The sequence below is a fragment of the Schistocerca cancellata genome, unplaced genomic scaffold (assembly GCF_023864275.1).
Source record: "Schistocerca cancellata isolate TAMUIC-IGC-003103 unplaced genomic scaffold, iqSchCanc2.1 HiC_scaffold_426, whole genome shotgun sequence".
In the NCBI taxonomy this organism is placed as follows: domain Eukaryota; kingdom Metazoa; phylum Arthropoda; class Insecta; order Orthoptera; family Acrididae; genus Schistocerca; species Schistocerca cancellata.
This window is the reverse complement of record NW_026046443.1, coordinates 823,137-945,032: the sequence shown is the minus strand read 5'-3', so window position 1 is coordinate 945,032 and position 121,896 is coordinate 823,137. Positions and strand designations below refer to the sequence as shown.

Below are 121,896 nucleotides of genomic sequence, written 5' to 3'. Positions count from 1 at the left end.
CTGAAGTACTTGACCAATGATCTCTCCAAGGTAACGTAGAAACTGGACGCGGTGTTGGTCCAGACGAATATTCTGTGAAACTGTTGTGCTCAATAAAGGAAAATATTAACAATAGTTGCTCACAGATACTTTCAATAGCAAATATTTATTCCAGTCAATCAGAAGTAAAATTCCCTATACGTGCTTTGTAAAGCAAAATTGTGACTTCAGCAAGTGGCAGCACTGTGTGTTTGAATTGTTTGTTTTGAAATGTGTAAAACGAAGTAAGAGGGAGTGAAAGTGAAGTAGTTCGTCTGAAAGTGAAAGTATTTATGTAACCGTAGCGTGTAATGAACTTATGGTCATGGGGACACGGAGTTCCAAAAAAATACGGAACTGATACGATTTTTGAAGCAAATTCGTGTATTATCGATCTAGTCGGCAAAGAGTCTTTCGAAATTGTCAGCTGTCATGAGTAGTCCATAAAGTTAATTCTGTGTATGAAGTGTTTTGAAAGATTTGACATACACAGAAAATAAATGGATAATAATCAGGTAACACCTGATGACAGTAAACAGGGTAAGTTATTTGCTGTGCTATATGCCGTCGTGTAATTTATTTGAATGAAAGTGACGCCTAAAAATTTAAAAATAGCAACTAGTAGAGGATTTAAGTCTTAAAATTTCACTGTAATCGTACTTACACGTAAGAGAAACACTTTTTATGCATTGACATTGGACGAAAGTAAATTTGCAAGAAATTACATGACCAAATAAAAAAATTTTCATTTGAGATAATTTTTTAATCGTTCCTTGCCTGTAGCAAAAAATGAGTAACTAATGTTATTTACAGGTCATGAGATACTGCAAGCGCTGTATGACTTCCGCGCAACATTTGCTAAGACATTAAGTTTTCGCGAAGGAGACTTATTTGTTTTACACCACGGCCACACAAAGCAACGAAACTGGTGGCAGGTTGTCAATGAGAAAGGACAAGTTGGTTATGTCCCATCTAATTACGTTGCCACCATTCAGGTGAGAAAGTAAGCGACATACAGTGTTGCCTCTTTCGTATATTAAGCGTAACTGTTATTTCAGTAGACATCTGCTATGTGCTGGAAGTAAAATATCACTTCTCATTTAACTAGTTGTGCATATCTGTCTTCAAAGAAACTGACTTCATTCTAAAGCGTTAACAACTTGTTAACTTGCCTACTTAAAATAATTAAATAATTTACTACAAGCCAAATAGAGGTTATAGAATTGCTTTAGGAATTGTTTGTCAATGTATGCGTTCAATACTAAGACATGTTGTACATTTATATTACAGAGGCAGAAATATGGTTTATGCTGAAGGATGATTGATGCCATATTAATTTATATACATCATTGTTTCATTTTCACATACTGCATAGGAAATACAACAGCTTGTACATTTGTGTATGTGCTCTGAATCTTCTAGTTATATTATGATACTTAGGGCTACACGATCCTGTGTCATCTGTTCTTTGATATACAGCAGAATTCTTTCCTGTAGCTCCTGCTCCTTGTGCTGCGGTGTGCAAAGTGATAACATATGAAGGAGATCTCGATTTATGGAAAGTTTTGATTGACATTAGTGTGCTTAGTGTAAGTGAAATTTTCTATTGATGGTGGGGTCAGAGTGTTTCAGTCAGTAGGTATTTAAACAGAATTTCCCATAACAAATGAAATATTGGCTACTCTCTTTGCTATATCTCAAATGACACAAGTCATGAAATCTCATATAATAGCGGCATAAGAGCACTGACTCATTGGGAAGTGCTTACTCGTACATAATCATGCACAGATGCTTTACAAAACTGAGGTGTAATGGTAAATCAGCATTGATAACGCCTCAAAAATATTGTGGAAGGCTAATTAAATCATTAGAGATTTAACTCATTCATTCATGAATGCTTTGCACTTTATAAATCACATTAGGAAGGAGACTTCAGGGTTATGGAAAGAGACAAGTTATACATTAACAGTACAGAAGCAAAGATTTATTCCACTTACCATATCCCCAAAAAAATTGCCACCAAACTTTCCACTAACCTCCGAACCTAAAGAAAACGGAAAAAATGTTGTCAACATATCCTCCCAAACCTCAATCCTACAGAAGTTTCATTTCTATCCAGAGGCCACACGTGCAATCCTACATCGAAGTTGTCATGATAGACTCATCAAAAACCTTCTCTCCTTCTCCTGATCCCTACAGTATGAACATTTCTTCGCTACCAGTTCCTCTAACCACAACCAACTTAATCCCAACACAGAACATTGCCTGTCCAAGTTCATATCCCAATCAATAAGTAACCCTCCCACCTAACCAGCCTCTGGCCACCTGCATGAATTTCTCTCTCTTCAACTTGGCCTCACCATCCTTCCCCAGGTCCCTCCCCAAGAACAGAAACTTCTCAATAGAAGAAAGAATAGCCTGTTCATAACTTCAAGACAGACCCTGATTTAATCATCCTCCCTGCAGACAAAGGCTCCACCACTGTCATCATGAATCACAGTGATTACCTGGCTGAAGGCCTCCACCAGTTGTCTGACTGTCGTAGTGATCCCATCCCAGAAGTCCAGAAAAACTGCCAATCCCTACTCAAAACATTGGGCCCACCCCAGAATCTCTCCCTGAATCCATTTCCCCCACCCCCTTCCCCACACTTATCTCCTACACACGTCTCAACATCTGTACATCTGTAAACCCAACAATCCTGGACACTCCATTGTAGCTGATTACTTTGTTCCTGCTCTTGTCGATGAACACCCCCAATCGTTTCCTGTAGACAAGCTTCTCTCATCAAAGATGCAAGCCACTTCATTCATCAACTCTCTACCATTACCACCTCAGTCCCTACTTGTCACTGTTGATACCATCTCCGTAAATGCCAACATCCCTCATGCCCATGGCTGTGCTGGTATTGAACACTACCTCTCCCAATGTTCTCCTGCAAAACCACTTTCTTTCTCCATATACACCTTACCAATTATATCCTCACTCCCAAATACTGCCTTGAGAGGAATGTATACAAACCAGTCTTCGGCACCCCCCAGGGGGTCCACAACTCTTTTGTGGATACGTGCGTAGCGAGCACGGGACCCCGAGCTAATGTGACCTTCCTTCCTTTCCGGGCTGCATACCTTCCCTTTCCGCATCCTTCCCCATCCCTATCTTCGCCCCTCCTCCCCTCACCTCTGGCTCTTTCCTTCCCTTTCTCCCCATCTGGGAGTATGGTTTGTGCCTACGTCCGGAGACGGACGCTCGTAAATGTACTGCATTCTTCGCCTTCCTTGCTTTTATGTCTTCTTCCTTCCTTTGTCCTTCCTTTGTCCTTCTCTTTTCCTTACCTCTTCTCTTTCCCTTTTCTCCGCTGCGGCGTTTGAGACCTCTCTTCTTTCCTTTCCCTTTCTCTTTCTTCCTCCCTGTGCGTGTCTGAAGGCCGACCCACGGCTTTTGTGCGTAGCCGGTGACGGGGTAACGCGTAATTCCCCGCCCCGGGTAGACAGGTAGGACACGTACGTACCCCCTGGTAACGGCCAGGCCCAGGGAGGGGTGATTACCCGAGCTGATAACTTCCGAAAGTGCCGATTGGTCCCTCCGTCCGTTTGTCGGGAGGTGTGACCTGAGGTGTGAACAGTCACCTAAGGCGGGAGTGCCCTCAGGAGGAGCGCACCATCGGAGACGCCGGTAATCATGGGGGATTCTTCCGCAATGGTTTCCTCACCTTCCACTATGTCTGCTCACAAACGTAAGTATACTGAGTCTCAACCACAGACGATTCTTCCATCGTTGCCACAGTTCCTTGTTGTTTCTCGGTCTGATGAAGGTCACGACTTCTCCACGGTCAACCCTTTCATTATTCAGAAAGGTGTCGACGCAATTGCAGGTCCTGTAAAGTCTTGTTCCAGATTACGGAATGGCACCCTGTTGTTAGAAACACACAGTGCCCTCCAGGCACAAAAATTGCTGCGTACTTCTCTGCTCCACACCTTCCTTGTCCGGGTGGAACCGCACCGTACCTTAAATTCCTCGCGTGGAGTCGTTTATACACGCTCCCTCGATGGATTGTCTGACGAAGAAATTCAGCACTATCTGTCTGACCAGGGCGTAACGGCAGTTCATAGAGTAATGAAACGGGTTGACACGAACATCATTCCAACCCGCACTGTCTTCTTGACATTTGACAAAGTTCAACTCCCATCGAAAATCAAAGCAGGCTATGAGATAATTTCCGTTTGCCCTTACGTTCCAAACCCTACGCGTTGCTATCAATGTCAGCGGTTCAATCACACCAGCCAGTCCTGTTCCAATCCGGCCAAATGTGTTACGTGTGGCAAGGATGCCCATGAGGGTGCTTGTCCACCTCCATCCCCTCGCTGCATCAACTGTATGGGTGACCACCCTGCTTCCTCTCGAGATTGCCCCGTTTTTAAGGACGAAAAGCTCATCCAGGAAATCAGAGTGAAGGAAAAGGTGTCGACCTTTGCTGCTCGAAAATTATTCGCCAGTCGACAGCCCACCGTGCCCCAGACAGGAAAATACAGCACTGTCCTTGCTTCTCCTCGGCCAACAAAGGAGGCGGCCACGCAGACTTGCGACCTCACCTTTAGTACAACGGTCGTCAGATCGGCCAGCGCAAAGATCGCCCGTTCAACCTCACCACTTTCGCCTGCCCACTCTATGGCTCACCCTTCGTCGGGTTCTGCTAAATCTCGAGCCCAAAAGTCAGACGCCAAGTCTTCAAAAAAAGAGCATACTCGTGAAGAGTTTTTACGTACCTCAACTTCACAACCATCGGTTCCTCCTTCATCTAAACATCATACTTCCAAGAAGGCTACAAAGAAACCCAGTTCCTCTCCTTCTCCGCCAAGGCGTGTCCCATCTACAGCACCACCTGGCGGAAATCGCCCTCGGCCGTCTTCTGTGTCGCCGAGGTGCACTGCTGGTGGCCGGTCAACCGGCCGATCGCTGGTGGCAGGGGCTGCTCCTGACCAACCTATGGATCAGGATCTTCTGCCTTCGGCTGAATGCCATTCCATGCTGTCGGTCGCAAGCTCTGAGCAGTCGTTGAGTTGACAGCACCCTTGGTCACATTCCTCCATTTTCTGTTCACCCTATGTCCATTATCCACTGGAATATCCGCGGCATTCGAGCCAATCGGGATGAATTGTCGGTCCTCTTACGATCCTACTCGTCGGTCTCTGGGCTCACTGTCGCGCATGATACCTTAGTGGACCCCGTCGCAATTTCTAACTCGTTGGGTCAGCACTTCGCTGAGATTTCGAGCTCTTCAAATTACCCGCCAGCGTTTCTCCCGAAGAAACGTGCAGTGGAAGTGCGACATCTTGCTTTCTCCTCTCAAAATCACGAAAGCTACAATACTGTTTTCTCCATGCGGGAACTCCAACATGCCCTCTCTTCTTCTCGCTCCTGCGCCCCAGGACCGGATGGTCTCCATGTCCAAATGTTGCTGCATTTATCAACCCATAGTCTGCGTTACCTCCTTCGCCTTTATAATCGAATTTGGACCGACAGTACTTTTCCCAGACGATGGCGGGAAGCTGTTGTCGTTCCCGTTCCGAAACCTGGAAAGGACAAACATCTCCCCTCTAGCTATCGCCCCATTTCTCTCACGAGTAGTGTCTGTAAGGTTTTGGAGCGTATGGTGAATTACCGTTTAGCTTGGTGGCTGGAATCCCGCAGTCTTTTAACACCAGCCCAATGCGGATTTCGGAAGCATCGTTCTGCAGTTGACCATCTTGTTGCTCTCTCCACTTATATCATGAACAATTTTCTCCAGAAACGCCAAACGGTAGCAATATTTTTCGATCTGGAGAGAGCATACGATACCTGTTGGAGGACAGGCATCCTCCGCACACTGTTCTCTTGGGGCTTTCGAGGCCGGCTGCCCCTTTTTCTTCGCGAATTTATGGCAGAGCGCACTTTTAGGGTGTGGGTGAACACTACTCTCTCCCGTACTTTCTCCCAAGAAAACGGGGTACCCCAGGGATCCGTGCTGAGTGTTGTACTGTTTGCCATCGCCATAAATCCAATTATGGATTGTCTCCTTCCTGATGTCTCGGGCTCCCTCTTTGTGGACGATTTTGCGATCTACTACAGCTCTCAACGGACCAGCCTTCTTGAACGACGTCTTCAAGGATGTCTCGATCGCCTCCACTCGTGGAGCATCGAAACCAGCTTCCGTTTTTCACCCAGTAAGACCGTTTGTGTCAATTTTTGGCGACGTAAGGAGTTTCTTCCGCCCTCCTTACATCTAGGTCCTGTCAACCTTTTGTTTTCAGACATCGCTAAATTCTTGGGTCTTATGTTTGATAGAAAACTGTGCTGGTCCTCCCACGTTTCCTATCTTTCGGCTCGCTGTCTGCGATCGCTTAACACCCTCCGTGTCCTGAATGGTACCTCCTGGGGAGCGGACCGAGTGGTCCTTCTCCGCCTCTATCGCGCCTTAGTGCGCTCGAAATTGGATTATGGAAGCATAGTCTACTCCTCTGCTCGGCCGTCTATTCTTCGGCGTCTCGACTATATCCACCACCGTGGATTATGTTTAGTGTCTGGAGCTTTTTACACTAGCTCTGTGGAAAGCCTTTATGCTGAGACTGCTGAACCTCCGCTGTCCAATTGGCGAGCAGTCCTCCTGAGTCGTTATGCTAGCCATCTGTCTTCCATGCCTGCTAATCCAGCCCATGACCTTTTTTTCGACGCCTCCTTTGATGTAGGGTATGCAGGCCGCTCCTCCTCCCTACTACCCCCGGGAGTCCGCTTCCGTCAACTGCTCCATTCTCTTTCCTTCCGCTTTCCTAAAACCTTCTTGACAACTTGGGGTACAGCACCGCCTTGGCTCCGTCCCCGGATCTGCCTGCTCCGTGACCTTTGTCAATTTCCCAAGGATGGTACCCCTACACTTGTTTATCGTCGGGCATTTGCTGCTCTATGTGCACAAATGACGGACGCCACATTTATTTACACCGACGGCTCGAAAACATCGTTAGGTGTAGGGAGTGCCTATATTGTTGGCGACACCCCAAATTGCTTTCGGCTTCCCGACCAGTGTTCGGTTTATACTGCGGAGCTTTACGCTGTTCTCCAGGCTGTCCACTACATCCGCCGCCATCAGCGGATACAGTACGTTATCTGCTCAGATTCTCTCAGCTCTCTCCTCAGTCTCCAAGCTCTTTACCCTGTGCACCCTCTGGTCCACCGGATTCAGGACTGTCTGCGCTTGCTCCACCTGGGGGGCGTCTCGGTGGTGTTCCTCTGGCTCCCGGGACACGCTGGTATCTGTGGGAATGAGGCAGCCGATATAGCGGCCAAGGCTGCAGTCTCTCTTCCTCGGCCAGCTATTCAGTCGCTTCCCTTCACCGATCTACGGAGCGGTTTATGTCGCAAAGTTGCTCATTTATGGCATGCGCATTGGTCAACACTTTCCCGTAATAAATTGCGGGAAGTGAAAGCCCTTCCTTGCGCTTGGACCTCTTCCTCCCGAACGCGTCGTCGGGAGGAGGTAATTTTAGCTAGACTCCGGATAGGACACTGTCTTTTTAGCCATCCACATCTTTTAAGCGGCGATCCTCCCCCACTCTGTCCCCACTGCTTTCAGCTGTGGACGGTAAGATACCTTTTAATTGAATGCCCCTATTTTAATCCGTTACGCTCCCGTCTACATCTATCGCCTGATCTATCGTTGATTTTAGCAGATGACACGCGCTCAGCCGACCGCGTTCTCCAGTTTATTAGTGACAGTGAAATGACGTCAGTCATTTGAAGCTTTTTTTGGGGACAACGACCCCCTTTCTGTAGTGGATTTTTAAGCATTCCTTCTATTTTTAGTTTTTCCAATTTTATGACTTTGTTCCCATTGCTGCTGGTTTTCAATTTCGGTTTTTTACTGTCTTAAGTCACGGGCTGGGTGCTAATGACCATAGAAGTTTTGTGCCCTAAAACCAAAAAAACAAAAAAAACAACAGTCTTCGGCATAGCCATGGTCACGCACATAGCACCCTCCTATGATGCCAACCTGCCAGTGGGCCACCTATAGAAAACCTTCCTAGCCTCCCAAACACCTTGTCTGGTTCACATTCATTCATACTCTGGATACTTCATACTCATACTCTTCACCTTCATACTCTGGATCCCTGGCAAGACACCTTAATCCTCATTTCTCCACAGCCTCAGCCATCTTTTGCCCCAGCGACTTCGCCTGATCCTTCTCAGCCCAGTATGCCACCTTCCTGGATGCTGATCTCCGACTCTATGATGGCTCCATCCATACCACTGGCCATATCACCACCCTCAAGAACCAGCTGCTGAGTAGCAAACCCCCCCCCCCCCCTCCCCCATCATCCAATATATCATCCCGTACTGCTGGAGCAACTGAACTATTCCCATTGCCAGTGCTTTGATTCTTATCTATCATCATTCCCATAAATGAGAGATATCTTACCTAAAACCCTTCCCACCCCTTGTAAAGTGGTATTCTGCTGCCCACCCAAGCTATAAAAGATACTGGTCCATACTTGTGCCACTCCCAAGCCCTTATCACAGGGATCATATCCCACGAGAAGACCCAGGTGCAAGACCTGCCTGATTTACACACCCAGCACACCCTGTCCCATTAGAGACAGGGCCAATCTTTGAAAGCAGCCACATTGTATACCAGCCCTACTTCAATTTCTGTGCAGCATTTTATGTAAGCATGATCACCAACAATCTTTCCAGCAGAATGAATGGCCACTGTCAAATTGGGGCACAGAAAAGACTTGATTACCCATGACATAGCATGCACCTGGGCACGACATGCTAGAGTTCAATGGCAGCTTCACAGACTCCCCTCCCTCTTTCCTGTCACCACCCTCCCATTCCATGCCTTCATGTGGCCATCATTGTGCCCCGCATGAACTCCAACCTGGTGCCTCTGTCTCTCATTCCTTTCCTGTACACCTGGTGCCCACCATCTTTCTCCCACTGTCCCATATAACAGCTGCTTTGCCCTGAAACGCCATGCTGAACCCGCAGGATAGGACAGGTAGTTGGAATTGTCGAAAGATGCCCAAATGAGTGGCTGTCAGGTACACTCACACACATATAACTTTATTTATTTGACCAAACATTACAGTACAAATTCATGAACTTAGTCATTGGCTGAATACACCACACTATATTATGCCTTAAGGGCACAACCACAAAAAAAGCTAAAAGCCATTAACTCAAAATTCAGACAGCAGAAAGAATATTTAGAAGGCAGAAAGCCTCACGTTAAGTAAGTTCTATAATTTGGCTGAAGGCCCAAAAATCTAACACTTCAAAAGTGGCAACTGTAATTTAAAGACGGCTGAAGGCATGATTTAAGACTCAATGCAAAAAAAAAGAGGAGGAGGAGGAGGAGGAGGAGGAGGCAGAAGGCCTTATCTTTAATTAGGCTGAAGGCCCCAAACAATCTTACACTTGACAAGCAAGGAATTTTAATTTTAAAACGGCTGAAGGCCCAGGACTTAAAACACAACTAAAAACAGTTCAGCTTTAATTCAAAACCATCGGCTATGAACCATACAAATACACACAACAGAAAATAAGAAAAGGCAGTGCAGCTAATGGTGCTCAGAAGTTTCGGGGATCGGCCACTACTTGAAATACTAACGTTCACTTAGGTGAGACAGGCAGTCACCCCAACCATTCTCGATCTGATTCCTCGCACACAGCACAGCCAAAAACTATAAGCACCAGACTAAAGATAGTGCAAGGTGTTAATATCGATACACACCGCTGCTGCCTCTTATAGAGAGAGCGAACAACAGCATAATCACATAAACCGTGGGAAAACAAACACAGAATAGGAGCCAAGGTTTAAATCAACGCATACATGATTTCATAAATCAAAATGGTTTATGGTGAAGATGTTATGAACAGAAAGAGTATGTTTAAGTGGCGTAGGGAGTTTAGTGGAGACAGAATAAATGTATATGATGAACAGAGGAGTGGAGGACTTTCCGTTTTGTCTAATGAGTTGGTGCAAAAAATCAAGGAAACTGTTTGTAAAGACCACTGGTTGACATTGGATGAAATTTCTGCGATGTTTCCACAGCTCTCCAGAATTCGCTTAGACAAGACACTCAAAGAAATGCTGGACTACCAGAAACTGTGTGTGCAAGCTGGGTCTCAAAACAACTGACAGAGCAGTGCAAGAAAAATTGGGCCAGTAGTGCCTGTGATTTTCTTGATTGACTTGAATTGGAGGGTGAGGATTTTCTGAGCTCTATTGTGACTGGAAATCAAATGTGGATGGTTCTTTACATGCGTGAGACTAAAAGCCAGTCATCACAATGGCGTCACATCAATTATTCATCTGTCAAAGAATTCAAAACCACAATTTCGTGCAACTAAATCATGGCCTCAGTGTTTTGGGACCAAAGGTATCCTTTTGATCAAATTTCTGCCTCAGGCTGATACCATCAACGCACAAAAATATTGTGAGACACTAGAAAACTCATATGAAACAATCAAAACAGGAGGAGGAGAATGCTGATGAGAGGATTGTACTTGTTGCATGATAATGCCCATGCTCACACAGCCTTAGTCAACAAGATGCTCTAGGACACATTTGGTGGAGATATTTTGAAACATCCCCCTGTATTCCTCTGACTTAGCAACTTCAGATTATTATCTGTTCATCTCTCTGAGGGCACACAAGTGGACTTAAAATTTTGACCGACTAGTAGGTGCTGAAAGAGGTTTTGAAGTGGGAGGAGGATCTGGTGCAGATTTCTTTGAGAAAGAAATAAAGAAGCTTGTGCCATGGCTCACCACATGCACTGAACGGGATGACGATTATATGGGAAAGTTGGCAACAAGCATATCAACAATACCCTATAATTATTTTCAAATAAACTAAAAAAAATATAAAAATCCAGTACTCCTACTTTCTGAACATGCTTTTTTTATTTTTTTAATTTTTTTATATATATATATATTTTTTTTTCATCCTCTGCCTTTCCATTTAATGGTCTTCTTGGTGCTGGTTACATTTGGATATGATTTGTGATTTTTGCGTACTTTTTTCTTCCCATCCAGCCGTGTACAACTTTTCAGTCTTGACTATATAATCTCCATTGTTGGTTCTGACATGCTATTTTTTTTTTCCAAATTTTACAGAAGTTTGTATCATACAAGAAAGGTTGCCCATTGTGGCATATATATTTGTGCCTTTCTCTTTTTGCATCCTGGGGAGGGGTGGTGTGGGGAGCATAAAGTACCTGCACAGTGGTAGCCTCCTGGCTCTGCATTGATTGGATCGCACTGTTGATACCTGAGCTGAAAACCCCCCACATATGTCAAGGAGTAATTTTCTATCGTGGCTGGGGCATAGGAACTCAGGCAATGATTTACTGGCCAGTAACTGTGGCTGTGGCTGTTTCTCACCAATGGTGAGAATCCATTTTTGTGGTGGGTGATACTGTGGCAGAAGACTCACTCATGAAGCAAACTAAACTTTCTTCCGCTCTTGGACACATGGCCCCAGCAGTCCACTCAGAAAGTAAGACTTAATGCCACAGAGAGATGTGGCCCCAAAATGTTTCTTTCCCTGTTTATGCCATGAGAGGAATATAGGGCTCAGAGATACGAGGGGAAATATGCCCCCCCCCCTCCCCTCCAACGTACTTAGTTGTTTAAGGAAAAATGTGGATTCCTTTTTGTTTGCAAACAGTCTCTGTATGGTGCAGGGCATCATCTTCCACCACAGTCTGCTTCCAAAGACTATGATGAGTTACATTCCGGGATGTGTATTTCATCCATTGTGTCCAGGGGGACCAAAGGACAGCAAGGTTAGAGTCTTCATTTTGGCCTTAGAAGGTAACTCGTTGCGTAAAAAGGTCAAGCTGATGGTGTAACGATGTGATGTGACGCTGCATGTTCCCCCTCCCATGCGGTGTTACAAATGCCCAAGATTTGGGCATATGTCTTCATGTTGCAACAGTAGCCCCATCTGTAGTGATTGTGGATGTCTGTTGTTCATGATCGCTCCTTGTGCCCCTGCCCCCATCAGTGCCAACTGTGGGGACCATTGTTCATCGTGTTGACTGGACTGCACCACCCTCCAAAGAGAAAAGAAAATCTGAGGATGCAAGACTCTTGACTGACTCTCGTATCAAGAAGCCAAGAAGAAACACCATCGTCTGCATCCTAGACGATGTTACCATTGCCCTCTGTGTCTTCTATGTTGGGCCCTCGAGACCACTAGACTACACCGCCTCCCCGGCGGTTGGCGATCCCCCCCCCCCCCCCCCCCCCCCCCCCCCCCCGCCAATGCTCTTGAAGTTTAGTGTTCCCACACACATCAGTTGTGCAGATGGGTCTTATTCAGCCATTGATCTTTCTATTTGCAGCCCATGTCATCTCCACTTCATCCATTGAAGAGTCCGTGATGATGTTTGTGACAGTAATCAGAGACCATTTGTCTTGATCCTCCCATCCTCCTGGGGCATCCACCCAGATGGGCTCGCAACAAAGCTGATTAAGGTGCCATCACCTTTTCCATCATCCTTAGTGTCACGCCACAAGGAGGTATGGATGTGGCTGTCCAGACCTCGGTGGACTCCCAAAATCACTGTGGCCATTATAGAGCTTAGATGTGCCTTCCGATGCCATAAGTGACATCCATTGAATAAGCACTTAATTACCTTTAAATGGCTTCATGCTTGGGTCTGCCACCTCATGAAATGACAGAAATGAAAATGCTGAGACAGTATGTTGCTGCCATTGGACACTGTACCCCTCCCTCACAGCTTTGGACAAAGATTGAGTGCCTCGGTGTATACCAGTCCCCCACAGGTGTACTCAGTATCTCTCTGAATGCTGTTGGCTACACGGACGCACTGTCATCAAATATTTTGCTTCGTATTATTGCTCGAGACTCTGTAGCTGAGAATTATCAGCCTGCATTTCATCCTTAAAAAAAGCAGATGGAGCAAAGTCACCTGGAGCTTTGTTCAGTGAGTGGGAATTCCTCAGTGCACTAACTCCTTGCCCCAACATAGATCCAGGGCCAGATCACATCCTCAGCCAATGCTCAGATATCTATTAGTGAATTTCCAGTGTCATGTCCTTGCAATTTTCCACCATATCTGGAGCAAGGGTGAGTTCCCATCTCAGTGATGAGACTCAGAGATGGTACTGAAATGAACAGCTATCACCCAGTTAGTCTCACTAATGCAAACTACTGGAACATATGGTGAGCCAGCAGGTACCTTTGAGTCTTGAGGTTTTTTGGCTCTGTCCCAAAGTGATTTTTGCCCAGGTTGTTCTACAGCTGGTCAACTTTTGCCTGGTGTTGTCATATTATTGCTGTCTGTTTTGACTTGCAAAAGGCTTATGACACCGCATGAAGTCAAAACATTCTCATTAACCTACATGAGTGGGTTCTCTAGGGCCCATTCTTGATTTTTTTTTTTAATTTATTTTTTTCCCCATGGTTTGTACGCCATCCTTTGATCTGTCTTGCTCTATCTTTGGACCAAAAGACACTATTGATCCCATGGTTTTTTGCTGCCTGTTCCGGGCTGTCCTTGATTTATTTCTGGGTTTGGAAGTGGTATATGCTGATGGCTCTGTGGTTGATGGATGAACTGGTTTTGCCTGCACACATGCAGAGTGCAGTGAATTATGCTCCCTGATGCAGTGAATTTGCTGCATAATTGGTGGCCATTGCTCCAGCCCTCGGCCACATTTGTTCAAGTGAAACATTATTAATTGGCAGTGATTTCCTTAGTAGTCTTCAGGCTATTGACCAGTGCTAATCTCTACATCCATTGCTAATGACTATACAGGATCTCCTGTATGACCTCCATCAGTCTGAAAAGTTTGTCATCTTTGTTTGGACCCCAGATCACATTGAGATCCCAGGGAATGAACATGTTGGCTATGTGGGCTGTCAGGATGCCAACTTTGGAGATGATGGTGCCAGAACCAGATCTTTGATTGTTGGAGGCTTGGAAAACAGGATAGTTTCCATGAAAGTGTGTAATGGTTTCCATGAATAAACTGCAAACCTGTAAGGGGACGAAGACCATGTGGCAGTCTTCCCTTCATACTTCTCAGAGGGACTCTGCTGTTCTTTAGTGGCTGTGCATTGGCCACCCTTAGGTGACTCATGGCCACATACTACAACGTGAGAATTCACCCCACTGGTGGTGAGGTGGTTCAGTCCACACTGAATCTGCCCTAATTTGGCCACCTTACAGTGAAACCCCAAACTTGCTGACCCACTACCTTTACTCACAGATGACACCAAAGTGACTGATCTGGTTTTACATTTTACTTACAAAAATGGTTTCTATTTGTCTCAGTGATGTAGGGCACATTAACTTTGTCAGTCGCTTGAGGGATTGGAGGGGCACTCAGTCACTTGCCAATGAGCCAAGGAGCCAATGGCTGCCCATGTTTGGTCCAGCCTGGCTCCTGCCCTTCCCAAAATTCTTCTTATTCTTTTACATATGTTCGTTTACTGTTTCATTGTTGCTCTCTTTCCTGAGATGTTACCAGCTTATTCATGTTGCTAGTTACCTTGAGATAATGGAGGATGTGGAAGCACTGGTCATTTGCTTCTGCCGTCGAATATATGTAGCGCTACGCAGACATGCTTTGTATTGATGGATCACATTTGGATGGTTGAATTTGTATTTTGTTTTTTCAAATACAATAGTTTTTATTCTCAGATATGATGTGTTACACTACTTTCAGAGCAGAGACATGGGTGCCACCTGGCTGTTGCTGGGTCTGGCAGAATCTTAACCCTGCTCTCCTCTGCCAGCTGTCTTTCTCATCCCTCTTTTACTTTGTTTTAATTATTTTTGAATACAGTTAGCTCTTGTTTTTCATAATCCTATTGTATGATTTAGTAGTAGCACTCTAATGAAGGCAAGATATTAAGCATTCCTCATCCTTGTTACTAGCTGATGAGAAAAGATCGATTGATAGTGGGTGCTGTTCCCACCTTTAAAACTTTGGGTGTAATGGATCTGGGTTGGGACTGCTGTGGAAGTTAGGCACTCCATTGTACACTGAGCCCCAGAGGACACTTTGACTGCCTCCACTCACTCAAAGAGCTGATTATTTCTGTCACCATTTGTTGGTCCAACTGATGTTCATTAAGTTTTTAGCATTCTCTCTTCTACTATCATATAGGGCAGTCAAATGTGACACAGATGGAAAAAAAGAAAGTATTTCAAGAGTAATTGCCACAAAAATTCATACAATTTTTCCACTGTATGACAAAATGGCCATTGCTTTCATGGAAAAACATTTGCGTTGGTCTGCAGAACCATGATTATATCCAGGTGTGCACATCTTCATGCAAAGCAAATAAATGGCCATAAATGCCTTTCTTCAGGGCTCCAAAAATTGGAAATCACTTGGAGAGAGATTGGGGCCATATGGAGGATGTGTAAGGGCTTCCCAGTGAAATTTCTGCAGCATCATCGACACAACCTTGCCAACTTTTGGAGGGTTGTTGTGATGATGATGATGTTTGGTTTGTGGGGCGCTCAACAGCGCGGTTATCAGCGCCCGTACAATTTCCCAACCTTTGCTCAGTCCAGTTTCGCCACTTTCCTGGATGATGATGAAATGATGAGGACAACGCAAACACCCAGTCATCTCGAGGCAGGTGAAAATCCCTGACCCCGCCGGGAATCGAACCCGGGACCCCGTGCTCGGGAAGCGAGAACGCTACCGCGAGACCACAAGCGGCGGACTGGAGGGTTGTTGTTTTTACTACTCTGGAAAAGTTTTGCTGGGAAGCCCTTACACATTCTCCATACAGTCCCAGTCTCTTTCCATCCAATTTACATATTTCTGGAGCTCTGAAGAAACACATTTATGGCTGTCAATTTGCTTTGAATAAAGAGATGTGTGCCTGGGTATGATCGTGGTTCCATGGGCAGCCACAAACATTTTTCCATGAAGACATTGACCATCTTATGTCACAGTGGTATTGATGTATTAATAGTTATGGTGACTACCTTGCCGTTTTTTTAATGCCCCATATACCCATAATTGTCGTAGTTCTTAATTGCGTTGTCAGGGAGTAAGATATAGGTGAAGTTCCTCTCATGACAGACAATCTGTGAGGGAGATCTGGTTTGCTCTCTGACGTACATACTGGCCCAAAATGTATCCTTTTACCTCCCTTAAATTATTTCTCAGCTCTGGCATCAATTTTATTGCCATGCCTCTGTAGTACAACTTCTACATACCTCCATACTTTGATCAAATTCTGTCTGGCATTACTAAATCCAGATGACCTGTCTCTTGACCAAGGGATTATATACTCACTGTTTAGTCCATTAACCATCAGCCGATCAACAGCAATACCCAGTTGTTAGCATGTTTCTGAAGATTTAAAATAGACACTACTGTGAAAAATGTTCCTACTTTTGCTATTATATGTCGTAGTTACTATTTCATCTACTATTGCTGGTCCAGTATTTACTTGATTTGATGCTCATCAAAGGATGGTAGTTAACTACATATTGTGAGAATTAAGGAATATTTAAATTAGGATTATTACTTGTGTGATACTTATAAGAGAATTCAATCCTTGAAGAGCAACAATAAGGCTATTTATGGAAGGCAAGCGACTAATTGCAAACTATAATGGAATCTGGTAAGCAGTAGGTGCATAAACAGAGGAGAATGCACAGGGTTCTCTGCAGGGAAAGGTGGTAAACAAAATCCACCTCTATGTACTGTAAGTACACAGTGCAGGCAACACAAACCTGGGTCCCCCCTGCGGGTCCGGGGATTAGAATAGGCCCGAGGTATTCCTGCCTGTCGTAAGAGGCGACTAAAAGGAGTCCATCCCCCTCACGGGGGTAGTTAGCGCCTGCATCCGGAGACGGACGGTTCCACGACCTATAATTGTGGTCTTTTTGGTTTTTCACTTCTCATTTCTTCCTTCCTTTTGTTGGTTCCTTTCTTTGCTCTTCTCCACCTCACTGTCTTCTTTACTCTTTCCCTTGACTTCTCCTTGCCTTCTCATTGCCTTCTTCTCCTTGCCTTCTCATTGCCTTCTTCTCCTTGCTTTCTCATTGCCTTCTTCTACTTGCCTTCTCATTGCCTTCTTCTCCTTGCCTTCTCATTGCCTTCTTCTCCTTGCCTTCTCATTGCCTTCTTCTCCTTGCCTTCTCTGGTCTCTGCCTCGGCGTTTGAGACAGTCTGTCCTCTTTCTCCCTCTCTCTCTTCTTTTTCCTCTTCTTCCTTCCTCTCTGTGCGTGCCTGAAGGCTGACCCACGCGTTCGCACGCGTAGCCGGTGACGGGGTAACGCATAATTCCCCGCCCTGGGTAGACATGTAAGGCACGCGCGTACCCCCTGGTAAAGGCCAGGTGATTGCCTGAGCTGATACCTTTTGACCATGCCGATTGGTCCCTCCGTCTGTTTCTCGGGAGGTGTGACCTAAGGTGTAAACATTCACCTAAGGCGGGAGTGCCCTCTGAGAGGGTCCCCACAAGGAAGGAGCGCGCCATCGGAGACGCTGGCAATCATGGGGGATTCCTCCGCAATGGATTCTACTCCATCTCTCTCGACTTCTGCCCAAAAACGGAAACGTGACCAGCCACCAGTGACAAAAGTACTACCGCCTGCCCCACAGTTCCTCGTCGTTTCTCGATTTGAGGACGGAAAGGATTTTTCCTCTGTCAACCCTTTCGTTATCCAGAAGGGTGTAGATGCCATAGCCGGATCTGTCAAATCTTGTACCAGGTTGCGTAACGGTACCTTATTACTAGAAACTGAGAGTGCCTTTCAGGCACAAAAACTGCTTCGGGCCACACTCCTGTACACGTTCCCTGTCCGGGTGGAGGCCCACCGAACTTTGAATTCGTCTCGTGGTGTAGTCTATACTAGCTCCCTTGACGGATTGACTGACGAGGAGATTCAATCTTTCCTAGCTGAGCAGGGCGTGACGGCTGTCCATAGGGTCATGAAAAAGGTCAAAAATGACCTTGTACCGACCCGGACACTTTTCTTGACCTTCGATAGTGTTAAGCTGCCATCGCGCATCAAGGCGGGCTACGAGGTTATTTCTGTTCGCCCCTATGTCCCGACACCTACGCGCTGCTACCAGTGTCAGCGGTTCAATCGCACTCGACAGTCTTGTTCCATGCGGCTAAATGTGTCACTTGTGGCAGGGATGCCCATGAGGGTGACTGTCCACCTCCGTATCCTCGTTGTGTGAACTGTCAGGGTGACCATGCCGCATCCTCCCGCGACTGTCCTGCCTATAAGGAAGAACGCTGTATCCAAGAAATTCGGGTCAAAGAGAAAGTGTCCACCTCGGCTGCTCGCAAGCTATTGGCTAGTAGGAAGCCCGCGCTGCTCCCAGCGGGGAAATACAGTACTGTCCTCGCCTCTCCTCGGACTACCAGGGAGGTAGCAACCCAGACATGCGATCTGACCTTCAGCACCACGGTCGTCCGTTCGGCCAGTGCTAAGATCGCGCGGTCGACGTCTCCTCTTCCTCCCATCACCCCACAGACACCAGCCCCTTCATCAGCTTCTGCTAAGACGAAGACCCCGAAGTCAGATGCACGGGCCTTCAAGAAGGAACCATCCCATGCAGACTTCCTACGTACCTCGACCTCCCAGCCTTCGACCGGTACTTCCACCAAACGTCCTTCCAAAATGGCTCATAGGAAGCACAGTTCTCCTTCTCCGCCACGGTGCATTTCTTCTCCTGCGCCACCCAGCGGTTGCCGCCCCAGGCCGTCATCCGTTTCGCCTGGCCGCACCGCTGGTAGCCGTACATCTGGCCGTTCACCGGCGGAGGAAGTTCCCCCTCCCGGCCATCCTCCCGAGATGGTCGATGAACCTATAGACCCAATGGACGATGACTGTCCGCCTACTGATAGCGGCGGCAGTGCTCGCTCGAAGCCAGGCCCTCAGCGGCCTTCGAGGTGACCCCTTCTTTCATCTTCCTTTTCTTACGATGGCACTTATTCACTGGAATATTCGCAGCATTCGCTCCAACCGAGAGGACTTGAAGTTGCTGCTCCGCTTGCACCGTCCGCTCGTCGTAGCCCTCCAGGAAACGAAGCTACGCCCCTGCGATCAAATTGCCTTGGCACACTACACCTCTGTGCGTTTTGACCTACCCCCTGTGGTAGGTGTCCCAGCTCATGGAGGGGTTATGTTGCTGATCCGGGATGATATTTACTACGATCCCATCACGTTGCACACTGGCCTGCAGGCAGTTGCCATCCGCATTACACGCCCCTGCGATCAAATTGCCTTGGCACACTACACCTCTGTGCGTTTTGACCTACCCCCTGTGGTAGGTGTCCCAGCTCATGGAGGGGTTATGTTGCTGATCCGGGATGATATTTACTACGATCCCATCACGTTGCACACTGGCCTGCAGGCAGTTGCCATCCGCATTACTCTCCCCACTTTTACGTTTTCCTTTTGTACCGTTTACACTCCATCGTCATCTGCCGTTACCAGGGCAGACATGATGCAACTTATTGCTCAGCTACCTGCACCATTTTTGTTAACTGGAGACTTCAATGCCCACCATCCCCTTTGGGGCTCTCCAGCATCCTGCCCGAAGGGCTCCTTGTTAGCAGACCTTTTCAACCAGCTCAATCTTGTCTGCCTCAATACTGGCGCCCCTACTTTTCTTTCGGACACATCTCACACCTATTCCCATTTAGACCTCTCTATATGTACTCCCCAACTTGCACACCGGTTTGAGTGGTATGCACTTTCTGATACATATTCGAGCGACCACTTCCCGTGTGTTATCCATCTCCTGCAGCATACCCCCTCTCCATGCTCCTCTAGTTGGACCATCTCCAAGGCAGACTGGGGGCTCTTCTCTTCCAGGGCGACCTTTCAGGATCAAACCTTCACAAGCTGTGATCGTCAGGTCGCACACCTCACGGAAGTCATTCTCGCTGCTGCTGAATATTCCATCCCTCACCCTACTTCTTCTCCATGTCGCGTACCGGTCCCCTGGTGGACCGCAGCATGTAGAGACGCTTTACGTGCTCGTCGACATGCTTTACGCACATTTAAACGCCACCCTACAGTGGCGAATTGTATCAATTATAAACGATTACGTGCTCAGTGTCGTCGTATTATCAAAGAAAGCAAGAAAGCCAGCTGGGCTGCTTTCACAAGCACCTTCAACAGTTTTACTCCTTCTTCTGTTGTCTGGGGTAGCCTGCGCCGGCTATCTGGCACTAAGGTCCACTCACCAGTTTCTGGCTTGAAGGTCGCAAATAACGTCCTTGTGGCCCCTGAGGCTGTCTCCAATGCCTTCGGCCGCTTTTTCGCAGAGGTTTCGAGCTCCGCTCATTACCACCCTGCCTTCCTCCCCCGCAAACAGGCAGAGGAGGCTAGGCCACCTAACTTCCGCTCCTCGAATTGTGAAAGTTATAATGCCCCATTCACCATGCGGGAACTCGAAAATGCACTTGGCCGATCACGGTCCTCCGCTCCAGGGCCTGATTCTATTCATATTCAAATGCTGAAGAACCTTTCTCCTGTGGGTAAAGGTTTTCTTCTTCGTACATACAATCGCATCTGGATTGAGGGACATGTTCCCGCATGCTGGCGCGAGTCTATTGTTGTCCCGATTCCTAAGCCGGGGAAGGACAAGCACTTGCCTTCCAGTTATCGACCTATCTTGCTTACCAGCTGTGTCTGTAAAGTGATGGAGCGAATGGTTAACTCTCGATTGGTTTGGCTGCTCGAGTCTCGACACCTACTTACCAATGTACAATGTGGATTTCGTAGGCGCCGCTCTGCTGTTGACCATCTGGTTACCTTGTCGACCTTCATTATGAATAACTTCTTGCGGAAGCGCCCGACCGCGGCTGTGTTCTTTGATTTGGAGAAGGCTTACGACACCTGTTGGAGGGCGGGCATTCTCCGCACCATGCATACATGGGGCCTTTGCGGTCGCCACCCTCTTTTTATTCGTTCCTTTTTAATGGATCGACAGTTCAGGGTATGTGTGTGTTCTGTCCTGTCCGACACCTTTCGCCAGGAGAATGGGGTGCCACAGGGCTCAGTTTTGAGCGTCGCTCTCTTCGCCATCGCGATCAATCCAATAATGGATTGCCTCCCAGCTGATGTATCAGGCTCCCTTTTTGTGGACGATTTTACCATCTATTGCAGCACGCAGTGTACACGTGTCCTGGAGCGCTGTCTTCAGCGTTCTCTTGACCGTCTTTACTCCTGGAGTGTCGCCAATGGCTTCCGTTTTTCTGCCGAGAAGATGGTCTGTATTAACTTCTGGCGCTACAAAGAGTTTCTCCCACCGTCCTTACGACTCGGTCCCGTTGCTCTCCCAATCGTGGAGACAACCAAATTTTTAGGCCTTACATTTGACAGGAAACTTAGCTGGTCCCCACATGTGTCATATTTGGCCGCCCGTTGTACCCGTTCTTTAAATGTCCTCCGTGTTCTCAGTGGTATGTCGTGGGGAGCGGATCGAACCGTCCTACTTCGTCTATATCGGTCGATCGTCCGCTCCAAGCTGGATTATGGGAGCTTCGTATACTCCTCTGCACGGCCATCCATCTTACGCCGCCTCAACTCCATACAACATCGGGGTTTACGACTTGCGATCGGAGCATTTTATACTAGTCCCGTAGAGAGTCTTCATGCTGACGCTGGCGAATTGTCACTCACCTACCGGCGCGATATACTGCTTTGTCGGTATGCCTGTCGGCTACTGTCAATGCCCAACCATCCGTCTTATCGTTCCTTTTTTTACGACTCTCTCGACCATCAATACGGGTTGTATGTCTCTGCCCTGCTACCCCCTGGAGTTCGCTTTCGTCGCCTCCTTCAACACCTTAATTTTTCACTCCCTGCAACCTTTCGAGTGGGCGAGAGCCACACGCCACCTTGGCTCCAGGCTCAGGTCCACGTTCACCTTGACCTCAGCTCGCTCCCAAAAGAGGTTACCCCCGGTTCGGTCTACCACTCCCGTTTTTTGGAACTTCGTTCGAAGTTCATCAACATGACTTTCATTTATACAGATGGCTCTAACACCAATGACGGGGTCGGGTGTTCTTTTATTGTCGGGGCACAAAGTTTCAAATACCGGCTCCATGGCCATTGTTCGGTCTTCATAGCTGAGCTCTTTGCCCTCTACCAGGCTGTTCTTTACATCTGCCGCCACCGACATTCTGCTTATGTCATCTGCTCCGACTCCCTGAGCGCCATCCAGAGCCTCAGTGATCCGTACCCGGTTCACCCTTTCGTACACCGGATCCAACGCTCTCTTCAGCAGCTGGTGGACGTCGGTTCTCCGGTTAGCTTTATGTGGGTTCCTGGCCATGTCGGTATCCCTGGGAACGAAGCTGCAGATGCCGCGGCCAAGGCTGCGGTCCTCCAGCCTCGGACAGCTTCTTGTTGTGTCCCTTCGTCCGATTTTAGCAGGGTCATTTGTCGGCGCATTTTATCGCTGTGGCATGCTGATTGGGCTGCACTTACAGACAACAAGCTTCGGGCCTTAAAACCTCTTCCCGTGGCTTGGACGTCCTCCTCACGCCCTTTTTGGCGGGAGGAGGTAGTTTTGGCCCGGTTAAGAATTGGACACTGCCGGTTCAGCCATCGCCATCTGCTGACGGCTGCGCTGGCGCCGTTCTGCCCATGTGGGCACTTGCTGACGGTTCGACACATTTTAATGTCCTGTCCAGATTTTAACACACTGCGCCTAGATCTTAACCTGCCAAGTACTTTCGATGCCATTTTAGCGGATGACCCACGAGCAGCTGCTCGTGTTCTTCGTTTTATCAATTTGACAAACCTCTCTAAGGACATTTGATGATGCTGTTTTTTAATCCTATGCCTGTCAGTCTGTCTTTTATCGTGTTTTCCCTTTTAGTTGTTGTTTTAAACTTGTGCCTCGCGGTGCATTCTTAGAGTAGTCAGGGCGCTAATGACCATTGACGTTGTGCGCCCTGAGATCACTGTTTTTAAAGATTTTTTTGAAAAAGTCGTATTCATAATACCGCAACAAGACAGACAGTGACAGCGCAGCTCAGTAACAAAGCAGACAATTGTCAATACTGGCATAAAAGTATGCTGCACAGTTGGCAAAGAGCATCTGCAGATCAATGCCAGCTCGAAGTGTCCCAATTGCTACTGACTGCCATCAGTCAGAAGTAGGGAGTCCATTTGTAAAATTATAATTCCCACATAGTGTTGTTGTTGCTGCTGCAGTTGCTGCTGCTGCTTTCTCAATTAAAAGGCTGGTTTGATGTAGTCTGTCCTGTGTAAGCATCTTCATCTCTGCATACTTACTGCAAACTACATCCATTTGAAGCTGCTTATTTTATTTAGGTCTTGATCTCTCTCTCTCTCTCACTGCAGTTTTTACTCCCCGCATCACATTTCCTTCCATTACTGAACTGATGATTGCTTGATGCTTTAGGACATGTCCTGTCAACCAGTCCCTCCTTGTAGTCAAGTTGTGCCATAAATTTCTTTGTTCCATGATTCTATTCAGTGTCCTCTCATTAGTTTTTTGATCTACTCATCTAATTTTCAGCATTCTTCTCTTGCACTACATTTCAAAAGCTTCTGTTGTCATTTTGTGCGAACTGCTTGTGCTCCACATTTCACTTGCATACAAGGCTACATTCCATACAAGTGCATTCAGAAAAGACTTCCAAATACTTGACTTTATATACGATGTTAACAAATTTCCCTTTCTCAGAAACACATTTATTGCTATTGTCAGTCTGCTTTTTGTTTCCTCCCTACTTCAGCCCTTGTCAGCTATTTTGCTGCCGAAATAGCAACACTCGTATACTGTTTTCATATCTCATTCCCTAATATAATTCTACGAGCATTTATTCCATTACCCACATTTCATTTTTGTTGATGTTACCTTGTAACATCATTTCAAGTCACTGTGTATTCTGTTCAACTGATCTTCCAAGTTAAGTCCCATAGTGCTCAGAGCCATTTGATCTTCCAAGTATCTGGTAGTCTCTGACAGAAATACAATGTCATCACCAAATCTCATAGTTTTTATTTCTGGTCCTTTAATTTTAATTTCTTTTCTGAATTTCACTTTTTTTCCTTAACTGCTTTCTCAAAGTACAGACTGAATAACATTGAGGAGAAGCTACAATACTGTTCCACTCCTTTCTCAACCACTGCTTTCCTTTCATGTCCTTCAATGCTTGTAAAAGCAGTCTGGCTTCTGTATAAGCCCTAAATTACATTTCACTTCCTTTGAACTGTGAGGAGGGAGGGGGGGGGGGGGGGCAATTGGAAGGAGTGCACCATTGGAGACACTGGCAGTCATGGGGAATTTTCTCGCAGTGAGCCAATCATCTTCAGTCAACATCTACTAAACTACTAAACATAAATGGAATGAGGCTAACAATTCAAAGACCTTCCCAGCTGCACCACTGTTCCTCATGGTTTCAAATGCAGAAGACAGTCCTTTTCTATGGTAAATCCATTTATTGTTCAGGAAGGTGTTGATGCAATAGTTGGCCCTGTGAAACCCTGCTCTTGTTTATGCAATGACACTTTGCTTTTGGAGACTGTTTCTGATTCTCAATCACAACAACTGTTTGCAGCTTCGCACCTCCATGGCTATCCTGTTAGTGTCAGGAGACACATTCTTAGTGCCCACATTCACTCTTGTTCTCAAGTTTGATGGAATCATGCTTTCATCAAAGGTCAAAATAGGGTATGAAGTTATCACAGTCTGACCGTACATTCTGAACCCAATGTGCTGCTACTAGTGTCTGTGTTACAACCACACTCGAATGTCCTGTCGACACCCAGCCACTTGTGTAACCTGTGATAGGGTGCTCATGAGGGCGATTGTCTGCCTCTTTCTCCCCATTGTATCAATCACAATGGTGACTATGCAACTTCCTCCCGAGATTGTCCTGTGTGGGCCATCCAGGAGATAAGGGTGAAGGAAAAAGTGCCTTTCCCTGTCACTCATACATTGTCGGCTAGTTGGAAACCCTGCGTTTTACCATCTGGTACTTGCAGTACTGTTCGTTCTACATCTCGCTCCACGAAGAATGTGGCCACACAGACATGCGACATCAGATTCAGAACTGTGGCTGTAAAATCTCCCAGTGTCACAGTAGCATCCCCATCTCCTCCTCCTCCAGCTGTGCAACAGGCTGCCAAACTTTCACTCACAGGACAAAGTCACATGTTACACAACTGACAGAAATAATACTCTGGTGAAGACTTTTTATGTCCCTCCTAACAAACATCTGAATTGTCATCTGCCACCCTCAAAGGCTCCAGGAAATCAAACGAAGGCAAATGATTTTCTCCTCTGCCGACTTGTAAATCCTTTTCAACAGGTTGTCATGTGATACCCTTACCTGGCTGACCTCCAGGTCACCAGCATGCACAGTCAACTGTTTTTTCTGCCTTGGACTCCACAGACTGACAGAGGGAGTGCCAGATCTCGTGGAGCAGGATCCTGCACCCTGTAGCAGTGAGTCTTTGAATGCTGGCACTCTATAGCTGCTGAGGTGATGCCCCTTCATTTTTTCCTTTCTTCCCTTTTCTCATCATGACTTGCCTCCAAAGGACTGTTTGCAGCCTTAGATCCAATGAAGAGGGATCATGGCTGCTCTTCGAATTGCAGTGTCCACTTGTTCTCTGCCTCCAGGTAACAAAACTGCATCCTCATGACTGCTTTGATCTCTTGCATTTCTTTCCTGACTACTTTGACCTTCCTCGAGGATGGCATTTCACCTCGTGAGGAGTTACTCTGCTCATCCAGAATGATGATTGTAGTCAAACCATCTCCCTGACCACCCTGCTGCAAGCTGTTGCATTCCACATTTTTGTTCCTCACTTCACCTTTTCACTTTGTTCCATTTACATCCCTCTGTCCTTCAGTGTTAACAGGGCTGACTTTCTCCCAGCTTGTTGGGCAACTACTTCATCCCTTTTTGCTGCTTGGTGACGTTAATGCGCACCACCTCTTTTGTGATTCTCCCAGGACCTGTCCAACAGGCAACCTGTTGGCTGACCTTCTCAGTCAACTTAGCCTCATTTGTCTTAACACGGGAGCACCCATGTTTCTTTCAGACTCCATGCACACTTATTCTCATTTGCATCTGTCCTTCTACAGTGGTGAACTGCATTCATTATAAAAAGTTGTGTGCTCAGTGTCGTTGCATTCTTCAGGATAGCAAAAAAAAAAAAAAAAGGTAGGTGGATTTCATTTACTAGTTCTTTTAACCACTTTCCAATTCCTCTGACATCATGTGGGGCCAACCTCTGACGGCTCTCTGGGACCAAGGTCCATTCCCCAATTTCCAGGCTGACCATAGCAGATGATGACGTAGTGGACCCTATTTCTATCTGCAACACCTTGGGTTACTATTTTGTGAAGATTTCAAGCTCCACCAACTACGGTAACTTGCATCCTTCTGAATCTGCTTAGCGTATTCATCTCTTGGTCTGCCTCTACGATTTTCACCCTCAACACTTCCCTCCAGTACTAAATTACTAAATTAATATCTACTAATTACTAAATTAATAACTATATTTGTATCAATTGCAAAATTTTTGTATTGGCTCATTGATTATGAGAATAAAGGGATTAATAACCATGCCATTGAGTCCCTCTGAAACATCACTCCTTATCACTGAAGAGAAGGAGAATTGAGATAGAAAAATTGACTAGATGGGTAGTGTTATAGAAGAAGCCAAGAAGGGATGCTGTAAAGCAAATGAAACATTTTAACATTCTTAATATCAGCTCAGTCAGAACAAGGAAAATTACTGTTATTCAGCAATCAAATGATTTTTGTAGCCTTTGAGTGCGAAATTGATGCCAGATGGTGGTATATACACTACCTGCAACAATAAATCTAATACCTCTGCATTTGATAGATTATTATTAGTCATCTTTAAATTTGAACTTTTGGGTTAAGCTTTATCAAGACTTTTATAAATAACAATTGAAACTATGAAACTATCTCCCTACTCTGATCAGTCACAATTTATTTATTTCCACTTTTTCAGAAGTATCTGTTGTTGGGTGGATTTATGACAATTAATAAGATGTATAACTTTTGTGTAATGTGTGACACTATCTCCATTGGTGACAGGCAACCGTTGTTTGCATCGCATACATAATCACCTTAGCGACACAAATTGTACGTGATCACTGGAAACAGTGTCACAGACTACCCAATAGCTGTACATCCAACACATACATGCTGTATTAATTGACATAAATCCACCTGATGACTGAGGTTTCAAATTCTAAAATGTGTATTGCACAGAAAATAAATTGTGACTGGTTACAGTATATACAGTATAGTTTCAATTGTTATTAGTTCCTATGCTTGCTGCTACTGGATGATCACATTTGCTTTGTTTCTGCATTTTTTAATAATTTACTCTGTGTGTGTGTGTGTGTGTGTGTGTGTGTGTGTGTGTGTGTGTGTGTGTGTGTGTGTGTGGAGGGAGAGAGAGAGAGAGAGAGAGAGAGAGAGAGAGAGAGAGAGATAATGCTTATATTTTCAATCCTTGCATAGGCTTTGAACTGTTTTTAACTTTTAATATTATATACCATGGAATAATATTTTCTGCACAAAATTTGTTTTATTTTGAATGCCAAACAGATCTGATAAATTTTAGATGCAGGCTCTTTGATTTGATTGCTGCTCTACTGAGAATGTCTCAAGAGATCATTATGTGAAGTACAGGTGTAACCATAGTTATCATGACTAGGTGATGTTATTTTAGTATAACACGTTAGCTGATAATTAAATGGGAAGTTGTTGGGCAACTTCAGTACTTAATGATTTGTGTGAGAATGAAATATTGTGATGACTGCTTAGTGAATCTTAATTGTTGTTAGCAGCTGTGTGGCTCACGTTCTTCATGATACTTAAATGCAAATGATTAGAAATGATTCAGTTTATAAAGTAGGCACTTAAAGGAGGTGTAGCTAATGCCACACACAGAGACACTTAACTGATTCACAGACTGTCGCTAGATGTCATATTCTGAAAGGCTGAAATTTTTAAGAACTACAGAAAATGTGGAACATGTGAGCGGGTGGCTCACAGGGGTGGAATGAAGGAAACAACTCGGCGAATAGCAGAGGAATGGAGTTGTTGGAAGTACACACAAAGGAGAAAGAAAGCTTTACTACCTTTCAGAATAAATCTTTTGACAAACTAGAGTAAAACACACACACACACACACACACACACACACACACACACACAATGACTCAATACCTCTGCTATTCAGTGAATGGTCTCCTTTACTTCTAAATATTTACGTTCTGCCAGAACTTTCCACTGAATAGTTGGTACACTGTACAAGAAAACAATTGATTGTTAGTGAACCTGAGGCAGACTTGTTGTGTTCGAGGGCAAATTATTTCCAATTTTCTATAGGAAAAATGTAGGGGTTAATTGTCTGTCCGTAGAGTTTGTTCTTTGATTTTTGATTACTGCCTATAAGTCTGCCAACCTGAGATCAAAACAGTCGGAAATGGCACAAAGTTTTTTGAAGAGGTCATTACGGAAGGTGAAATGGTAATATAGAGGGAAACATACCACGTGGGGAAAAATATATATAAAAAACAAAGATGCTGTAACTTATGAAAGAAGGAAACGCTGGTATGTTGATAGACACAATAAAAAACACACAAAACACATACACAAATATCAAGCTTTCGCGACCCAAGGTTGTTTTATCAGGAAAGAGGGAAGGAGAGGATAAGAAGATAGGATGTGGGTTCAAAGGAGAGGATAAGAAGATAGGATGTGGGTTCAAAGGGAGAGGGTAAGGAGTCATTCCAATCCCGGGAGCGGAAAGACTTACCTTAGGGGGAAAAAAGGACAGGTGTGTGTAGACACACACACACACACACACACACACACACACACACACACACACACACATCCATCTGCACATATATGGTATTAGTGCGGATGGATATGTGTGTGTGCGTGAGTCTATACCTGTCCTTTTTCCCCCCTAAGGTAGTCTTTCCGCTCCCAGGATTGGAATGACTCCTTACCCTCTCCCTTTGAACCCACACCCTTTCTTCTTTCCCTCTCCTTCCCTCTTTTCTAATGAAGCAACTTTGAGTTGCGAAAGCTTGAAACTTGTGTGTGTGTTTGTGTGTTTTTTATTGTGTCTATCAACATACCATCACTTTCTCGTTTGGTAAGTTACAGCATCTTTGTGTGTGTGTGTATATATATATATATATATATATATATATATATATATATAGTTATAATAGAAGGAAACATTCCACGAAGGAAAAATATACCTTAAAAACAAAGATGATGTGACTTACCAAATGAAAGTGCTGGCAGGTCGACAGACACACAAACGAACACAAACATACACACAAAATTCTAGCTTTCGCAACCAACGGTTGCCTCATCAGGAAAGAGGGAAGGAGAGGGAAAGACAAAAGGATATGGATTTTAAGGGAGAGGGTAAGGAGTCATTCCAGTCCCGGGAGCGGAAAGACTTACCTTAGGGGGAGAAAAGGACAGGTATACACTCGCACACACACACACATATCCATCCGCATATACACAGGCACAAGCAGACATTTGTAAAGGCAAAGAGTTTGGGCAGAGATGTCAGTCGAGGCAGAAGTACAGAGGCAAAGATGTTGTTGAAAGACAGGTGAGGTATGAGGTATGTCATTTTTTCCCCCCAAGGCAAGTCCCCCCGCTCCCGGGACCGGAATAACTCCCCACCCTCTCCCCCAAAACCCACATCCTTTCGTCCCTCCCTCCCCCCCCCCCCCCCCCCACCTCCCACCCGACGAGGCAACCGTTGGTTGCGAAAGCCAGAACCCCGTGTGTAAGTTTGCGTTCGCCTGTGCGTCTATCGACCCGCCAGCGCCCCCGTTTGGCAAGTCTCATCATCTTTCTTATATATATATATATATATATATATATATATATATATATATATATATATATAATAGCTTGTGTCTTGTATGTGTGGATGGATATGTGTGTGTGTGCGAGTGTATACCTGTCCTTTTTTCCCCTTAAGGTAAGTCTTTCCGCTCCCGGGATTGGAATGACTCCTTACCCTCTCCTTCTCCTTCCCTCTTTCCTGACGAGGCAACCGTTGGTTGCGAAAGCTAGATTTTGTGTGTATGTTTGTGTTTGTTTGTGTGTCTATCGACCTGCCAGCGCTTTTGTTTGGTAAGTCTCATCATCTTTCTCTTATATATATATATATATATATATATATATATATATATATATATATATAAAGAAAGATGATGAGACTTACCAAACAAAAGCGCTGGCAGGTCGATAGACACACAAACATACACACAAAATCTAGCTTTCGCAACCAATGGTTGCCTCGTCAGGAAAGAGGGAAGGAGAGGGAAAGACAAAAGGATTTGGGTTTTAAGGGAGAGGGTAAGGAGTCATTCCAATCCCGGGAGCGGAAAGACTTACCTTAGGGGGAAAAAAGGACAGGTATACACTCGCACACACACACATATCCATCCTCATATACACAGACACAAGCAGACATTTGTAAAGGCAAAGAGTTTGGCCTATATTCAATATATATATATATATATATATATATATATATATAAACAAAGATGATGTGACTTACCAAATGAAAGTGCTGGCAGGTCGACATACACACAAAATTCAAGCTTTCGCAACCAACGGTTGCCTCGTCAGGAAAGAGGGAAGGAGAGGGAAAGACAAAAGGATTTGGGTTTTACGGGAGAGGGTAAGGAGTCATTCCAATCTCGGGAGCGGAAAGACTTACCTTAGGGGGAAAAAAGGACAGGTATACACTCGCGCGCGCACATACACACATATCCATCCGCATATACACAGACACAAGCAGACATTTTTCATATATATATATATAATTTCCCACATGGAATGTTTCCCTTTTTTTTGCAAAAAGACATGCAGCTATATTCTTGTAAGCAGATATTTACTAATTAAAATCCAAACCTACAGCAGCTGTTGTAGGAGAAGCCTAAATAGTATAGGAAAATAGGAAAAGGCACCATTGCAGAATTAAAACATAAAATTTTATGAGCTTTTTGTCTTTTATAATTTTTATTGCCTTTGAAGTTCATTTAAAAATGATTATTTATAAACATTCGTTAAATATTTAAGGGACTAATACACACTGATCAGCCAGAACATTATGACCACCTACCTCATAGCTGGTATGTATGCCTTTGGCGAGGATAACAATAGCAACACATTGTGGCATGGAAGCAATGAGGCCTTGGTCAGTCACTGGAGGGAATTGGCACCACTTCTGCACCCACAAATCAAATAATTCCCATAAATTCTGGGGAGGGGACAAGGAGCTCCGACGCCACGTTCAGCTGTGTTCCTCAAACCTCTCCATCCCTGTCCTGGTCTTGTGACATGATGCATAATCTTGTTGAAAAATGTCACTGTCATCAGGAAACATTATCATCATGAAGGGGTGTATGTGGTCTGCAAGAAGTGTATGATACTCCTTGGCCATCATGGTGCCTTGCATGATCTCTATTCGACCCATGGATACCTATGTAAATGTTCCCCAGAGCATAATGGAGCAGTCACCTGCTTGTCTCAGTCCTGCAGTACAGCTGTAAAGAAATGGTTCCCCTGGACAAAGACAGATTTGTGCCTTCCCATCGGCATGATGAAGAAGGTATTGGGATTTGTCAGACCATTCAGTGCCCTGCCACTGCGCCAATGTCCAATATTGATGGCCACATTCCCAGTTCAGTCGTAGTTGCCAATGTTGTGGTGTTAACTTTGGCACAAGCATGGGTCATTGGTTATGGAGGCCCATCATTAGGAGTGCTTGATGCACTGTCTGTTCAGACAAACTTGTACTCAGCCCAGTATTAAAATCTTATATTCGTTCCGCCACAGTTTGCCGTCTGTCCTGCCCAGCCTGCAACATCAGACATATTTAGTGAGAGGTGGCCACCCAACCCCACAATGTCTGGACATGGTTTCACCTTGTTTTCATCACATTTTAAAGGCACTCACAACAGCATTCCTCAAACACACCAGTCATGCAGTTTCCGAAATGCTCGTGCCAAGCCTCTGGGCTATCACAATCTACCCTTGGTCAAACTCGGATTGATCACCCTCTTTCCCTATTCTACACACATACAGCATGCTCACTGATATTATACGCACTGTATGTGTGTCTGATTAGCAGCCCTCACCAATTGATGGTGCTATTGCCTGGATGGGTTTATATCGTCAGTAGGTTGGTAGTCATAATGTTCTCATTGACCAATGTGTTTATTTCAAATAACATTTTAATAATGGATAAATCATTTACATAGAAATGTTATTTCGATATGAACAACTCTCTTCACCCACCATGTATTCCCTACCAAGTAAGGTGGCTCAGCAGTTAAAGCATTGGAGTAGTATTTGGGAGCAAGAGGATCGAAACCATCATCCACATTTAGATTTTCCCTAAATAAATTCTGGCAAATGCTAAGGTTTTTCTTTCAGAAAGACTTCACCTGTATAACAGCCCTGTTCTAACAGAAAGTTAAACACTTAACACACTAGCTGTTATTTATTCCCTGAAGCATTAATTTACACCATGTTCAAGAAATTTTTAAAAATTAAAAAAGATCTTTTATTTTGTATGCGTCACACAGGTGGGGCTAGAGCGATGGCATCAGTTTGTGGAGAACTGCTTGGCTGTGCTGAAACAGGAGCAGGCTCAGAGTGGTGGGTCACTGCCTCATGATCGGCAAGAGCTGTTGAAGCTGCTGACTGGCTCAGACAGTGCCTTACAACATAATGGGTCAACCGATGGTCGCATTGCTGTAAGTGACAGTTTACAGATTCAGGAGGTACTTAATTCCTCTTAAATGGTGCTTCACTGCCACTCTTCATAGCCGTTAATCCGCATAATATATAGTTTCAAACATTGTTTCATGTTGAGCACAAATTACTAACTTAACATGATGGATACTATGTTCTGTTCATATTGTGCTTGTATGTCATAAGTTACAACAGTTTTTCATATTCTTCTTCAAGAAACTGTTTTGAGCCATTTCCTCTACTGTTTTTGCATTTTAGTTCACACCATAATATAAAAATACAAGACAGAATGGCTGGCCAATACTTCCTGACTGCAGGATTTGGAGCCTTGGGGTGGGTATAATTTTATGGTAATGCCATATGGTCTGATAAGAATGTTATGGAGATTAAGAGGGCAATAGAAGGTGATGGTTGGTGGAGTGATGAGGAGATCTGAGGAAAAGGATCTAATTTCAGGGCTTGACTGGAGGAAATAATATGTTTCACCGAGCAAAGTATGAGACATTCATGGCCTTCTTGATACTGGGTGACAAGGAGAATGCTTTAGAGTTTTTTGGAAGTGATTACTTTTTCAGAGGGTGATAGGATGAAACTATGTGGAAGATTTGTTTGTGTTAAAGAGCTATGGGGCAATTATGGGAGGAGAAAGCCTGGGACAAGTTGTTGGTGTAGATGTTAGAAATGTGATGGTTGAGCAGATATGTTTCCCATTAACACCTAAGCCATAGGGAAGGGAGTTTTTGAAGTGGATGGGTCACAGCTTTCAAACTGAATGTTTGTTTTATATCTAAAAAGAAAGATGATGAGACTTACCAAACAAAAGCGCTGGCAGGTCGATAGACACACAAACAAACACAAACATACACACAAAATTCAAGCTTTCGCAACCAATGGTTGCCTCATCAGGAAAGAGGGAAGGAGAGGGAAAGACGAAGGGATTTGGGTTTTAAGGGAGAGGGTAAGGAGTCATTCCAATCCCGGGAGCAGAAAGACTTACCTTAGAGGGGAAAAAAGGACAGGTAAACACTCGCGCGCGCACATACACACACACACACACACACACACACACACACACACACACACACACACACACATCCATCCGCATATACACAGACACAAGCAGATATTTGTAAAGGCAAAGACTGACATCTCTGCCCAAACTCTTTGCCTTTACAAATGTCTGCTTGTGTCTGTGTATATGCGGATGGATGTGTGTGTGTGTGTGTGTGTGTGTGTGTGTGTGTGTGTGTGTGCGCGAGTGTTTACCTGTCCTTTTTTCCCCCTAAGGTAAGTCTTTCTGCTTCTGGGATTGGAATGACTCCTTACCCTCTCCCTTAAAACCCACATCCCTTCGTCTTTCCCTCTCCTTTGCTCTTTCCTGATGAGGCAACCGTGGGTTGCGAAAGCTTGAATTTTGTGTGTATGTTTGTGTTTGTTTGTGTGTCTATCGACCTGCCAGTGCTTTTGTTTGGTAAGTCTCATCATCTTTCTTTTTGGATATATTTTTCCCACGTGGAATGTTTCCCTCTATTATATTGAATGTTTGTTTTAATAGATTGAGATTTGGATGTGTGGATAAGGTGGAGATCAGTATCTAGGAAAGTGGCTTTGGATCTGGAAAGAGGCAGGTCAACTTGAATTGAGCAAAGGAGTTAAGCTGTTGCATGAAATGAGTCCAGACAACAAAAATGTCATCAATAAATTTGTAACAGGCCAGAGGGACCCAGCTTGTGGGGGTTGATGAATGCCTCTTCCATGTGACCCATGAAAAGTAGGCATTAAATGGGTGCATTGTGGTTCTCAAAGCAGTTTCTCCGATTTGAGTGTGCCCCTAAGGTGAAGAATGTAAGCATAAAGAAGATGTAGGCTATTTGTGACAATAAATAAGATTATGAAGGTGTGGAGGTAGTGTTCTAGATCTGAGAGGCTGTGCATGTATCTGAAATTCCTGTAACACTTAAAAAAGAGTGAGAAGAGTTACAGCTGGGAGAGTAGTTGGGATGGATTGCAGACATTCCAGGAAGTGGTTCGTGTCTTTTTATGTAGCATGGAAGGCTCTGCGTAGTGGGTTGAAAGAGCTAGTTTTCCTGGGCTGAGATGGATTCAGTGGAGGTTTTGGAGTCAGCTACTATGGGGTGCCCTGTATGGCTGTTATGGTCTATTTTGAGAAGTGGTTACTTGGTGGGGATGTGTGAATCTGGAGGGGTAAAGAGCTCTGTGGAAGCAGATGTGAGGGTGTATTGTGCTGAGCATTTTCTGCCCATCAGTCTGGATGGAAAGGACATGATCAGTTGGAATTGTTGTGTATATTGAGGAGTCCAAGAACTGACATATCTCCTCTGCCGCTTAGTCCTTACAGTAAAATGCCACGGCTTTGTTTGCAGGGATGTTGATGATAGAGCAGTCTACCTTCAGATCACTGATGGCTCGGGACTCTGCTTGAGTAACTTTTGGGGTTTCAGTGACTGTTTTTGGGCAGGATTGACAGGCAATGCTGAAAGTGTGGAATTCTGTAATGCCTGAAAAGAATTGATCTGGTATTGTTCTATACAGGGTTTGACGTTAACTTTCTTCATTATGAATTGGGATTTAGTGATGAAGTAGTATTTCTCATTGCATTTACAACTGAATGAAAGAAAATCTTCGGTGAGGATAGTGTGACTCAGTTTAGGTGGGGGACCTGGAGGCTAGACCTTTGGAAAGAATAGATTATGGCTATGATTGATATCAAGTGAGAGATTTGCTGAGACTGGGAGATTAAGTAAAGAGGTCAGACGTGGCTTATTGCTTAGACTCGTGGCATATGAGTGCCTGCTACATCACATGGACCATTTGCACCATCTTGCCCAATACTGAACTCACGAGATGGGAACTTGCCCTACAATATTTCTTAACTTTTCACCAGGATCTTCGACTTGACCTTTGTTAATGTACAATCCCCCTTCCTTTGATTATTTTTGTATATTCTTTTATGGATATTTTTCTTGTTTTGGTCCATTCTGCCTTCTCCGAAAATATGAAAAGCATAGAGCTTGCAATAGAAGAGATTTTTTCACAGTATTGAAGAAATGCTTGTAGCTCTTAAACTATGCGTTTTAGAGCCCAAGTTCACTATAATTTTTTTGCTTTGAATGGTCATTCTTGTCATAGTCCTAAATACTGACCTTTCATTCTGGGACATCCTATAGACCAGCCATTCTGACCCATAATTTTATAGTTTTCAGAAGTGAATTTTTATGTGTATTAAATTAAAGACTATTACATGTTGCTGATTGGAAACACAAGAAAAGCTTTGAAGTGCTCCAGGCAATTTTTTTTTAAAGAAAACTCTGGTGTGTGGTTATGCAGGAGACCTCTGCATCCGTACTCAGTTAGCACCCAAATCTGGAATGAAGTGTTGAGATTTAATTAGACAGTTTTTTTAACCAGTGGTTGTTCTCACCATTCCTATTCTCTAGTATCCTTTTTTTGGATTATTTGAATAGCCTATGGAAACTTTCTGTTTTCTGTTTCTAAAATAAGAACTAAACCAGTCATGTGCTGAACCACACATTCGATAAACACTTGTTGTTATCATTGTTGTTGTGGTCTTCAGTCCAGAGACTGGTTTGATTCAGCCCTCCTTGCTACTCTATCCTGCATGAGCTTCTTAATCTCCAAATAACTACTGCAACCTACATCTTTCTGAATCTGCTTCGTGTATTCATCTCTTGGTCTCCCTCTACGATTTTTACCCTCCATGCTGCCCTCCAGTACTAAATTGGTGACCCCTTGATGCCTCAGAATATGTCCTACCAACCAATCCCTCCTTCAATCAGTTGTGACACAAATTCCTCTTCTCCCCAATTCTGTTCAGTACCTCCTCATTAGTTATGCGATCTACCCATCTAATCTTCAGCATTCTTCTGTAATACTGCACTTAGAAAGCTTCTATTCTCTTCTTGTCTAAACTAGTTATTGTCCATGTTTCACTTCCGTACACGGCTACACTCCATACAAGTACTTTCAGAAAAGGCTTTCTGACACTTAAATGTGTGCTCAATGTTAACAAACTTCTCTTCTTCAGAAACGATTTTCTTGCCATTACCAGTTTACATTTTATATCCTCTCTACTTCAACCATCATCAGTTATTTTGCTCCACAAATAGCAATACTCGTCTACTACTTTGTGTTTCAAAAATGGTTCAAATGGCTCTGAACACTATGGGACTTAAACATCTGAAGTCATCAGTCCCCTAGAACTTAGAACTACTTAAACTTAACTAACCTAAGGACATCACACACATCCATGCCCGAGGCAGGATTCGAACTTGCGATCGTAGCGGTCGCATGGTTCCAGACTGAAGCGCCTAGAACCGCTCGCGGCTTTGTGTCTCATTTCCTAATCTAATTCCCTCAGCATCACCTGATTTAATGCAACTACATTTAATTATCCTCATTTTACTTTTGTTGATGTTCATCTTGTATCCTCCTCTCGAGACACTGTCCATTCCTTTCAACTGCTCTTCCAGGTCCTTTGCTGTCTCTGACAGAATTACAATGTCATCAGCAAACCTCAAAGTTTTTATTTCTTCTCCATGGATTTTAATTCCTATTCCGAATTTTTCTTTTGTTTCCTTTACTGCTTGCTTGAATAACATCGGGAATAAGCTACAACCCTGTCTCACTCCCTTCCCAACCACTGCTTCCCTTTCATGCCCCTCGACTCTTATAACTGCCATCTGGTTTCTGTACAAATTGTAATCTTCTATGGCTTGTTTCCCTGTCTCTCTCTTTTAAAAATATTAAATACTGATTTTATCTTATTATAAGATCTGTCAAATTCAGACAGGATGTGCACAGTCCAGGATTTTTTAGTTGTTATTAAAATGTTACAGTAACATTTATAATATGAAAGTATGAGGGTCATCCACAGAGTAAGGTCCATTTCTGTTTCTATCTGCAGCAGTGCTATGATCGCAGCTCCGAGCATGCGCGGCAGATACTCTGATTCAAGGAGAAGACATGTACACCATTTTCAGATCACTGCTGCCGATGTGTGCTTTGTAGTGCTCCTTTATAATGTCAGCCGTAATTGAAAATGCCACCACGTGTGAAATCGGATCTGTGATATGTTTTCTAAATACAAAGAAAGTTAAACAAAAGGAAATTCATCGGCAAATCTGCGAGGTTCACAGACAAAATGCGATGAGTGATTCAATGGTTAGAAGATGGGCCAGACTGTTCAATGAAGGATGTGATCAAGTGCACGATGAAGAACAAAGTGAACGCCTGTCTGTGGTTACTGATGAACTGGTTTACACAATTGAAGAGAAAATTAAGCACAACCATAAGTTTACACTTAGTGCCCTTGCTATGGAAGTTCCGCAAGTCTCACAATCACTAATTCATGAAATTGTTACTGAAAACCTAAAATTTTGAAAACTTTGCTCAAGTTGAGTACCCAAAAATCTTACTGAACACAAAAAAACAACGGATGGGCAGTGCACTTCACTTTTTGACATGCTACAGTGAAGAAGGCGAGGATTTTATTTCTGGGATAGTCATGGGGGTGAAACTTGGGTATTGTACGACACTCTGAAACAAAACGGCAATCAATGGAATGGAATGGAGGCACACTTCATCCCTAACAAAGGTTAAGCCTAAGCAAATCTTGACACCGCGAAAAAGTCATGTGCACTATTTCTTGGGACAGAAAAGGCATTTTGCTGATTGATTTCTTACCACAAGGCCAAACAATCAATGCGCATGGTTGCTGCGAGGCCATTAAGAAATTGCGTCGCATAATACAGAACAAGCACCGAGGATTACTGTCAAAAGGTGTTGTCTTTTTTTTTTTTTTTCCTCATGATAATGCCCGACCTCACATGGCAAATGTGACCAATCAACTCTCATGGGAATTTCACTGGGACGCATTTGATCATCCTCCATACAGCCCGGATCCTGCTCCTGTTGGCTTTCATCACTTCTTACACCTAAAATCTGTCCTTGGTGGTCAACACTTCAATGATGACAACGAGCTGAAAGAACATTTTACCACGTGGTTGAATACACAGGCAGCAACCTTCTACGAAGAAGGCATACAAAAACTTACGCCATGCTATGACAAGTGTCTACAAAATTTCAGAAGCTATGTAGAAAAGGAGCTTAACAGTTGTATATTTTTGTACAATACTTAGGAACCACAGTGTATCTAGTCTCTTGACTGCGCACAACACATGGCTACAAGACCACGCTGATTGTTGGTGCAGCATCTTATGTCTCACATTACTCCCGTCAGTATAATTAATCCTATACTTTCCAATTGATCTCTTTCCCTAAGTCAATCTCCTGTATTTTTATGTGCTATTTCCTGCAACTTTCCAGTGCCACACAATCTTATATCTCATCCCACGAACCCCACCCCACCCCCCACTCTTTCTCCATTCTATCCCAGTTCACACCCAATAATTCCACTTCATCCAGTCACATCTGTGGTCCCCCTTCTTCACACTTAACCATTCTCAGACCTGCTAGCCACAGTAATGTGTGTATTCTTCGCTTTGATCTTATGACGTCCCACCAATTTTAGTGAGTTTTTTCGCCTTTTATTATCCTCAACTCCCTCAGATTTCATCTTGTTTCCCCCTTTTGCTTCCTTTTCGTGAATTTTCACATGTATTTGGATGTAGTCACTGCATCTGCAGTGACGAGCAATCCCTCTTGAAGTATACCGATGGTCTCACTGAAGCCTTCACAAACCATAATTGTCCTCCCAACCTTGTACAAAAACAAGTCTCATGTGCCGTTTCTTTCCAGTTTCCACTACCTCCCAAAGTCACACAGTCTGGCTGCACAGGAGCATTCCCCTCGTAACTCAGTGCCACCCAAGACTGGAGCAACTGAATTACATTCTCTGCCAGGGTTTAGACAACCTCTCGTCATGCCCTGAAATGAGAAATGTCCTGCCCACTATTCTTCCCACCCCTCCCACAATGGTATTTCGCCGTCCACCGAACCAACACAATACACTCATCCATTCTTACACAAGCCCTGCTCCGAACCCCTTCCCTCATGGCCCATACCCTGTAACAGATAAAGATGCAAGACCTGTCCCATACATCATCCCACCACCGCCTACTCCATTCAGGTCACGAACATCACCTATACCATCAAAGGCAGGGCTACCTGTGAAATAAGTCATGTGATCTACAAGCTAAGGTGCAGCCACTGTGCTGCAGTCTATGTGGGCATGACAAGCAACAAGCTGTCTGTTTGCATGAATGGCCACCGACAAGCTTTGGCCAAGAAACAAGTTGACACCCTGTTGCTGAACACTCTCTCAAACATGACATTGTTCATTTCAGTGACTGCTTCACAGCCTGTGCCTCTTACAGCAGCTACTGGAACAGTACCAATATGAGATTTTGCATCCATCTCAAGGAGCCCTTTCATCTGTTGTCCCCCCTTGGTAGCTAAGTGGTCAGCACAACGGAATGTCATACCTAATGGCCCAGGTTTGATTCGCGGCTGGGTCGGAGATTTCTCTCCGCTCAGGAAGTGGGTGTTATGTTGTCCTTACCATCATCATTTCACCCCATCAACCCGCAAGTCGCTGAAGTGGCATCACCTCGAAAGACTTGCACCAGGCGAACGGTCTACCCGATGGGAGGCCCTAGGCACACGGCATTTCCATTTCCATATCTCTGTTCTCTAATTTTACTGCTAAGTTAACCCGAAGCCTGCCATGACTTCACAGAACCTCCACAAAATCCACATTTCTGTGCTCAGTAACTGTTCTTATTTTGTAGAGATCACCCCTAATGCCGTGTTTTGTGTTTCTAGGTGGGATATATCCAGCTGTCCCAACCATCTTCACAAAACTTGTGACCTAATCATTCCTGTAGGTGCTGATACACACCCATCGCATGATGCTACTTCGCAGCTAACCTTTTCTTTTCTTTTCTTGTTCTGTAAGTTTACTGACATTATTCCGTTGAACTCTGCATTCCTTTACAGCAATATGAGGCCCTTTATAATTATGGTAGCAAGTGAAATGCATTGCTTAACTGAATTTGCTAACAAAATTTTCTCATGTCTGCCCTTTGCTTGCAACCTCTTTCAAGCAACTCTTATCTTCTACTCTTCAAAGTGTTCACAAATTGTATGTTTTCTGACTCTGTCTGAAGGGCACAAATCTTTGCCTGCTCTTCCTTGATTTTCCGATATTTCTGCCATAATCTGCAGTTCCATGGAAGAGCCTCATTGAGCACCCCATTCTCTTTGTCACTACACTCACCCCAGTGCAACCATAACTTCCAATTTTCACATAAAATTCCCTGTTAAACTAAACTGCAGCAACATACGCACTTGTCACACATGGCTAACGATTTTATTAAGCTCCAACAAATGATACAATGGAAGAAAAATAGCAGACATAATGAAATATAAATTTGTTAGTCTTTTTGTATGATTGTCAAATGTAAAATTAGGGCCTCCAATCACGACTAGAAGCACAAAAATAAAAATGCACTTTAGAGACTGTTTTACCTTACACAATCAACCCTAACATGTTTGTTAATATAACCGTTTACACTCCATCGTCATCTGCCGTTACCAGGGCAGACATGATGCAACTTATTGCTCAGCTACCTGCACCATTTTTGTTAACTGGAGACTTCAATGCCCACCATCCCCTTTGGGGCTCTCCAGCATCCTGCCCGAGGGGCTCCTTGTTAGCAGACCTTTTCAACCAGCTCAATCTTGTCTGCCTCAATACTGGCGCCCCTACTTTTCTTTCGGACACATCTCACACCTATTCCCATTTAGACCTCTCTATATGTACTCCCCAACTTGCACACCGGTTTGAGTGGTATGCACTTTCTGATACATATTCGAGCGACCACTTCCCATGTGTTATCCATCTCCTGCAGCATACCCCCTCTCCATGCTCCTCTAGTTGGACCATCTCCAAGGCAGACTGGGGGCTCTTCTCTTCCAGGGCGACCTTTCAGGATCAAACCTTCACAAGCTGTGATCGTCAGGTCGCACACCTCACGGAAGTCATTCTCGCTGCTGCTGAATATTCCATCCCTCACCCTACTTCTTCTCCATGTCGCGTACCGGTCCCCTGGTGGACCGCAGCATGTAGAGACGCTTTACGTGCTCGTCGACATGCTTTACGCACATTTAAACGCCACCCTACAGTGGCGAATTGTATCAATTATAAACGATTACGTGCTCAGTGTCGTCGTATTATCAAAGAAAGCAAGAAAGCCAGCTGGGCTGCTTTCACAAGCACCTTCAACAGTTTTACTCCTTCTTCTGTTGTCTGGGGTAGCCTGCGCCGGCTATCTGGCACTAAGGTCCACTCACCAGTTTCTGGCTTGAAGGTCGCAAATAACGTCCTTGTGGCCCCTGAGGCTGTCTCCAATGCCTTCGGCCGCTTTTTCGCAGAGGTTTCGAGCTCCGCTCATTACCACCCTGCCTTCCTCCCCCGCAAACAGGCAGAGGAGGCTAGGCCACCTAACTTCCGCTCCTCGAATTGTGAAAGTTATAATGCCCCATTCACCATGCGGGAACTCGAAAATGCACTTGGCCGATCACGGTCCTCCGCTCCAGGGCCTGATTCTATTCATATTCAAATGCTGAAGAACCTTTCTCCTGTGGGTAAAGGTTTTCTTCTTCGTACATACAATCGCATCTGGATTGAGGGACATGTTCCCGCATGCTGGCGCGAGTCTATTGTTGTCCCGATTCCTAAGCCGGGGAAGGACAAGCACTTGCCTTCCAGTTATCGACCTATCTTGCTTACCAGCTGTGTCTGTAAAGTGATGGAGCGAATGGTTAACTCTCGATTGGTTTGGCTGCTCGAGTCTCGACACCTACTTACCAATGTACAATGTGGATTTCGTAGGCGCCGCTCTGCTGTTGACCATCTGGTTACCTTGTCGACCTTCATTATGAATAACTTCTTGCGGAAGCGCCCGACCGCGGCTGTGTTCTTTGATTTGGAGAAGGCTTACGACACCTGTTGGAGGGCGGGCATTCTCCGCACCATGCATACATGGGGCCTTCGCGGTCGCCACCCTCTTTTTATTCGTTCCTTTTTAATGGATCGACAGTTCAGGGTACGTGTGGGTTCTGTCCTGTCCGACACCTTTCGCCAGGAGAATGGGGTGCCACAGGGCTCAGTTTTGAGCGTCGCTCTCTTCGCCAACGCGATCAATCCAATAATGGATTGCCTCCCAGCTGATGTATCAGGCTCCCTTTTTGTGGACGATTTTACCATCTATTGCAGCGCGCAGTGTACACGTGTCCTGGAGCGCTGTCTTCAGCGTTCTCTTGACCGTCTTTACTCCTGGAGTGTCGCCAATGGCTTCGTTTTTCTGCCGAGAAGACGGTCTGTATTAACTTCTGGCACTACAAAGAGTTTCTCCCACCGTCCTTACGACTCGGTTCCGTTGCTCTCCCAATCGTGGAGACAACCAAATTTTTAGGCCTTACATTTGACAGGAAACTTAGCTGGTCTCCACATGTGTCATATTTGGCCGCCCGTTGTACCCGTTCTTTAAATGTCCTCCATGTTCTCAGTGGTATGTCGTGGGGAGCGGATCGAACCATCCTACTTCGTCTATATCGGTCGATCGTCCGCTCCAAGCTGGATTATGGGAGCTTCGTATACTCCTCTGCACGGCCATCCATCTTACGCCGCCTCAACTCCATACAACATCGGGGTTTACGACTTGCGATCGGAGCATTTTATACTAGTCCCGTAGAGAGTCTTCATGCTGACGCTGGCGAATTGCCACTCACCTACCGGCGCAATATACTGCTTTGTAGGTATGCCTGTCGGCTACTGTCAATGCCCGACCATCCATCTTATCGTTCCTTTTTTGACGACTCTCTCGACAGTCAATACGGGTTGTATGTCTCTGACCTGCTACCCCCTGGAGTTCGCTTTCGTCGCCTCCTTCAACACCTTAATTTTTCACTCCCTGCAACCTTTCGAGTGGGCGAGAGCCACACGCCACCTTGGCTCCAGGCTCAGGTCCGCGTTCACCTTGACCTCAGCTCGCTCCCAAAAGAGGTTACCCCCGGTTCGGTCTACCACTCCCGTTTTTTGGAACTTCGTTCGAAGTTCAACAACATGACTTTCATTTATACAGATGGCTCTAAGACCAATGACGGGGTCGGGTGTTCCTTTATTGTCGGGGCACAAAGTTTCAAATACCGGCTCCATGGCCATTGTTCGGTCTTCACAGCTGAGCTCTTTGCCCTCTACCAGGCTGTTCTTTACATCTGCCGCCACCGACATTCTGCTTATGTCATCTGCTCCGATTCCCTGAGCGCCATCCAGAGCCTCAGTGATCCGTACCCGGTTCGCCCTTTCGTACATCGGATCCAACGCTCTCTTCAGCAGTTGGTGGACGTCGGTTCTCCGGTTAGCTTTATGTGGGTTCCTGGCCATGTCGGTGTCCCTGGGAACGAAGCTGCAGATGCCGCGGCCAAGGCTGCGGTCCTCCAGCCTCGGACAGCTTCTTGTTGTGTCTCTTCGTCCGATTTTAGCAGGGTCATTTGTCGGCGCATTTTATCGCTGTGGCATGCCGATTGGGCTGCACTTACAGACAACAAGCTTCGGGCCTTAAAACCTCTTCCCGTGGCTTGGACGTCCTCCTCACGCCCTTCTCGGCGGGAGGAGGTAGTTTTGGCCCGGTTAAGAATTGGACACTGCCGGTTCAGCCATCGCCATCTGCTGACGGCTGCGCCGGCGCCGTTCTGCCCATGTGGGCATTTGCTGACGGTTCGACACATTTTAATGTCCTGTCCAGATTTTAACACACTGCGCCTAGATCTTAACCTGCCAAGTACTTTCAATGCCATTTTAGCGGATGACCCATGAGCAGCTGCTCGTGTTCTTCGTTTTATCAATTTGACAAACCTCTCTAAGGACATTTGATGATGCTGTTTTTTAATCCTATGCCTGTCAGTCTGTCTTTTAGCGTGTTTTCCCTTTTAGTTGTTGTTGTCAACTTGTGCCTCGCGGTGCATACTTAGAGTAGTCAGGGCGCTAAAGACCATTGACGTTGTGCGCCCTAAAACCACAAAAAAAAAAAAAAAAAAAAAAAAAAAAAAAAAAAAAAAAAAAAAAAAAAACAGTACTTTCCTAAAATTGATGTGTCTGAAGCAGATCTCCGGGCTCTTGTGGACAGCAAGTCTTGGCGAGTTCTGGTTTTGAATACTCCTTTTAGTATCTGTCAGTATTTGCACCTTCCTTTTCATGTGGCTAGCACCCCTGCTATTTTACAATGACTTTAGAACAATTGACTATGCCTTTTCGGTTTACATTAATTATCTGGATGATAGCGTTGTTTTGGGCTCCTCCACAGCTGATCACCTGAAAAATTTGCACTCTTTGTTTTCTGTCCAACAGCCCTCAGGCTTAAGGTGTAACCTCATGAAATATTTCTTTTTTTTCCAACCTTCTATCATTTATTTGGGATTAGAGGTCTCGTGGGATGGTGTTTGCCCTCTACTAGACCACATCTCTGCTGTTAAATTTGTGTCTTGCTCCTCATCCACAAAGGAGCTTCAGATCTTCCCAGGGAAGATAGCCTCCTACCATAAATTCCTGCTGGGGGCAGCCACATTGGGCCACTCATTACACACCTTGTTACACAACAATGTACTTTTTAGCTGGAGCCCAGATTGTGAATTTATTTTTCAAATGTTGAAATCCAAACTACTCTTGGCCCCTTGTTTAGCTACACTCTCTGCACCAACACATTGTCTTTGTGACTGACACCTATGTTTCTCTTGCATGGTTGCAGGTATTACCTTATTTCTGACAATAAACCATTTGTTTCATTGTTTAACCCTCATACTTTCTTGCCTTACAAGGCAGCACACCACCTACAGCACTGGGTGGTGTTCTTGTCTCACGAAAATTACAAAATCCATTTTTGACTTATGTCTAAACATGCCAATGCAGACACATTGTCCCACCTTCCTATGGGTCCTGATCACAACTTCTATCATGAAGAATTTCTTTGCTTCCATCTCGATATTGAAATGCAGGCTGTGGTCGAGTGTTTCCCAGTTACGAGCTTGTGCATAGCAGCTGCTGTTGACACCAGACTGGTTCTCCACCAGGTGGTTCGGTTTGTTCAACAGGGCTGGCCAGAGAAACTGCAGGGTTGGGCTTGAGACTCCTTACAGTATCGTCTCTCTGTTTTTGTTGGTGTTTCACTGTCGCCTACGGAAGACCTCTCTCCCAGGGTCAGCATTCCCACAACATAATGGTACGAGGTTCTACGTCTTCTCCATCAGGACCATTGGGGAGTTTCATGCACTAAACTTTCAGCTAGGAGGCATGTTTTTTGGCAAGGAGTTGATGGCAAAATTGTCTGTTTTGTTGTTGTTGTTTATGAGCAATGTGCCAGACAATGGGCAGCTACTAGGGCATAGGGCATCTGTCCCACTGGTCGACTCACTGCCAGTTGTGGAAATTCCTATTAGCTCTTGGTTGTGGATACATTTTCGTGGTTCTTATGCTTTAGGGGTGTTTGTTCTTATTGAGGGGTTGCTGTCTACTTTAGTTTCTAACAATGGGCCCCAGTTTGTTTCTCTCGCTTTTCAATTGCTTCGTTTCCATCATAGCATTCATCTTGTTATGGCTGCACCATTCCATTCTCAATGAAATGGCAAAGCAGAATGATCAGAGTGTACATTTAAGTCCCAAACGAAGTAGTTTATTGTGTATTCTTTGCCGAATGATGCCCTTCTCTGTTTGCTGAGCACCTGTTGCTTCACGCCTATGGGGGAGCAGAGCGCAGCTGAGTTGCTTCATGGCCGGCAGCCACTCGTGCTCCTTCACCTGCTGTGGCCTGTACCGCACCTTTTGCGGTCAGGTTAATTTGGCTGCTTCGTGTCAGGATCATCGGTGTGGGTGCAAGAGTTGGGTCAACGGCCCAAGTGATTATCGGCCACTGTTGCCTGCCACTGGGGACACCATCTCTATGACGTCCATATGGCTGATGGTTGGTGGCACATGGCTTTGATCAGCTGCACCCCTGCTTGCACTGGAAGCTACAGATTCATGGGTTGCGGCCCTGTCACCACTGCCTGTCCCACTGCCCTCTGCCTTGAGCCCATTGTCCCTACTGTGGAGGTGCCCCCATCCCATTGGCTCCATCTCTTTGTGTGGTGCCTTGAGGTTCCAGCTTCCTGGCTCAGGGTGCCAGTCCATCTCCGCCCTCAGGTCCGTTGGCGCCGCCTGCTGCTCCAGTCAGACCGCCTCTGCCGACCCTCCCACCATCACCACCTCAGCCCTCATCACTAGTGGTCCAGCTCCATCTTCTCCACACTGGGACCTGCCTGCTGATGATGACCTCAAGGTGGCGATGGCACCCTCCCCTCCAGTGCTGTCATCGACCACCGAGCAGGTCCACTGCCCTTGTGCGTGCTCGTGCCCCTCTGTATTCCGACCCTATGCTCTGGTGCCTACCTGGCACATTGTCCTGGCCCCTCTGTCGGCACCAGTTACTGCCACTACAGATCCGATGGATGTGTCTCTTGTTAGGGTACTGGCACCTCCTCCTGTCACCTGGGCTGTCACTATGCACGAGAGAAAGTGCGCTGTTTCCTCTTATTAGTGCATATGAATGTGAGTGTGCCGAGTGTGCTATCACTGCATGCGTGCATGTATGTGAATCATCTGCCAGCTGTATCAGTGCGGCCCAGCTGCTGGACGCCACCTGTCAGAGGCATGCTCACAGCACGGTTTCCACTGCACTGCCTGTATATGTGCAGAGCAGTGTGACTAACCCACTCCATGTTCATTCAGTTGCACTGCTAACATCAGAAGTTCCATGTCTTGTGACGTGTGGATTCACAAGAGGCTTTTCTGTTATTGTTCAGAGGCTTATGAATTAAGCCATATTTATGTTACTGGGATCCGTTTCCTTTATTACTTGGTTACTACAAATTCATTCACAAGGCTGCTGTGGATCTAGCCTTGGTGGTAAAGCAGCACAGGGAGCCACCTGATGGGTGGCACACTGTGGAAGGGCTGCAACAACCTGCCCTGTTTCCCCATCAATGTCTGGCCAAACAGTATGTCTGCATGGTGACACTTTTGTAAGTGACACACCCCTTTGATCCACATGTAATAAATACACAACCTTACACTGAAGGACAGACATGACTACAGCCCGTGGACTGGTGTCATTTGTAGCTACCAGCAGCGCCCCATCCCAAAGAGAAAGATATTGTAATGCAAAATAGTTTCTCAAAAGATCAGAAGCCATGCCCCGAGGTTTGTACAGTCAGCTGTGTTACAGAAAAGAAACAGCTTTGCTTAAGACACAATGCAGGGCTACTGTAGCTGCAGTTTTAGTGCTAGTAATAGGAAACCATTGACAACATTTTGAGTTTCTATGTCTAAATGAAAACAAAGTAATTCCTCTTTATCAAATTTGGGATCTGGACCAATAGGAAAATGCAATAAGGCATCAGCATTTGCATGTTGCGCTGTAGTTCGAAAATGTATCTCATAATTGTATCGTGGCAGGAAAAGAGCCAATTGCTGTAAGCGACTTGTGGCTTTGTCTGACAAGGATGCTGAAGGGTTTAAAAGAGGCACCAGTGGTTTGTGATCAGTGATCAGGTGAAACTTAGACCTATGTAGAAAAACATTAAACTTTTTGGAGCATACTTGATCACCAAAGCCTCTTTCTCTTGCTGAGAATAATGCTGTTGTGCTGAATTTAAGGACTTAGAGGCATATGCAATGGGGCATTTGGAATTGGCCACATGCTTATGAGCAAGGACAGTGCCAAGGCCAAACAGAGATGTCTGTCATCAACACAAGGTGCTGGCCCGGCTGAAAAGTGACCAAACTAGGGACTGACTGCAGCTTAGGTTTCAACTACTGAATGCCCGGTCACAAGCCAGGGATCAGTTGGAAACAATCATCTTTTCATAACAGTGCATGGAGTGGTTGTGTCACAGTAGCAGCATCCAGTATGAATTAGTGGTAGTAGGCAATTTTGTCTAAAAATGCTAGTAATTCCGTGATGGACATGAGGGGTGGCAACAAGGTAATAGCTTCAATATGCTGGCACAATGGTTTAATGCCGGTGTGCGACACTTCGAAACCCAAATAAATAATGGATGGTTGAAAAATCTGTATCTTCTCCAAATTGAACTTTAGCCCTACAGACCGTAAAACAGAAAATAGACCACGGAGATTCTGCAGATTTTCATCTGTAGAGGCACGAGACACTTTTATGCCATCTAAATAGTTTATGCAGCTTGGAAATGACACAAAAATTTGCTCTAAAAGGTGTTGAAAAATAGGTAGTGTTCTTGCCACACCAAAAGGCAAATTCTGGTATTGATAAAATCCAAATGGGATGATGATGACTAGAAAGCATTTAGATTCCTCGTCAAGTGGCAGCTGAAAATATGCTTGTGCCAAATAAATCTTCGAAAAATAACACCCCCCACCCCAACAATTTTACTAACAGCTTGTCAGGGCGCAACAAAGGATAGGTATCAGTGATTGACTGTGCATTAATAGACTTTTAAAAAACACCACAGAGGTGTAATTTGCCTGCAGGTTTTGTGCCTACCTCGAATGTTGCTGACTGTTCACTGCAAGAAGGAGGTTGAATAACATCAAGGTATTGAAGACAATCTAATTGTGCCTTTACTTGACTCTGTAAAGTATCCTGGAACAAAAGGGGCATGTGGACTGTTTCATTGTAATATGAGCCTTAAAATTTTGTTGAGCACCCCAGTCCTGGAGAAAATATAGAGGAAAATTCAGCACAGAGAGCATCTAACTGTTGATACGGAACTTGATCAGAAACCAAATGCACTTCATCAGCAATGGAGAATTCAAATAGTTCAAAAAGTTTCCAGAATGAGATACTCACTCTCCAGCGGAGTGTGTGCTGATATGAAACTGCCTGGCAGATTAAAACTGTGTGCCCAGCCGAGACTCGAACTCGGGACCTTTGCCTTTCGCGGGCAGGTGCTCTACCATCTGAGCTACCGAAGCACGACTCACGCCCGGTACTCACAGCTTTACTTCTGCCAGTATCTCGTCTCTGATATGCGCACACTCTGCTGCAGAGTGAGTATCTCATTCTGGAAACCTCCCCCAGGCTGTGGCTAAGCCATGTCTCCGCAATATCCTTTCTTTCAGGAGTGCTAGTTCTGCAAGGTTCGCAGGAGAGCTTCTGTAAAGTTTGGAAGGTAGGAGACGAGATACTGGCAGAAGTAAAGCTGTGAGTACCGGGCGTGAGTCGTGCTTCGGTAGCTCAGATGGTAGAGCACCTGCCCGCGAAAGGCAAAGGTCCCGAGTTCGAGTCTTGGTCGGGCACACAGTTTAAATCTGCCAGGAAGTTTCAGTTCAAAAAGTGTCCAAAGTAAACGGATTTTCAATGTAAGCATTGGCCACAACTAGGAATGTTAATGAACAAACCACAGTCTTGTAAGATACAGGTGCAGAAAACTGTCCAAAATGGAAATCAGTTGCTTGTTATAACTCACGAGCCTCCATGACGCTGGAGTCAGGGAGGTAGAACCCAAGTCGACATAAGTCTGAGAATTCACCAATGTTGCTACTGTACCCATGTCCTTCTGCATTCTCAATGACTTGTTAAACTTCAGTGTACAACTTGCTTTGAGACGCCGTCACAGCTGACACACAGTTAACATCCATGTTTGTTTTGTCCTCCCTCAGGTATTAAAAGGAGTTACATACAGAAGCAATGTGTCTTTTCTTGTGACAACTATTTCACGTTACTCGGCACTTGGGACACACAGTCTGTTCGTGTTGAATGGAGCAGTATGGGCATGAAGGCAGTGCTGTTACTGTTGTGACACAAACTGTTGTTCCAAACATTGTCTACCTATATGACACTGGGACATGTGCTGGACTCTGCATTAGCATTTACGTTCCCTTGCAAACTGGCTGAAGGCTGGAAGGGGTGAGAGGAACTGATATCTGAAACTTCGGACCAGGCTTCTATCTGACTACCTACAGACCGTGAAACTTGAATGACTGAGCTATGTCCAGTACTTCCGTAATTATAGAATTTTCACACTGAGATCACTCTCGGACTACCTTATCGGGAACAAAACATATGATAGCATCGCAAACCATTTGATTGGCATAAGATTCCTTATGAACATTTGTCAGAAAATTATAATAATGGCTAAGTCCATGTAGTCTTGCTGCCCATGGCTTCTATGACGGTTTGGTCACTTTTGGCAATGGTAAAACTCCACACAAGCAGCAATAATGTGAGTACATTTACAGTGATAGGTAGAAATTAGCTCACAAATCTGATCGAATGAAAGATGTGGAGATTCTTGTAAGGGGGCAAGCTGACACAACAGTTGACGCCCGTGTGGTGCAATGCACAAAAAAAAAGGGTCTTGTACAAGTTTACATATGGCATCTTGAATGCGAGGAAATGTTGCCACAGGCATCACAATCTTCTCCTGTATCACCCTATATGGGGAACAGTGGCAGATATGCTGTTAGTGGGGCCACAAGTTGTGCCAGTGTAGTCGTGAAACTGGAAACAGCAACTGTCAGCACCTCCTGTTGCTCAAGAAGAGATTTAAGCAATGCATCCATGGACATTAAACACAAAGGACTAATGGCAAGTGGAACACATGGAGTTGAATACTGTACTCATCACCAAAAAAAGGGTTCTAACCTGAAAACACTGTAATTTGTTGTGTGAACAGTACACATATATGTGGAGGATAACGTACAATACAATTAGCAGTACACAGGTTTCCAGTGTAACCTTGCACTCTGGCCTGTATGTTCGTTAGTTCCAACAGGGGCCATAGCCGGTAGGTCGTACATGCAGCTGCTGTTGTATTAGCATGCCAGGTGGTCTCTAGTGGCCGAATTAAGTACAAACTTCATGTGTGAACTGTGAAGTGGTGCACACACTAAATTGTTAGTTAAAACAGATGTTTGTTCCATTAGTCCTCTGTTAAGTGTAAGAAACTTTCATGTACCGAGTCTCATTCAAATCATGATCCTTTAATAGAGATGAAGTAATAGGTTGCTTGACTTTTCTTAAGTGTACACTCTGACAGTGGAGTTGGCTAGGTGTCTCCATTATGCATTCACACCGGCTAACTGAACAAGTGATGAATTATGCAAGTAAGCTGCTGTCACTTCTAACTGATTATGTTTGAAGTAGTTGTGGTTACCGTAAGTTGAGGGTGGCCATCACAAACCTGCTAGCTTTCAAGGTTTAAAAATGATGACAGAGGACAGAGGCAATCTTCAGTCCAACAATGCTGTTGGCATTGCTTGGTCTCAGTGCATTCTTATTACCAGACTACTACTTCCTATTTTTAATAAAGAGAATTTCTGTATTTATTTGAAGCTTTTATAAATAAACATTTTACTTTTATCAAGTGTTATCAATATTTGCTACACTGAGAAAACAAGAAATAACATAATTATTTTATGGTTTGACGAACAATTTTTTTATACCCGTTGTTGTTCTGTAGGGTGATGGTCAATCTGTATCTCCTGTACATGAACATGAACGTGTCAAACAATCTGCCAGACGTACTACATCAAGCCCAGTTTTGAATGAAAAACATGGTTCCTTGGTAGAAGTTGATCCAAAGATTGCTTATCAACTTGTTGAGCAGGTATGACAGTAAATATTGCAAATATGTATTTGATGAGTATTCGTTATTGATTAAATATTTTCAATGTGAATATTGTTAATGTGACATACTTAATAAAGTTCGGGATTTCTGTACAACTAGTCTAGCCTTGACATCTGTTAACCTTTACTGATTAGCCATTTTGGTGATATATTTCAATAGCTTCCATATTTTGGGTATGTAATAATACTTGCTCTTTCTTTGACGTGATGATGCTACACTGTGTGATCAAAAGTATCTGGACACCCCCAAAAATATATGTTTTTCTTATTAGGTGCATTATTCTGCCACCTACTGCCAGGTACTCTGTCAGCGACCTCGGTAGTCATTAGACATCGTGAGAGAGCAGAATGGGGCACTCCACGGAGCTCACGGACTTCGAACAAGGTCAGGTGATTGGGTGTCACTTGTGTCATATGTCTGTACACAAGATTTCCACACTCCTAAACATCCCTATGTCCACTGTTTCCAATGTGATAGTGAAGTGGAAACGTGAAGGGACACATACAGCACAAAAGCGTTCAGGCCAACCTCATCTGTTGACTGACAGAGTCCACTGACAGTTGAAGAGGGTCACGATGTGTAATAGGCTGACGTCTATCCAGACCATCACACAGGAATTCCAAACTGCATCAGGATCCACTGCCAGTACTAAGACAGTTAGGCGAGAGGTGAGAACTTCGATTTCACAGTCAAGCGGCTGCTCATAAGTCACACCTCACGTCGATAAATGCCAAACGACGCCTAGCTTGGCATAAGGAGTGTAAACATTGGATGATTGAACAGTGGAAAAATGTTGTATGGAGTGAAAAATCTTGGTACACAATGTGGCAGTCTGATGGCAGGGTGTGGGTATGACGAATGCCCGGTGAATGTCATCTGCCAGTGTGTGTAGTGGCAACAGTAAAATTTGGAGGCAGTGTTGTTATGGTGTGGTCATGATTTTCATGGTGGGGGCTTGCACCCATTGTTGTTTTATATGGCACTATCACAGCACAGGCCTACAATGATGTTTTAAACACCTTCTTGCTTCCCACTGTTGAAGAGCAATTCAGGGATGGCGATTGCATCTTTCAACATGATCGAGCACATGTTCATAATGAACAGCCTGTGGCGGAATGGTTACATGACAGTAACATCCTTGTAATGGACTGGCTTGCGCAGAGTCCTGACCTGAACCCTATAGAAAGGTTTTGGGATGTTTTGAAACGCCGACTTTGTGCTAGGCCTCACCAACCGACATCGATACCTCTCTTCAGTGCAGCACTCCAAGAAGAATGGGTTGCCATTCCTCAAGAAACCTTCCAGCACCTGATAGAACATGTGCCTGCGGGAGTGGAAGCTGTCATCAAGGCTAAGGTTAGGCCAACGCCATATTGAATTCCAGCATTGCCAGTGGAGGGTGCCACGAACTTGTAAGTAATTTTCAGCCAGGTGTCCGGATACTTTGGATCACATAGTGTACATGTCACTGCCATAATCATTATGCTAATTTTAATAGCTCACATCCCTTATCAGTTCTGAATAAATTATATTTTCTGACACATTCGTACAAACTAAGAAACACACATACAATTTCTGCCTTTCGAGCAGTTACTTCATTACTAATATGGAAGTATAGTGAATATTAAAAAGAGAAAAGAAAGAGCCAAACGTACAGGTACGAGCCAGGGATTTGTTTATATATTTTGCTTATAGCAGTTGTCATATATTCTGATATAGCAGTTAATAAAATTCAGTGTCAATTGTTATATATTTATAAGCACAGGTTAATAAAGGTAACCGTTTATACTGTGCTTGTAATATACTGGTGATAGTAAAATGAAACTGAATATAAATATAAAAATAAAGGGGAAAAGAAGTTTTGAATCTTAATAATAATGACAATAAGGACACAACATGAATTGAAATAAAATAAAGGTGAGACTGAGCTGAATAACTATTAACAAGAACCTTTCACAAAGTAATTGCACTCTGTGTTTTTAAAAACTTTGGAATTCAGATGAATATTGCCCTGTAATTGGGTTTCCTAAATCTTACTTTGATATTCTAATACGATAAGTAACAGATTCCACCAATAGAACTCAAGACATGCCCTCCCATAAAGGTCCGTGCTACTCTACTCTGATACTGATATTATGAGAAGGAAAGTTGCTACTCGCCATATAGCAGAGATGTTGAGTCACAGATAGGCACAATACAGACTCTCACAATTATAGCTTTCGGCCATTAAGGCCTCTATCAATAGTAGACACACTCGTGCAAACACACACAAGTCACACACATGACTGCAGTGGGGTTTCAGTTGCCTGAAAATGCAGTTGGTGTGTGTGTGTGTGTGTGTGTGTGTGTGTGTGTGTGTGTGTGTGTGTGTGTCTATTGTTGACAAAGGCCTAGTGGATGAAAGCTATAACTGTGAGAATCTTTGTATTGTACCTGTCTGCGGCTCAGCGTCTCCGCTATATGGTGAGTAGCAACTTTCCTTCTTATAATATTATTACATTCCATCTTGGATTTTCTACTCTGATAATCTTCTTCTTCTAATACTACTACTGCTAATACTAATCCTGATACTTCAATTGTATTTATTCAACTGCTGTAGTTGTAGTACTACATAATGCTAAAATTTGCTTAGTTGGACTCCAAAGTCTGACATATCATACTCTGAATTGGTGAAAACCTCATCCTGCTTCATTGTCTGGTGATACATAGCAATGGCAATGGTTCAGCCAACCAGGTGACCTATTTGCTTGCTGAGCAGTGCACTGTTATGGAAGTGGCAGTATTGCTTAGTTTAGTTATTTTCATTTTTCATGAATCATCATTACAATCTCTATATGTACACCTTTACAGTGCTTCAATGATGGATTAGGCATCATATACCTGTAGTGATTATTCTCAATGATGAAGATGCTGTTTCAGGGTTTATTAATGTGACACTTTGCATTCTTTTACTCAGATTGGATGAAAACCAGTTATCTATAAGACCTCTGATACTCTAATAATGGAGTTTCTCTAGAAGGTACTATGCAGTGCACTATTAAATGCTTTTGACAACTGACAGGGATTACCTGTTGCAATACTTTGTCTCAAATTTTGTGTAATCTTAGTCATAAATAGAAAGTTGGTATATTCTGTGAAGATACAGCCTTTCTATCTTGCTTTGAGATGGGTGTGTTTTTGTTCTTATGTACATAATCTTTTCCATTGCCTTCGAGGAGTAGTTAATCAGTTCCTGATGTTGCAGTTTCTCTCACACTGTGACACAACACTTCATTTTCACTAATAGTGGGATCGCCACCACTGTGCAGATCTTTCATAGAGTCATAAGCATTCCTTTATACACAAAACATGTTTTACCCATTTCTGCCATTCATTCCCCCTGCGGGTTCGGGGGTTAGAATAGGCCCGCGGTATTCCTGCCTGTCGTACGAGGCGACTAAAAGGAGTCTCACATGTTTCGGCCTTATGTGATGGTCCCCTCTCGGGTTTGACCTCCATCTTTCTAAATTATTCCGAAGAGCGAGCCAATTGGGGAAGGGCGCCTTACGTGGTGCACTGTATCCGTCGTGCATTGAGACCTTTAGCCGGCTTTTTCGTCGTTGCAATGGTGTTCCGCTCGTTTTCCATCTCTTGGGCGAGGATACGTCCCTGGATGCGATTCCCACGCTGCACTCTGCAGTGTTTCTTTTAACTGCGACGACGACCTTGGACAGTTTTGCACCTAAGATCCAGCACGGTAGCCAGTCCGTTGTGGTGGGGCCGCCATGTACCCTCTTGGTTGTAGCCCCCTGACAACACAGGGATCGCTCTACTGATGCCTGCGCCGTTAACTCCCCACGTATGCCAAGGAGTAGATGCCCGTCTCCCTGGGGCATCAGGACTCCCGGCAATGGACATCCTGCCAGGTGGCTATTGCTGCGGCTGGGTGGCGCCCGTGGGGAGGGCCCTTGGTCGGAGTAGGTGGCATCAGGGCGGATGACCCGCAATGAAGCGTGGTACATCATCTCTCGCTGGCGGCCAGCCGCCAGCAGTCTCTAAGCGTTCTCGGGCTCAATTTAATGCTGAAAAGTACAATCCGAAAACGTTCCCCTCTCTGGCCACGCCGTGGGAGGAGCGTAAGTCTCAGGATGGAGGTAATAGTTATTCGCCCCGATTCTTGGTTTGTACGAGAGCTGATGGGGAGTCTTTTCTCTCCACAAAGCCTCAGTTCTTCGTCGAGCATTTAGAGGACAAGTTTGGGGAGGTGGAGGGCTTGTCTAAAATGCGCTCTGGCTCAGTACTGATACAAACGGCATCCTCCGCCCAGTCACGCAGGTTACTTGCTTGTGACAAGTTGGGGGATGTTAACGTTACTATTACTCCACATAAGAGTTTAAATATGGTCCAGGGTGTTATTTTCCATAGGGACCTCCTTTTGCAGTCTGATGACGAGCTGCGCGCCAACTTAGAACGTAGAGGTGTTCATTTCGTCCGGCGCGTTCATCGGGGTCCGAGGGACAATCAGGTTGCTACCGGTGCCTTCATCTTGGCCTTCGAGGGTGATACGTTACCGGAAAAGGTCAAGGTGATGGTCTACCGATGTGACGTCAAGCCCTATATCCCTCCCCCGATGCGGTGCTTCAAGTGCTGGAAGTTCGGCCATATGTCTTCCCGCTGCACTTCCAGCCTCACATGTCGAGATTGCGGACGCCCATCTCATCCCGATACTCCATGTGCCCCGCCTCCCATCTGTGTCAACTGCGGGGAGCACCATTCACCTTGCTCGCCTGACTGCAAAGTCTTTCAGAAAGAGCGCAAAATTATGGAATATAAGACCCTGGACCGGCTGAGCTATACTGAGGCCAAAAGGAAATATGACAGACTCCATCCTGTGAGAATGACATCTTCTTATGCAGCTGCTACGACAACTGTGCTAGCCCCATCAGTTTCGAGACTTCCAGCCAGCTCGATAAGCAGTACGACTCCTCCTGCCCCCTTGCCTGTGGGGGGCTCTACCCAACCGGTTGCTCCTGCACCACCTACCTCAGGAGCAACCTCCTCCCACCCGTCGGGGACGTCCGTCCCCGCTTCTCAGCCGGAGAAGCGTCTAACTTCTTCGGCTACTCTCGCCCGTAAGAGTTCCCTTGGGACCCTCCCTTCCCAGGGTTCCACCAGCGGGAAGGATGACGGCCGCCAGTGGCATAAGTCCTCACCAGCGGCCGGGCGTAGGGCTTCACGATCCTCCTCTGTCCCGGAGACTGAATCGGTGAAGCCTTCCCAGCCGGTGCAACCCAAGGTTCAGCGAGAGAAGTCCAAGAGAAAGACCTCTAAGGCCAAAGAACTTGCGGTGGCGCCAACCCCACCGCACCTTTCGCGCTCTGCGTCTGAGGATGCAGTCGAGATTCTAGCGTCCGCTGAGGACCTTGATCTCGCTGGTCCCTCAGACGCCATGGATGCCTCTCGTACGGGTACTGAATCGGTGGCAGTGAGTGAACAAGCGGCGTAAATAGCCTTCCCAGTCCTTTCACGCCTTTCTCAGCCATGGACAATATCATCCTCCATTGGAACTGCGGCGGTTTTTTCCACCATCTAGCTGAGCTCCAACAACTTATCAGCCGTCACCCTTTCTTCTGCATAGCTCTTCAGGAAACTTGGTTTCCAGCAATGCGAACCCCCGCCCTCCGTGGCTATCGGGGTTATTATAAGAACAGGGCAGCGTATGACAGGGTGTCGGGTGGCGTCTGCCTCTATGTCCTTCACACTCTGCACAGCGAGTCTGTCCCTCTCCACACACCTTTAGAGGCTGTCGCTGTTCGGGTGTGGACGCCACAGGCTGTTACCGTCTGCAGTCTTTACCTTCCACCGGATGGTGATGTCTCGCAGCATGTCCTGGCTGCGCTGATAGCCCAATTGCCGCCACCTTTCTTGCTATTGGGCGACTTCAACGCCCATAACCCTCTGTGGGGTGGGTCAGTGGCAACAGGTCGAGGCGCCATCGTTGAGCATTTATTGTCGCAGCTCGATCTCTCGATTCTAAATGATGGTGCCTTCACACACTTCAGTGTGGCGCATGGCACATACTCCGCCATTGACCTTTCAATATGTAGCCCTAGCCTCTTACCGTCTCTCCAATGGAGTGTGCATGACGACCTGTGTGGTAGTGACCACTTTCCGATCTTTCTGTCACTACCACAGCGTCACTCTTCTGGGCGCCCTAGCAGATGGGCTATGAATAAGGCTGACTGGGACTTGTTCTCCTCCACTGCCGCTATTGAGCCTCTCTCTAGTGCTGACATTGATGCGGTGGTTCAATCGGTCACCACCGGCATCGTTACTGCCGCCGAATCTGCCATTCCCCGTTCTTCTGGGTCCCCTCGGCGGAAGGCTGTGCCTTGGTGGTCGCCTGAAATCGCTGAAGCGATTAAAGATCGCCGGCGGGCGCTCCAGCGTCACAAGCGACATCCCTCCTTAGACCACCTTATCGCCTTCAAACGGCTGCGTGCGCGGGCCCGCCTCCTTATCCGCCAAGGCAAGAAGGAGTGCTGGGAGCGGTATGTGTCCACCATTGGCCTCCATGTCACTCCTTCGCAGGTCTGGGCCAAGATTCGACGCGTCTACGGCTATCGGACCCCTGCCAGCGTCCCTGCGCTCTCACTGAATGGAGCAGTTTGTACTGACTCCGACGTCATTGCAAACCGCTTAGCAGAGCATTTTGCTATGAGTTCCGCTTCTGCGAATTACCCCCAGGCCTTCCGCTCCATTAAAGAGCGGATGGAACGTCGGAGCCTTTCTTTTCGCACCGACGCTTCTGAACCCTACAACGCTCCATTCAGTGAGTGGGAATTTCAGAGTGCCCTTGCTTCTTGCCCTGATACCGCTCCCGGGCCAGATCGCATCCACTGTCAGATGCTGAAACACCTTTCAGTGGACTGCAAGCGACGCCTCCTCGACCTTTACAACCGTCTCTGGGTCGAGGGCGAGTTTCCGTCGCAATGGCGGGAAAGTATTGTCATCCCCATTTTGAAACCTGGAAAGAACCCTCTGGAGGAGGACAGCTACCGTCCCATTAGTCTCACCAACGTTCTTTGCAAGTTGCTTGAACGGATGGTGAGCCGGCGCTTAAATTGGGTACTGGAGTCTCGGGGCCTTCTGGCTCCGTCTCAGGGTGGGTTCCGGAAAGGCCGCTCCGCCGCCGACAATCTGGTGAGCCTGGAGTCGGCCATCCGTACTGCCTTTGCCCGCCGTCAGCACCTGGTCGCTGTCTTTTTCGACATGCGGAAGGCGTACGATACGACATGGCGTCATCACATCCTTTCTACGCTTCATGGATGGGGTCTTCGGGGCCCTCTGCCGATCTTTATCCGCAATTTCCTGTCGTATCGTACCTTCCGCGTGCAAGTCGCAGCCTCCTATAGTTCCACCCACGTCCAGGAGAACGGTGTGCCACAGGGTTCTGTTTTAAGTGTCTGCCTGTTTTTAATAGCCATTAACGGGCTCGCTGCGGCCGTGGGAAATTCTGTCTCTGCTTCCCTGTATGCTGACGACTTCTGCCTTTATTACAGCTCTACTGGCATTGCAGCTGTTGAACGTCAGCTACAGGGCGCTATCCGTAAGGCGCAGTCTTGGGCTGTAGAGCATGGGTTTCAGTTTTCGGCAGCCAAGACCCGCGTTATGCATTTCTGCCGGCGCCGAACAGTCCATCCTGGGCCGCGGCTTTATCTTGGCGACGAACTCCTTGCTGTGGTGGAAACCCACAGGTTTTTGGGGGTGGTTTTCGATGCCCGGTTGACTTGGCTGCCTCATATCCGGCAGCTTAAACAGACGTGTTGGCGGCATCTAAACGCTCTGAGATGCTTGAGCCACACCCACTGGGGCGCCGACCGCTCTACCCTGTTGCGGCTCTACCAGGCGTTAATCCAGTCTCGCCTGGATTATGGGTGCCTAGCTTATGGCTCAGCATCCCCATCTGCGTTGCGGGTGCTGGACCCAATTCTCCACAGCGGGATACGCCTTGCCACTGGTGCTTTCCGCACCAGCCCTGTGGACAGTGTACTAGTGGAGGCAGGTGTACCTCCACTGCGGTTCCGGCGCCAACGTTTGCTGGCCGCTTATGCGGCCCATGTTCTAAGCTTGCCCGGGCATCCAAATTATCGTGTCCTGTTCCCGCAGTCAGTCGTCCATCTGCCAGACCGTCGGCCCCGGTCGGGTTGTCCGATCGCCGTACGCGTCAAGGAGCTTCTCTGTGGGCTTGGGTTTTTCCCTGTTCCACCTCCTTTCCGGGCGCCTCTGCGTACACCCCCGTGGTGTGTTCCTCGCCCTTGCCTTCGGCTCGACTTGACACAGGGCTCGAAGGACTCGGTCCCTCCAGAGGCCTTCCGCTGCCGCTTTTATTCCATCCTGGCCACGTATCAGGGCTCTGGAATTGTTTACACCGACGGTTCGATGGTTGCTGGTCGTGTCGGGTATGCGCTAACTCTAGGGGACCATTCCGAACAACGGTCCTTGGCGGCTGGCTGCAGCGTTTACACTGCTGAGCTAGTCGCCATCTTTAGAGCCCTAGAGTATATCCGCTCCTGCTCAGGTGAGTCCTTCGTTATCTGTAGCGATTCCCTGAGCGGTTTACGAGCTCTCGACCAGTGTTTTCCTCGTTCTCGTCTGGTGATGGCTATCCATGAGTCCCTGCATACTCTTGCACGTTGCGGCCGCTCTGTGGTCTTTGTGTGGACCCCCGGTCATGTCGGTATCCCGGGCAATGAACATGTTGACCGCCTGGCGAAAGAGGCCACGAGTAAACCATCTCTGGATGTTGGCCTCCCAGAGGCTGATTTGTGGGCGGTCCTCCGCCGAAAAGTTTTTGCGCTTTGGGACGCTGAATGGCGCGATCGGATTACACCCAATAAACTCCGTGCCATTAAGGAGACGACGACTGTGTGGCGGTCCTCCATGCGAGCCAACCGCAGGGACTCAGTCGTCCTTTGTCGGCTCCGCATTGGCCACTCCCGGCTAACACAGTTATTTACTGCGCCGGGAGGACCCTCCTGTATGTCGCTGCGGGGCGGCTTTGACGGTGGCCCACATTCTGTTGGCCTGCCCCCTTTTAGCTGTGGTCAGGCAGACATTTGCGCTGCCTGATACGCTCCCTGCCGTTTTATCCGATGACCCTGTTATGGCTGCCTTAGTTTTACGTTTTATTAGGGCAGGGAGTTTTTATTCTTTCATCTGAGTGTTTCTGTTTTATTTTTTGTTTTGATTCTGGCCTTTGGCCTATGATTTTAAACTGATCTTTTAATGTGTTTCTAAGTGGTTGGCTTTTCCTTTTTTATTTCTATGGTCGGCCAACCACTGTCACACTCTGTGTGGTTTTAGTTCGTTTTGTCTTGTCCTTGTCTCCGTTTCTCTTGTTCTGTATCGTCTGTGATCTATTCTGTTCCTCGTTTTTATTCTCTGTGGATGTTCTTTGTCTTTGGAAAAAGGGACCGATGACCGTAGCAGTCTGGTCCCTTTCATCCCCCAAACCAACCAACCAATCTGCCATTCATTAATACTACACTTCAATCATTGACATCCTATCAGATAGGTTACTTGTGATTCTTCTGTCATTCAGAATACCAATGATGGTGTAGCTTACTCCATTCTAATCAATTTACTCATTTGTGATACTCTGTGGCTTCTTAGCATATGAGGCATGATCACATAAGTGGAATTTTTTTGCTTCTCGACGAATTTGTGTGAACCAGATCTGCACCAGAAGTCCTCTGTGATAATTACCAAGAATGTATAAACGTGCTTTTTACAGTTTGACAGTTTATGCTACCAGTTTTACAATATCACAGAGTAATGATTGGGTTTAGTGCTTTTGTGGCATTTCCGCTCCACAAATGTCACTGACAGTGGACCTGATCATATGAAATTCTTGTGAAATGTTTTTGGTGGACTACCTGAAGCTGTGAACTCCTGTAATCATGTGCATTTTAAATGCCCACAATTGTCTGACTTTTACTCACTCTGACAGAAAGCCCATTTATTATATAGATGCAAGCATTTTTAACTGTAGAATGCTTAGTCCGGAATAGCACAATGTATGTTTAGTGGACTGTCCAGAGACTTATGGTCAAATCATGTATTTCCTGACATCTTGGGTTGTCGGGTGTTCTGCCGGATATCAGCGTCGTACTTGCACGATATTTCGGTCACGTAGCTCATGACCTTCATCAGGTGCAACCTGAGACTGCTCCTCAAGCGGACCTGGTCCAGTATTTATGCCTATGGCCTTCCCCCTCCACCAACGGCTGCAGGCGCTTCCTCTGTGGTCCGCCCCCATTCCCTGCGACCTGCTGGAGCGTTGCTGCTCCATTTTCGTCCGCTGCGGTTCTAGGTGTTCCCCCTGCGGTCCGCGCCCACCAAACCTGCTCCTGGGGGTTTCATCTACAGTCTGGGGTACCAAGCGTTCCCCCTGCGGTCCGCGCCTGCTTACCGCGACCTGTAGGAGCGTTGCCGCTCCGTTTTTCGTCGCTGCGGCTCTGGATGTTCCCTCTGCGGTCCGCGCAGAGGGAACATCCAGAGCCGCAGCGGACAAAAAATAATAATTACTCTCCAGTTGCCTGCCAAATCAAAATTTTTAATTACATATTTCATCCACACCATCCCCTTCCAGCAACCTGTAAACACAGGTTTCTGATCTCGCACTTTTTGCAATATTTTTGCAATTAGGCTATGCAATAAGCCACAATATTCTTATCAGTTAACTGAACAAGGTAGCTCAGAAATTGATGCATGAAAGAAAGGGGGGGGTGGTTCAAACCCCTTTCCAGGCATCCAAATTTTGGTTTTCCAGGATTTTACTGAATCATTTAAAGTGAATATCAAGAACGGTTCCTTTCAAAAGGTCATGGGTAATTTCCCACATCGATCCTTGTCCAGTCTGAGCTCATGCTCTGTTTTTAATGATATCATTACCAATAGTTGGTAAATCCATAATATTGCTTCGTTCCGTAAAACTGTGATCAGTAGGCTACAACTATGTGCTGGACCAACTGGAACATTGAAGTGGAAAAGCAAACAGCCTTTATTGGTGCTTTGTTCAGTAAGTCGTGCATGACTGTACTGCTCCCTGATCTTTTGTGGGACAGTTTATTTTCCTCATATTAATGAGACTTCAGGGAATGTCATCTTAATAAGAGCTGTTACAATAAGTATATAACTTAGAGCTTGCAATATAGGAAGCAGAGTATCATTAGAAATGATAAACTTGCACTGACCTTATTCCCTGTTTTTCATTTCGAATTCTTAAATGATGATGAAAACTCATTGTCTTTGGTAAAATCTTTCTGGAAGGCAAATAGATATTTCCTCACCAGTTTCACATTTGAGGTCATTAGGCACTCAAACATTATTTGATGTAGATTTAAAAATCAAGAGTTGATTTAATCTTATGTCCTTCAAACCTAAACTTGCTGTAACTCAGATTATCATTAACAACTGGAAGCCGTAATTTAAAACTGAAGTCGTTTCTATTTTTATAAGGTGCGAGTGCAGACACAGCTATCATATGATCTGTCACGAGTGGCAGTAACGACGGTGGTTAGTGGTCTGTGCCCTTTAGTGGAAGCAACTTGCCGACCAAAGCTGCGTTCTCTGCTAGCAGCAGTGCAGGGGCCACTGTCGGCACCTCGGACCTTACTTGCAGAAACCCATGATGCTTATCGCCTTCGTGTCATCTTCTCTGAGCTTACTTCATGCAAGAATGACTCTCAGCAGCGCAGCTGGTCACTGCATGAAGATGAAGCTGTCATCTGTGATTATCTTGATGAGCTCATCAACATATTGGTAAGGAACCAGCAATGTATCTTTCCATTTACTTACATATAGTGTGTTCTGTTATTCCTGTGAACATTGTTTAGTGTGTACATTACAAACAGAGTTGTTGTAAACGAACTGTCTTAGTAACTGTGCCCATGTGTGTTGCAGTATTTTTGGTTTGCTATGTCATGTGGTGGTCTGTTTCAACATGGCCTTAATCAGTGCAGGCACTGCCAAATGCCATTAGCTCACTCGCAAACAGGTGTAGTTCAGGTAGGCTACGCACAAGGTGGCCCCTTGTTGCATGTATTCTGTGCATGTACTAGCCACTTGGCCACCCCTGCCCACAGGTTCCTGGCCAGTGTTGTACAATTGCGTATGTTATAGCCCGGCTGCCAGACTGCCCATCCGATAGCTGCTTGCCAGCAGGCATGCAAGCCAGAACAGCCTGTCATTGGTACCTAAATGCTTACTGGTTTCAGATTTTTTCCAACAACTGTATAATATACCCACTACAACTCCAAATATCATCTGTATGTCCTGTACAGCATTCTCATGACAATCTGTGCCTGACTAATAACAGTGAACATATTTGAATAGTGCTACCACCTGTCTACAGGCGTGAAGTCAAAAAACTGTCAGAGCATTGTTGGACTGTTTCAGATCATGGGGGAGACTATATAGCTGCTGATTAATTTAAATCTTCATGTTTATCTTTTGTATTCAATAAACAAATGTAAAAATGCTATTTAGCATGCACTGTACTAATACAGATGAATTGCAGCTTACCATGATAATATTACAAAAAAAAAAGTCTTTTTCAGTTAAACAAAGTGCCTTAAATCCTCATGAATTAGTAAGATATTATGCACTTTTGACTGCAAAACAAAATGTGTCTATGTTCAGTCCACAGTCATACTGAAGTAGCATTACAGCACTACCACAAAAGTAGTAGAGGGGGCAGAGGCATAACGAAATCCTGTTAACAAATCATTCAGTGCCACAAATAAGTCCATACAATTAACTGAACAGGAAAAGCAACCATTAATGATGTGCAATACTGCAAGTCACCTTTATATCTACAGGTTGCAAAAGCATGTGGGGGAAGTAGTATTCTTAAGATTTATTTGCTGGTTGTCAATTTAACAGCTAGTAGCTATTTCACAGTAGAGGAAAAACTCCTAGTCGGGTATAGAACTGAAAACTAACACACTCTTCACTTTGTACGGCAAACACTTTACTGCTAAGTTAGCAAACAGTTGCAGTAGGCATCACTCCCTTGTTGTCCCAATAATGGCTAAGACAGATATTTTGCAATGTGAATGGGAATATTAGTTGCTTTTTCTGTTAGAATGAGCTTCCTGGTCTCAAAACCATCAGTTTCCTACATCTGTGTTATCCCTTACGTGAGAATCATGCAGAATGTAGCAGTGAATATAGCAGAATAATTCTGAACCGTTTCAGGAAGTAAATAAATAGTCAAATAGCTGCCAAATGTATTCTACACTGTTGCCAATTCTCCATTAGATTAGTGACAGGCAGAATACATTTCTCTCGCTCTCTCTCCTTTTTTTTAAAAAAAAAAAAAAAAAAGAAAAAAGAAAAAGCTGGCTAGCACTGGAGAAGCTCACGCATCAGTGACATGGCATCTGGCTGCTGTCACATTGACTCAGAGAAAAAGTACCTGTAGGTCAATTAATAGATTAAAAAAAATATATACTCAGCAAGTGACAACAGGAGGAAACATCTGGAGAAAATGCATATAAAAGTTCAGGAAATGTGCAAGATTTTAAAGCAAATTACTCCTTCTGGCAGAAGGAATGAAGGGGAAGGAAGAGGGGTGATGGAAAAGGTCACCGTTCTCTGAACTGTGATTTTCGTATTTTTAGTTTTAATGCTGTTTTAGAGTTTTCTGATGTAACTGCATCATTGGTCCCCAGGCATTGCATCAGATAATGTTGTGGAAGCTGCACAATATTTCAATGAGACAGCCGCTCATCATCTTCAGGTGCTTGCTTACACGTTGGTGCAATGGCTCACCAATACAAACACTGACTTGCTAGAAAAGTGCAGGCACCAAGGGGTGGGTCTATAATGTCAACGTAAATGAATTGTAGAGCACAGAGACATCCAGCGCCTCCTGCCAGAGAAATGGAACATGGTCTTCGCATTTGCAACGGGAAAAATGTTGCTGCAAATATTGGCCCAGTGCGTATGCGGGCTGTGTGTTGGTGCCCAGTTTAAGTGTGCGGACTTTGATTCTCCATATGCATTGACTCGGATTTGTTCGTCTGCGGCCAAGTATGCCTTAGTACCACCAGTGCTGGTTCTGTGCCTTGCTGAATTGAAATCCCCTGTGTCTATTGATAAGATTGTTACTTATACAAATTTAGACTGCGTCTTTAATGGTGGAGTCCCAGTACGTGGAAATGGGTGAAAAGATCTTTGTGTCTCTCTGTTTCATGATGTGTCCCATGTCAAGACAGTGTTCAGCCACAGTAGACTTTCCTGGCTGACCCAGTCTGGTATGATATCTATGTTCACTGCATCTACCCTTTGCAGTAAGACACATCTGGCCAGTGTATTATTTCCCTCACTGGCACAGGATGTTATGTATCCCAGGTCTCCTTCGACCTAGGTTGTCTTTAACAGAACCCAGCACAGTCTGCACTTGCACTTGAGGGCAGAAGACACATTTTATTTGATGTTTTTTGAACAGTCTGCCAATCTTAAAGCATACACCACCAACATACAGTAGAAAAACGATCCTCGTGGAGTTCTGCGTTTCTTCTGACTGTTCTTGAGCTTTAGTGCTTGCAAGTTTAAATGCATCACAGATCAGTTTACTTTGTACCCGTTTTGTACAAACGCATAATGAAGAAGGCCAAGTTCTTCTGATAAACTCCCTGCATCTGAGATAATTCTAACCCTGTGAATGAGAGTCCATAACATGCCACTTCATTGAGATGGGTGATGGCAGCTCACAGCTTGCAGATATAAGTCAGTGTGAGTCGGCTAGCGAAACACACTGTGACTCGAGGAACCACCTTCTTCTCTGCAGACCAAGACATTTAGGAACGGGAGGTCTCCATTCTTCTCCACTTCCATGGTAAGGCAAATGCTGGTATGGAGGGAATTAAGGTGTTCGAGAAATGCAGGAAGCATTGCTGCTGCATGTGGCCAAACTAAAAAAAGTGTTGTCCACATATCTCCAGAACATTTAGGTTTCAACACCGCTGACTGAATTACCTTTTCTTCAGTCTTCCTTAAAAAGGTTAGCTACTACGGGAAACAAAGGGCTACCCATAGCAACACTCTCGGTCTGCTCAAAATATTGTTCATTGAATAAAAACTATGTCTGAATAGATGTAAGATATCCTTCTCCAACGTAGTTCTTACAAGTTTTAATGAATCCACCAAAGGTACTCATGTAAACAAAGAGACTACATCAAAACTCAGTAATATGTCACCTGCTTTGAGACGCAAAGTCTTCAGTCATTGCATAGAATCTTCTGAGTTTAGAGTGTGATGTTCTCATTTTCCTACCAGTGGGCTTAGAATAGAAGCACGTAATATGCTGGAGCTTTTGTATAGCTCACGATGTGGCGAAGAGGAACCCCTTTCTTATGGATCTTAGGCAGACCATAAAGTCATGGTGTAACTGGTGCTGGTTGGTAGAGACATGGCATTTCAGCTCGTCAAGGTTTGGGAACCAACACTGGTGGTACTAAGGCGTACTCAGCCACAGGTGAACGAATCGGAGTTGACACAGATGGAGAATCAAAGTGCATACACTTAAACTGGGCACCAGCACTCTGCCCGCGCGCACACGCTGGGCTGCTATTTGCGGCTGCGCTTCTCCTGCATCGCGAATGTGAAGGCCGTGGCCCGTTTCTCTGGCAGGAGACACTGGATGTCACCGTGCTCTGTGATTCAGCTACAGTGACAGTATAGCCCCACCCCATGGTGCCTGTGCTTTTCTAGGGAGTCAGTGTATGTATTGGCGAGCCATTGCACCAAGAAGTCAGTAAGCACCTGGAGAGGACAGGCAGCTGTCTCTTTCAAATATGTGCAGATTCCACAACATTATTCGACATGATGCCCATGAACCATTGGAGTTTTAGTATTTGACTTGCACTTACGTATTGAATTTGCATGCTTGAAACTTATGAATGTTGTTTAAGTTTCATAAACCAGACACAAGTAGAAAAGATCTACCATTGCTGACATAGTGTTTGCTTTGGGCTTAATGGGTGGCTGATGGCAGCAGAAACACTTGCAAAAATGTGTGCTATATTTGGGGTAAGAGGAAATCATGGCAGAAAACTATTTTTATGTTCCAGGTAGGACTGTTTAGACTTGCGTCACTTGCCACATTGGAGAAGACCGTGAGGCTTTGATGAAGGAAATTTTTGTTTATCATCACTGCTGTCCACCCAGTTATGGCAAACTGTGATAATTAACTATGTTAGACAATCACTGACCCCTACTGGGTAAAATATAAATTAAGGATGTTCGTGGTTAAATGTCCCGTCAACTAAGAATTCATTAGAGATGGAGCAGATTGGGAAGAATGGGTACGGAAGATGACTATGACCTTTCAAAGGAACATTCCCAGCATTTGCCTTAATCGATTTGAGGGAATAACAGAAAACTTAAATCAAGATGGCCAGCTGGGAATTTGACCTGTGTGTTGGCTTCATAAAAAGAAAATAGTGGTTAGCCCTAGTAAAAGCTATCAGGAACAAAGGCCAATGTCAGTCCACAAAATGGAATGTTTGCTAAAAAGATGTTTTGTGTTACAAACTTCATTCCAGTGATGTGTGCTCTGGAATTGACATCTGTTGCCAATAACCACGACACTTTGCAGTCACCATGTAAGAAAGATGACACAAGAATCTGTTATGACGACGACGACGAACGAATCGTGGCCAATGCTAAATAGAAACATACAAATCTCTTGTTTGAATATACAGCAGGTTTGTGTGTGTAGTTGATAAGGAGCTGGCTGCATGGTCTGGTCTAAAACAACTAAAATAATTAGAAGTCATTGGTAAAAATAATATATTGTAGTTAACTGGTGGTACAGGAGTCTTCATAGTCAGGAGGAATAAAATTACAAACAGAGAGCTGTAGAGGCATCACACAGACCATACTTTAACTAAGAAGCGCCTTGTTAGAGGTTGTTTCCTATCAGCTGAAGGCTATACTACTTTCCTGCTTGACGTCCTGAGCGAGAGTGACTGAATGCACGCTAGAGACTTGTTGCAAGCCGCGGAGTGGTGCTAGTCTCGACTCGCGGGTCCAGTGATACTAGTGCGGACCACGGTCGATAACTGCAACCCCTAACAAGTGTGGTATCGAATGTTAATACCACAGAATCTGCAACAAATGTGCTATTGCACAAGAACGTCCATTGCACTCTGCTGATTTCACTAGTGAATCTGTCTGGGAGCTTAGCTGTAAAGCAAACCCCACCACACTTACTCTTCTAATCTCGTCATAAATGTTTACCTTCCTTATTAGTTATTGGACAATGATCAAGAAAATTTCTTTGTGGATGAAAATGCACTTTAAACTTGACTTGACAAAATCATTATCTCTGAATAAGCAGCTTTCTGCTCACATGGCACCCAAAAACTGTCTGAGCATCATCATCAGACTGTGAAACATTTCTTGTTTCTAGTTAAAATTAAAATTGGGGTTCGTACTCATCCATATTATCTGTCACAGCCATAGTCCTGGATTTGTAGACAACTACTGTAAATAGACTGTTTAGTCAAATGAATATTTAATCAAGTATTAAGTTTCAGAATATTATTTATTGTAATTTTGAAAAACCCAACCTTCTTTACAAAAACTGAAATAATTTCTAACATAAAATACTTAAAATGAATCTTGCTTAACAAGCTATATGCTTTCCATCCAAAATCGCACAAATTACTGTGCCCCTCTGCCAACATGGCTGCGACTATACGTATGTTCTTTAACAATCCACTCTCGCAGACATGCGACCTCCAATTCTGCTCTGAGGTTGTGAAATTGCCCAGTGTCAAGGTAGCATCGCCGTCCCCCCATGCAGCTGTGTTACGAGCCATCAAACTCTCACCTCAAGGGGCAGTAACTCCTGTGAAGACTTCCTCCGTCAACACCCAAGTCTTCATCTAACTGGAAAGGCTCGAAGATGTCCACCAAAGGCAAACGGTCTTCTCCTTTGCCACCTCGAAGATCCTCTTCGATGGTGTCGGTACGTGATACCTTAGCCGGGCCAGCCTCTGTGTCACCGGTGTGCACCGACAACCGTTTTTCGGTGTTGGACTCCACAGACCAACCGTACAAACAAGCTGATGCTTCTGTGGACCCCACAGAGCAGGATCCTCGTGCTTCTGTGCCCTGCAGTAGTGCCTCTTCCCCAGCTGCCACTCGGCAGCCGCTGAGGTGTCACCCCCACGTCTCTTCCTCATCACGACTCTCCTCCAATGGAATTTTCACAGCCTTTGGTCCCACAAAGAGGATTTATCGCTACTTTTAGTGTCCCCTTGTACTCTGCCTTCAGGAAACAAAATTGCGCCCTCACAACCGCTTTGAGATTTCACTTTTCTTACCGATTCGTTTTTACCTTCCCCCTGAGGTTGGCATTCCCTCTCAAGGGGCGTCATGCTGCTCATACGGGATGACATTCATAGTCAACCCACCTTCCCTATTATCAATCTTCAAGCTGTTGCAGTTCGCCTTTTCCTTCCCCACCTGACTTTTCCTCTCTGTACTATATATGTCCCTCTATCATTTGCTGTCACCAGGGCAGACTTCCTTCAACTTACTGAGCAGCTACCTCCCCCATTTTTGCTGCTCGGTGACTTTAATGCACATCATCCCCTTTGGGGTTTTCCCAGGACCTGTCAGAGAGGTGCCCTCTTGGCTGACTGCCTTAAGCCAACGTGACCTCTTCTCTCTTAACACTGGAGCACCCACTTTCCTTTCCGACTGCTTGCACGCCTATTCCCATTTGGACCTATCCTTCTGCACTGCCCAGCTTGCCCATCGTCTTCAGTGGTCCATTCTTCCTGACACCTACTCGAGCGACCCGTGTGCTGTCCGTTTGCTGACTCCTACCCCATCCGCATGCAAGCCCAAAAGGCAGCTTACTAAGGCTGACTGGCACTTTTACCCCTCTCTGGCAACCTTCAAAGAACAAGATTTCCCCAGTTGTGATAACAAGGTTCAGTATCTCTCAAACATTATCCTTACTGCTACAGAACATTCCGTCCCCCGCACTTCCTCTCTACCACATCATGTCCCAGTCCCTTGGCAGACTGAGGCATGCCGCGACGCAATTTGCACACGTAGACATGCTCTCCACGTTTTTAACCGCCACCCTACTGTGGCAAACTGCATTCATTATAAACAGATGCGTGCAAAGTTTCATCGCGTTATTCAGGATTCCACACCTTCCTCTGTCATGTGTGCCAGCCTCTAACGGCTTTCTGGAACCAAGATCCATTCCCCAATTTCCGGCATGACCTTTTGCGGAAGTTTCTAGCTCTTCCCCACCCTGCCTTCCTCCATCGGAAACGGGTGGAGGAGGCTCGAGTGATTCCCTTCTCTTTTCCACGTCGTGAGTGCTACAATGCCGTCTTTACAATGAGGGAGATAGATCGTACTCTCAGTTCATGCTGATCCTCCACTCCAGGGCCTGACGCCACCCACTTTCAGTTGTTGCAGCCCCTTTCTCTTGCAGGCCAGCACTTTATGCATAACATGTACTACCGCATCTGGGCAGAGGACACATTTCCTGGATGGTGGCGTGAAGCCACTGTCATACCCATACCTAAGCCCGGTAAGGACAAAACCCTTCCTTCTCTCCTACCAGTGGTGTTTGCAAGGTGATGGAACATATGATTTGTGCCTGGCTGGTGTGGTGGCTTGAGTCTCGCCATTTACTAACGAACTATGGATTTCGAGTGCGGCATTCTGCAGTTGACCATCTCGTTACTTTGTCCACGCATGTCATGTTTGGTTTTCTGCAGAAATCCAAGACTGTGGCCATGTTTTAGATTTGGAGAAGGCCTACGACACCTGCTGGAGAACTGGTATCCTCCGTACTCTTTACACGTGGGGCTTCCGTGGGCACCTGCCCTTTTTTTCTTCAGGCTTTTATACAAGACCAAGTTTTCAAGGTGCGTGTGGGTTCTGCCTTGTCAAACACCTTTATCCAAGAAAGTGGTGTGTGGTCCTGAGCATCATTGTCTTTGCTGTCGCCATGACCCCTGTAATGGCCCCTCTCCCGCTGGGCATCTCCAGCTCTCTCTTTGTTGACGATTTTGTCATCTATTGCAGTTCTCCATGGACCTGTCTCTCTGGGTGGCATCTTCAGTGCAGTCTTGATCGCCTTTACTCCTGGAACATCGACAGTGGCTTTTGCTTTTCCACTGTCAAAACCGTCTGTATGAATTTCTGGCAGCGCAAATGGTTTCTCCCACATACCTGGCAGCCCACTGTACGCAGTCCCTCAATCTCCCATGTGTCCTCCATGGTACTTCCTGGGGTGCCGATCGAACCACCCTCCTCTGTTTGTACCGGTCCCTTGTCTTTTCGAAACTCGACTATGGGTGCTTTGTTTATGCATCTTCATGTCCATCTCTCGTACACCATCTCAACACTATCGACCATCATGGCATCCATTCGGCCAAGGGCGACTTTTACACCAGCCCGGTTGAGAATCTGTATGCTGAAGCTGCTGAACTTCCGCTGTCCTATCACCGTGACTTTCTCCTCAGTAGGTATGCATGCCATTTGTCTGCCATGTGTGGCCATCCCTCCTATGCCTCCTTCTTTGATGACTCCTTTGATCGTCAGTATGGGTCTTGTTCCTCTTCTCTGTTACCTCCTGGAGTCCGCTTTCGCAACTTGCTCCGGTGGCTTAACTTCACGCTACCTGCAGCTTTCCCAATGGGTGCTAACCCTTCACCACCTTGGCTTCCTGAAGCGGCCCGTGTTAACTTTGGCCTTCATTTGCTTCCTAAGGACACTACTCCAACCTTGGTCTATCACCTCCAGTTTCATGACCTACGCGATAGTACCTTTGTATACACTGATGGCTCTCGGACTGACCGTGAGGTCAGGTGTGCCTTAGTCATTGGCACCCGTGTCTTTTGATATCAGCTTCTGGTACACTCCTCAGTATTTACAGCCGGAGCTCTTTGCCTTGTATCAGGTCACAGAGTACATCCGGTAACACAGCCTTTCCAATTGTGTGCTCTGCTCAGACTCACTCAGTGCCCTCCAAAGTCTAGGTGCGCTGTACACTGCTCATCCCTTAGTGCAGCGGATCCAGGAAAACTGTCGCTTGCTCACTCTTGGTGGAGCCACCGGGAAGAGATTATTTTAACTTGGTTGCGTATTGGGCACTGTCTTTTTAGCCATTGTCATTTGCTGAGAGGCGCTACCCCACCACTTTGTACACATTGTGCCCAAATCTTAACTGTCTGCCAGTTCCTGCTGAAATGCCATTTTTTTGTTTTTTTGTTTTTTTTTGTTTTTAAGGAAATACCCTAATTTCTTCTACCTTGTCCTATTTGGGCTTGTGTTCCTCCACTAATAATCATTGTCAAAGGAACATTGAACTCCAACTTAAATTTCTTCTTTCTGTTACTTTAAAGTCCCTCATTACGAGCCTTATGAAGTTCTATGGATAACAGTCAAAGAAATAATTTGGATCTCTGTTGTTGAGCTTAGCATGCCAACAGCTGCTACTTAAATGCATGAATACATGTTGACATAAAATGCACTCCTGAAATCTTGCTCTCTCGTAATATTGGAGACATGCCCTGAACAAGACTAAATGTAGTGTTACAAGAAATCCATTTGTGGGTCTGAACATTCTGCCTGGTTTGGATTCATTCACATCTTAATATGGTACCATTTGATGTTGACAAGGCATATTAGTACAAGCTTTCACTTTGGCTACTTTTTAGCATGAACACTTGGAATAATGCAGACTTTTGCTGCTGTAAAATACAGGACCTTGTGCGAATTTGTGTATATCATTTCTCTGCAATATTAATTGCTGTTGTTACCTAGTTTTACACAGCCTCAGAATGTGGTTTAATGTGGACCATTTTTTTTTTCTGTGTGCTGAAATTTTAATGGATATTAGTGTAGCAGAAGAAGATTGAAAATGAACATTTCCTTTGTGACGTCTCAGAATTGTAGTGTCATTCAGATGAAGGGTTCAAACATAAAAGTGCATACAAATTGACATTTTTATGTTGTACAGAAAAATGCAGATGTTGCAGTGTCACAGCTCATGCTCTCTGCTGACCGCTATCAGAGTGTATTGACTTTGGTAGAGTTCTGCCAAATGGAAGTGCGTTGGTCGATCAGACAACGGCTGCTGCGTGCCTTTGGTCTTGTCTGTGGACTGGATGCAGGGGCTCTCTCACTCATACTTAACTCTGTTCTGCCTTCTGAATTGGCCAGGTATGACCTAACAATGTTTGTGGAATTTTTAAACGCTTTTCCCTTAGTTTAAGAGAGAATATTGTATTTGTGTGTTGGGTGTTTCTAATTCCACATATTCCAGAGATTTTATGAGGGGTGTGTGTGTGTGTGTGTGTGTGTGTGTGTAAGTTGTCTGTTTTGGAAGAAGGCCTTCTGGCGTAAATGTTTAGTAGTCTTTTTGTTGTGCCTGTCTGCGACTCAGCGTCTCTGCTGTCTGGTGGGTACCAATCTCTAGTTTTCATAATGTTGTCATATGTTTCATTCAAATGGATAGTTGGGAACACCAATAAATTATGGGACAGAGTTGCTGATGAATACTTACATCCAGAAGGTACTGCTGTTAGACAATTATAAAAGTAAGAGAGAGAGACATTATGTAGCTTTTAAACTAGTAGTTCCTTTTTAAGGGAGGAATAGGGATAGGTTGGGGAAAGTTAAAATGGAGGTGTAGATCACTCAGAATCTGAGATGGGAAATACCAAGAATGGGGACGAGGGTAGACAAATCTCTTCCTCATGGCAGTTGGATTTGCCTCATCATGGGGTCTGAGTGACTTGCCCTTCCATTTATTATTTCTGAAACCTTCATAGTGTGGTTTTTTATGTGTATCTGTTGGCAGTACCATTCATTTCATCTACTAAGGGTAAATATTGGCCAGAAATTATGACTCATAATTTACTATTTTTCTTGATAGAATTTTTCTATGATACAGCACACAGTCATAAAATTCTGTTTTGGATGTTTTATTACCAATGGAAATTCATGTGAAGTTGATGAGAGTATTTAAGGAGTATGCATGTTACTTTTCAACTAATAAACAGCTAAATTCAGATGTGGCTAAAATTCTATTGAATATGACACATATAAAGGACATTACTACATTGCATCCACAAATGAAAACATCAAGAAATTGCATAATACAGTAAATGATGATTGGTAATTGAAAAAGAAAGTAAACTAAACTCCACCCAACCAGGCCATGAAGGCCCAGTGGTATTGACTGGCTGCCGTGTCGCCCTCGGCCCACAGGTGTCACTGGATGTGGCTGTGGAGGGTCATGTGGTCAGCACACCCCTGTCCTGGCCATATGTCAGTTTACGAGACTGGAGCCACTACTTCTCAGTCAAGTGGTTCCTCAGTTTGCCTCACAAGAGCTGAGAGCGCCCCACTTACCAACGGTGCTCGGCAGACTGGATGGTCAACCATAAGTCCGATAACACTTAACTTCGGTGATCTGACAGGAACCTGTGTAACCACGGTGGCAAGGCCATTGATGATTGGAGGTGCTTAAAATAGCTGATACTACAGACGTACTAGGAAAAAGTATGTAACCTGCAAATACTGTGTAAACCTTCTGACCCAAGTGAATGAAAATATTTGTGAGAAGTGACCTGAGTGGAAAAGAAGCACCTAACTTAAAGATAATGTGCTTAGCCACAAAGGTACTGGTACAGTGGAAAAACTATAGTATTTAAAGTATGAATTGTTGAAATATCCACCCTGTTTACCATATTAGGAACATTTTGACTTCTGATTATGTCATATTCTGGGTACCAAACACTTTGAATCTATTCGAAAGGTTACAGCAACAATAGTTGAGTATATTCCATATGTCCAGAATCATGATTCATGGATGGAATCTTCTCACTTGTAAAACACTGGATGGAGTGCACACCTCAAAAGGACAGTAAGTCATAAAATTAAAAATACAGTGTCCATTGCTGGACTAATAAAATTGTTTTTTGCTGTAGTAAAATAACTATCTGTTATGGAAGAAAATTGCAGTATTAGGAATGCCGGAGAAAATGTGCGTGATGGCTCTTAGGAGAGAGACCCAGCATCCAATATGTATATAACAGCAAAAGTTCATTTTTCTTTTTTTATGATTTGAAAATGATACATTTTTCGAGTAACATTGTTTTATACTAAATTAAGCAAAACTGAATTCCATAAAATTTTAATACTGATAGATTCCTTTATATGGCATACTCATACAGCAGAAAACCTTGGATGGCTTAACAACAATATGAAGTGGCTCCATCAATACTTCCATCTACATCAGAGCTACCAACCATCAATAATACCTCCATTTAAACAGGTGCTGACCATTCCACACCAGAAAAGACTGTTCTGTACAGACAAACTGCTTGTGGTCATCACATCTGCAGTGACAAGCAGTCCCTCTCCAAATATGTTGGAGGTCTTGCTGAGGCATTCACATACCAAAATTACACTTCCCACCTTGTCCAGAAACAAATCTCTTGCACCTTGTCTCCCCAATCACTTACCATTTCCCAGGTTCCCACTAACCAGCCACAAAGGGGCACGCTCCTCATGACTCAATACCACCCAGATTGGAACAACTGAATCATGTATTCCCTTGCGATTTTGATTACCTCTTTTCATGCCATGAAATGAGAAATATCTTTCCCACTATCCTCCCCATCCTCCCTACAGTGGTATTCCACCACCCACCCAACATTCACGATATCCTTGTCCATCTGTATTCCACTTCTGCTCCCAACCTCTTTCCCCATGGCTCCTATCTCTGAAATAGATATATATGCAAGATCTGTCCCATACATCTTCCTCCTACTGTCTACTCCAGTCCTGTCACAGACCTCTGCTACCCTATCCAAGGCAGGACCAACTGTGAAAGCAACCATCCTGTCCATAAACTTCTGCACTGCTGTGTGGCATTGTACATGAGTATGATCACTAACAAGCTGTGTGTTGGTGTGAAGGACCACCCAGTAGCCAGACTTGCCACCTAACATGGTGTGATTGACTTTGTGACTGCTTCACACCCTGTGTCATCAGGACTCTTCCAATAATACTAGCTTTTCTGTATTACACAAGAGTGAACTCTTTCTACAACATACTCATCATTGTTATAATCCCCCTCACCTCAACCTTCACTAGTGCATTCCCGTAACCCTTCTGGCCTCACTCTAATCCCTGTCCCCGTCTCCCATTCCGAATGTGCACACACTTTCTGTCCCCCTCCCCATCGCACCTGCATAGTCCTTTCCCAATCTTTCCCCTTTCGTCTCTCTAAACCCCAACACAGTTGCTCCTGGCAGTCCACCATCATGTCTGTGCACACTTCCACATTCCAAAGACAGCAATACCAATACGGCATCCCCCACTCTTTACACACACACACACACACACACACACACACACACAACCATTAACAACTGCCTCATTGTAAGAGTAATAGTTAAAACAGTGTTCAGGGGGGTACATTGGTGGGCATTGGACAGAACCTGACATGGAGGTGTTATTTTTAGCATGTATTATATTGTTATCTATATTTAGTAGCAATAACTTGTAACTAGTCTCAACGAATATTTCTAAATAATGTTAGATGTAATATTATTTTTCAAATATATTTATTGTTTTTGTTTGATGTTTCACATGTTTTAAATCTGTTGACATGAGTTGATTAGAAATTATTCATGATTTACATATCATACATTCAATAAGTAACCTTTAGTCACTGCCATGTGTCTGTGTTGTTAATGATTGAAATGGGAGCAGTTGTCATTTGGCAACTTCACAGTGTTTGACATTGCTTTCATATGTCCATGTAAATGTGGTATGGATAAGTTAAACTATTTAAAATCATTGGCTTGTATTCAACTAAAATGTCTACACAGACATATTGAGAGATAATTTGTGTTTTTTTACTCTTTATGTCAGACCAGGACAGTTTCGTCATCTTGTAGGAAAATTTGGGGTCTATGAAAGTGATGATGACTTCACATGTGATTTTTATGCAGGTTCACAAGTTTTTGAGAACATTTCTTACAGAGAAACAGCAGTCTGGCTAAAAGTACTTTAAAAATGGACGAAAAACAATCTGCACCACAATAAAACATTTATTTACAATGGTTGCCAGTTTGTCAGAAAGTGACCCTCTTCAGACCACTTATACCATGATGGTTGGAAATGGTAGTGAACAGAACAGGTGTTATGACTCCATGTGAAACAGCAGTTAACGTTTGTACATTCATAACACCTGCTTCATTCACCACCATCCCTGCCTGCGGGTCCAAGGGTTAGAATAGGCCCGAGGTATTCCTGCCTGTCATAAGAAGTGACAAAAAGGAATCTCACACCTTTTGGCCTTTATGTGATGGTCCCATGTAGGGTTTGACCTCCATTTTTCAAAATTTTCCCAAAGAGCGAGCCAATTGGGGAAGGGCGCTTTACATGGTGCATTTTGTCCATCAAGCATTGGCATCTTTAGCCAACTTTCTCATCGTGGATTGCAGTCCTGCTCATCCTCCATCTCTTGAGTGAGGACACCTTCCTGGTTGTGGTTTCCTCCACCAACTATGCAGTAGTTTTGTGTGCCAACGAAGACCATGGAATTCTTTGTACATTTTATCCAGCACAGTATCCAGACCATTGTGGTGGGGCCACCACGTACCCTGTTGGTTATAGCTCCCTGACCACACAGGGATCACTCTGCTGATATCTGCGCCATTAACTCCCCATGTATGCCAAGGGGTAAATGCCCCCCCCCCCCCCCCCCCCCTGGGTCATCGGGAATCCCGGCAATGGCCATCGTGCCAGGTGGCCTTCGCTGCGGCTGGGTGGCACCCGGCGGGAGGGCCCCTGCTCGGAGTGGGTGGCATCAGGGTGGATGACATGCAATGAAGTGTAGTGCATCATCTCTTGCTGATGGTCAAATTCCAGCAGTCACTAAGCATTCACAGGCTCAATTCAGTGCACAGAAGTAAGACCCCAAATTGTTTCCCTCCCTGGCCACACGATGGGAGGCACGTCAGGCTAAGGATGGCAGCGTTTCTTATTCACCCCGGTACCTTGTATGTTAGAGAACTGATGGGGAATCTTTCATGACGATGAGGCCTCAGTTTTTTGTGTTTAGCATTTAGAGGACAAGTGTGAGGAGGTGAAGGGATTGTCCAAAACGAGATCTGGGTCAGTCTACATCAAAACGGCATCCTCTGCCCAGTCAGAGGCGTTACTCGCTCGTGACAACTGTGGGATGTTTCTGTAAACATCACGCGCCATAAGAGCTTAAATATGGTCCAGGGTATCATATTTCATGGGGACCTTATTTTGTGATTTACATAAACAATCTGGTTGATGGTATTGACAGCGGCATTAGACTGTTTGCCGATGATGCTGTAGTCTACAGGAAATTAGTATCACATGAAAGTTGTCCTCCCCCCATGAACCATGGACCTTGCCATCGGTGGGGAGGCTTGCGTGGCTCAGCGATACAGATAGCCGTACCGTAGGAGCAACCACAACGGAGGGGTATCTGTTGAGAGGCCAGACAAACGTGTGGTTCCTGAAGAGGGGCAGCAGCCTCTTCAGTAGTTGCAGGGGCAACAGTGTGGATGATTGACTGATCTGGCCTTATAACACTAACCAAAACTGTTGTGGGTTGGCAGGAGAGCCAACACCGTATTATTAGAGGAAGCCGAAAGGCACGAGTTTTAGCTCACGCAGGCTGGCGTGAAGTCTGGAACAGGACAAGGAAATTAGAATTTAGAAAAACGGACGTAGCTGGTGGAATACTTAACTTTAATCCATTAATGATGAGTGTTGGTACATGATTACAGTATCAATAGTAACTGGTACTGGCGCCTTGCTAGGTCGTAGCAAATGACGTAGCTGAAGGCTATGCTAACTATCGTCTCAGCAATTGAGAGCGTATTTTGTCAGTGAACCATCGCTAGCAAAGTCGGTTGTACAACTGGGGCGAGTGCTAGGAAGTCTCTCCAGACCTGCCGTGTGGCGGTGCTCGGTCTACAATCACTGATAGTAGCAACATGCAGGTCCGACATATACTAACGGACCGCGGCCGATTTAAAGGCTACCACCTAGCAAGTGTGGTGTCTGGCGGTGACACCACATTCCTCCCCCACAAATTGGCGTACAGTTGTGGCATAAGGCTTCCGCCCGCCGTGGGGAGGACCCCATGCGACGAGGTGGGGATGTTAACAACAGGCGAGGCTGTGCCACCCGCACCCTGCCATTTGGACCGTGGGGAGCCAGGGAACGCCTGAAAACCTGTTCCAGGGTGCATGCCAACATGCGGTGTATGCGCCCGTAGAGAGACAGGAGGGGCCGAAGGGTCGACCTTCATTGGGCTGGGGCACCCGACGGGCGAAGACGACATATGGTCCAGAGAGGGCAAGAGTTTCATGTCGGAGGACAACTGATCACGGGAAGCAATCGGCTGCACGTGACCCAGGGAGGCGCCCGGCGGTTGCAGCGATGCGTCCACTGCGGGCGGTGCCGGCGGGAGAACAGGTGGCGGCGGCGGCGCGTAGCCATGGGGCAAAATGGAAGGCAGCGTCGGAAACACCTGGGACTGAGGCGAGCCAGTAGATGGGTCCCCAGGGCGCTGACCGGACGGCACCGTCGCTGAAAGCAGACGGGGAGCGGCAGATACCGTGCGACGACAGCGGCGCAGCTGATTGAGATGCCGACGCACCTCACCAGAGGCCCCCAAAACCAGATACATAGCGTGGCCAAGGCAGCGAAGAATGTGCCCTTCGAGCCAACGCCGTGAACCTCGATAGTGGCGGTAGTAGACAACGTCGCCTGGGGCAAAAGCAGGTGTCTGCCGCTGCACAGGAACCTGATGCGGCGGATGTAGCAAAGACATCAAGGTTCGATGAGGGCGACCGTGGAGCAACTCAGCCGGCGAGCGACCATCTCGGGGCTGAGAGCAATACGAGGACAAAAAGAGCAATAACGTGTCCTCCCGAGAATGCGACTCTTTCAACTTCAACATCTGTGACTTGAAAGTCCTGACCAATCGTTCAGCGGCACCGTTTGACTGTGGCGAAAACGGCGCAGATGTCATATGTTGAATACCATTGGCCTTGCAGAATGACTGAAATTCTGTGGACATGAATTGTGGGCCTTTGTTGGAAACAATAGTCTGTGGAAGACCTTCAATGCAAAAGATAGCGGATAACGCTTGGATGGTGGCAGATGACGTCGTGGAAGACATCCGGACAACAAAAGGAAAATTACTGAATGAATCTACCACAACCGACCATCGAGCATTCCAGAATGGACCAGCAAAATCGATGTGTAAGCGTTGCCAAGGGGAAGTGGCTTTTGGCCATGCAAAGAATTTCCGCGGTGGTGCTGATCATTGCTCGGCACACACCATGCAAGAAGAGCACATATTCATAATCGCGGCATCGATTCCGAACCAAGTACAGTGCTGACGAGCAAGTTGTTTCGTTCTCACTATACCCCAATGTCCTTGGTGGAGAAGCTGTAAGACAGAAGACTGTAAGGAACGTGGGACCACGACCCTGGACTGATCATTATCAGAACGCAACAGCAAAACACCACGTTGTACAAAAAGTCTCTCCTTGTGAGCAAAAAATCGGCGAACCAACGGATTCCCGATCCGTGACATTGACAAGGGCCATTGTGTAGCAACAAAACACAGAACGGTAGCAATGACAGAGTCGGCAGCTGTGGCTGTAGCTACACGACGAAAATCAATCGGAAACGAGTCGACCACATCATCGGTGTCCGCATCAATGAACATTCAAGCAAGTTCAGAGGAATCGAATGCTCTATCCTCAGCAACAGGTAAACGGGACAACGCATCGGCGTTTACGTGCTTAGCAGTGGACCGATACAAGATATCGTAGCGGTACTGCGAGAGGAAAATAGACCAGCGAATGAATTTCTGCGCTGTACGTGGAGGTACAGGCTTGGTCGGATGAAAAAGCGATGTCAAAGGTTTGTGGTCTGTGATGATGGTAAAGTGACGACCATACAAGAAATCATGAAACTTTGTAACACCAAATACGATAGCCAATGCTTCTTTCTCGATCTGTGAATAATTTCTTTGCGCAGACGAGAGCAATTTGGACGCAAAGGCAATAGGGTGATCGTGCAAACCATCTTTGTGCGCAAGCACAGCACCGATCCCGAAATCCGATGCATCCACCATCAACAAAAGGGGCTTCCAGGGATCGAATGGCGTAAGGCAAGTATTGGAAAGCAACGCCGATTTCAACTGGCGAAAGGCGTGTTTGCATTCCATCGTCCAGACGAATGAAACACCTTTACGGCGTAAGCGATGAAGCAGAGCTGAAATGGAAGAGGCCTGTGGAACATAATTGTTTTAGTAATTTATTTTTCCCAGCACACTCTGTAGCTGCTTCAAATTCTGCAGCGAAGGCAAGTCTTGTATGGCACGGAGGTGCTCTGGACTGGGATGTATGTCTTGGGCATTGAGTACATGTCCCAGATAGGGTAAGTCACGAGCAAAAAACACACATTTGTCCTTCCGCAAGCGAAGACCATTTTGTCGCAAGACCTGAAATAATGTTCTGAGATTGGCTAAATGTTCTTCTTCCGACTTTCCGGAAATCACAATATCGTCCAGATAGTTTGCTGCAGTAGGGACCGAAGCACAAACAGTTTGTAGATATTGCTGAAACAATGCAGGGGTGGATACACACCCGAATGGCAGTCGTTTGAATCGATACAAACCAAGATGCGTGTTAACCACCAAAACGCGCTGGGATTCTTCGTCCACCGGTATTTGCAAGTACGCGTCTGCTGGGTCCAACTTCGAAAAATATTTACCCGGGCACAGTTTGTCAAAGAGATCTGCCGGGCGGGGTAAAGGAAAAGTTGCAGTCACTAGTTGTGGATTCACTGTTGCCTTGAAGTCCACACAAAGTCTCAATTTTCTGGAAGGTTTTGGCAAAATTACTAAGGGTGATGCCCAGAGAGAAGCCTGCACATGTTCAATTACACCTTATGATTCCAAATCGTGTAATGTTTTTGCGACCTCATCACGCAATGCGTGGGGAACATTGCGCGCTCTGAAAAATTTCGGTTGCGCGTTTACTTTCAGTTCCAAATGTGCTTTATAGTTCTTAGCGCAACCGAGGCCCGGTGCAAAAATGTCTGCAAATTCTTCACAGAGACGAGAAACACTGTCCGAAGGCACAGTCTGGTTCACTGATAGGACCTGATTTACTATAGACAAGTTAAACAACTGAAATAAATCGAAACCAAACAAGTTCACTGCAGAAGAAGAATGAAGGACGTAAAATGACACAAGTTTTGTTTGTCCCTTGTATGTTGCAAGAAGGCTGCACTGTCCTAACACAGGGATCTCTTGGCCTAAATATGTACTTAACTTAACATTTGCGGCATGCAACGGAGGTGTGCCCAGCAGTTTGTAAGTGTCTTGATTGAGCAGTGAAACTGCAGCCCCGGTATCAAGCTGGAATGGTATCACTTTGCCGTTAATGTCCAAGTCCACAAAAAGTTTTATGTCCTGCTGACGACAAGAGCGACTGTCTTGCGCAACGTGAACTGACACTGGTACAAAATCACTTGCGACTTGACGGGAGTTCCGGCGATGTCGACGCACACTATTTGCGGGGCGAACACAGTCACTGTTAGAGAGAGTGGCACTGGGCGGAGTGGCATGAACTATAAGAATTTCCATGGGCGAAGTGTCGCGAGCCTGAGTATCCTTGGTTCGATTCCGATTCCGGCACGAAGCAAAGGGCCTGGAATGGTTTTGAGCTTCCGATCTGAGCTTTTTCTGGCAAACACTTTGAACATGTCCTTTTTTATTACAGTAAAAGCAAATAGCTTGGCGTGATGGGCAATTCTCACACGAATGTCTAGTAGCACACCGCGGGCATGGTTTTAGCACTGCATTTGCTTGCCAGCGCGGTACACGTGGCTGAGAGCCTGGCGGCAGCGGCGCAGTTGGGCGCGAGGACTGTTTACTGTTCCGTGCAGCTCGCCTGGCGGGCCGGTTAACCTGACACACGGGTTGCGAAGTTTCAAATGATTCCTGAGCAAAGTCAAGTGTGTCCTGCCGATCCAATATGTCCATCACTTGTTGAAGGGAGGGATTGACTAGTTTCAAAATCTGTTCCCTTATACGAACATCAGAAACGTTCTTTGCAATTGCATCACGTACCATAGTATCTGAATAAGGGAGTCCACATTGACACTCAAAAGCACAATCCCTAGTAAGGCCTTGCAAGGTTGCAACCCACTGCCTATTAGTCTGACCTGCCGTACGTTTTCTACGAAAGAAGGTATACCGTTTGGCAACTACATTGACTGATTCTTTGAAATATGCATCTAATGCAGAAAAAATTTCTTTGTAGGACAGAGTTGCTACGTCACGTCGGGGAAATAATTTGACTATCACACGGTACGTGTGCACTCCTACGCAGGACAATAGAAAAGGGTGCCGCTCGTTACCTTGAATTCTGTAGTCGGCGAGATGGAATCCAAATTGGCGTGACCACTCCGTCCAGCTTTCCAGTGCAGCATCAAAAGGACGAAAAGTTGGTGAAACTGCGTGTTGTGGCTGCGTTAGCAGTGGAGCGGCGGCTGCTGCATCGTTTTGCATTGCTCGTTGACCTTGGACAAGCTGTCCAAGGGCATCCAGTAAGGCCTGCGTCTGCTGATTCTGTAAGCGATAAAATTCGGGCAGTACATCTGGAGATGGTGGCGAAGCCATTACACAAGTAAATCAGGGCAGTATAGTTACGAACGCGGTGTTGCCTCGTCGCCAATGTTGTGGGTTGGCAGGAGAGCCAACACTGTATTATTAGAGGAAGCAGAAAGGCACACATTTTAGCTCACGCAGGCTGGCGTGAGGTCTGGAACAGGACAAGGAAATTAGACTTTAGAAAAAGGGACGTAGCTGGTGGAATACTTAACTTTAATCCATTAATGATGAGCGTCGGTACATGATTACAGTATCAATAGTAACTGGTACTGGCGCCTTGCTAGGTCGTAGCAAATGACGTAGCTGAAGGCTATGCTAACTATCGTCTCGGCAAATGAGAGTGTATTTTGTCAGTGAACCATCGCTAGCAAAGTCGGTTGTACAACTGGGGCGAGTGCTAGGAAGTCTTTCCAGACCTGCTGTGAGGCGGCGCTCGGTCTACAATCACTGATACTAGCGACACGTGGCTTCGACGTATACTAACGGACCGCGGCCGATTTAAAGGCTACCACCTAGCAAGTGTGGTGTCTGGCGGTGACACCACAAAATCGGCCTTGCTGTGCTGGTACTGCGAACGGCTGAAAGCAAGGGGAAACCACGGCCATAATTTTTCCCGAGGGCATGCAGCTTTACTGTATGCTTAAATGATGATGGCGTCCTCTTGGGCAAAATATTCCGGAGGAAAAATAGTCCCCCATTCGGATCTCCGGGCGGGGACTACTCAGGAGGACGTCGTTATCAGGAGAAAGAAAACTGGCGTTCTACGGATCGGAGTGTGGAATGTCAGATCCCTTAATCGGGCAGGTAGGTTAGAAAATTTGAAAAGGGAAATGGATAGGTTAGAGTTAGATATAGTGGGAATTAGTGAAGTTCGGTGGCAGGAGAAACAAGACTTTTGGTCAGGCAAATACATGGTTATAAATACAAAATCAAATAGGGCTAATGCGGGAGTAGGTTTAATAATGAATAAAAAAAATAGGAGTGCTGGTAAGCTACTACAAACAGCATAGTAAACGCATTATTGTGGCCAAGATAGACATGAAGCCCTCGCCTACCATAGTAGTACACGTTTATATTCCAACTAGCTCTGCAGATGATGAAGAAATTGATGAAATGTATGATGAAATAAAAGAAATTATTCAGGTAGTGAAGGGAGACGAAAATTTAATAGTCATGGGTGACTGGAATTCGTCAGTAGGAAAAGGGAGAGAAGGAAACGTACTAGGTGAATATGGATTGGGGGGAAGAAATGAAAGAGGAACCCGCCTGGTAGAATTTTGCACAGAGCACAACTTTATCATAGCTAACACTTGGTTCAAAAATAATAAAAGAAGGTTGTATACATGGAAGAAGCCTGGGGATACTGACAGGTTTCAGATAGATTATATAATGGTAAGACAGAGATTTAGGAACCAGGTTTTAAATTGTAAGACATTTCCAGGAGCAGATGTGGACTCTGACCACAATCTATTGATTATGAACTGTAGATTAAAAAAGAAGAAACTGCAAACAGGTGGGAATTTAAGGAGATGTGACCTGGATAAACTGACTAAACCAGAGGTTCTACAGAGTTTAAAGGAGAGCATAAGGGGACAATTGACAGGAATGGGGGAAAGAAATACAGTAGAAGAAGAATGGGTAGCTTTGAGGGATGAAGTAGTGAACGCAGCAGAGGGTAAAGTAGGTAAAAAGACGAGGGCTGCTAGAAATCATTGGGTAACAGAAGAGATAATGAATTTAATTGATGAAAGGAGAAGATATAAAAATGCAGTTAATGAAGCAGGCAAAAAAGAATACAAACGTCTCAAAAATGAGATTGACAGGAAGTGCAAAATGGCTAAGCAGGGATGGCTAGAGGGCAAATGTAAGGATGTAGAGGCTTATCTCACTAGGGGTAAGATAGATACTGCCTACAGGAAAATTAAAGAGACCTTTGGAGAAAAGAGAACCACTTGTATGAATATCAAGAGCTCAGATGGAAACCCAGTTTTAAGCAAAGAAGGGGAAACAGAAAGGTGGAAGGAGTATATAGAGGGTCTATACAAGGGCGATGTACTTGAGGACAATATTATGGAAATGAAAGAGGATGTAAATGAAGATGAAATGGGAGATATGATACTGATACTAAAATTTAAACTTTCTCGGCCGGAAATATCATGTCCATTATAATTATCCGGGCTGTTATGCCGTGGTCGGTTGATGAATTCTGTGGTGATTCCCAACATTTCGTCTCCGACTGCGGGAGACATCTTCAAGGGGGTCCGTAGCTTGATGGAAGGTCCAACACACACACTGGCTCGCTACTGATTGCCGCTAAATTCCGTGTCCGCGCGCCCCCGCGCCGCGTCATGACGTCACGTGTTTTGAAAACGTCAGTGCAATTGGCCGCTGTCCGTCGCCGTCGATCGCCGTTGCCATCACCCAGTAGTGGACGAGTGGTACACATCTTCTTTAACACCAGCATCCATATACCGTTTAATTTGACGCCCTCCTCCTTTCGGTTAAAATTATTTGGGTGTTTAGCGATTTCGATTGCCTCCCTGTAGAGCCTTTCGTAGTATCCGCTCGTGGTCACTAGTACTTGCGTGTCTTCGAAACGAATATTGTGGTTCCCTGGCTGGAAAGCATGCTCCGCAACAGCTGATCGTTCCGTTTCTCCTCTTCTACAATTTCCCTTGTGCTCTTCTCAACGTTTAGAAACAGTTCTTTTGGTGGTACCCACATAAACATCACCACAGCTGCATGGGATACTATACACTCCAGATTTTTCCAATGGTTTGCGAGCGTCCTTGGCAGGCCTAAGGTATTCCTGTATCTTCCTGGTGGGCTTGTAAATTACGGTAATATTCCGCTTCGTCAAGATCCTCCCTATTCTTTCCGTTACATTTTTAACAAACGGCAGGAAAACCTTAGATTTTGCAGTAGCCTGTATGTCAGTATGATTTCTGCGTGGCTGCCTCAACGCACGTTTTATTTCGGTGGACGAATATCCGTTCTTCGTTAGTGCATTGTGGAGGTGTTCCATCTCAGCGTCGAGCAACTCAGGTTCACAAATATTTCTAGCTCTGTCCGCTAACGTCTTGATAACACCCTGCTTCTGTTGTGGGTGGTGGTTCGAATCCCGGTGCAAATAACGGTCCGTGTGCGTGGGTTTGCGGTACACTGAGTGGCCCAAACTACCATTTTCGTTTCTAAACACAAGCACATCGAGGAAATGTAGTTTGCCGTCTACCTCCTCCTGGGAGACATGGTAGGGAGGAACTAAGCCGGTTCCACGAACATCTGAACTGTATAAACTCAAGAATTCAGTTTACAATGGAGAGTGGTATATTACTTGAGAAGGTCAAGGTGTGGTCTACCACAGTGATGTAAAGCCCTATATCCCTCCTCCAATACAGTGCTTTAAATGCTGGAAGTTCAGCCGTATGTCATCCCGCTGTACTTCCAGTGTCACATGTTGAGATTGCGAATGCCTATCACATCCAAATACTCCATGTGCCCTGCCTCCCATCTGTGTCAGTAGTGGAGAGCACCATTCGCCTTACTCACCAGACTGCAGGATTCTCCAGAAAGAAAGGAAAATCGTGGATTACAAGACCCTGGACTAACTGACCTACACTGAGGCTAAGAGGAAATTTGAGCTTCTACATCCTGTATGCATGACATCATCTTACGTTGCCGCTACAACAGTTCTACCCCCATCGGCTCCACCAACCTCAGTCACCTCTCAGAGCTGGAAGACTACACCCACCCCCTTGATGGTGGGAGAGGGGGGAGGGGGCACTTTCGGCCCTGTTGCCCCTGCACCATCTAATTCAGGAGCAACACCCCACTAGCCATCGGGGATGTCCATCCCCACTTCAAGCTGGAGAAGCGTACAACTTCTTTGGGTCTCTTGGGTCACTTCCTTCCCCGGTTTTTGCTAGTGGGAAAGATGACACCCGCCAATGGCTGAGGAGCCCAAAAGCAGCTGATCGTAGGGCTTCACACTCATCCTCAGTCCCGGAGACTGAATCAGTGAAGTCTTCCTAGCCAGGGAAACCCAAGGAACAGTGAGAGAAATCCAAAAAATCCTCAAGACCAAGGGACTTCTGATGGCACCCACACCACCACTACCTCCAAGCTCTGTGTCTGTGGATGAGGTGGAGATTTTGGCATCCACTGAGGACCTAGATCTCGCTGGACCTTCAGACACAATGGATATAGACTGCTCAGGCAATAAGTTGGTGGCAGCAGGTGACCCTGAGGCGTAAACTGCCTAATTGAATTCTCCATGCCTTCCCAATCTCACGATGACATCATCCTCCAGTGGAATTGTGGCGGTTTTTTCCACCGCATGGCTGAGCTATGGCAACTGTTAAGCTTTACATCTGCTTTCTGCATTACCCTCCAGGAAACCTGGTTCCCAGTAATGCGGACCCCTGCCCTCCACAGCTATAAGGGATATTACGGGAACCGCAGCGACTATAATAGAGTGTCAGGTGGAGTTTGCATTTATGTACTAAATTCAGTCTGTAGTGAAACTGTGCCCCTTCAAACCTCTCTTGAAGCTGTGGCTGTCAGAATAAGGACGACGCAGGAAATAACTGTCTGCAAATTATATCTTCCTCCAGATGGTGCATTACCCCTGAATGTATTAGCTGAACTGATTGATCAACTCCCGAAACCGTTCCTACTTTTTGGAGACATTAATGCCCATAACCCCTTGTCGGGTGGCACTGTGATTTCTGGCCGAGGCAGAGATGTCAAAACTTTAGTGTCTGAGATTGACTTCTGCCTCTTAAATACTGGGGCCGTCACACATTTCAGTGTGGCTCATGGTAATTACTTGGTCATTGATTTATGAATTTGCAGCCCAATCAATTTGCAGCCCAGGACTTCTCCCATCTGTCCACTGGCGAGCACATGACAACCTGTGTGGTAGTGACCACTTACCCATCAGGCGCATGGATGCCTGCCCAGATGTGCTTTAAGCAAGGCGGACTGGGAAACTTTCACCTCTGCTGTCACCATTGAATCTCCCCCACACGGTAACATCAATGTTATGGTTGAGCAGGTGACTCCAACAATAGTTTCTGCGGCAGAAAACACGATCCCTCGCTCTTTAGGGTGCCCCTCGCAAAAGGCAGTCCCTTGGTGGTCGCTGGACGTTGCTGAAGCAATTAAGGAGTGTCGGCGAGCTCTACAGCGGCATAAGTGGCACCCTTCCCTGGAGCACTTCATAGCCTTTAAACAGCTCCGTGCCCACATTCGCCAACTTGTCAGACAGCAGAAGCAGGTGTGTTGGGAGAGATACGTCTCGACCACTGGGTGCCATGTGTCACCTTCCCAAGTCTGGGCAATGATCAAATGTGTTTTTGGGTACCAGACCCTAACAGGTGTTCCCGTTGTTAATATAAATGGCGTGTTATCTACTGACACAAACGCAATTGCCGATCACTTTGCTAAGCACTATGCTCAAGCATCTGCATCAGAGAACTTACTTCCGGCGTTTTGCACTCTCAAACGGCGGCTGGAAGGAAAAGTCCTCTCATTCAGTACATGCCACAGTGAATCCTATAATTCCCCATTTATAGAGTGGGAGCTCCTCAGTGCTGTAGCACATTGCCATGACACAGCTCCTGGGACAGATCGTGTCCACAGTCAGATGATTAAACATCTCTCATCTGATTACAAGTGACATTTCGTCATCATCTTCAACCAGATCTGGCGTGATGGCGTCTTCCCATCACAATGGTGGAAGAGCACCATCATTCTTGTGCTCAAATCCTGTAAAAACCCACGTGATGTGGATAGATATTGGCCCATCAGCCTCACCAACATTCTTCATAAGCTGCTGGGATGTATGGTGTTTTGGCGGTTGGGTTGGGTCCTGGAGTCAGTTGGCCTACTGGCTCCATGTCAGGGCGGCTTCCGCCACAATCACTCTCCCACTAGTAATATTGTGTCCCTCGAGTCTGCCATCCAAACAGCCTTTTCCAGACACCAACACCTAGTTGTCATCTTTTTTGAATTACAAAAAGCGTATGACACGACTTGGTGACATCATACTCTTGCCACATTATACGAGTGGGGTCTCCGAGGCCCACTCCTGATTTTTATCCAAACTTTCTGTCGCTTCATACTTTCCGTGTATAAGTTGGTGCCTCCCATAGTTCCCCCCACCACCACCCCCCACCCTCTCTCCATGTTCAGGAGAATGAGGTCCCACAGGGCTCTGTATTGAGTGTATCTCTATTTTTAGTGTCCATTAATGGTCTAGCAGCAGCTGTTGGGCCATACATCTCACCTTCTCTGTATGCGGACGACTTCTGCATTTCGTACTGCTCCACCAGGACTGGTGTTGCTGAGCGGTGCCTACAGGAAGCCATCCACAAGATACAGTCGTATCCTCTAGTCCACGGTTTCCAGTTTTTGGATGCAAAGTCTTTCGTCCGTTCATCCAGAACCATAACTTTACCTTAATGACTATCCACTCACTGTAGTGAATACATATCGATTCTTAGGACTGGTTTTTGATGCTTGATTGACTTGGCTTCCCCACCTTCGTAAGCTTTATTGGAACTGCTGGCAGCACCTCAAAGCCCTCCGCTTCCTGAGCAACACCAAATGGGGTGCAGATTGCTCTAAGCTGCTGCAGCTCTACAGAGCCCCTGTTCAGTCCCGCCTTGACTATGGGAGTCTGGTTTATGGTTCAGCGGCGCCCTCAGCATCTCATTTACTCGACTCAATGCACCACTGTGGCGTTCAACTAGTGACAGGAGCTTTTAGGACAAGTCTGGTGACTAGCGTCCTGGTGGAGACTAGAATCCCTCCATTGCAGGTTAGGCGTGCACAACTGCTGGGCAGTTACGTTGCACATATTTGTAGTTCTCCTGTGCAGCTGAATTCCCGTCTCCTTTTCCCACCCATGGTGGTTCATCTCCCACATCGGCAGCCGCCCAAGTCAGGGCTTCCATTTACAGTTCTTTCCAAACTGGAGTCCTTGCCTTTACTACCTATTCTTGAAGTCCATTCATGCACATCTCCATGGTGTACACCTAGGCTGCGGCTTTGTCTGGTCCTTTCACATGACCCTAAGGACTCAGTTAACCCCGCGGCTCTCTGCTGCCGCTTCCTTGAGATTCTTCACATGTACCAAGGCCATGAAGTTGCTTACCGACAGCTCGATGGCTGATGATCACATTGGCTTCATGTATGTCCATGGAAGACATATTAAACAGCATTCCTTGCTTGATGGCTGCAGAGACTTCACTGCGGAGCTGGTGGCTATATCCCGTGTTCTTGAGCACATCTGTTTGTACCCTGGGGAGTAGTTTCTTCTGTGTACTTACTCCTTGAGCAGCCTACAAGCTATTGACCAGTACTACCCTCGTCGTCCTTTGGTAGCAACCATCCAGTAGTCCATCTATGCCCTGGAACGGTCCCGTCATTCAGTGGTGTTTGTCTGGCCCCGGTCACGTTGGCATCCGAGGCAACAAACTTGCTGACAGGCCGGTCAAACAGGCTACATGGAAACCTTGTATGGAGATTGGTTCCTCTGCAACTGACCTGCATTCAGTACTATGCCGCAAGGTTTTGCGGCTTTGGAAGACAGAATGGCATAACCTCAGTACGCACTCCAAACTGCATGCCATTAAGGAGACTATGAATGTGTGGAAGACCTCCATATGGGCCTCTCGCAGGGCCTCTGTGGTTCTCTGTCGGTTCTGCATTGGCCATGCTTGGGTGACACAGAGCTACCTCCTGCGCCATGATGACTCGCCTCAGTGTCGGTGTGGTGCCCAGCTGACAGTGGCCCGTATCTCGGTGAGCTGTCCTTCTTTGGTTGCCCTGAGATGGACTCTTTAGTTACCGGACTCATTGCCATTAATTTTAGGTGACAACACTTCATCAGCTAATTTAGTTTTATGTTTTATACGTGACAGTGGGTTTATACATTCTGTGTAAGTTTTAACGCATGTTCTTTGTCCCTTCGTGTTCTCCACTCTAATGCTTTTAGGCTGGATGTTTTAATGTGTCGCAGAGTGGCTGGCTTTTCCTTTTATTCTCATGGTCGGCCAGCCACTGTCATCTGCTCTCTTGTTTTATCCCTTCTACCTGTTTCTTGCTTCTCTCTGTGGTCTTCTTTTTCTGTTTTGTTCATCGTAGTGTTGGTTGTCCTGTAGTTCTTCTGGTTCTTTCTTTGTCCTGTTATTGTGCTGTATGTCTCTTTTCTTTTTTTCTTTCCCTTGTGCAATTATTTTACTGAGAGCAAGGGACCAATGACCTCACAGTTTGGTGCCCCCCCCCCTCTGTCTTTTAAACCAACCAACCAACCAACTATTCACCACCATCGCCAAATGTCATGCTATAAACAATCTGGAGACGGTCACGTTCTGACCGAAACTGGTAACTGTTATAAATAAATGTTTTATTGTGGTGAAGACTGTTATTAATCAATTTTTAGACAATCATAAATTTCTCCTTGGACTCCTAATTTAAGATGGTAACAAATGATAACATGACAGACACTTGCAAGATTGACAGAATTCACAAGGCATGTTTCAATAAATTTCCTTTCAGTTTTATAGGTATATGTAAGGTATAAATATATTTAAGTAAGCATAAGGGAGATCCTGGTACTTTACAGGAGGAAAGTGTCGTGGGGAAAAGAGAACAAATATTTATGGATATAAGAAGCGCGTAGTCACTGATGGACACATCAGAAAATGATGGAAGAGTTCAAAGTTAGGAGAGGTGAGAGACTTATGATCTGATGAACTAAATCTTTTTTGTTAAAGGAGTGAATCCATAAACACAACTTCTGCTTAAAGTCTAAAATGCAGACCTAAGGAACTGGTACACTAATCTCATGCCATCACTATCAAGTTTTGAAAATATTTGTGCCTGTAACATTGCTTGTGCTGGTAAAAGTGAATTTTAAGTAAAATTTTTCAGGCCCTTTCTTGGTAATCTTTTCACTGCTGTTAAACATTTACTGCAGCTTTGCTTTTAATATAACAAATTAAAACCTCTCTCATCCTCAGCTAGGTTTGTGTATAAACTGTAAATAGCATTTTTTTTAAAACCCGCTGCTTCTAAAAAGGTGCCACCAGTCATTCAGTTGCACTGTTCTTTGTCTACATAAACTATGTTAGGTGATAAACATATAATTACTATATGAATTTATAAGCTGTCTCCTCTGCCACACAGAAGATGTAAACACTTAATACATTGACTGCAGACTGTAATTTTGTGTATCATTTTTTCGTATGTGAAAATAAGGTAAACATGTGCCATTTTAAATTGTTTAGAACAAATACCCTTGTTCTGTTGGTAACAATTGTGTAATTTTGCACCAATAACTGCATACCTCCGTATGATAAACACTGTTCTTTGTTACTGAAATATTTCCAGTAACAAATCCTAAACATCAATTCACTTTTAAGCCTATATATCCAAATAATCATTTACTGTTAACAGCTTTTTATGTGAAATTTTATATACCTTGTTTCACAGGACATGTAATTTGCTGAATTATCATTATTCTATGTTAGGTACATGAAGAGCAGTTCTTACAATGTTCCCTGCCTGACACTCTGTGCTGTACTCCTGTCTATGCTTTTCTCCATGGGTGAAGCCATGCCTGTTACACATCTTGGTAAGTTCTGTCCAGAATGAAGCATCATTCAGTGATAGTAACAGATTGTCTATTGGTATAGAAGGTATTTATCATCACACAGATGTGCAAAGAGATTGCTCGATAAGGTATCTCTTTGCTTAAGCAAGGGTTGCAGACTTACTGGTATGTATGAGATTATAGAAGATCTAATAAATAAGGTATTTATTGCAAATCCTGTATAGTGTTTTTAGTTCCAGAAGTTTTGGTCTACAATGTCAACTTAATTTCTCAGAAGTACATGAAAGCTGAGTATGAACTGTTAATGCTTCCATTCATAAAGAAATATATTATTTCTTCATACAACGAATGTTAAATTCAGATTTGTTCAAATTTGTTAATTATACATAATTTTAAAACTTTAGGTTTTGGGACCAAAAAATTGTTAATGACAATGCAACCAATATGTTTAGCAATATCATTTATCTTTGTACTCATGAAATAAGCACAGAAGAGGGACAAATTATTTCAAATACATATAGCTTCATAAACCACTGTGATACACTGTGCTGCTATGTGACCATGTTTATGCATAACATGGACATCATATTTAGCATGTATTTTTCTTTTAATGCAGGTTCTTGTAGGAGAAAACTTTTTAGCAAGTATCCCATGAATGTGAAAATTTACATGGCAACATGCTCCAACGAACCTCTTTGATTTGGTAACTTTATAAAAATATTATTTTACCTTATGCATTTTACCCTACTCAAAGCAGAGTGGTTAACCTGAAAATAAATTCTTCATCCAATGTAATTTTGTCACATTTCAGAAATAATTATTGTTTTTTTAGTTTTTGAAGAATTGAGCACTATTACATGTTCTGTCATGATACACATAAAGTCATATGCCAAATAAGATTTTGTGATGAAATACAAATTGCAGCTAACTAGAAAAACATCTTTAGTAAAAGAAATTTTCAATATTCTTCTTCTTTGTTTTACAGTTACAATGGTTTTAAACAATTCATCTTGCAGTCACTGGCCGTCAGCTAAATGTGATGCTCTAGCTGTCTGGTGATTAGCCACTCTCAGTGATGTAAACAGAGCTGTATTGCTCCAATCCCCAATCATTCTACATGAAACAGAACAACCATTCTATAATTACTTTCAAATTATAATGGGAAAAAAGTTCCTTAAATATGTTCTATAAGCAAACATATAATATGACTCAAGTGACAAATTTAGCAATGTAATTTAAAACTGTTAGACACCAAAGCATAACACTGATGACCTGCCAGGGCACATGTAATGTTGTATTTTATAATATATTTCAGTGAACTGTGATCTGCCACTTTTACTTGAAACATAACTATTACAACAAAAAAAAGTGTAAATGGGGAGTGCCATATGACATTTTCCTTTTTTATGTCAGAAAAGGAAAACAAGAGTAATGACAAATGAAAAGGTGAAGAAGTAGGACCAGTCATCTAATTGGAAATTATGTTTTACTAAAAATATAGATTATACGATTATGAAACCCAGCATTTTTTTAATAACACCATTCTGTCTCTATATTCCTTCTTTATTTGCCATTGGCATAACATAAGATGAAGAAAACAGCATTGGGGAATTATCATAAAAAATCATACTTTTACTGCAATTTAACTTCAAAATGAAATGGATAATGCTATATCTGCCCCCCACAGCAGCACTGGTGTGTAGATGCAGATTGTTTTTCCATGAAGGCAGGAGCTGCGAACCCTAATGTGAACATACCCCAATGCGTGCCGACCTGTTTGCACTATGAGGATAATTCAAATTATCACAGAGACATTGATTTAGTACAATTTTTGACAGTATGTGTATGATCTAGCATAAAATTCTACATCAGATCACGCCAGGGAATGTGACAAAACTGTATTTCCAAATATTGTGTTATTATCTGTGCACTACTTTTATAAACATGTCAAAAGTGAAAGGTGCTTCAATATATCTAATGGGAAATTCAGCTCTGAAAACTATGTAATTACAAGGAGACAAAGTGGCTTGTCAGCACTTACCTGTTGTTGTTGTTGTGGTATTCAGTCCTGAGACTGGTTTGATGCAGCTCTCCATGCTACTCTATCCCGTGCAAGCTTCTTCATCTCCCAGTACCTACTGCAAACTACATCCTTCTGAATCTGCTTAGTGTATTCATCTCTTGGTCTCCCTCTACGATTTTTACCCTCCACGCGGCCCTCCAATACTAAATTGGTGATCCCTTGATGCCTCAGAACATGTCCTACCAACCAATCCCTTCTTCTAGTCAAGTTGTGCCACAAACTTCTCTTCTCCCCAATCCTATTCAATACTTCCTCATTAATTATGTGATCTACCCATCTAATCTTCAACATTCTTCTCTAGCACCACATTTCGAAAGCTTCTATTCTCTTCTTGTACAAACTATTTATCATCCATGTTTCACTTCCATACATGGCTACACTCCATACAAATACTTCCAGAAATTACTTCCTGACGCTTAAATCTATACTCGATGTTAACAAATTTCTCTTCTTCAGAAACGCTTTCCTTGCCATTGCCAGTCTACATTTTATATCCTCTCTACTTCGACCATTATCAGTTATTTTGCTCCCCAAATAGCAAAACTCCTTTACTACTTTAAGTGTCTCATTTCCTATTCTAATTCCCTCAGCATCACCCGACTTAATTCGACTACATTCCATTATCCTCATTTTGCTTTTGTTGATGTTCATCTTATATCCTCCTTTCAAGACACTATCCATTCCATTCAACTGCTCTTCCAAGTCCTTTGCTGTCTCTGACAGAATTACATTGTCATCGGCGAACCTCAAAGTTTTTATTTCTTCTCCATGGATTTTAATACCTACTCCGAATTTTTCTTTTGTTTCCTTCACTGCTTGCTCAATATACAGATTGAATAACATCGGGGACAGGCTACAACCCTGTCTCACTCCCTTCCCAACTGCTGCTTCCCTTTCATGTCCCTCGACTCTTATAAGTGCCATCTGGTTTCTGTACAAATTGTAAATAACCTTTCGCTCCCTGTATTTTACCCCTGCCACCTTCAGAATTTGAAAGAGAGTATTCCAGTCAACATTGTCAAAAGCTTTCTCCAAGTCTACAAATGCTAGAAATGTGGGTTTGCCTTTTCTTAATCTAGCTTCTAAGATTAGTCGTAGGGTCAGTATTGCCTCACGTGTTCCAATATTTCTATGGAATCCAAACTGATCTTCCCCGAGGTCAGCTTCTACCAGTTTTTCCATTTGTCTGTAGAGAATACGCGTTAGTATTTTGCATCCGTGACTTATTAAACTGATAGTTCGGTAATTTTCAAATCTGTCAGCACCTGCTTTCTTTGGGATTGGAGTTATTATATTCTTCTTGAAGTCTGAGGGGTATTTCGCCTGTCTCATATATCTTGCTCACCAGATGGTAGAGTTTTGTCAGGACTGGCTCCCCCAAGGCTGTCAGTAGTTCTAATGGAATGTTGTCTACTCCGGGGGCCATGTTTTGACTTTCAGTGCTCTGTCAAACTCTTCACGCAGTATCGTATCTCCCATTTCATCTTCATCTACATCCTCTTCCATTTCCATAATATTGTCCTCAAGTACATAGCCCTTGTATAGACCCTCTATATACTCCCTCCACCTTTCTGCATTCCCTTCTTTGCTTAGAACTGGGTTTCCATCTGAGCTCTTGATATTCATACAAGTGGTTCTCTTTTCTCCAAAGGTCTCCCTAATTTTGCTGTAGGCAGTATCTATCTTACCCCTAGTGAGATAAGCCTCTACATCCTTACATTTGTCCTCTAGCCATCCCTGCTTAGCCATTTTGCACTTCCTGTCAATCTCATTTTTGAGACGTTTGTATTCCTTTTTGCCTGCTTCATTTACTGCATTTTTATATTTTCTCCTTTCATCAATTAAATTCAATATATCTTCTGTTACCAAAGGATTTCTACTAGCCCTTGTCTTTTTACCTACTTTATCCTCTGCTGCGTTCACTACTTCATCCCTCAAAGCTACCCATTCTTCTTCTACTGTATTTCTTTCCCCCATTCCTGTCAGTTGTTCCCTTATGCTCTCCTTTAAACTCTGTAGAACCTCTGGTTTAGTCAGTTTACCCAGGTCCCATCTCCTTTAATTCCCACCTTTTTGCAGTTTCTTCTTTTTTAATCTACAGTTCATAATCAATAGATTGTGGTCAGAGTCCACATCTGCTCCTGGAAATGTCTTACAATTTAAAACCTGGTTCCTAAATCTCTGTCTTACCATTATATAATCTATCTGAAACCTGTCAGTATCCCCAGGCTTCTTCCATGTATACAACCTTCTTTTATTATTTTTGAACCAAGTGTTAGCTATGATAAAGTTGTGCTCTGTGCAAAATTCTACCAGGCGGGTTCCTCTTTCATTTCTTCCCCCCAATCCATATTCACCTAGTACGTTTCCTTCTCTCCCTTTTCCTACTGACGAATTCCAGTCACCCATGACTATTAAATTTTCGTCTCCCTTCACTACCTGAATAATTTCTTTTATTTCATCATACATTTCTTCAATTTCTTCGTCATCTGCAGAGCCAGTTGGCATATAAACGTGTACTACCGTTGTAGGCGTGGGCTTCGTGTCTATCTTGGCCACAATAATGCGTTTACTATGCTGTTTGTAGCAGCTTACCGGCACTCCTATTTTTTTTTATTCATTATTAAACCTACTCCTGCATTAGCCCTATTTCATTTTGTATTTATAACCATGTGTTATAACCTTTAATTCACTAATAAATTGCGTGGATATACAAACATAGAAACAATAGTGGGTTTCATGCTATCAACTCCGTATCTGTCACTCAACTGCCGTGCCGTGACATGCGGCCGGCGCCGTTCATAGCTAGGTGGCACTCCCGCGCTCAGCCGAGCTGCGGAGGGCCTCTATCGCCGTGTTTGCGTACTGACATAGCGGCACTTTTAAATCTCGTGGCACTGTCACAACACCATGTATTCGCCTGACCAAAAGTCTTGTTTCTCCTGCCACCGAACTTCACTAATTCCCACTATATCTAACTCTAACCTATCCATTTCCCTTTTTAAATTTTCTAACCTACCTGCCCGATTAAGGGATCTGACATTCCACGCTCCGATCCGTAGAACGCTAGTTTTCTTTCTCCTGATAACGACGTCCTCCTGAGTAGTCCCCGCCCGGAGATCCGAATGGGGGACTATTTTACCTCCGGAATATTTTCCCCAAGATGATGCCATCATCATTTAACCATACAGTAAAGCTGCATGCCCTCTGGAAAAATTACGGCCGTAGTTTCCCCTTGCTTTCAGCTGTTTGCAGTACCAGCACAACAAGGCCGTTTTGATTAGTGTTACAAGGCCAGATCAGTCAATCATCCAGACTGTTGCCCCTGCAACTACTGAAAAGGCTGCTGCCCCTCTTCAGGAACCACACGTTTGTCTGGCCTCTCAACAGATACCCCTCCATTGTGGTTGCACCTACTGTATGGCTAAAAGGAGGGACAGATTTCTCGGGCTTCAGAATGTTCAGAATGAGAGGACCCTATTTATCTGAGGGTGAAGCAAGTACCTCTCTTACATTATTAAGGAAAACATTAAATGTTTGGCTTTAGACCCTTGTATTTGAGCTTGTGTGTGTAAGTGGCTCACATAACCTACAGTATTTGTATTTGGAACCACATGTTCCTCACAAGCAGGTATCCGTCATCCTGGAGTCTGAGCAACCTACCCTTCTTTTCTGACTTTCTACAATGTATCCAGCTTTCCTCCCTGAGGAATCACCTAATAGTTCCAAAAGCGAAACCTATGGAGAGAAATAGGCTGAAATGGTTTGCACACATTAAAAGAATGGGAAAAGAAGTACTACCCCGAAAAAGCTCTAAAATGGATGGAATCTGAAAAGCCACAAACAAGGATGGGGGGGGGGGGGGGGCCATGATGAATGATGTGGATTGACGTGGGCAACAGTGAGAGGAAATGCTGAACCATAGTCTCTGGGATAAAAGAGAAGATTGGAAGAAGCGTTGTGAATTTCTGCATAAGCAGAAATTTTTTAGAAAAAAAAGATGCAGAAAGTAATGGGGGTCTATTGACTGTATTTACAATTTTACTCCCTGAAAGTAAGTGATTGACCACCCATTCTGTGTCGTAAAAGTTACACCAGTCATTGTATGCACTATGATATTAACCACAGATTATTATGAAACATGTTTGAAGTGTAGTCCATCTTATTTGGTGGAAGCATTACACCAGCTTCACAAAGTTTAGAGCAGAGGTTTAAATACGAGTAGTTCCTACTCCAGTTTCTCATCCAAACTAGATAAATGCATAGTAAATTATTTTCATTGCAGTATGGTGCACAAGTAAAATTTCCAGTTTATTGCAGATCAAGAATAGGGAAACAGCAACTTTCCAAGTCTTGGGGTCAGTGGAGGCAGCAGCTGAGGTATGTTGGCAGTGCCCACTGCTCTGCAAAGCCAGGTTCAAACTTCAAACCAGGCAGACCCACCTGATGATACATGACAGTCTTTAATAGCTGCAGGTAATATCGCTCCCACTGAAGGGGATATTACATGATGATATGCCACGGATGAAATGGATATAGTACAGCTGTCATCTGTTGGTAGAACTGGTGGAGCTAAGAGAATTCGCAGATGCATCATCTGCACACATAAATAGTAGTTCGACTGCCATGAAAACGCGCATGTGCAGTAGACAGGAATTGCGTGTCTGTGCCCAGAAAGGGGTACTCAGTGTGTGCTTTCTGCTTGATGTTATTCATGGCTTACTGTTGTTGTTTATAGTTGTGGTAAGCTGCTAACTTCAGATTGTCATCGTGGAGATTTTGTGCAGTGAATACATTTTCATAAATGCAGTAGTTAAACAAAAGCATTTGTTTTGCTGGTAGACTTTCTTTGATACAAGCTCATTGCACAAGCTGGTACAAGTATACAGGGTGTCCCATTTGGCTTGACCACCCTAAGTAACTGTTTGTCAGATGCAAACTACAAAATGTTTCAAGCAAATGTTCTTTAGTCATCAGAGAGGGACATCGATCAGCATGATTGCCTCCATTGTAGTTCTGTTTTTTTACAAAGATATAAACAGTGATATGACTTTTTTAAATGGAACCCTGTATTTTTTACTTGGTAATTCACTTCCTGTCATAAATACCTAGTCAAAAATGTATCACAGTGTACCATTCAAAAATGTATCACAGTGTACCATTCACTGAAACACAACGTTATTAATTACATAACACAACATTGATGTTGAGCCCGGGATCATAAACTAGTCCATGTGCTGGAGTTGTCAGAAAACAAATGAAAACCAAGTAAAAACATAACAGAAAAGTGACTGACTCTCCTTTACTATTGCCTAGGAGTAGAACATTCAAAGGTGCTCGAAGTGGTGACCCTGGACACTAATACACTGGTGCACTCATTGAATGAAAGAATTATTTACTGCTTCCATTGTTGCCTGCTGAAGAGAATTACAAGCAAGCACGATACGTTCCTTCATGTCCTTTGGAGTTGTTGGAATATCGCGATAGACAACATCGTTAATGCATCCCCAAAGAAAAATGTCCAGAGGATTTAAATCAGGAGACCTGGCAGGCCAAGTAACTGTTCCTCCTTGACCAATCCGTCTGGCAGGATATCTTCAGTTCAGAACATGACGTGCATACAAGGCATTATGTGCTGGACATGCATCGTGTTTATACAACATAAGCATTCTGGTTCTTAGCAGCACTTCATCCAGAAGAGGAGGAAGAATTGGTCTGAGGAAGTTGGTATACACTGTGCTGTTTAGATTACCATTAAGAAATAAGGGCCAATAATTGTAGTACCAAGCATCTCACATCAGACGTTAACTCTCCATTGATGCTGATGTTCCATCTGTCTAAGCCATCGTGGGTTGTCGTTGAACCAATAATGCATATTCCTTGTATTTACCTGTCCTTTGTTTGAGAAGGAACATTCATTGGTAAATAGAACATTCTTGATGTAGGTCTACATGATAAGGATGGAACTGGTGAAGTGTAAGAATGCAATGTACACTGGTTTTAGGAATGCCAATCTCGTGTTCAAGCTATCATGTGCTCACATGTGGATTCATAGCAACGAAGTGAGAACAGTAACTTCGGCAGTTTTGTCTGTGCGAGTGCTACGAAGATTGCATTGTCATGGCTTAAAACTTCCCATTACCTGAATCGTCACAAGACAAGAAAACATCCATCGGGAAGGTGGATTCTTGTCAGGATATCGCTCTCTGTACAGTTCCGCTGCCTGCGTAGCATTTCGCCTACCTTCAACAACAACAACAACAACAACAACAACAACAACAACAACAATAAAAGAAGCATTATGTCAATGCAGTTTGTAGGAAGGACAGCCTTTATTGAATGCCTACTCTACACAACAATATTTAAAAAGACTAAACTACTGTACTAAATGTACCTGTACATAAGAAAACAGTATTGCAGTTACTGTTCTGCTAACTTACATTCCCCATAGATGAGTAGCATTTCTACCTTCTCTTCATTGGTGTACATTCAACTCACTCAACTCTTCATCTGATGATGGTTGATGGAATGACGGGTGTGCATTCTACTTATGTTTACATTTGTCCTCTGTCAAGGTCAGCATGTGGATGTGTTCCATTACTCCAAGTACCTGCACAAAGTGCTGCAAGTGCCAATGTCAATGTTGTGTTATGTAATTAATGACGTTGTGTTTCAGTGAATGGTACACTGTGATACAGTTTTGAATTGGTCATTAGGAGAGGAAATGAATTGCCAAATAAAAAATACAGGGTGCCATTTAAAAAAATCATACCACTGTTCATATCTTTGTAAAAAACAAACCTACAACAAAGGCAATCATGCTGACTGATGTCCCACTGACAGCTAAAGAACATTTGCTTGAAACATTTTGTAACTTGCATCTGAACAGTCAGTTAGGGTGGTCAAGATAAATGGGACACCCTGTATAGTCCACATTTGAAAATATAACACTAGTTCATCGTTAAGTATTGGTCTGCTAAAGTGTTGAAGTTTTAGTCTGACATCCATAATAACTTTGGAAAATGGTTGGCTGTAATAGTCTGTGGCTAAACGTTAAGACACTGGAAACATACACCATTTGCCAGGAAATGTAATGTGGTTACCAGCCTGCAATACAACGGGACACTATTTTATCTGTGGTACGGGGATAGTTCAAACACAAAATGTGTAAACATATGGTTAAATTCTTATTTTCGAGAAGGGGAAATTGTTTCCCTCATTACTGTGTCACTTAGACAAATTCCATCCACTATCATAGACAACAGCTTATCAAAACAAACCACATCCACTGTCGTGAAGTTCCTTCAGATCTTCAGGCCTTAGTTCCTTCATTAATAGGAAATATATGCTCCTGCCTTCTCCCCTTCTTCGCAGCCAGATCAAACCCAACAATTGCTAGCTTTTTGGCATCATTGAGCCCTAATCCTAAGGGTTACAGACACTGCCCAAGCAATAGCTCCAAAAACAACTGTGTCCTCCATGTGGAGAATGGTGTGTAAATGGAAATTAATTCAGAACAGTAATAACATAACTCAGTGATAGTTACATACGAGAACAACAGTCACTTAGCAAATAGGAATCTTAAGCTCTCAAAAAATTTTAATTTGGAGTGAACAACTTTATAAGAAATGAAACAATGGAAGCTCCAGGTTGGATATCAACCATATTAGGAAAAGCATAGTGCTACTCGCCATGAAGATGACCTGTTGAGTTATAGACAGGAACAATGAAAAGACAGTTATACATTACAGCATTTTCGCCAAAAGCCTTCTTCAGTAAACACCACACACACACACACACACACACACACACACACACACACACACACACAAAGCACACCTTAGGCTGGAGTATGGCAGGGGAGGGAGAGGGATTGCAGGGTACAGGTGACGGAAGGTGGAGCACTGTTTGGTGGGGTGTGAAGGGACTAGACGGTGGCCTGAGGAGATTGACATATGCAACATTGGGAGTTGGGGAATGGGGGGAAAAAACAGGGATGGAAAAGAAGAGGAGCGGAAAGGATGGACAGGTAAAGTGGCAGAGGGTGGCACACAATGAGGGCAAAAGGATGTGAAAAGGGTTGGAGTAATAGCACAGAAAGGGCATAAATGGTTGGGGGGGGGGGGGGGGGGGAGGTATGGGGACAGTAGGTTACTACAGGTTGAGTAGTAATCTACCCTTTTCCTAGTATTGTTTATAAGAAATCAGACAACCCCCACACAGTTCTGTGCATTATTGCCATATAGTGCATGTGTGCAGATTCATGTTATGAATATCCTGTGTGTATTGTGTAGTAAGTTGACATAAACCAGTCTGCAGTTCCAAACAAGTATGGTTGGGGCACTACTCCACAGGTGCACATCTTAGGTGGACCATGTAATGCTGGCTTGAGGGTGCCATTCGGGCTGGACAAGTGGCTGGAGTAGGCTGCAAGTGTCATTTAATGCAAATGACATTGAAATTTGCTTGCTGGTTGCAGTCATAGTTGATTTTGTTGTTGACCCATGCACATATCGAGTATTTCCACTACTGATGGGTGGCAGCCTTGGAAGACAATCACTCTGGAAGATGCTTAACATGACCATGTCTAATAAACTGAGCATAAACTGTGACACCAGGACAATAGTGGCTGAGGTGGGGAAAAGAAGTTTAAGGCATTGGATGTAGTAAATAGTACAGTATCCTTGGCTGGCAACCAAAGAGAATATCTGATAGACTGGTGTTAGGTGTAGTCTGCTAAGTGTTAGTGCTGCTTTGGAATTTACCTCACTCACAGCATTATATGCTGGCTTCTTGAAGATCCACTCCATCTGTTCAGCCTTACTACTAAATTGTGGCAAGCTGAACAAATGAGGTTCTTAGTTTGCTGAAGTAATCTGTGTGGCAAGTTGTTGGGAAGTGGGGGACCATTGTCTACATTATTGGTTTTTGGAGAGCCCTTCAAGGGCCATCATTTTTCTACAATCGTTTAGTGATACATGTGCTGTAGTGGATACAGTGTTCATGACATAAAAGTAATTCAATAAAGCATTAATTATGAATTACATTGTCACATAGATAAAATTACACAAAAATAATTCACATAAGCTCACAACAATTTGTTGAAAGACACTGTAAAGTGTAAGCTACAACCAAGATGGGAACTCTACACTGTCTTTCAAAAAATACACAGCTGTTTACCCCCACTTGAAGGGAATGATTTGCAAGAATTTACTTGCAATGTAGGATTCTTTTTGCAATACTGTGAATAGTGTACAAAAATTTTGCAGGGAGGATACCAGCAGGGTACGTGGAATAGTTGTGGTTGTGTGTCCTAATTGTTTGTGAATTGTCTGTCTCTGTTGTTATAATACAGAATTAAAGTGTGTGTCATTTTCAGTTTTTGAACACAACCTTGTGAACTACCATTACTAAAATATTTTTATTTGTTCACAGAACACTTGGGTCAGGAATTTGTGCTGTTTCTGTCAAATATTGTGGAGAACCCTCCAGAAACAGATGTTGAGGAAAAACTACCTGACTTGATGGTGAATGTTCTGTTGTCTTACAATCTCCAGTTCTCCAGCTCAAATGAAAACATTCTGCTAAAGGCACTTTCAGAGCTTCCTGTTGCAAAGACTTTTACAGAGAAGATTCTCTTTCTACTTAATAGGGAAGGTATTTATCTGACTTATGTCATTTTGTTGAAATTAATTTATTTTATGTTACCTGGCACTGAGTGCATGAAAGAAATATTAAGAACATTAACTCTGTAAATCTTAAACAATTCTGAGGTTACAATTTTAATTATCACGGTGGTATCAGCAATATGAAAACTGAATAGTAACTCTTGTCTTCAATCAAACATCTCTCTGTAAGAACCTCATCAATATTGTAATAATAGAAAATGAAAATATGACAAATGTAAAGAACTTATTATTCAGAGCTATGTACCAATAATGACATACAAGATGGAAAAACTAATAATGCTCATGTAAGATTCTGTGTCAAAAGTTCTCACTAACAACAATACATCAATAATATAATTATAATAATAATAAAGACCTAGTTAGGTGTGAATTAGTTGTTGACCCATTTCAGACTTAAAAATTAGAACTTCAAAAAAGGAAATAAAATAGACCAAACTATCTATGTGATCAGGTTCTGTGTGTTATACTGCAGTAAAACAAATCTGTGTACTCACCTATACTGTACTCAAGTAAGTTAAGATCCATCCCAGCTCCTCTGTTTCCATGCAGCAACACTTACTAACTTCCTAGAAAACCTGTCACTTAAACATTCTACTGTATGCAACTTAATTTATTCTCTTCTGTTTCTAAACCCTTTCTTCAGATGTCATCCTGTTCCACTGTAACACTCACTAATTTCAAAAGAGCCATTTTTCACCCAGTGTAGGGTTTACATGTTTTATTTATCAGGATATTTCTTTACCATCACTGGTGATATATCTCATATTTCTTTACCACTTTTTGTTCTAGATAGTTCTTTTAGCTCACTGTGCGTGTTCCAGCAAAGTGATGCAGTGGTGCAAGTGTCTCTACTGTACTTGGATTTGGGAGTACCACACTGTCTGATCATACAGATTTCGGTGTACTGCAATCTTCCTAAATCACTTAAGCCCAATTCCTGGATAATTCCTTTGATAAAGATGTAGCTGATTTCCTTCCAAATCTGGACTTGAGCTCCATCACTAATGACACATGTTGTGTGGGCCTTTAATCCCTAATCTTTCATATCTCAATCTAATAGATTGCTTACATGTGCAGTTTTGAACATCTCCCTGACTGTGCTTTATTAATTTCAGTTCCATTTCATTTATTTTCTTCTCAGTTTTTTCTCAAGCTTCGAAAGAAGAAATACTTGGGCTGGGAAAGTGTGTGATTGTCCATAAACTTCTGTATGTTTTCCTATATGTATTTTAATTTTTGTCTTTTCATTTCTTATGTTTATGTAATTGTTAGACCAGTATAATTTTGTTTGGTGTACTTTTTGCAGAGGACCCTGTACGCGTATTTGAACATCAGCCAGCTCCTCCACACTCAGTACTTAAGTTGTTTAAAGATCTTTTCAGTTTGGAAGTGACAGCAGCACTTTTTTACACAAATGATGTTAAAGTTCTGATTGATATAATTGTACGGCAGTTGGCAGATCTTTCACCTGGTGAAAAGGTCAGTTATCATATCGACTACTTTCTTTTAGTGATAGATGAACTATGCCCAACCACTGTACATTATAGATGTAAGAATTCTCATCATTGTTACCATTTACATTTACATAGAGAGTAATCTGAAAACAGAGCATACAGCACAGGGATTGTTCACTACTGGATCAGTACAATCTCCTTGAGCATTGTGTCATACTGTAATGATCCATTCCTTGATGTAAATAATTTTTTTCTGGGATAATGGTCATAACATGAGATATTGCAAACCTTGTGCTGATTAATCCATGGCTGATGCAGAAAGCCCACATTATGTAATAAAATATTTCCTTGTGTTGTAATAGGGACAGTAAAGATTTTGTTGAAATATTATATGATCATACTATAATGTATAGATTCAGATTTTAAAATGTGTAAGATTTAAAATATATAAAAAAAATTATGACAAGCATCCACTTAGCTGCGGATAAATGATAGTTAGTGCCTATACAGAAGGATGTCATCATCAGTTAAAAATGGCTCTAACCTCGTTTAAAAAACCATTACTTACGTGGTCTCAACATTTGGAAAGGGCTACTTGTATGTAAAAGTGGAAACAGTTACTGGAACAATTCATAAAATATGAAATGGCAATAGAGTTCAACAGAGTAGGCGCATTTTGTTTATATAATTCAAGATGTTTAATTTTGTATAGAGGAGTGACAGTAATGTTGTTTGTATTTCTCTTCTTCAGCGTCGCCACCAATATTTGCAACTATGTAGACTTGTGATGCGGAATACAGCGTATGAACAACACCACCACCGACTGGATGACATTCGTAAATGCTTTACTCGCATCTTTTGTGAAGAGTCAGATCTGAGCTGTGATGACCAACAACTTGTGAGAGACATCTCCAATGAATTTCCCCAGTATTTTAAGGTGTAATGTATACTCTTTTTAAACAAACATCATTTCTGCAAGTTGTGCCAAATATGCATAATTAATTGCTGGTATTTACATTTTTCACAATGAAAGTAGCTAGTTATACATCAGCTGTGACAGGGGCAGCTCATTAGGATGGGCTTTGGCACATTTTAAAATATTTGATTCTGTCCATGTCTTCCATTACAATCTAAAAATAGTATGCATTATTCTATTTCAATTCAGAAGAAGACTATTGCAGTATCCTTAATTGCACAGTTTAGTGTGTAATTATAGAAAGACTATTTGAAACTATAGATCTAAATATTTTTTGTGTGCCTTCAGTCTGATATTTGTGATTCCAAATCACATATATTGGTAAAAAGTATTTTATAGATACTTAAATCTATGTCGCTGCCAGGTAGTCATATTATTGTCTGTGATCCAATATCTTTGAGGTACAAATGAAGGTCTTAGTAACATTTTCAGCACTAGATAGCAATCAATCTGTTTTTAATAATTAATTCTTTTGTCCTTGATATGCAAGCTATTTATAAAAACCTAAATTTTGTCCTTTATTGTATTTGAAACTGTGAATGAATATGCAAACATTGTGAACTTATAAGAATGAATATCTAAATGTTATGTTTTAATTGCTGATTTCGAGGAATTGTTTCATTGGGTAGATACCTTTGTGATGCTCATTATTTTCCTGCTTGATACCAAAATGGTGCTGAAGAATGTCTGTCCCACATGGCTGTGGAAAATTTCCATAAAATAACTGCATTTGAATAGGTCCTAGATGTTTAAGTGTACTTCATGGCAACACATTTTTTGAACAATTATTTGACTTTTACATAATAGATAAGTAGAAGATGGTTTTTTCATATATATAAAGTAAATTTGAGCCCAAAGAATTTAAATCAGACACACACCTGCAGAATGCTATGTATGAAATTTTTTAGAACTTTTATGAGGAATTTATTTATTTAATTTCTAGTCTTTGTAACAAAGTTAATGAATAAATAATTGTTTTGAAAAATGAAGGAAAACAAACATGATCGATTACTTGGTGTGGTTTTTCAGATATGTTTTCTCCTGTTTAGCTCCTACCAGTTCCATATACATATTATTTTGGAAGGGTATGTACCTTGGTGATTCAGTGGTCAAGTGCCGAACTGTGGGGTCATGGGTGTGATTCCTGATCAGTCCTAGGATTTTTTAAATCTCTTTTTCACTGCTGGCATTGTTTCTTAATATTGAAAATGGTGAGTATAACTGTGATTCAGAGTTCACATTAAACTGTAGGCCCTCTACAACTGACTAAGCAAATCAGTTCAAATGTCGAAAGAAGACAACGGTGCTCAAATTCCAATATGACCATGCCCACTATAGGACTGTGCTATTCAAACCAATCTTTGGGTTGATCGCAGCTTTATCTTGTAACAGTATCTCATTGCAAGTGTGCAAAGTATTCAGTCTTCAGTTTTTAATACTTACATGGAAAAGCACCATTTATATTAAGGCAACATTTTTGAAGCAGTTACTAGGAAACAATATGTCAATGCTGCAATGTGCTGTCACAAACGAGAACTTTACTGTGTAGTGACAAAGCTGAAGTACTGTGTAAATACCACATAAAATTGTAATCAAGTAGAGTTATTGGAAATGAGAAAAAAGAATAAAAATGGCAAAACTTATACTCATCAGGACAGAGCAGACAGCAGGAGCAAAAGCTGAAATTTTTGGAAAGAGCACTTCTATAATGTGGGGGATAATGCCTGTTGCATCCATGACATCCCCCGCCCCTTTTTCCAATCATTATGTACCTGGTCTGTTATTGGAATGTATTGATCTGATGCACTCAGTGTTCATGTGCTGGATGCTGTAAGTGCCTTCAGTCTTCTTCTATAAAATACAGCAACCAATGTTGTATGCGATGGTGTAATGTTGTGTGTGTTGATAGCACCATTGTAGCAGATATGAGCAGCAAGAATATTGTTTGAAGTAGATATCCCTCTCATCTTTCAGAAATCTCTTTAGGCATTTTGGAATTCTCTCTCTCTCTCTCTCTCTCTCTCTCTCTCTCTCTCTGTATCTCTCTTTTTCTCTCACACTCACTTCCCAGTACATAATATGCTTTGTAATAGCATTTCTTGCTGATAATCAGTTTCAGTAGAACTGTAATTTTCATAATTTCAAAATAAGGTAAATTATTTTCAAATAGGCATTTTTCTTCATGTCTAGCGGTAAGTGCTCTTTACACTGGTGCAAAGCTACTCAACAACCCTATCTAACATAAGGCAAATAACTGTAAATCCCTACCAATTTGGAATCAACCTAGGTGACAATCCATGCTGAAATAATAGCTTCCGTGAACCAGATGTCGTTATTTCATTGTCACTTTGTGTTAATGCAGAAGAGTGTTTGAGATTTTTATGCCAAAATTACAAAAGGTACATTGGCCAAATCTCCATGTGGAAGATGGACCTGATGTGTGGCACATGTCATGTCACCCATTCATAATAAAATACATTTATGTATGTTACAGAACATTACAGGGGAAACAGAGTATGAATGACTGGGCAATTCCCTGACTAACTGATCTTAATCCAGCTCTTCAAACTAAGGAAGGACCATACATGCCAGAGTAGTTATCGTGATTGAAGACACCAGATATGTAGAAAACACCTTGTAGTGGATGCTAACTGCCTTTTGGTCTGGAGTCTCGAATCCAAATAGCTCCTTCCTCATTTCTGTTGTGGGTTCAGAAGATATCACTCTATAATTGATAATTTAATGCTGCTAGAGATGGCTGTACAGCAAGCTGTCCTAAGCAAGCAATAGCTGGCAGCTGTGATTTTCAGTCTCGAGAAAGCCTATGATAGCTTTTTGGAAGCATAATATCCTCAAAGAACTCCATTAGTGAAGTTTTCCGGGACAATAATCCATTGCTCCTTCCTGCAGAGGCACTATTTCAGACACAGGTGGGGATGTCCTGTCAGATGGTTATAAACAGGAGAACAACACACTATGAGGTGATCCATGTAAGAAGGCTATCACAGATATTTCACTGATTCAAGAGACCCAAGGCAATACACAGTGATTTATGAAAATATGCAAATTTTTAATTTGTTATTCTATGAGTAAAACTAAAGAAAAAAGTTCATATAAACATAGGTTCAAAAATGTTTAGTTATGGAGTTATGGCTGGTAAAAGATTTTGCCTGAAATTTAGCAACTTCGCTAATATGAAGCAATCGCAAAACTGTAAGAGGTTAAAGTAAAGCACGATTTTAATTTATTTTGTTGTTATTGATCTGGTGAATCTAATAAAACATCTCCCAGACATATATCTACAGTAGTTTTCCAGAACCTCCAGAGAAGCAGAGACGGAATTTTATAAAATTTTTAATTTTTTAACTACTTGGCCCAATGTGGTTTTGAGCGAGGTGGCGCAGTGGTTAGACACTGGACTCGCATTCGGGAGGACGACGGTTCAATCCCGCGTCCGGCCATCCTGATTTAGGTTTTCCGTGATTTCCCTAAATCGCTCCAGGCAAATGCCGGGATGGTTCCTTTGAAAGGGCACGGCCGACTTCCTTCCCCATCCTTCCCCAATCTGATGAGACCGATGACCCCGCTGTCTGGTCTCCTTCCCCAAAACAACCCAATCCAATGTGGTTTTTTAAATTCCTCCGAGTTGGATGATGTACGTAATATTCGTTAACTGCAGCTGTTGCATTACCATCACATTTGCCATAAATAAACACAATATCAATGTATTCCTCTGACATAACTTTGAAAGGCATCCCTGTTTCATAAACAATCTACAAACTACAACAATTACTATGTGGTTTCACTTAAATAAACTGTTGTTATTATGTTCTTTCACTGGACAATACAGATAACTTAACTCATTTCAAGGTTAGGAAACGACTGAAACAACTCCCTAATGGTTGGCAACAATGACATAAACGTTTCTACATTCTTAATGGAAAGTAAACAAAATTACTTGTGTAATAATCTTTGCTTCCCTGGATGTTCTGGAAAACTACCGCAGATAAATGTCTGGGACCTGTTTTATTAGATTCATCAGACAAATAACAAAAAAATAAATGGAAATCTTGCTTTACTTTAACCTCATACAGTTTTGTGATGGCTTTGTATTAGCGAAGTTGCTAAATTTCAGGCAAAATCCTTTATTATCCATAACTCCATAACTAAACATTTGCAGACCTATGTTTATGTGAACTTTTTTCTTTTGTTTTACTTGTAGAACAACACATTAAAATATTTGCATATCTTCGTGAATCACCCTGTATATTTAGTTGGAGTCCAAAAGTGAATGTTTAAGAAGGACATTATATAGCACTGTAATTTGCTTTTTAAATTATTATTTAATCTGGCCAAAATAAGTAACAAAGACCATTATTCGGCTTAGCTAGGGCTGACAGTGTACATAAAAAAGAACATAATGTCAAAACTATAATATTTATAAATGATGATTAGCCATGCATGGATAAAAACAAGATTGGGGGCATTTAAAACTCAGTTGGGTCACACTGTGCTTAAAATTCATCCTAAACCAGATAATTACAGTAACTTCAGTGATGGCACTGAGAGAATATTGAAAAAGAACAATACAAGAAAGATACAGGTCCAAATGCATATCTGTACTTAACATGCCATTGTTGGCTAAGTATCAGCAGCCCTGTGAATCCGATTTCTTTTCTTTTAAAACAATCACTGTTGTGGAAGTTCTTATGCACACAACTTATGAGTCCAGGAAGCAGAAATGCAGAATAGTGGCACTGAACAAAGTAGCTGGTGTGCCTGGTATGCTTTGGAGAACCATCAGCCCCATACTGAATTTCAGTATTGTTACATCTAATCAAATGACATCTCAACTCTTTAACAAATAAAACAATGCTGAGGAGTGGAAAAGTGAGAATCTTAAGAGATATGGCAACAGAGGCGTGTAGCTTAAAGGAATCAGTCACACAAGCACACCTAACAGAATTAAATGCTAAAGCAAGAAAAGCAGACTAATGATCTGAAGAACTCCTGTCCCATTTCCTTTTCTACTTTACATTTAACCTTGTGGAACAGACCTTTCTGAACATTCTCTGTGACCATTAGTGGAAAACTCATCCCAGAACAAAGTGGTTTTAAATGTGGGAATTTCTGCTGTGCACAAATAGTGAATTTAGTGCAGCTCCTCAGATCTCATGAAATGAAGATTAAGGGCATCGTTTGTATTCACCTGTAATATTTGTCCCCCTAGTAAGCACGTTGACATAGCCCCCATTCAAACCGTGTTAGTACTGAATGTCTCAAGCCAACACCAGTACTCATCTACATTGGTGGTCATCAAACTATGACCCATGGGTCACATGTGGCCCGAACAAGTATTCCTGTAGGCTATGGTTCTCAGCCCTATTTTATAATATTATGCATCTAGCAACTAATGAAACTAACAGCACAATACAAAAAGTCACCTAACTTTAAGACCTTGTCAAAAGAGTAATTTTCCTGCTCAGTAACAAAAGAAATATACCTACAGATACTGTAGTATTTTAAGATGTGCTTAATTTCTCAATCTTTAATCATAATCATGTAATGGAAGTCATAAAAAATAGATATACTATGCTCTACAGACTTCTGTTACATGTAAACAACACACAAAATAACACTGTATTGATTCTGCTGTAAACTGATATTTTTTTTCTATTTCATGGAAGGTATGAAGCTGATTTTTATTATTGACAAACTGTTTAATGTTAGGCTTGATAGAAGAGATTTGAAGACACATGTCTGGTTCAGCATCCAGACTATTCTGGTAATTTGGCTTTTTAGCTGTATATGCTGAGAATCCCATTTTATACAAGTATGTTATTGGGAATGGGAGGATAGTCGGAGCCTGTGTAGTAAGTTTTGGATATTCGTCATAAACCCTGCACCAAATATCGCCATGTGACATTGTTTTAAACAGTGCTTCCATGCTTGAATTTGATGTCATTTCTAAAAAGATTTCATGGGTTTAGTTTGAAATATTTTCTGGCTTCTGCAAATTTGGTACAAGAGGATTATGGACCCATTAATTTATTTTCAGTTTTGTATTCTGCTCTTTAGGAAAAAGACATCTCAAAACCTGTGCTACATATTATGTAGATCTTGGACCAATTCTTCAGATATTTCATTTGGTAATTGTCCTGTCTCACCAACAAATGCATTCAGTGTTAAAAATCCTTCTAGTTCTCCGTTGTAAACACAAAAAAATCTTAACTTTTGTAAAGGAGTTATTTTGTTGCTATTCACCTATTATTGAAAACTGTTGTCTGTTTTCCGTGTGAAGATAGACTTAATTCATTGATTTTTCCAAGTACAACCACCAAAAGTGTTAGTCTGGACAACAGTCACATCGCTCAAATGGTATTTTAAGTTAAAAGAAATGCCAGTCATAAAAACTTGTAATTCAGTCCTTAGTTCAAACAATCTTGTTAATGTCTCACCCCGTGATAACCATCTAACTTTAGTATGGAGCGGTAGTGTTTTATGTCTGCTCCCATAATCTTCACACAATGCTGAAAACAATTAGCACTGAAGAGAGCGTGATTTAATGTAATTGATGATTTTTACTGCTTCTTCAAGAATGAATTTCAGAATTGGCAGTATCTTCTTTATGGGAGCATCAGCTTGTCTGTGCAAGACTGGAACTACAGTTTGGCACTTTACTTTTTATTCATGATACCACTTCTGTAATTTTACCAGTCATTGCCCTGACACCGTCTGTACAAATGTCAATTGAATTATTCCAGTTGATATGGCTTATTCCAAAAGGATTGTTAATGGTGTTAAAAATTTATTTTCCAGTAGTGTTAGTTGGCAGTGATGCACACATCAACAAGTCTTCTTCGAGAGTATGTTTGCATGGCAATAGTACGATTGTCAGCGAGATGGTCAGTCCAGCAACATCAGTTGGAGTCCATTTGCAAGATGAATTTGTTGTGCTGAAGACGACCAACTAGTTCATGTTTGATATAGCCAGAGAGATCATTAATTTAATGGGAAGCAGTGTCATTCAAAAGTGGCACTGTAGAAAGATGCATTGTAGATTTTTAATCGAACGTACATTGTTATGGCTGACGTACATAGTTTTACTAAATTCTTGGCAATAGAGCACACTTCGCCTGCTTGAACAGTGGGATAGCTGACCAAATACAATGCCTCTGTGGCTTTCTCATTCACAGTTTAGGTTACATGCTTCCCAGTTTTTTGACTTCTTAATAATTGTTCTTTCTTATATATACACAAAAATTCTTCGTTCTTGTCCTTGCAATTGGAATGAATAGTTTCTAATGCAACTTGCTATATATTGTGAGAAGAAGCGAGCCATTAGACTCGACTAATCCAAGGCTGATGTAAAATTCGCCATACTTTCTTTGTGTCACCTTTAGTGGGTAGTTAGGTATCTTACTAAATGAAACCATGGAGCTTGAATTCGTTACATCACTGTTTTGAATCACATAGTCATGACTGGAAATATTTGAGGTTATCTTCTTGGTGAACTGCCTTTGAACTTTCAATGCAAGATTTTTTTGCAACATCTATAAGCCAGTAATCCAGCCTCTCTTTTAAAAGCAACAGTTTAATTTTACAAAATGATAGATATAAAAGATACTGAATTTTACAATTACAGGTAATAACAAATTGAAGCAGTTCAAGAGGGGTGTGCAGATTCACCATGCCAAATTGAACTGTGCATTGTAATCGCAAACTTGTGTACAGCTGCATGCTGTGTTTTGCAGTGGGGGATTATCATAGCCCTGGGAGGTGAAGTGATAAAATCCTTCTAGGTGTTTGCTGATGAGAAAAAGAAATTGAGAGAGCATAGTGGAATGTTCTTAGTGTATGTAGATGAGTGTGTGTGTGTGTGTGTGTGTGTGTGTGTGTGTGTGTGTGTGTGTGTGTGTGAGAGAGAGAGAGAGAGAGATAGAGAGAGAGAGAGAGAGAGAGAGAGAGAGAGAGAAAGAAAGAGAGAGAGAGAGAGAGAGAGAGAGAGAGAGAGAGAGAGGAAGTAAATTTCATCAAACCAACACTGATACATTATATTTATAAGATTTTTTTTCCCCTCAGTGTATTACAAGGCTCAATGTGCTTTGTTCTTTATGTCAATATTGGCTCTTGAGCAGAAAAATTTGACTACCATTGACCTATACCACCTCACTTGCATTGCACTATCTCATGTAAGGTGAGTAGTTGCTGTGTAGACAGAAAGTTACACCAAGACTCCATCCAAACTGTACTGTTGTTTCATTTTTGAGAGAATAGGTCTGAAAGAAACAATATGCTAAAGGACTTCGGAAATGGAGAGTCATTCACTTCATAAAATGGAACTACTGTCTGGCAGTCAACAACCTTTCTTCATATGAAAAACTGTGGCCTGTCTTTGCATTAGAGTCTGGAAGTGTAAGATGAAGCTGGGATGATGGCAACTACTACCAGAAGGGGCTAGCAATGTGTGTTCCTGTGGAGCAAAAAAAAATGCTTGCTGGTGTGCACAAAAATGGTACAACCCTGTATGAAAGATGATCTGCTGATTAATTACAAAACACTTCATCTCCAAATACTGACATTGTGTAATCCAGCCATAGAAAATATAAATGCAGTAGGAGAATGGAGTATATCAAGGAACTGTCTTGAGTGTTACAAGTTACAGTATTTGCCATTCCACAGCCAGTCTTTGTGGTATGGCTGGTAAACTAATGGTATCCATGTGGGGTCAGCACCTCATGACGTATCAGATATACAGGTTCTTGTTTGATCCAGAGACATTTGCTAATCACTCATGAGATACACACAAATGCAGCCCTTGTGACATTAGGTGCAAGCCATATTTCAGTTCTTGCACAAAAACAGGTTAATTTCAATCACTCGAAACACAAAGAGAAATAGTAATTTATATTTATAAAACTACTGTTCATTATATGTTCATTATATCTTTTGTCAGCTTTAAATGCAAACACCTTTAGTTAGACTTCACCAAGACTGTTATTGATATAGAATGAAACAACAAGTTAATTGTTACCAGTCACAGTTAAAATAAACCATGGTGGCAAACTTGTTTCTTTCAACATCTTTTGTCAATAGTATAATTTGAAAATTTTCACTGATGGGTGTTAGAGGAGGACAATGTGGTTGCTCAGTGGTTCATCCTGATCATATCCTCAAAATGTTGATGATGTTGTTAGTGTTATAATCTTCCATATGAAGACTTGTTTGATGCAGCTGTCCACACAAGTGTATTCTATGCAAGCCTAATCATCTCTCCATAACTACTGCAACCTGTATCTGCATGCACCTTTTCACTGTAGTCAAGCCTTGCTCTCCATCTATAATGTTTATTAACCACATGATCCTCCATAACAAAATTGGTTATTTCATGATGCCCAGTTTGCGTTCCTAACAACAGATTTCTTCTTTTAGTCAACTTGTGCCACAAATGTCTTTTCTCATCCATTTGATTTAATACTTCTTTATAGTTGTCTGACTTATCCATCTAATCAGCATTCATCTGTAGCACGACTCTTCGAAAGCTTCTATTCCCTTCTTGCCTTAACTGTTTATCATCCACATTTCACTTCAGTACGAGACTACACTCCAGACAAATACTTTCAGAAAAGAGTTCTTAACACTTAAGTACACTTATTTGTGTTAGATATTGAAATCCCTCTCTTTGTTAGGATAAGATTTTCTTGCTGTTGCAAGTCTACATTTTGTATCCCCTTTACCTTTGTTACTATCAGTTTCTTTTTGTTCCTCAGATAGTGAAATTCAAGGCATGCTCTCAAAATAATTGCACAACCAATGATGCACATGCAGGTTTGGGCACTGGAGTTAATGAGACTTGTTTGATTCATGGAACTCCTATTCAGATTCCCTTAGTGTAGTGCATGCCTCATAGTTAGAAGCACTCTGTGCTGTTGTTTGTTAATTTATTTTTTGTCATATGTATATTATAAAGCCACAGAGAACAGAGGGGTAACTGGGTAAGCAGGTGTATTGCTGAAGCTGATAAGTGTCAGCTCTTGTGATGAATGAATGAATGAGGAATAACAGCCATAAAGTTAAACTGATTAATGTTATGACTGGAACTGAATAACCTCTAATTATTCTGGTCAACAACATTTTTGTTCCAAAATATATCATGGGTGCTGAATTAGAAAATGAGATCAATTTTTGGCTATCAGGCTCAGTTTTTTTCTGTAACGTTCTACCCTCTATCTACTGAAATCATCAAAAAATCTGCAATGTGGCTATTCTTCTATGGCTGAACTTCCATAATATTCAGATTTAACTGTTGAAAATTAATCAAAATATGTATAAGGAATTAGCACACGTGACTGTTTATAAATCTAACCCTACAAAATAAGTTGATTTGATAGCATTGCCGATGAATTGTGTTTGAACACTGAGAGTTGTGTTGTGTTGTGTTTATTACCAGTTGCATCTCTGCATTGATAGTTCTCACAATTTTTGCAAATAACTGCTTGTTATGCAAAGTTCATGAAGGTTTGTGCATTGTGTTGATTCATAAGGAGATATGTCTTATACCTTTTTAAATAGCACAAATTCCTTTTGTTATATATGGGTAGAGTTAACTCTCAAACTGCAAAAAACATAAATTTAATCTTGTTGTAAAGAAGTGCAACAAACTTTATTTTGAATGTAAGGTTGGTGATCTGGATGGGACTAGAATGCTCTACTGCATCAATGCACAGAGACAGTGGTCATGTGTGTATAGTTTAATTTAGGCTAAAAGTTCATATGTTTAGCACTCTTTTTGTTGTGCCTGTCTGTGACTCAACATCTCTATACAGTGAGTAGCAGTATATCCTCTTCATCATATTGTTATTATTCCATCCTGTAATCCTGTTTGATTGTTCCATGTTCAGGTATATCATGGAAAGTGATCCACAGGACCTCTAACTAGCTATAAACATATCAACTTTTGAAGGAAATGCACTCAGGACTTTGCTGCTTAGAAAAGCAACGGCTGCTGTTGGCATCTATTTTATATAGCTTATGGACAGTTTTGAACCATATCTTCAAGCTGAAATTCTCAAGTGACCTTAGGAAATTAAACTTAAAAAAAAATGGGAGAAAGAAAACTTATCTTGCTCATCTTTGAAATTAGGTTCATTGTTACTACGTATACTTTGTAGTTTAGGTTTCATCATCAACTGGCAAAACCACAGTATTTGTTTTGTGAAACTGATTTATCCAAACCTCTTTTTATTTAAAAATAATAATAATAATAATTAGGGTTTGCATTATGACAAGATTCAATCGAAGAAAGCTAGAATTAAAATTATCTACAATCACCATATTTGTAAGAAAAGTGCAATGTTCATTTGATCAATTATTGAGTTGTATTTCACATCCAAGTTATCCACCAACATTGACAGAACACTGGTATTTACTGCTTTACATTTAGAACTTTTCATTAGTCCTGTGACAAACGTGCACTGATTCCACCCCCCCCCCCCCTTTCTTAATTTTAATGAGTTTTGAGAAGGAGAAGTTCTCTGGTAAATATTGTCATTATCATAACAGAGCTTATTATTAACAATACTGTCTGCCCTTTCATTTACATCCACCTCCCTACTCTACAAACCACTAAACTGAATGGAGGGTACTTCCCAATGCACCACTTACTAGGGATTCTTGCTGTTCTACTCACCCATGGAGTATAGGTAGAATGATGGTTTAAATACCTCTTTATGTGCTGTAGTAAGACTGGCCTTGTCCCCATGATTCCAGTGGGAGCAACTCATAGGAGAGTGTAGTATATTCTGAGATTCATCACTTAAAGCAGGTTCTTGAAACTTGGTAAGTAGGCTTTCATACTTTTTACACAAGTGGATTTCGAGATAATACTATGCACCAAGATTCACAAAGTTTCCTGTTTTATAGGAGCTGTGTGGAATGTTATATTTAATCATATCTTGTTTACCACTTGAGTAGCAAGTGCAAAGTAATAAAACTTATTTATACCTCCATGACTTGTAAAATTTGGGAAACATACCTACCTCCCTCCCTAACATGTGTTGTACTGAACTCTCAATTAATTTTCCTGATTTTGATTTGTAATTGATACATATTTTTCCTTCAGTGATTAAGCTACTTCAGTCAATTGACATATGTTGTCAATGCTGTTCCTGTTATATTTCTTTGTTGGTCCAGTAAATTGTATTTCTCAGATACGTTTCGCAAATTCATACATACAAATAATTGTGCTGTGGCCTTGGGGTGTGCGGTTGGGTGTCTGTATGGTTGTGTGTGTACTATTGCAAGAAAAAGAGCTAGTTCTCAAAAGATTGTGTGAATGCTGTTTCATGTTGCGTTTCTGTGTCCCACACATTGATGCTATAGATGAGTGATTGCCTTCCCCTTATTTTATGTTTTGCTCCAATCAGGAATTCCCATTATTGTTAACAAAGAGGCTACGTGCAAAACAACTAAATATATATTTTCACTTTCATTATGTTGTAATACATGAAAACATCTGGATACGTATACATTTTTATCGTAAAAATAAATAGGGGCTATGTGTGGTAAGACAGATTGTATGTCTCATGTTATATGAAGTAACCTCCGTGTAGTCATTTGCAGAGTAGAAACAGCATTGGAGAAGTAAGTTTGTGACAGTCTTCCTAAAGGAGACATTTTTTATTTATTTTTATAGAAATT

At 43.6% G+C, this 121,896-nt stretch overlaps 1 protein-coding gene across 2 annotated transcripts; it reads left to right on the top strand.

Moving 5' to 3' along the window:
• The first annotated feature begins 258 nt into the window (after window positions 1-258).
• Window positions 259-110,181, top strand: LOC126124776 (NCK-interacting protein with SH3 domain-like). 2 transcript variants are annotated; one of them, XM_049915122.1, is made up of 10 exons: window positions 259-558; window positions 832-1,013; window positions 32,707-32,877; window positions 52,409-52,555; window positions 64,079-64,381; window positions 74,631-74,833; window positions 94,913-95,016; window positions 106,514-106,735; window positions 108,074-108,246; window positions 108,973-110,181. In XM_049915122.1, exons 1-10 carry the CDS (start codon window positions 519-521, stop codon window positions 109,162-109,164), a joined length of 1,737 nt encoding a protein of 578 aa, XP_049771079.1. In that variant the 5' UTR covers window positions 259-518; the 3' UTR covers window positions 109,165-110,181. The 2 variants fall into 2 exon arrangements, with proteins under 2 accessions (XP_049771079.1, XP_049771078.1); XM_049915121.1 differs by having other exon boundaries at window positions 32,707-32,904.
• The last annotated feature ends 11,715 nt before the right edge of the window (window positions 110,182-121,896 follow it).

Excerpts from the sequence above, each read along its gene's own strand:
- LOC126124776 (XM_049915121.1), top strand. The coding sequence starts at position 519 with ATGGATAATAATCAGGTAACACCTGATGACAGTAAACAGG. Across the intron at positions 74,834-94,912 it reads CTGCCTTCTGAATTGGCCAG|GTACATGAAGAGCAGTTCTT; the intron begins GTATGACCTAAC and ends ATTCTATGTTAG. Across the intron at positions 108,247-108,972 it reads ATCTTTCACCTGGTGAAAAG|CGTCGCCACCAATATTTGCA; the intron begins GTCAGTTATCAT and ends TCTCTTCTTCAG.